The sequence below is a fragment of the Lepeophtheirus salmonis genome, chromosome 6, assembly GCF_016086655.4.
Source record: "Lepeophtheirus salmonis chromosome 6, UVic_Lsal_1.4, whole genome shotgun sequence".
Classification (NCBI taxonomy): domain Eukaryota; kingdom Metazoa; phylum Arthropoda; class Copepoda; order Siphonostomatoida; family Caligidae; genus Lepeophtheirus; species Lepeophtheirus salmonis.
Window position 1 is genome coordinate 33,861,836 of NC_052136.2, and position 144,179 is coordinate 34,006,014.

A 144,179-nucleotide genomic window follows, 5' to 3' on the forward strand; every position below is an offset into this window, starting at 1 on the left:
AATACATTGAGGATCGAATATAAAAATATTTAAAGCGCCCTCTATGCTGTTAACATACTACTACAATTTGAATGTTATGTTCAATTACTACGGTCAACCCCTTCTATACATATCATTATTTTATATTTATGTTTTCTATGATATAAAAATCAGTTGGCCTTCTTCTTCAACAGATCTGACCCCCCTCCCTGGATTTTTCATTGTAAAGAACAGTTGCTATGAACGCCAATGAAGTTTTTGATAACGAGCAAAAGCCATATCTTGGTACATTTAAAGTCATCTGGTGAAAAATCCACGAAGAAACCGCGCAAGCGATAATACAGCATTTGACCAAAACTATCACAACCAAGACTGGCCATTTTATATAACCTTTACATACTTTAATCATCAAAATTGATGAGTACATTTTTGTAAATCGATGTATTCAAATTTGTTTATTTTTAAGCTTACTCTGGGACAGTTTAAAAAACTACCTACCCTTGACTAGGTGTTTTTAAAGTATTTGAATGTTAATAAAATGAGGAGGTTTCGTAGGCATTTTATAAATGTCTGCATCGAAACTTTTGGCACGATAGTTTTATTTGTAGTTCTAGCCTGCACCAGTCAAACCAACATGATGAGCATGCTCTCAGTCATCAACCAAACGGTCTGGAGGCCTAGGCCACTACTTGAAGCTGGAGATACCATTGAAGACAAATCTCCAAGTTGTCGACCAATCAAACTAACTCCAGAAGGTGGATGACAGGTCTTTGAAGCCTATGCGAAAAAAAAAACAAAAAACGGTTGACAACTAAATACAGTTTTATTTTTTGTGGGTGTGAGGTAACACTGTAGCGTTCTACAATGTTTAAATATTGGTTTATAACTAAAAATCAATTTATTTTTCAATTTTCAGGATCACTTCAATTTTTATATAATAACACACGTTGTATTAAAATACTCTTTATATCATGTCTTTATAAATTAATTATATCCCTTTAAACCGTTTCTCTTAAAAGTGAAAGAAAATAAAAAAGTAGTATGCCAATTAGCTATGCTAAATAAACATTTTTTTTATTTGGTGCCTTTATATAAAGATAGCGGCTGGACGTTTTTCAACTATAATAAATAAATTCTTAACTCGGCATGACTTCCTTCATATCCTACCGCCAGTAATTCCTTGGGGTGTTTAGCCCCCCCAACACTAAAATGGATTTTGTAGCAATATAAAAATTTGATTTGGCCTTAGTAGTTGCAACATATGAATCATATGATAGCTGTAAAAATACGATATTGAAAGAGTGCGATAGTGTTTGTAGTTGCAAATTTATTTGTGTTTTTTTATTTACTTGCAAATCCTTATTCTTTCATTCTTATAGAGAGAACATCTAAGTACAAAGTAATTACTAGTGTATAAAAGACAAAGGGTAACAATGAAGACTTGATGTAGAGTTATAAGCTGTGTTGTGTCACTCCTTATTTTTTCTGTCCAGTCCATCCATAGGAGCGATCCTTCGGACTGTTTGTACTAGAACTGATTTTAAAAAACTGATTGAAAAACCCTAAATCATACCCCGTTGAATTCTTGTGAAATTGTCGTGCACAAAATTTCTTATGCTCTGAATGGTCAGTGATATGTAATTATACACCAAAATCAAAGAGCATTTTTTAATTTTCGATTCCTAAAATACACATTGTACAAACACATTTCTTTTTCTTGCATTTTTTTTTGGCAACCTTGCATATACGTAAATAAATTGTCATTTACATTTCCTTTAATTTTTATGTGTGAAATAGCTTTTTTCAAACATATACAGAGTAATGAATAGTCCCTTGATGTTTTAATAAATTACTTTAAGAGGATAGATGTACATAATTACAATTAGATATCAAGTTACCACAAAGAGACTAGCTAAAAGTGTTGGGTTTCGACCTGAAAATCCTAGACTGGTCTGAAATCGTTATGATTTTTATTTGAGCGAACATATTTGGTCCTTTAAAGAAGTTTGGTCTACTCCCCTCAAAGAAAAAATTGGACTAGATCGGTTCTAAAAAGAATTTGGTATATGAATTGTTGATGACGTTACATGTGTTTCGTCATTCTGAACATCGACCGAACAATGACGTCATATGAAGTTAAATGTTTTGCATAAATCATATATATGTAAATCAGTATAGGAAAAAAAATTGGTAAATAGATTGAGACAAAAAAAATTATGACCACTGTTTGAAAACAATTAAATTTCGGTCTACAGTCTAAAATTTAAGACTGTACTTAACTATTGCTCAAAATTGGTCTAGAAAAAGTAATCTAAGACCGAACCAGAAAAAAAAAATTGGACGTGGACTGAGCCTCAACACTAGTTGATTTGTCAATTATTTCTAGAAACATTTATTTGCAGAATGTTTCGAGGGTTAAGCGTTCTAGGGTTTTTCATTTCCGGGAAATTGTCTTTCAACGTGACCCCGCGAAGCACATTTTTAAACTTCCGCATCCTGCAAAATTTGTAGTTCCCTTTATTAAATATTAATTATTAATTTCTGTAAAAAATAATTCATTTTAAACTAGGCTTACCCTAATACAGTGTGCCGCAGTTGTTTAACAACAAACTTTAAACGCGCACCCAAGTAGGATGTTGTTTATTGTTTTGGTGGCTAGCCAGAAGTGTTTGGTATCAGTCAAAAAAATGGTATCGATCAACTTAGTATTTATTCGAGAATCGTGGAGAAGGCGAAGTCCCCTTATTGCGATCTGCACCGAACGAGACAATATTGAGATTGCAAACTTCTTAAACTTCGACAAGTTATTTGTCTATTAAGTAAGGAAGGTGACAAGAGTTTGGAGATGCCAGCAAGACTCTACTCCATCTCACACTGCATAGAAAACATAAGCCTGGATGTCCGCTTTTTTTTTTTTTTACTTTGTGGGAAACAGTGTTTGGCTCACTGGACCTCAACTCCATGCCCTTATTTCTGTAGATTGCAGTTGAGCAACACACCAACATATAATCAGAAATCAAAATCTGAGCTGATGTCTAGGATCCAAGAATAATTTCAGAATCCGCGAAAAGTGAGTGCCATAAATTCCTCCTCCCGTTTCCGAAATCAAATCGAGGCAGTGCTTGACGCAAAATGCCTTTAATTACATTGAATAATAATCATGTTTTTATTTATTCTGCTTTCATTTGACATTGGTTTTTATCAAAATCGGATGCTTAGTTAAGGAGACAATCCATTTATAATTAAAAGTCGTATTGGTTGTTAAATAGACACTGTTTATTCAGAATTCTCATATTTTTCCGTTTTTATTATTATCACTAATTGTGTTCAGGTTGTTTTTTTAGAGCCTCCTGATCCCCTTTTACTTTTATTTTTGTAATCCGATCCGAAAAGAAAAAATAAATTAAACAGAAAATTATGAACGATTTAATTTTTTATAGAGCTTGAGCTAGTATAATTGTGAAATACACAGCCTGAACCGGGGCTAAAAGTCAACTTAAGCATCTATGTAACTTTTTTAATAAACTTATACTATGAAATATTTTAAATCCCCCGGATTTTACTGCAGGTGTATAACCCCTCTAAATCCCGTTTGATAACACCTTGAGCATTCAAATTTTAAATTATATGTCATTATGGTTAAAAATTACATCACCTAAATCAATCTGTCAAGCTATTTTATAAATAAACAACTTTGATTAATTAATTAGTGCCTTCTTTGTGCTGATACTTAGATTCTCATTTATTTGTTATATTTTTCGATAAAATATCTTTTAAAGCAATTTTTTTCAACCAATGCAGAAATGACATAGCAAAAAAAAAATAACTTACAATAACCACGAAACGTAAATAAGTATATTTCTCCGACTCAATCAATCTATATAAATCACTTTACATCAAACATTCTTGATTAGGGGTGTATCAGTTCGTAAGAGGGAACTTCAAATCCGTACTAGGTTCCTGTTTTTGGTATTTGATTTTTGCTGCCTCAGTTCTTGACATATTCAGAGTATGTCACAAAAATGGAGAAAAAACTATGGCTCGGAGCTCTAACAAAACTTCAGAATCCAACTCGACTTACGTTACTTTTGTGTTCAAATACAATGAGTGTTTTGTTCATATCCCTCTAGGTGGCGTTAGTTGAAAAATTGATTTGGTACTCTACACGACTAGCTTTTTTTATCCACTCTCAATCTGGACTGTCAAAAGGAAAAGGAAAAATTTGAAGAAAAAAAACATATGGTGGCTAGTCTTCTGTATTATTTTTGTTGCCAACTCTTTAGTATTATTTAGAGAACATTTATTAATTATTACAGAGATAGAATTGATAACTTTATCAAAATAAGTATCTATGACATAATTCTAAACGATGGCCCTTGATCATAATACGTTGCTTGTTAATGCGTAACCCCTTGCTTTAAATCATACAAGAGTCGATTTATGAAAATTAATTAGAACAACTGAAAGGAAAATAGACAACATCTTTGTTAATTTTAACAAGTGAGCCATGGGACTGAATCCCGACTCGATACTCCCGCAAGAATGAACTATAAAGTATTTTCACGTGACATCATCAGTGTTGATGTCGGCCTAGTCTTATAACAATTCAAACCCTTTTTTCATCAATATTAAGGCACATAGTCAACTATTGGATGTTAAAATGGAAACAATAAATTAAAAGACTGAAACTTTTACTGTCTAGATCTCTATTATATATTTGAGCTTAAAATGTATTAAAAATATGAAATTACATTGTTATATAATCATATTTCCATGTTATAATAGTTGAAAATATATCCAAATATCTTACTAATCTATGTATCAAAAAACATAAGTTAATAATAATTGTATAAATTTAGACCTTTTCAGGGTTTTCAGTACATATAACTTTCATTTAATTCATATATCAGTGATTATCATTGGTATAAAGTAGTATTCAATACAAGTGTTAAGTCTTTTCGTCTATTCATAAGCCCATTTGATAGAGTTTCATCAATATTACTTTCAAATTTGTCTACTTTATTTATTAAAAATATTAACTTCAATTATGATGCGATTTAGGACATCAATAAAAATTTTCTATTGTGTTGAGTTCCAGGGATCTACTCTATTTCAAAACGCGTTCAACATGCTTAATTATCACAAATATAAATTAAAATACCTTTCATCCATGAATCGAAAACAGGTGTTTGCCATTATTCTTAATTATTAAGGCTTCATTCAAGTACTTATCATTCTTATGGGCTTAATATGAAAATAACTTTAACTTCAAGATAGCAGAAGTAATAGTTTTTAACCATGTGGTAAAGCAAATATTGAAATATTTGTCCGCTACAGGCGTTGAAGGTCCCATAAATATTACACCATGACCAACTACGTAACGTAAGTTAACTCTTTTAACTGAATGAATAAGGGGAATTCTTCGAAGAGAAGAAAACATTCCATAAGTCATGGATAACGTTATATCTGTGATATCATAAAAAGCGACATCTTGCGTAGACATAAACGTCGACAAGGAATCTACTCAAGCTAACAGGCGCGTTTCACTACTTTGTTTTATAGCTGTGACCAAAGTAGATTGATGATGACGTCACTAGCTAATATCTATTTTTAACCAAGATTGTACAATTTGAATGCATCCTTAAAATTTAGTAAGGACGACAGAGGCCTAGAATTTAAAACTTTAGGACCGACACATCCATATGATTAGTTTAAATTCTTCCTAATAATTCAAGATGGGAATTGTTTAAAGAAAAAAACTAAGCTTATCGATTAGAAAATAGAAACCGGTTCAAGCGTGTGCTCTTTCTTCTTTTAGTTCATTATTTAATCAGTCGTGTGTGTGTGTGGGGGGGTCATCTCCCTCTAAAAGAAGAATTATTGCCTATATTTGGTGTAAATTGATTCCATAATAAAATAAATACAAATTAATAAAAATATTTTACCCCCCCCGAAAAAAAATTCATATACAGGTAGCTAATGTTAACAATGGTCTGCCACCCGCCTTCTTCACACGCTCTTACGCAAATTCCATCTCTACTTAGTTATAATGTTAAGCATGCCCTTGCTGCAATATGCTGGAAACATATGATTAGAATCATCCAATTACGTGGAGGGACATCCTTTTTATAAGGCCTTTTTATTAGTATACTAGCCAATTCTTAAAGTTTAGAGCCCCTCGGTGCAGGTGATGTATTATTATGAATATAAGAAAAAAACATTGCATTATAGTCTTCAAATTAAATTCCAACGTTTATTCATGAAAAAAAAATTCTGTATGAGAAGTATATCTTTTATTTTTATTAAAAAATTTCCAAATTGAAATGCGCCAAAAAAGTGTAAAAAACTGTTTTTCAATAATTTCGTAAAACGAGTAGTTAATAACATTTATTTACAATGTAAAGAGAAACACAAAACTACACACATTTTTTTTCGTACATGGAAAAACAAAAAAGTTATGGAAAATGATGTTGTCTAAAAAACAAACCTGGATAACTAGTTTATTTTTACATCATTTGCAAAAATGATGTAATAATATGTTCTGAAGATGGAAAATACTATCGTATACTATTTAGCTATACATTTTATGTCCAAAATACATCGTTTTGTGGCATATCTTCTTAAAAATTGCTGTTTTATGAAGAAAAAAAAATGAAAGATTATTCAGGAAATGATAGATATTTCCGTTAAACATCAATTTTTATCTATCAAATTTGTATGCAAGCCCATTTCCAGAAAAAACTTCTATAAAATTTATTCATAATGCAAATTCAATATTTCATTTTTGTAGCACCAGAAAAAAAAAAGATAAATTTTCACCAATTTCTTATTTAGCCTACAACTTTTTTCCTTTTGCATAATTTTAGGAAATAACTTTTTTGACTTTTAACTCAATCCTGTATTTAGTCTTGTCGAGGTCCAAAAAACAAATTTTGTGTTTTGGGTATAGAATTTTCCCCCTCCCCTTATATGAACCCATACCCCGGAAAACTGGTACCTCCGTCTTTGACTTACTAGGTTTAAAAGAGACGCCCATGCAAAATTTCAGGCCTCTTCGTCCAACAATATGGGGACCCATAAAGGGCACACAAAGTCTATTTTACAGATTATGTCTATAATATTTGATCGAGGGACTCATAATCAAGTTAGCAGGGTTAGCTTTTTTTCTGTGTCATCTTGGGGGAAAGATTGTGTGGTTCGATAAGGGTAACGACGTGATACGTATCAATGGAGACGAGATAATGGACACCTGACAAAAAAATATATGGTGTATTTTTGTGTTAGCCAGGTAACGTCATATTATCCCCATTTCTTTATACATGAAAGGTTGCGTGATAAATAACTACATGAGGGAATACTTTTGTCACTATACAAATAATGTAATTATGCAACATCACTCAGTAATCAGTTGGCATAATATGCAGTAGTTACATTGCAGGGGATGCACATTTCTTTTGCTTTCTGTTTCATATTGCATCAAAAGCTATGTTATATGCAAGGCAATTATACATAATATATGCAGGTACAGTGTACATTTGTTTGTGATTGTTTTATCAAGGTTTGAAGGCAGATAGAGAGAGAAAGAAAAAAAAAAAGGAAGGAAAAGAAAATAACATGTAATATCTAAATAGCGTTGATTTCTGCAGCTCAAACATATATATTTATTGTCCAATCATCTCAACAATACCAAAAAGTGTCCTTGGAGTAGAAAGCAATCAAAATTATATACCTACATTACTATATATGTGGTGCGTCAAAATAAAAACACTCTTCCAAAAAAAAGAAATGTAGAAATTCACGAAATTATAGGGATTATCCTTTTCTGCTCGAAAAGTATATTCTAATCAATTTCATTATGCACCTGTTCATCTTATATTACATATGATTGATTATTCCTTTTCTGTATAGAGAGCGCTACGAGGTAGATATAAAGTCAATTTTTGCTGGAGCAACGGGTAAAATAAAACTATGCCTCATTGCCTGATAGATCCTTCCAATTGCGTTTGTCGTTGAGTCTTTAGGTTGGTTTTTGGTAGAGTATCGGACAAAGAGGCCAAGTAGAAAAATGAAATCATACCTACATCATCTACAATCCTATTTACAAACACAAAGCAAAAAACAAAGCCTTTTGAAGTAATAGTGATACTAACGTTTATCCTTTACACGCTCCTGATAAAATTTCACGTAGTCGAGGAAACTCCGTGGTAAGGATTACGAATGAACGATTTATCAGCTATATGGAATTATTCCAGGCATTAATCTGTCGATGGAGAGCTGTTCTACTCGGGGACCCCGTTGAATGTCGCAATATTTGTCTGACATTTGTATAACTTCAATTAGGCCTTGATAAATAGTTTTTAAAACTTTACCGGACACAAATTTAACGTACTACTGTTTATGGCACAACAAGAACTGTTTAAGACCACTTTTAAGCCTGGCAACTATTGACTTGGTGATGGAATACTTTTATTGAATTAGTCCTATGAACCGCTAAACTAAAATCCTGGGTTTTATACAAATGAAGTCATATATGCCGACCAGCAGCTAATTCTGTTAGCCAACTGCATATCCGTCAAAAGGTACTCCCCGACGTTTTTACAATTTAAAAAAATTAAATAAGGTTTTAAAAAAATTAATCATAACTTCTTTAGTCCTTCAACTCCAATTTATATTGCAGTGAAGTGAGTTTTTAATATCAATGGGCCCCTTATAAGGGATACTCCAGCTAGCTTAGAGTAGGGTTCGTATACCTTCTTAATGAAATGTTGTCGAGGGCTCGAGCAAACTCTTCGGGAACATCTTCAGAAACCAAAAGGGGAAACTTTTACGGTGCAGAATGGTGACCTCTATATTATTCCACAATAAATCTTAGGATGAGAAAGAGATGAAAAATTGTTCCCTCTGTTGCTTGGAGAAGGAAACCTCAAGTCGAGAAAATGACACTTGAACGTGATCTACAAATTTTGATTCGCTCACTCCGAGCAGCTGTGCGTCTCTAGGCCCATCGTCTATGCCATCAGTAATTCGGAAATGCTGGAAAGGAACAAAGGTTATGTTAAAAAGGCCCAACTGGACGCAAAGGAGTTTTTTAAAAAAACAGTCCCGACCAATTTCCTCAAGTCTATGAGGCCCCACGCCAAAGATCTTGGAATTTCACACCAGACTGCCCACAAAACTATCAAATAAGTGGGTGGCAAGAGCCTTCTGAGGGTGGAAACTGGAGAGGCCATTTTTTTTACAAAAGTATTGAAAAAATAAAAATAAAAAATCTCCTTAATTGCTAGACTCTTTTGAACTCTTTTTTGACACTTTTGGCCCTCCTACAACCCTGATACCAACCCTCTTGAATACACCTTTTGGGTGCATGTCAAGGGGAAGGCCTGCATTGTCCTTCATCCCAACGCAGACGCCCTCAAACCCCCTGTCGGTCAACACTGGTACGCCATGACAGAGGACTACATCTGCAGCAGGTACTTCCGTCGGCGCCTGGAAGCCATAATTGCCACTAAGGGCATCTACATTAATTATTAAGAGAGCTTAGATACACACCTATTTATGGTATTAATTATGTTGAAATTCTATGGTTAATTAAGACGTTATATCTTGCTTAAGTTGAAAATTCAAATTATTCAGATGTTATTGAACCACTCTGTATTTATTAAAAATATATTTTACATAGTTATATAATCTTATTTATGATATCCTGTACAAGTTTCCCCGCACGTCATACTTTCTTTTTCTATCTTGATATTAGATTCAGCGACAGAGAATAGTTGGAATTTCAATTTTTGCAACCTTTTAACAATACGGAAATAACTTCGGTAAGTAAAGTTTGGGGACACGAAGAGAAGGGAAGAATATATTGACTGAGGAAGAGGAGAAGGATTTTGACTTTTTCGAAGGATGCAAAGAGAAGTTAGGAATATATTGACCGATGAAGAGGAGAAGGATATCGATTCTTTCGAATTATTTGGATAATTAGCAGCTCAAAGTATGACGAAAGTAGTTGTAAGGTCTGATTGTGAGGAAGAAGTTGTAAATTTAGCTGTTATGTAGTATTCGGAAAAAGGGAAGGGGTTGAGTTCTCTCGGAGTCCATCCGTTAACTGAGGTATGAGCCCAGAGCAGATCATATATAATTATGTAAGGCAGGAGTTCCCAAAGTGGGGTTCACGACCCCCCGGCTCCCAGAGGGTTGCAAGAATCAGATGCAGGTTCGCCAAACGTATTCCAATAAACAAATAGAGTTATTTATTTATTTTATTAAACATTTTTTTTTGTATGAAATATACGTATTAGTTGCTTAGTTGCTGTACTGAATAAAAAAGGTGAATACTTAGGCGACGACCTAAAGAAGACACAGGAGACATAACAACATTTTAGTACAGCGCATCCTTTTAGTAAAATCCATCTTCCAAATAAGAGTCACTAAATAAAATCGCTTACACATTTCCCATCAGTTTTTCTTTCTTTTTTTTCCCTTTTTTTCCTCTACAAAAAAAAAACAAACCTTTCCTTATTTTTATCTTACGACACAAGTTAGCGACTGTTCAATTTACAAGAGCACCAATCACACTGTATCTGCCCAAAACTCTTTGGAAACAGCTGAAAATTATTGATAGTCGCAGTGAAACGTTGGTTAATAAAAACCAAATCGATGAGGCCATAGGAACAGGACAGGCTAGCGGAGCTTGAGTGATCGGTAAAAGGCCAAAAGCATACAAACAAGAATCCCAGGCAAAGCTCAAAGTGCATCATAAGAAGTTGTATATATAATTACGCAGGCTAAAAAGCCATACACAATTGGCGAAATCTAAATTAAACCTGCTGCTATAGCTATGAGTCGGGCGATGTATGATGATAAATTAACCCGTGAGCTGGAATCAGTTCCGCTGTCAAACGGGACTATGTCCTGGCGTATCACTGACATAGCCCAGGACAGAATAAAAGGAGGAATATATGCTTTAATATCTAATGAATTGACAGATACATCCAACTCTCCCCAGCTGCTTGTTTTTGTCAGATACAGCTTTAATGAAAAACTAAATGAGGAAGGCTGTTTTGATCTTCACTGGAGGGAACGTGCACAAGTGAGAACATTTTTGAAAATCTTGCCAGCAAAAGAAGAGGCACTATTTTGGGAAAATTGCATCGGTGTGTGTACGGAAGGGGCTGGAGAAAGAACTGAAAGAAAAAGTATTACAAGTGGTGCCACACATCAACTTCACACACTAAATGATTCACATGGAATCCTTTGCCAGAAAAACACTTAAACTAGACCTTAGACAAGTTCTTGATACGGTTAAAGTTGTAAACTATATACAAACACGTCCATTAAATATTAGACTGTTTTTCTCTCTGAGTAATGAACTGGGATCAGAGCATGAGGGACTGCTGTTCCATTCCGAAGTCCAACGGCTCTTGTAGGGAAATGTGCTCAGACGCCAGTATAAGCTGTGGGATCTGCGGGATGAGGAGCTGCTTTTTCTGATGGAGCATGGATCCCAGCTCAATGATCCTGCATGGGTAACAAGGTCGGTATATTTGACTTTCATATTTAAAAAATTATGTCACTGATCAGCTGCTTCACTTTAACGAGCTCTGATCTCCCAATGTGCGTTGATCGAGGGGGAGCTCATTGGTCTGTGTGTGCAATTACATTCTGGGAGAACAGAACGCGCAAACGTGGCTGTGCGCAACATTATAAACCTCCTCCAGTGTCGTTTGGGGTCGCCAGTCTCTTACACCGCTATTTGGGAGTCGCAGGCTGAAAAGATTGGGAACCCCTGAGGTAAGGCATTACGACTTTTTCTTATATATACATGGAGTCATGATAGTAGTAGTATTTCTAGGTATAGGGAACATTCAGGAGTCTAGTGTGCACACTCGTATTGGCGTTTTCCTTCTTGGACCTCGATGAACTCGGATAAGAGTGAATTCAAAGCCTAATTGAAGTATTTTTACCCTTAGTTTACAGTCTTTAATCATGTTCCTTATTCAAATTTAATTATTTGTAACCTAATAATAAGTCATAATATTATAATACGTTTTATTATCATTTGATTTTGTAATGATTTTATCGATCATAATTGTTGGAATAAGTTTACAGGTAGGATTATACAATCTTAGGATCTTTTACTGTATATTTCTATACCTAAGAACTTTACAATAATAGTAAATAAGCAAGAACTAAAAAGTAAATACATCTATGTATTTTAAATTAAGTTTCTTATTTAAAAGATATGAACAAATCGATTTTGATCATATTGACGCTCAAGTTTACATTCTATAATTATGTTCTCTGTTCAGACGTAATTATTTGTTTGTTTCCTATATGAAGTTGTGTTATAATTTTATCAATCACAAGTGTTCGATCTAACTATTGAGGAGCCTATCGCAACCTTGGGAATGAGTTGGATATGGTAGACTTTACTATTGTGGTGCATAGGTATAACTTTGTGGATCCATTAACTTGAGCTCATACTGAGACGATTGAGTCTTTGTGGAATCATTTCATGTGTATGCTGGGACGGTTAGGAGTAATGAATACCTCTAGAGAACTTTTTCAGACATATTTCAAGGAGTATATGTGGAGGAAGTGTCTCAAGGATATTGGTCCTTTTTTACAGAATTCTTGACGACATTATGAACCAATATCCAATATGAGGTTATTTCATATTTTTCATTTATGCTCCACTTTTTTTTCAGTTGCCTGACTTAGTGGATTTGATGTCATATATGTTCTTCACAATGATAACCAATACTTTCATCCATGAAGAAGAAGAAGTATATCTGAAATGTTATCCCCAAATTGGAGTTGTTTGATAGCTTTGGATCAAAACATTTCCTTTTGGAAGGATTCCGGATTAAACGTAATGGGAATTTGTATTGCTTTCATTTAATGTTTTTAATCTATTTCAGAATGCTTCTTTTCTTTATTTTAGTCTGTCCTTCCACACAATGAGACCTTCCATCTAATTTCGTAACTCTTCGAAGTGCAAATTACTAGAAAAATTTGAGATTTTTCACTTTTTCATCTGTCAATATATTCTTCTCTTCTCTTCACATCCCTACGCGTGACGTACCAAAGTTATTTCCTTATTATTAAAAGGTTTTTAAAATTGAAATTGCAACTATCCTCTGTTGCTATATCTAATTTCGAGGTATAAAGAGTTAGTATGACGTGCGGGCAAACTAATACAGGACCTATTAAGATATTTTTTTTTATAACTACCCTCCTTTTTTGTCCCTTAATCAATGAAAAAATGTTTTTTATTCTTATAGCCATTTAAAGAAGTGTCATGAAGATATATTGAAAATTTGTGCATTTTATGTAGTAAAAATATCAATTTTAAGCCCAAAATGGCGTCTCCTTCAAATATAGTATAATTTATGACGTCAATGAAAATAATTGATTTTGGGCCTTCCCCCCTTGTTTATTTTTGGGGAAAAGATTGATAAATACAATTAAAGTAAGCATTGTTTTTTATCTGATTACAGGAACTGATAAAATATTCAAGGACTCTAATTGGACTTGATCAAAATATTCGTGGACTTTTACTTGTGATCAACGACTTGAGACTTGACTTGGAACTTGCACTATAAGGAATTTTTCCCAAACTCCGTTTAAAATTTATTAAATGAAGACTTAACTGTCTGTCAAACTTTTTCATGGTTATCAATTAGACTGATTAAGTTCATAATATATTTAAGGAATGAATCACGTGAATCGAGAGCTTGAATCACTTACAGCATTGTCTTAAAACTACATACCTCCCAAAATTGGAAAATTCAACCCAAATCCGTGAAAAACATTCTACAAACTCCACAAGTTGTAAAAACATGTGTCTCATGCTATTCTTGCGAGACTAAAGGTATTTTCAATCATTCCCACACTTTTATGATAGCCATTATAATTATCATGCATCATCAATCAAAACAATTCTAAATATCAAATTTAGAACCAGAATATTTCAAGTGAAAGCCCCCTTCCTCTCATAAGGGCCTAAAAAAACCAAAAGGGGTGGTTAACTTTTAATCTGAATTAAATAAATCAGTGAATTATCAAAACTTATTAAAAACTTGGAAGCACCATTGAATGACGTCATACCACGGATAACGTCACAACAAGTTTCAACAAAAAGAACTTGTCACACAGCAAACGTTATAATCGATTTATTGCAAAGCAAATTCGGTAAGCGGGTTATTTTGAGAAATAGACCACTTGAGTGGCCACCTCGATTGTGCGATTTAACACCTTTATATTATTTTCTCTGGGGCCACGTGAAGTCATTGATATACACCAATAAGCTGGGAAAGTTAGAAGAGCTCAGAGAAAATATCAAACGCAAAATTGCTGCGATATCAGTTATTGGAAAAAGTAGTTGAAAATTGGGTTCACGGATTGAACTTCTGGTGGTCATGCTAAAGAAATCGATCTTTATTCATTAATGCGTATTTTTATAATTTTAGCAGGATAAAATAAATTGGCAAAATCTTTAACAGTTTGTGTTTTATTTATAAAAAATGTTGAAACTCAAAGTTTTTGGACTCAAAGTAGAATTGAGCATCGAAAACGGATCTTCCCTATGTCCTTGCTAGATACGGAACGGTACTTGTGTTTATTTCCTTTATCTCACAAGTGCTTGAATCTAATGTAATGAAACGTCATGGCAGCTTATATCCTGTCCTCTCAAATACTCTTCTCCTTGTCAGGGTTACCATATTAATTTTTAGCTTGTAAAAAAACGATTCTTTCGATTTAGAACCCTATGTATCAATATGTTTATGGAGATTTGAATTATCATACAATCAAAGCGTTATAAATTAATTACGAATTATTTATCACGTGATAAGGAAGAATGCTAATCATTTATATTGAGTGACATATATTGGATTAATTGTTATATCAATAAAGTACACGAGCGCATACCTATTTGAATCTTGCATGTTCATAATTTAATTGTGATTATTGTTAGATATTCAAAAAAAAAAATAATAATCAAGGTTCCTTGAGTCAATATGAATAAATGCATCTAATAAAAATAAATGGATCACCAAAAAAACCACAAAATAAAGTCGTAAACTATTTAGCAAAAAATTAAATTTCAAAGCCCCCACTTCATGCGGAACTCATTTTTTAATCATTTTCCCCATCAGCCTCTAAGGAATATAGATATTCCAATCTATATTAATAAAGCAAAGTATGCATTTTTGTCGGACTGTATGAATATATTAAAACGAATCTCCGGGTGCATTGTATTATACATCTCCCAGATGTATATCATGTGCATATTTTGATCAAATGAGGAACAATGTAGTCGTATTGATGAAATATAGCAGGCGTGTGCATAAAGCATCGAACGTGTATACAGCGTACACTGTACATAGTGCTCCCTGTTATAAATCATATACATATTTGTGACATAAGATATAATAATGTTGTCGTATTAATGAAATATTGCAGGCTTGTGCACTCTGCAATGTACATATAACAAGATGTTATGGACCTCTTATGTATATCATTCGTAATTCATGTACATTGTCAATATATGTTAAGATTTGAATGAAATATACACGCTGGTATGTTAAAATGAATTTTGATTGTTTGATTTTCATCAGTCATCCCAAGGGATTATAAAAAATCTCAAACTCTTATTAATTTTATTTCAATCTTAAGGACAGAACAAATATGAATTGATATAAGGATTGAGTAGTTACGTGTGTCTGCGTTAATGAAACTAATAATTCTGATAATTTTTTGGAGAGTTAACTTCTATATTATCGAAATAAGATTTGTTCTTTAGCCGACATTTAATTACTCCGGCCAGTGCAGGATACTAAATGATAAAAATTAATAAACAAAAGGATTTGCCAATTCTTTTTACCTTCAAAAAATATGTTTTTTAAGACATACTAGAATGTACAAGACGTCATGGATTAATAAATTTTAATTTATTATTATATTTATAAATAGTAAACCATTAAGGTCTTCATTCCTGTAACACTCCCTATCAATAGAAAAACAATTTTTCGTGAATAGCAGGGAGAGAGAATTCTTTATGTAGTAAGTCAAGGTAATAGGGATGTCTCGTCAGTGATGCAAAAAACATGTCCTGCCGCTATACAAAAATTCTTTGAAGGATGTTTAGAAGGAGAGCAGCTTAGCTGTCAAAAGGTTTATAAACACGATGTCAATCCTCGACTCTTGTCTGAGTCTTGCAAGGACTTTCACTTATAACTCCCGAGGAGCAAACCCTCATTGTTCCTCTCCATTTTTCATGTGCACATCCACTTGTTACTACTTTATACTAGGTTGTTCTCAAGAACAATTATAGCAACTCTAGAAAATAAGAATTCCTAATCAATTGTCAACTAGATCTTTTGTATCGGTCCCAAAATTTTGACGTATGATCCATCCTAAATTTTAAGGATGCATACGATTCGTATGCAAAAATCGTTCCAAACTATTCTTCAAGGACCGATAGCAAGAACTTTTTTAATTCATATTAAAAACCCTACCACGTAGAGCCTCAAGTCTTTGATCACATGACCAAGCCTTTGAACGTTTCCATCCAATCCACATTTGATTTCTTAGATTTCATGCGAGTTCATTTCAAGTACATAATTTGTATATACTGTTAAATAATCAGAGTTTTAAGTATTTTTAATTTAAAAAAACTTTAATGTTTCAAGCTAACATATTTACTAGTCTTAGGCTTCGGTTCGAAAATACTAGACTGGTCTGGTACCCTTATGATTTTTAGCGAATGGAATTCATTTGGTCTAGATCGAAATATCCGGAGGATAATAAGGGAGGATTGATCTTGTCTTGACCCTCCCCGATTTGTACCAATATTTCTGCCCATAGCACGATCTCAGACCGTACATAAAAATTTAATTGCTTTCAAATTGTAGACCAATTTTTTCAGTCTCAATATATAGATCTATATTTTTGGGTCTCCATCTATGAACCCATTTTTTTCACCACTCCTCATTATTCTGTTGTACATATATGATTTATGCAAGACATTTAATTACATATGACTACATTGTAGATCGATGTTCACAATTTTAAAACAAATATCAACAGTTCATCTATAGAACCGGTCTAAACATAAAGGAAGTTGAAGGGAGGTTATGTTCTTGTTCCTGTTTGTGTGTAGGTCACCAGGATTACGTCAAAAGTTATCGTTCGATTTTGATCAAACTTGGTTCGAAGTTGAAATATGGTCACAATAAGAGGCCATTAAATTTTGAGAGATCTAGGTAACACAAAATGTAAAAAATGCATAATCAACCATAACTTTGGAACAAATAGAATTTTTAATTTTAACCAAACTTCTTTAAAGGACATAATTAATTCAACCGCCTAAAAATCATAACTGTCTCAGACCAGTCTTGGATTATCCAATCGAAGCCAACGCTAGTACGTATTATACCTAAAAAAAGTCAATGTTTTTAAATTAATAACTGTATTTGGACACAATTTGTCATTAGATTTATCAAATGGATAAATGAAAATTGTTTTTAGATCAGCTTTTTTTATAATGACGTACTTATGACGAAAGTATACGAGATATAGGTAGGACATATGGAAACCAATATATTGAATACAAATGCGAAATTTAATTAATTGATCACATCAAGTGTTTGTAAAAATATTTAGTTATAATTAAACGTGTTAAAATTAATATCCTCTACATTAATTGAAAGATAAGTACAGATAAATTAATTTTGTTGAAATTCTATTTGGAATTTCAACAAAATTAATATTATAAATAGATGTGTGCCTGAGCTCTCTTAATCATTAATGTAGCCACTCCTAGCGACAATTATGGCTTCCAGGCGGCGCTGGCGGAAGTCCTGGCACCTGCTGCAGATATAGTCCCCCAGCATCGCGTGCCAGTGCTGGCTGACTGTGGTTTTAAGGGGCTATGTGTCTGATGTTATAGTTATTGAATTAGTAAGTGTTCAGATTTCAAATTGGAGGAAATGTACTAAGATTAAGGTGTGTACATTTCCTCCAGTTTGATCGCTCACTTCAACACCTAAAACACTCTTATATTGCTGAGAATTGTTCACAACTATACTAATTCGAGTTCTACCAATTAATGTTCAGAATTCAGTAGATGAACTTTCCCATCTCCTGTGCAATTCATTGGTTTTATCACGCCTTTTGACTAAGATTTATCTATTACAATTTAATACAATCATGGTTTCGGATAGGGTGATGTATTTTTCCTTAGAATAAACCAGAAACATAAACTATCAATTAAAACCATTGTTCATAGTACCTTAATCATAAGTATGCTCTAAGAAATTATACAAGTTATTTTAAAACAAAAATACATAAATCTAATCATTTACGAAGGGTATTTATATTCTATATTTTTTTTTATCGAGGTTACGTGAAACCTAAACATAATTCATATCTATAGTTTTTGTTTACTTTTTATTTCAACAATCTTGTCTCCTCTTTTCTTTTTAGCCTCTTTAATTTTCGCTATACTTTTTTCGTTTCTAAATTATGTTGGGGTGTAAAGCCTATAAAACGAGGTTTAGTTGTCGATACTAGGGATTATCAAATGGGGGTACGATGAAATACTCTAGGTAGTTGTTGAGATTTACAAAAATATACATTTTTTTACTACAAAAACATTTTGCACTAAGTAATCTTACGTGGCTGAAAACATATTTAGAAGCGGGATTGTCAATAAAAAAAGATTGAGAACCACTGATCTATATGTACTTTTGAAATTCTTTGAAGCATGATACCAATTAAAAATTTCATTATTTATTTAATATTAAGCATAATTTTTTCGAATCACCATGCAATGTATGCCAAAGGATGATGTCTAATAAAAGAATTGATATTTCAATCCAGTGTCGTGAGCTAAAAACGTTTCATCATCAATCTGAAATTTGGCATGTATGCTCAGTATATTGGATTTTCAAACCTTTTGGTTTTTGCCTGCTCTATTAGAAATGGCATTACCTTTATTGTATCTCGCAACCTTTTGTCAAAAAAAAAGTCAAAAAAAAGGCCCAAAATCATTTTGTAGTTGTCCAATTCTTCTATCTATGGAATTATTATTCAAATAAGGACTGTTAATATAATACTAGAAACTACTATTATATGAGGTTGATCTTTGCTAAAGAAGATTTGAGCAACAAGTTTGTTGATGCAGCATTGAAGAAGGGAGTCGTATCCCAATATCTCAAGACAGTTTGGGATTTAATCCTCAATTCAACGGAAATGTATTTAAAATATCGAACATCCTCAGGGGTCTTATTTAATGGGAGGCATTTTAATGACATGCAGTCACATTGTGGGGATTGAAATCAATTAAAGATAATCTATCATATATTCCGGGATTGTAGGACTCTCGAAAGCATCTTAAAGAATATTGATATTGGTGTGAGAGAGAAAATTTGAAGAAAACTGATGACTTGGAAGGAACCAGCGAAAAACTCAGTTTGGCATTTAAAGTTATTTTGTAACTTCGATAATGCTTAGCTAAAAAAAACAAATTTTACTTTAACAACGTAGAAGATAACTCCCCAAGAAACCCTTAGTGTTACTGTCCATTTTCAATACTAAAATGTAAAGCCGTTCATCCCAGACAATATTCGTTGTACACTCAAGCTGTCTGAAGAGCAGTTAAAAATATGACAGAAGCATTCTTAAAATATACAACGACGTGACAAGGGAGGGTTGTATATTTGAAAAACTTGCATCAAGTAGGTGAATATCTTGGTTTGAGTCTTGAACACAATATGTTTTTGAATAAATGATGTTTATCGTATTTCAAAACAATAATGCTCTAAATGTATATCTATTTCAACGACAAAGAATCGTTTATTAGAATATTCTTATATGTAAGTATTACATATGAATCGAATATATTTATAGGTTATTGGAATTAAATAATCTTCAAAATAAGATGTAATTTATAATAATGAACTATTGCTATTCTTCATATTGACAAAAAGGTACAAATCATAGGTTTACTTTTTTTTATTCTCATAAAAAAGTATGTCTTGAGGCCTTACTTTACCGTGAGTGAGACGTAAAATAAAAATAAAATGCAGGGTAAGTAGTAATTGTTGTTGAAAAAACACTCAAATGCTGCTTGTCAAAACAAATAAGGGTATTACTATATGAAGTGCAAAAAATATTCGTTTTTTGATGAATTCGGACTTAAAGCCTTTATCACACTTGATTTTTTTTTTTGTTACTCAAATAGATATAATATTTTATAGCAATATAATTATGAATATAATAAATAATAACTCATAAAATGATAACTAACATTTTTAACTTTAATATTTTGTATTATATGACTTATTATAATACAAAATATTTGAGAAAAATCAAAACATAGTAAAATTTAAGCGAGTATCAGCACTTAAAAATGAATTTTCAAAACGGAAATTTTGCAAAATAATTTTCAATAGATCGTATCAACTTTTTATCACTAGCCATTTATCAATTTCCAAAAAAAGTGGGTTTACACTCCCAAAACGGTCCGCCCTTGTGTCCAATGCATGAATTAAAGAAGAGAAGAATAGGAACAAGAGGTAATCTTTTTCCGCGTACTCTACATGAGCCATGATAACATTCCCTTCTTTTTTTCAATAACTTAATAAACAGCGAGATGGAATTTTGGTCAAAAAAATGAAATAACTCCGTCCCTATCTAGTAAATATTGAAAACATTGACATTTCTGAAATCAAGAGAAAAGGCTCCACACACCGTACCTCACTAACACAAAAATATCCTATGTTTTTTGTTGTCAGCTGTCGATTCCCTCGTTCCACTTGCTACGTCATGGCTAAAGTAGGGATCTATGAATAGAAAAAAAATAAGTTAAGCGATTAAAAAAAGGATAAAAACAGTTTTTGCGTGTACTCGTTCTTCTTTTTTATTCATTATTTAATAGCTCGTCGTGTTGTTAACTTCTCCCTCTGAAGTAAGCATTCTCGCCAATTTTTGGTATAAATTGCTTTAAAAATCCATAACAAAATAAATATGTATAATTTTAAATATAATTATAATATTTTCATCGTATTAATACTATTTTAAATGTAGAAGGTTCTCCCCCCCCCAAAAAAAAAAAAAAAAATCATATAACAGATGGCTAATACTTAGGCGTCTGTTAAATGAATTTTTACCCTAATGTAATTCTTTATTTTAGTAGTTCTATACATTGTTTGTGCAGGGAACAATGAAATGAATACGGTACGATATCTTCTTTTCGCGTGCACTTTTTTACTAGAGTACAAATGGATTTATCTTTTATCATATTAATAAAGTAAATGCAGTAAATTGAAACTTTAACAGCTCATAAGTCATAATTTACCCTTTTTAAACAACTAAAGATTGAACTTTTTATTGAAAACTTGACAAATAATTTTAATTGAACTTAATTTTATAATTAAACAAATATAAAATCTAGAATGTATAAATGACATTGAAGAAAAAAAGGAGCTAGCTAACTCACTCTTCAATCTGATTTCAGCTTTGAAATTTTTTTAGTATAAGAAGAATTTTGGCAATGCACTTTAAACTACTTTCAAATGTTAATATTCCTTTTCTAAAGTATAACCTTTTAGTAAAAGTAGAAAAAGTTGTTGTCCTTTCAGGAAAAATTTGTTTTTTCAAGTTTTTTGGAATATCCAGAAATACTGTTGGAACAGCATCAGATTTTAATTCATATCTTTTAAGTGGACTATATATTTTTTGCCGAGTTGAATTTGTATCCGTTCTTTCATGAATAAAAGCTGATATAGGAAAATTCTTACTAACAGATTAGAATATTGATTTGGCTCCTAGTTTTTTCTTCTGATGGAATTGATCCATACTTTAATAAGTTCAGGATCATTTGGAAACTAATGAAGTGAATACTTTTCTTCAACAATTTCTTCCTCACTATGATTTTGATGCGTTTTTTTCTTAGGATAATCTGTCCTACAATCTGGACAACAGCAAATCAATCTGTCTAAAATAATAAATGCAAAATATCAATTTATTAGATGAAATTGTTAATAAACTCATTAAATCATTCCTGTGAAAATGTAATACATATATGTGATAGATATATCATATATTTATTTGTAATTAAGGTCCCTAGAATGACACACTGTATGTTTATGATTGTAAAAATTTATGATTACCAAATAAAAGTAGACATATAACAATTAACAATTGTTGAAAAAAAAAATAATAATAAATTTGACCACGAAGTCTCCAAGTACACAAAAAACTAGAACAATCATTTGGAATGAATTTATAAAAAAAGAATTATTCATTTCTTCTTTGCAGTCTTGTAAAACAAAACAAAAAAGAACGCGTTCTATATTGATTTCAGAGTTATAACAACAATTATAATTATAACTATTTAATTATATTGTAATAGTAATAACATTGATTGATTTATTGTTTCGTCATCAGTAATCAGTAAAAATTTGACCTCAAATATGATCTTATTTTATTTAGGCCCAAACTTTGGGCAAAATTCATATAAAAATCGAGACAAGTATCCTTTTAATTTTGGTTTCAGATCTAGATCCGAAAGTTCGAGTACACAAAATTTACTGGAATATTTACGTCTAAAGATCCAAACCAACCTGGATCTAAGAAAATGTGGATCCTACCTATCTATTCTTACGGTTGCATAGATAGATAGATATATTCAGACAAACCCTTTCTTTATTTTATATTGAGTCTATGTATTTGAAATGATAATAATAGAATGGTTAAACTTTCTCTAAAAATAAAATAAATAAAATTTTGAAATGGGTAAGCTGTTGAAAGCTGGTAAACTTTCAATTTACCGAATTTACCTTATGAATATATAAATTATTTTGCACTTCAGTCAAAATTAGGGCACGCCATAAAAAGATATCGTTCCCAGGATATTTTTGGCCTATAAAAAGGAGGACTTCTACTAGTACTATTTAATTACCTTGTATCTTTGAACGACTTCATTTATGAGTATTATTCAATATATACAGGGTGGACAAGGTAAATTCGGAATAACTTTAATGGCTTATTACGAGACTTGTATAGGTTACGTGATAAAAAATTTAATACTTGCGACAAAATAAATGTGTTCTTACTTCTTATCCTATCTGGAGGAGCACAAGCTCCGATCACACATCCTATTGTGGTGATGAACATAAATTTTTAAGACAAATTCCTCTTGGTAAACTCATATGATCTTTGTTCAATTATAAAAGAGTAATAGTTTGTCGTTGTTTTAGTTTTTTTAACAACATCACGTGGTGCTTTCTTTAACTCTTCCATTTTGGGTTAGCCTCTTGAATCCCAAAAATTGTTTTTGAGGCGAAAATGATGGACTCACTTCACTTTACTTAAGTCTAATAATTAGCCGTTAGTTATTCCGGATTTACCTTATCCCCCCTGTATTGACTTTAAATTGTATTAATATTAAGTATATTTTTTATAATAAAAAAACTATCAGTTTAGCTCAGGAATAAATATTTATATTATGAATAAGTGGATATTATGTACTAAACATGAAATGCTCTTGTGCAAAACATAAAGTAACAATAAGTTCTTAATTTGTCATTTACCTTGAATATCTTATGACAAATAAAGAGCTCGATGTAATTATCTTGCTAACATAACCGAATATGATACCTTGAATAAGCCTCTTTTGCCTTTTGATTTTGACTATTCTAACTAGGGAGAGAGATATTCTAGTAATACTAGGAAAATCAATTTTTCTAAAGCATCCTACTTTCATATTGCTTGGACTAGTTTGTAATACCAACCAATAATAGTTCTTCAACGAATAAAAGGTAGGATTTTGAAAGTTCAACTTGCCTGAGAAGAATCTCAATAACGAAATAGTATTTTGCGCGTCCATAATACAAACGAATGAATCAATAAGATAAATTAATAAAATAACGTCGAATTTATAAGTAGGGAATTTAAATTTAGAAGACTTCATAATTATTTTTATTACATTAATATACAAATATTATTATTTTGATAATTTTAACTATTGTCTTCAATCAAACAACTTATAATTAGCTCGTGCGACATATATTTAGTATTTTTTATTATTTTTGTAAAAATCATAGATCTTCGGGAAATTTACCTGTTTAGAAAAGACTCCTGAGTCAATACATTTTGGAATTGCAACGAAATTCAGATATCCTAATAGAAATCTACAGAAATTAAGAACTCACTTATATTTCTTAAAACACATAATCACTAAACAGTTCCCAATAACTATTTATATGTAATAGAATAATGCATTGCATACTAAAATATGTAGAAAAGAGGAGCATATTATATTTAAGAGTTTAAAATAATCTTCCACTTGTTTTCCAAAGACAAAATAGGCTTACGAATACTAAGGAAATTGGAAGTGAGTGTGAGATGTATAATTGTCCATATTTTCAGTACAGCTCGGATTCAAACTTATAAACAGAATTGATATTTGTGATAGAGACTATTCACTTTTAATTCGTGCGTTATATGCGTTAAGGACACTAAAGGACTCTTATCAAGGAAAGAGTTTACATAAAGTATAAGTTGAAGCGGAGTTGACATTAGGAAGATTGAACACAAGAGTTTCAATGAAGGAGCTGTGGTTGGAGAATGAGAACTTTATTTGTTCCTCATTGTGTTTTCCATTATATTTTTCTTTACATAATTCTTCCGTTCAATAATATAAGTATAGGATGATTTGATACAATAACTATTTTTATGCAATAGCAGAATAGGATATGCCTTGTAGACAAAACTATAGAGAAAGAGACACATTATCTTTAAAAGACTATAATCATCTTCCACTTGTTTTCCAATCACAAAAGATACTACTAAGGAATATAAAAAAATCACTAATCAAGGGTGAGGCTCAAAGTGTCCAGATCATATAATTATCTATAGAGGTCATACATCACAAACTCCACATTATAAAATAAATTGATATCAATGGGATTGAGATGAGTTATTTCTGTGTCAAGAACACTTATCAATGAAATAGTTTTCTTAGAGTTGGATATGAACCAGAGTTAACTTAAAGAGAAAAGGAGTCAAGAACTTAAATGAAAGGGTAGCGGATGGAGGGTTAGAACTCTCTCTGTTCCTAGCTGGATCTTTTAGTCAATTATGATGTTGTTTTATGGAAGTCATTAGTTCTTAAGTTCCGTAGAAGATCTGGAGGAATTTATGTATTCTTGAGCATAGACTTCATAGGGACAATGATTCAAGAGGTCAGAACGGAATATCACAGACCTTGATGCGGAGGGGCATCAGCACAATCAAAGATTCATCCATGAAAAGAAATTGAGTGAAGCACAAATAGGCCAAATTGGAAATCCCTTCAACATGAAGTTGAAGTGTGGATCAGAAGAAATATTGGATATCCAATATTGGGCATTTCTATGCAAACCAAAATAAATAAATAAATTGTGACGTCACGTACTTAGTATATAAATTATCGTTCTATTTCTTTGACATTTATCTACTTTTCAAGCAAGATCATATTATGACAAAGGTGCAATAAGTTAAAAATTTATTTCAAAACTATTGCTTTCCATTTTGATTATGATATCATCAAGCAGCTTCTTGGTCATAGTGGTGTTATGTATTTAATATGTCCTTTCTGGTTTTTATCTTCTTGTATATTCGTCTATGTATTATAAGTACTGAGTTTTACGTATTATAAATAGTCTCGTCTTTTGTAAATATATCTGAGTATAATTAGAATACACATGATCTAGTGTAACATTATTCCTCCACGTGAATTATTCTCCTCCTGTCTCTTGGTCATCCTGGATCTCTCCACCTTACAAAGAAGTTTGTGTCTCTCCCTCGTCAAGACGCAACAAGTGGTATCAAAATGGAACCAGATCGGCTGTCTCCATTTCTCAACTAATCCTCTCATCATAACAACTTGAACTTAACAGTGAGGCCCATGAATCTTTTCCATTTTCATGTCAATATCATATTTTTTCTTAATTTGACATTCATCAAAGCAATGCACAAAACTTTTATTGAAATGGGTTGATCTTGATCATTTCTTGAAGGACTTTGATGCTATCATCTTGAAATCCTGGATTCATTTTAAAATGTTGAAGTCATCTCTCTTGAGTTCGAATGCTTGGCATTTGTATGATTTTCTTCTGTCTTAAATACTCCAAAGCACGTCTACTCATTGATCTTATTATCAAGGCTTATTATCCTCTTTTGAGTAATGAACCCATTTTTGATTAGGGGTCAAAACTCTCTTAGCCTGAGCTGGAGTACATTTATCATGAAGAGTCCTTACAATTTTGGAGTGTTTCTTTTCCTTCGCTTCAAGTCGCTCGAGTTTCTTTGTGAGAATGTTTACCTCGACTTTTTGTTTACATAAATCTGCTTTCGTTTTCTCTAATTCTGCTTTGAGATTATCAGTATTTTCCTGAAAAAGGTAATATTCTGTCTGTATCCCAATATCCTTATTCTTTTGCTCCTGTTCCTTTATCAATAAATTGGTTACCATTTGTTTGTTCTGCCTCCTCATTTCCCTCCTGGAACGAGGTGAAACAAAATCTACTTGGTCTTCACCTTGATTATCGATACTGTTGGAAGTTTAAGAGGGTGTTGATTCATGCAAATTTTTCGGCAACTTTTTATCACATTGATCCTCAGGCTTAGGAACAGTGGAAGTAGGAAGTAGCAAACTTGGCACTGCATCTGTTTTTAGCCTCTTTCTGTGAGTCAAATTAAGAAGGTCATGTTCCAGGTACCACTTGTAGCTTCCATCATTAAAGTGCATACTACACACTTGTGCATTTTCTGCTTTAAATATATCCTTCCTCTTGCAAAGATTCTTCCAAATCCTCTGTCGAACCATATTCTTTGGAAAATTGTGGTATATGACACCATCAGGACTTTTGCAACCGAAGATTGCACATATTTTATGACAATTTTTTTTTTATGGGGTTGGCCTCAGGAGGTTCTACCTAAATAATGAATTATTGATAGTAAAACTCTAACGAAATATCTTTCATATCCTTGGTTACCTTCTCTCCATGTAGATTCAAGTCCATTATTATTTAGATACAAAGGATGTTTTATAATTATATTGGAAAGTAATTTATCTAATTATCGGTCAAGTAAAGTATTAAGTATCACTGAATTTATTTTGATTTTTATCCCGTTCGTGACGTCATCTGCCTGGTTAGCAGTGTTAACTGAAATGCTACGACCTTATATATAGCCAATATCTCTATTGGACTAAAGCGCTTTATTTCGGTGCATTGTACGGCGAGTTACCACATCTATCGTGTGTGAACACGTTTTAGTATGTGTGTATATATATAAACAATAATATCTTTTAAGTATTCATTGATATAATTATAAATGATATCAGGAAAACAGTTGCTCTCACAACAAATTAATTTATATACCTATATATACACATAGAGCCAGAGGTGTACACGCACGATAGATGTGGTAAACCACCTTTACTCATACTAAGTAAACTGTTATACAATTGTATGACTGACTATGAGTATGCTCAGTATGAGTAATGAGATAAAAACAATAACATACTTAGTTAAATAGGAATCGGAATTTCCAATTATTACATTTAAATTGACTTCGATATGGCTTATTTTAAGAAGGTAATAGTACAATAGTTTTACTTCAATATATGTCATGTCCTTCGTTTGGCTCGATCCTGGACAAGATAAACACAAATATTTTTTTTAAATTTTATACAGTCAAAATTACTAAATAATAACAAACATAACCCAACTTGTTCGGCTTTTAAAAGTTCATTTAACTTTGTGGCCCATGTATACACTGTTTTTATTAATGTAGAGATTATGTGATGACTGATGAGTTAACACAAGAACACTCTAGGATGAAAATCAAGGAGAAATGTAAAATATATTTCTCCTCACACCATATAAATCAGAGACATTATATTTAGGTCAATCATAGGCTTTGTACTCAAATTTATGGGATGAGTCGTTGAAATACCCAAGAATATTAACTAAACTATAGTTTAGAATATTCATTTAACTTATGAGAAGGTTAACTTGGTTTTTATATGGTCTCTTTCAAACATATTAGTTTTTAATTATTTAAAATCGTACATTTTTGCTACTTTAAGTGAAATTTGCAACGTCTCCAATAAATTTATCAGGATAATCCTTGTAGATAGAAATTGACTATAATTATTTGTTAAAGAATACAAATCTAATCTAGACTAAATTTTGGGTGAAATTATTTTAGCTTGCTTATGTGTTAAGGGATCACATATTATAGACTCATATTATATCTGATTAACATGAATCATGATTTAGGTGTCAAACAAATGTTTAGATAAATATCTATATTTTTTCATATAACTTTTTTTTTTAAATATAATTTTCTATGTTTTGTTTTTTCCAAATCGAAACCACCCTTGGCGAATACATAATCAATTATAAGATTCTTATTTTTTAAATAACTTTATCTGTTGTTTGGGCACTTATTCCGCGTGTGTCCCTCTCTATGACAAAGGCCACATCTCCGTTTCTTTTTATCACTTCCACCTTCGCGCGTTGTACTGCCAGATCTTTTTAGACCTCCTCCACCTCCTCTAGATGGGACTGTAGAATCTGAAATGACAAAAGAGATCCCATTAATAATTCCATTCACGTAAATAATATTTATAATTGTAAAACAATTATTACCACGAGAAGGTCTCCTAAAATTGGAGTCGTTTCCATTAAAATTTCCAGGATTACTATGTGAATTTGTGACTTCGTCCGTCCATTTAAAAAATTGACATTTTTCATTAGAACCAAAGGGCTTAGAACAAACCCAAAATTCTCTACCCTTATTGGGGCCCTCTTTGGAAACTGTTTTTTTGATAGCCAGATTGCCACAATTACATGTGAGTGAATTTTCATCATTTATTGCTGGTTGAGAGTTGGAATTAAATGAGCTTGTACTCGGAGTATTATTGTTAAAAGAAGAAACCTCATCAGCCCATTTAAAGAAATTGCATCGACTACCCTCTGCCATATTCACTGGACAGGAGTAAAAAAATCTTCCTTTATTTGAACCTTCTTTTTGAACAGTTCTATAGGCAGCAACTTTTCCACAATTGCAAGTAATGGAAGAGTCATTCGATAATGATGAGTTGGATGGAATGGTAGCTGATGAGGATGAGGGCAGTGGTGGTTCATCAACCCATTGGAAAAAATCGCATCGATTTGCGCCTGACATCGGAGCATTACAGCAATAAAACTTTCGCCCCTTGTTAGGACCCTCCTTTACAACAGTTTTTTCAGCTGCAAATAGGTCACATTTGCATTTGATCGTTTGACTCAATGTAGGTGTAAATCTACTTTCATTGCTCATTGAGAAAAAACCTTCATCGTTAGAGTCACGAGGAGATTCATTCAGGTATTTTATACAGGCTTCGTCAATTTTTTGGACATGTTGCACGGCTATTTCGAATACATTTTTATAGTTATTAATTTGTTCTTGGAGGACCACTTCTGGAATCTTAGTGCCTTCACAAATTGCCTTCAAATCCGCCTCTAGAGATGATCGAAGGTGTGGCTAAAAAAAGTAAAATTTCGATAAGTATAACTATAAAAAGTATCTTCCAACTTTTGCACCTTGGACATTTCAAATCCCATTGCATCATAGCCATCACACAAAGCAATTCCAAGTTGACCAGGAACAAATCTATTATCTTGGAGTCCAACATAATTGCGATTTTTAATTGTTTCAATGTGTTCAGCATGCGTTGCATCCGTTCCAATTCCATGTTTATCCATTAATGAAATTAGATCGGCCTCTGTCAATAGATTTGGAGGAGAGGTGCTCCCTGCCACTAAATCAATACTCGTAGGCTCAAATTCCTCAATCACCTCATAGTTTAATATTTCTTTATCAGACCACCTTTCGTAGGGGTAGACTTTGAGATAATTTCGCTCTAAGATGGTCAAGCCGTGCCCAATGAACTAATATAGAGGAGGAGGGTAATTATGAATGTGATAATTATAAGTTATATTGATGTGGATCTCACTTTTTCTCCATTAATATCGATATTAACAGTCGTTTCCTTTCCAATAGCATCTTTTGATACGGATGCTAGAAAATGACGAACGATAAATTCATAGAGTTTGCCTTCATTCCCTGCGAGTGAAATAATATAATCATTAATATTTGTGAGTTTTTTTTTTTAGCTTTTCTATGGCACAGCAGACTCTCACATGTGCCACGGGAAAAAGGGATAACCATGTTTATATTATTTTCTAGGTATTAGACCAAAAAAAATCAACAATAGATTGTTATAACTTATGCATCTAGCATATATCTAAATATCTTTATGTCTATTCTCCTTCATTCGTCTTTCAATTGATCTATTTATAAAGATACCTACTGTACCATCAACAAATAAAAATTGATATAAGTATGGTACTACTGAGCTAGAAAAAATATTATGAAAGTAATTTTATTGATTTTCCAACCCCCTTCAACGCAATGTGACTGATAATAGCTTTCTAACAGAAACTGTAGAAGAAACATAGAAAATTATATATCTATTCTATTGAATTAGTACCGTTCAAATTATTGGTAAATTTAGTTGGGTGGATCGGTGGATGCGCCTGATCAGATTTCTTTCCTTTTCTTGGATTAGGACCCTCTTCAAGGATCACTGAAGCAAAATCTGTGAAAAAGATAATAAGTATTAGAATCTAAAATATAAAAAATCCATATGTCTGGGAATTATATGAATGGCAAAAAAAGATTATATTTTTTAACTCTCTATTTTCTCTACTTAATATATATATTTAATTATACATTTTAGTAAATTAATTAATTATATGGTTTAGCATTGGAAAGACATGTCGGGAGAAAAAGACAAAAAGGAGGGTAGAGATTTCTACACCCTCTTGGGACTCGAACGTACCGCAACACAATCAGAAATCAAACAAGCTTATCGAAGATTAGCTGTTAAATACCACCCAGATAAAAATCCAGGGAATGAAGAAGCATCCGACAAATTCAAGGAAATATCCACTGCCTATGCCATCCTCTCTGATCCAAGTAAAAAGCACATGTACGACTTAAAGGGAGAGGATGAGGCACTTAAACATTTTCCAACTGTAAATATAGAAGAAATGGGAACACTTGGAAGAGTTATTGGGGGTCTCGTGACACAGGCAGGTGTTCCATTACCAACTGAAATAACGCCCAAAGTTCTAAGGTAAAGACAATATAGTATAATTAATAAGGTATATTATTATATGTTTGAATTGTTTCTTTGGTTTTCAGTTTGGCGAAATATCTCACGAATGGAGAAACAAACATTCAAGGCATTGATATCCCACAAGTAATAACTGTGGAGTATGGAAAAGAAGTTGCTGCTAAATTACCACGCCAATCAGCCAAGTTTTTTTGGATAACAGTGTCTCAGAGTGATTTAAATAAGGGGGTTCTGGTTTTGTGTCGTAGTAACGGGAATGACAAATTTAAGGTCATATTCTTTGACAAAGATGGGCAGGTTTCAATGATTCAAGAGTCAAGAAAGTTAAAAAAACATAGCGAGGCTAATATTTTACTACTTCCATTTCCTCATTATCAACTTAATGAGCAGGATATATTTAGCCGTATGTCAGAAGATATCCCATCTGTCTTTATGGCCTTAGATCTATTTAATAAGGATACTAAAAGCCTCATACCCGGAAAACATCTTTTTTGTGTTTACCAAGATAATTGGCTATTTCAAGGGAATTTTACTATGAAATGTTTGGAGGGTTTGTCTCAAGGAACGGAGTTTGAGCAAGAGATAAGGCGTGTTGAAGATCAGATGGTAACGAAGAAAAAAGAGATGGAAGAGTTCCAGCCTGAGTATGTCAAGGTAATGAAAAAAGCAGGAGAAGTGACGGAAAAAGTTAAGAATTTCACGACCGAAACTAATGAACTCATGGCAAAAAGAGAAAAAATATATAATGAATATATTACAAAGTGTGAAGACCAATATGGAAATAATCAAATTGAAAAAAATACATCTCTCTTTGATAATATACCCAAATTTTGGGGGTAAATCAGCAAAAAGGATATCATTCGATTGTTGAAGCTGCATTTCTAAAAAAATATTGTTTCTATTATTGAAAAATAAATTTATTAAGCTATTTCTTTTTTGATTTTTCAAATCTTGTAAAAAAAATCATATATAAATAGGACATGTTTTTATTTCAATAATAATATTTGCATTTCATGCTCTTGAATTAGGCAAAATGTTAATTGTTATACACAAAATGATGCATTTATTCTTAATAAAGAAATACATTTAAATAGTTTTACTGCAACAGTTCTGGTGCCAAAACAAGTATCGGTATTTTGGTACTTTTTGGACTAAAAATATAGTTAAATACAATTATTCATATGTATTTAATTATAGGAGAAACATCACGATTTTTGTTTGGAGAGGAAAATCATTCAGAAATTCGAGTACTTATTTTCTTTATAATGCAATTTTTTTAATAGCGTAGTGACACTGAAAATACAGATCCCAATATTAATTCAGTTTGTACCGTTTTAAATACATCATGCTTCTCCAAACAACACTATTTCCAAGGATAAACTAATTTTCGACAAGGTGTGATTTTAAAGTAACTAAATTTCGAATCCTTATTTAGGAATGAAGACTGCAGTCCTTGATGACGTCAATCAACTTTATTTCTTCTTATTTTTTTTTATCAACTCTAATATTGACAGTCCAAAGGATCCACAGTCTTAAGGACCGGTTCCCAGGACTGATAGGAATGGTCTTAAGACTGGACTGTACCAAATAAATAAGGAATGCCACAACACTCAATGATATTACTTATTATTCGATATCCCTTTTAGTAAATGAACAATATAACAATCAATTATGTATTAGCATTTTTGTATAATCATTGATTATTTTTTTCCTCGATTCTCTGAATAAAACTAGAAAATATAGTTTGTTACACATTAACAATAGCGAATTATGTAAATATACAGCAGTTGTTTCTAACTTTGCATCGTTGAATTTACTTATTCTTCACTAATACTTCCAAAATTATTTATTCTCTGCTTCATAGACTCTTTTTAATTTAATATTTGTGTAAATCATATTTTATTTATTACAGCTGTTAAGGTCCTGTTGGACAAACTTGGACACAAACCCTGAGCTGTTAGCTCAAGATTTGTATGGAAACTGCAGGGACTAATACAGAAGTTTTCAAGAGTCATAGCACAAGAGCTGCTGCTATGGTTGCCTTTAAGAGATATTAAGGCACCACGATAAACGAAATTATAAAGCAAGGCTCTTTGACAGAAGAGTAAGATAGTTTTATGCTTATTTTATCTTAAATTAAGTCGAGAAGTATAATATATATCCAGAAGAAATTAATATTCATTTTTAATAAGTTTTTAAATGTTTATCCTTAATTTAAAAAATTGAAATGTTCTAATAAAGAAAATAGAATTATAAATATTATATCACACAGTCTCATAGAACACTTTGTGTCCGATAAAAGAGTGATCATAAATATATAGCTCTGCAAAATGTATAGCAATGTTTTTGTATTGCTAAATTACGTGATACTCTTAAAAAATGCAAGAAAAAAATAGCTTACCACCCCATTGTGGACTTTGAGTCTGCATTTCGACTAAATTGCTTAGATTTAATTCTTTTGGGTAAATATTTGTCTCTGTTCTAGGATAAGAAATAAATCCAGATGTATATAATTTTTCAGCAGTCTGCATGGTTACTTTAGCACTTATATGAAGTTTCCGGGAAGCCAATTTCTCCAGTTCAACTGTGTCCAAGGGAAGGGGTCTCCACTTGGATTTGGGTTTACTTTTACAGTCCTCTACTTTAGCAACAGGGTTTTCTGTACAAATATCATGATATACTTGAGTGGCTACTTGATCAAAAAGTCGAACCCGTTTCCAACTAAATTCCACTTTAGTGTTTTCGTACTCATGAGTGACTATTTAAAAGTATAGGACTATTATTATTAAGAAATTCGAGTTCAAAATAGAAAGAAGATTAACCACCTTTAATCTTCCAAAAAGCTTCTGGTACAAAGGCTTCAATAGCTTTGTAACGTTCCACAACAAAACCCATGGTGGGAAACTGACAACTTCCATAACTAATAAGTTGCTCAGCTAAAGAAGGAAACTTTTTGGCGAGTCTCAGAGTTTGAAAACGGGTAAAAGCAGCACCAATTCGTAAATCCAATTGTTGGCGCACATCAACAGCTTTTGATTGTTTTTCGTCAGGCTCAGTCAGAGCCCTTAGGGCATTCTCGATTGAAGGACGAGTGATTTCAGAGAATTTAGCACGTAGGACTTTAAGTCTAGGAGCTACTCGTAGACAGACTTCTCGGATTTCAAAGCCTATATTTTCTCCTTCTCTGTCACCATCAGTCCATATAATAAGCCATTCGCAGTTGGAGGCTTCTCTTTCAAGTGTTTTCTGTAAAATTAGAAGAAATTAATCAAACATACTCGGCAAATAAGATTATAAGTTGAAAGAGCGTTTTGACATGACCTCAGCATTGTTGATGTGGACCATTTGGGGCCTAAACAACCAAGTTTAAATACAATAAAAGCCCTCTTTCATTAACATTAAGGAAAATAGTGAAGTGTTAGATGTCAAAATGAGATCAACAAATAAAAGGACTTAAACCTGAATGTCTATCGAAAATCTATCCCTCACCTAGTATTTAGTATATATTTGTACTATATATCTTACTTTAATATGTATAAAAATATGTAATAGCATCGTTAAACAATCTTATTTCCATATTATAGAAAATAAATTTACTATTATAATGGAAGAGTATGATATTTCCATTAATTATCCTACTTTTCTCGTCCCTTATCAATAAAATAATAATTGTACAAATTTAGCCATTTTCAGGGATTTCTAGTACATATTACTTTGATTTAATTTAAATATCACTGTTTATCATTGTAATCCAGAAGTATTCAATATTAAGTATTAAGACATTTTTTTAAATTTTAAAGCAATTTGATTAATTCTAAATTTGTCCATTTTATTTCGTAACAATACCAACTATGAGCTCCTAAAATGACGTCTCCTTCAATATTGATGTTTTTATGGCGTATGTAAAAACGCTCTAGTCTGTATCATCTATATGTACCTTAATTTTGCTCATTTCTTCTTTACATGATTTGTTGAGTGGAAGAGTAAAGAGTTGTAGAGGAGGACAAGAGTACCATTTCCGATATTGAGATGGGAATTCGTACTCCAGTAAATGTCCAGACACAGAAGTAAACCGCATTTGGCATTTCCGCCCTTGAACCATTGAATCAAAGCAGTATAGTTTATTAAATTTGGAGAATCCTTCACTCTGACAAACAAATACGATTACAAAAGAATTCAAACTCCTCATCAAGGTTAAACAATGAAACATATCCGTGACTTACTCTATTGGCGGATCCTCTGGACAACACATCGGCGATATTCTTGGCTGCGTCATTCTTTTCCGCCACATTGAGTACCTTCACGACAGAAGAGGACATACTCCTTCTAATGGATACACTTCCTACCACGAAACACCGCCGGATCCACTCCAATGAATTCATAGAGATCTGTTCATGTTGTTTTTTAAATATTTATTATTTACATTAAGTGATTTCTTTTGTTTACCTTTGAAAATAAACAAGCAGGGTTACCAGTTATTAATTTATTATAGCATTTCATTAGTGTTGGCATTAGACTTTCAGAAATATTCGGAACTGAGGTTCAGTCATTTTTGACCATTAAAAAAACACCAAATTAAAAGTATAGTTAATATAACTTATATAAAAGTGTTTTTATTGATTCTGTATCTCATTAGGAACTTGAGACTGTTTAAGTAGTGTTGTGTTTGTTTTGTGATGACTGCAGTCCCTTTAGTTCCGGCCTGCATATCAGTGCTTAAAGGTTATAAAGTTCAGTGTTTGATGACGTAACTCTACCGTACTTCTTCTTTATTTAATCAGTTCTAGTATTGACAGTCCTAAGGACCGATCCTAAGACTGGACTGAACTGTACCCAATAATAAGAATCGATACAACAAAAGTCAGAAGAATTATATATAGATATTTACGTTTTAGTTCATTATGACACTACTGGCCCAAAATCATTAAGTAGAAGTTAGCCAATACTTCCCAACTACGGAATTATTTTATACTTATTATTGGGAATTAGACATGAACAAACTAAAAAAATATAAATTATACACAAGGTGTTGTGACAGTCTGTAGCTTGTTGCTTAAAAAATGGCGCATGCTCAGAATAATTTTGACTGCTCTATGTGAGAAATCATAAGTACATGCTATTTTTTATTAAATGATATTATCATTCAGGGAGTTGTATTATTTTTCTACGAGACGGCTCTACTCTCTGTCGCTTTATTCACAAATGAATATAAGTAAACAACACTCGGTCCCATTGTTCACCACGTCGTAAACTTGATTGTATCACGCAACCTTTCGTTAGAAAAGAAACCGAAAAGGGCCCCAAATCAGTTGGAAATTAGTCCATGCTTGCTAACAATTTAATTATTATTCAAAACTGTTGACAATTGTTCACAGCTTTAAAAAACTAATTCTTATTTAACCAATCAACTTTTAGAACATTGATTACATGAAAAGAAGCAGAAAAATTGACTGCTGACTACAAAATACAATGCATATTTTTGTGATAGAGGGGTTACTCCGTGTCGTAGTGTTAACACATATATAATATTTGATAACAATACTTTAAAAAAAAAAGACGATTAGATACTGTTTTTTGTAAGAGCGCCAGGAGCAGGACATATGGACAAAGAAGGGATCTTTGTGAAGAAAAAAATTCATAATAAAATAAATACTCATTTTCGCCCCAAAAATTATATCTCAGGCAGATGATCATAACAAGGAATATCATATGTCTTACTCCCACCTTTCCTTGGACTCTTAGCCAAAGATCGACGAGAATTCTTCTTTTAGATAGACATGTTGACACCCCCCCCGACCGATTAAATAATGAACAAGAAAGAAGAAAGAGCAGACGCAACAACCGTTTTTCCTTTTTTAGTCGCTAAACTTAGTTTTTTCTTTAAATAAATCCCTTCTTCAACAATGTTATATAAAATATGAAGGCTTAAAAACCATCATTAGTAAGATATAGTATCCCCCAACATCCATCATAACAACCTTCAGTGGCTATAATATCTTTCAATATAAATGACGTAAGAGTGATATAAATTTTCTACATGCATCATTGGTCATCATTACAATTACTGGATTTAAAGTAGTCTTACTAGGTAGTAGATGATGTACCTAACTTTGATCTTTTTGAAGCATGAAATGAGGATTATGCCAATACATGAAACCAAAATTATTGGAGCTATTTAATAAATTGTATTTTGAGGCTAAAAACAACTGTGATTTCAAGGACCTTAGCAGCAAAGTAAATCAATTAAAATATTTTTACAAGGATACTATATTTATCTTTCTTCTTTTATGATATATTGAATCAATTCATCATCATTAATCGAATCTTTCCAAAATTTTATTATATTTTAATACACTGTATTGCAGAGGTACCACAGAGAATAGACAGATAGCAAAATATCGGTCTTTGTTACTATTTATAAGTAAAGAAGATCAAAAATGATATATTCAATGACCCATGCCTTTATTTATCTAATTAATACACACTAGAATAAAACAAAATTTTGGAGAAGCACTACCTTATTGATACATATTACACTTAATTTTCTGATAATTAAATAACAATTACCTCTTGTAAAGTGATTTAAAATGTTTATTATTGTAAGATTCAAGGTTAGGAGAAATACAGGGTTAGACCATTATGTAATCGGGCTTGCTATAATTTTCAATCTGATGTATTGTACCAACTCCTGGGCAAGATTGGCAGCTTTGACGAAACACGCAACCATTCATAGTCCATGACGTCACTACTGCTAGAATTTTCAATTTGATATATAGTACCAACTCCTGGGGTAGAAAAACAGATTTTTAACACGCAACCACTCATCTACTATGACGTCAATATTAAAAGCGTAGTGGAAGTTAAACATCCGTCCTACACGCGTTATGGTATAACTTTGTATTTCTATTAAGATTTGTAAGACTGAAAATGCCATGATAGCTTACATTTTAAATCTAAAAAATACTAACTTGCCATTTTATCTCCTCACAGTACCTCTTCATTTTGAAAGGGAGAATTGTTGAGCTTTTAAAATTATAATATGCAAAATTCTTTGAATTGAATGTAGAGTATACACGCATGATAAATGTCAGATGTCGTAACTGGTTTGAGTCACCTTAATTGAGTTAAAAGCAATGAGTGTTGTAACTAGAGTTGTAGAAAATATTACCTTCCTCTCTGCTAAAAAGGAAATGGAAAATTAACATAGTTATCGAGACAATTTAAAGAACTTTTTTGTGGAGAGCAGCTTAGCTATTGTGGCGGTTTTTTTTTGTTTTTTTAATTAGCTGCGAGCAGCAATGAGGTTAAGGAAGTATATACATATCTCACTCTGATGTTTGCAAGGACATAGGCAGAGTGTGCTCCAATGTCGATCTTCAAATCTACTCCGAGTCCAAACAGGACTTCCACTTATAACTCCTCAACAAATCCTGTATTTTGTTAAACACTGTCTTTCATGAGCATGACTAATAGCTTTCCAAAAAATACAAATTTCAGCCCAGGGTTATCTCACTAAGATAAAATATACTTTATATTTTGGTGTCAGCTATCGATGTTTTTGGTTCTTTTCCCCTAAGCTAACCAGTGTTCTGAAAGTTTATTTGTTGGATTCCAACTAGCTCTTGTTCAATAGTTTGCACTGAGATACAAGGGCGAGATCATTCATTATAAGAACTTATGTATTTTCACAAGTTGTCATTTCTGTAGAAGTTATAACTTGTATAAGCAAATTATACTCAAAAATGAGTTGAATTGTATTAAATAAAGAACTCAAGTACTTGTAATTAAATGATGATGCAATTATTGAATGTTAATTAGATGATCAATAAGTTAATGCAGTAATTATTGACAATTTTGATGACCCTTACTAATTGATAAGTTAGTATTTTATGTCACGTTATAAAGTTCAAATGCTCACAGTTATATTACTTGTAAACACATAATGATCAAGTAATTTTAATAGATCGAAATATAATGATAACATCATTTAGTAGTTGCTAATTAAAATGACTGATATTGTAATTAAAGCAAAACATTGACCAATATTTAAAAAATTATTAGAATATATATTAATAATTTTTAGAGGTATAATATTGTCCACAAATTGACCTATAAGATATAATTCATTGTATGTGATTGTCTTTGTACTGAACTAATTGACGGATACGCCTCGTCACTGACTAGAGAATCCTTGCTTACTCTGGAAACTACATTGATCTCCCCCTTGATCATAATTTCTACATTCCACTGTTCAGATTTGGTGAAAAGACATATAAATTGTAACATTACTATCTGTTTTTGTACAAGTTACAACTTTTACTTATTTGCAACTTGTATACCACATATGGATACTATATAATTAATCAATTATTATAAATGATATGGAATACGTCAACTCTTGTTAGTTTTCTTAATTAATCTGATGTGGGCCTCATTTTCAATTATATGTCCAAAAACTAAATCGTTGTTGTCTACTTTTGTTCAATCAATTTTTATACTAAGCCAAGGTGAAGGCGACAACCCCCCTTATCTTATTTTAGCGTCCCATAGGGTACTCCATACAGATCTTAGATTAAATACAAAATGTATATAACATACACCATTTACTAGTAATATTAGGTATCAATATCATGTACTGTACATAACTGCCTTAAAATAACGGTTTTCATCCTCTTACTCAGCTCTTAGGGTGCATGACACAAGACTTTTCATATTAAGTGCGAGGGAGAGACGCGCGGTGTGCAGTGGTTGTGATAAAAAAATGGCTTAGGACTATTGTTGTTATTATGAATTAAAAGGAAATTGATAAGGGAAATTCGATAAGGTTATCATCTCACACACTAACTCAGCATACAGCATTAACTTCTCCACCTCAGAGGTTTGTTCCTCATCTCACTTAATCGTACTCCTTTTTTTTTCTCTTTAAAGAGTACATTTACCTTCATTCATTCTTCAATAAAAAACTACCTATACTTTACTTCACCCCCCCCCCAATCTAATCATTCAAACTTAATTTTATATATCTGGCTCATGAACGGAAAAGCAAGGTAGAATGATTTTTCTCAAAATGGTCTCTAAATTATGTACATATTGTGTCAACGCATAAAATCGAGTCGAGTAATTAATTTATATTCTTCAATGAATTATCGTTTATTTATCTATATCAATAAAATGACAACAAATTATCAACAAAGATGTTCATTTGTCCTGCAGTTCACATTTCGACTCGCAGCTAGCTACAATCTTCATCGACCCCCGAGCCAAGTGGTCCACTGCATAGCGTTGTGTTTCATATGATTTGTTTTTCTTCGCTATTAACCCTTTGAGTGTCGTGCAAATCGCACTTAAAGACGCCAAAATTGATCGTCAGATTAAAATAATGTTAAATTGACAGATTTTATGTTTAAAAAGGCCATATCGCGGCCAATATAGTGCTTATAAATCGAATTTGAATTTAAACTATCTTTGGTATCTGAACTCAGCCTAGAAATTGGAATAGTAAGCCTTTAATGGACTCAAATATGTCTATGGCATATTAGGCTGTACGTATATTTGAAGAAAAAAAAATTGGAAAAAAAATTAAGGTTCTTTCTTTTGATTTTTGTTCAAGACTATTTTTATGTTGGACCCTATGGAGTCGCCACAAATTGCTCTTAAAGTAGCCAAAATTGATCTTCACAAAAAAAAAATTTAAAAAAAAATTGATAGATTTGATTTGAATAGGATGATATTTGGAGGCAATGCTCGACTCAAGTATGTCTATGAAATATTGGGTTGTGTGTATATATGAATTAAAAATATAAATTGGGATTTTCACATTTTCTTGATTTTTGTTCAAGATTATTTTATGTTGACGCACCACATATATGTTTGGTATGTCAATGATAAAGCAAGACAGAATGATTTTTCCACCAAATGGAGTCAGGAATATTAACATATTTACAAAATTTACTCCGACACTTTTTGAACCAACAATAACTTCTTTATTCCTTCATTTATTAACAATTAAACATTTGAAGATGCTTTGTTGTCTCCAGAGCTTTAATTTTTATTCCATGTTAATAAACGTCAAAGTTATTTTAAAATGTTTGAGCTACATAAGAAAGTGTAGGAACAGATTATTTATTGTTAATTTTATATAAAAACATGTTTACTGTCGAATGTGTGGGCAATTCAAGAAGCCAGGAACACAGAGGATAAGACCCATGTATTAGATATATGGTCAAAGTATCCTCAATCTGCCATGGCGTTGAAAGTAATTGCAATTATATTTAATGGAAAACAGTATAATGTCAATGAGGAAATGGATAGAATCCAAAAAGAGTGTTTGGCCTAACAAAGTTTTTCTGTTCTCAACAGCTCCTATGAAGCTGGTAACTAGACATGTACTTGAGTTACATTCCATGCGACACATCAAAGACCACTTAATCCTATTTAAAAAGAAAATTAGGGTTATTACAGTAATTTTGGTCAAAGAAACTGTGGTCTCTATCATCCCCAAACCTGAATTATCTTCGACTACTATGTGCAGAGCGCCAATGAGAAAAAGGACTGTACTGCCTACCACCAAAATATTACTTTCCTAAAAATATATGTGGAGAAGCACTGGACCAACATTTCAGCGTAAAGTTATTGCGCCAAAGGTTTGAGAAAAGGGTAGAGAGGTCTACAGAGTGGGATCCTAAAATTGCCACTTGCATAACTAAATTACAAAAAAAAAAAAATTGTGATATATTTAAATACTATATTTAGTTATATGTTTCATGCAATATGTATCCTTCACATGCAATCACTGCCTTGACCGCTGGCGAATAGATTGGCATCTCTGGAGGGCTGGAGGCAGGTCAGAAGTCAGCCATATTGTTTTTGCCGAGGTTGATGTTCTTCTAGGCTGTATGGCTTCATTCCTATCCTCAATGTAATTCCTGATGTTGTAGTCACCGAATGGATATGCCAACGATCTCTGCAGCCTTTTCGGCAGTGGTAGCGCCACGAGGGAGATTGCACAGGCGGCCCCTTTTTAGTTGTTGCTCCCACATATTTTCTACACTTCATGGGGGGAAAAGTTTATTTTTGTTTCAGCTGCTTAATGAAACCCCGTAATTAAAAATACCTGGGATAATACCGTAATTACTTATATAATTACTGATGTGTTCGTCATCCAAACACCGAGTCCCTCAAAGCCACTGTCAGGCAGCACTGTAACGCCATGACAGTGGAATACATCTATATTGAGTACCAGGGCTTCCTCCGCCGCCTGGAATCCATCATTGCTGCTAAGGATGGCTACATTAATGATTAAGAGACCCCAGGCACACATGTTTTCATAATATTTATTTTCTTGAAATTCTATGGTTAATTAATAATTATCTTGTTGAAGTTTAAAATTCAAAGTGTTCAGATTTTAATGGACAACTCGGTACATACAACCCAATATTCCATAGACATATTTTGGTCAATTATAAGATTTCTATTCAAATTTCTGGCATACTTTGATATACCCAAGTATGTTAACTATAGTTAAGAGCCTTCATTTTATTTATGAGACTTTATTTGATCCCGATATTGACCTTTTTAGATAAAATCTATTAGTTGCCTACACCAACGAAGTTGAATTGAAGTTAGGTGTATGTTATAGGGTGGAGGAAGGAAAAAGTGATCGAAAAATAAAATAATAACCATCACATGACATTGGTGTCGCTCCCCTATTTGGGGTTGAGGCCCAGAGGCTAGAAACTGAAGAATTATATAACTTTATCTGGGAGCCTTACAGGTTATTTGTTTTAGAATAAACGTGAAGAGAGTTTAGTTCTATTTTTTTTTAAAGAGACTCCTTGTGGAGGCTTTGTTATAATTATATATTTTATTATTACTAACTGTATTGATTATTTAATTAATGGTGAGTAATCTTTAATTGTAAATCTCTTTTATCATATAATCATCTTGAAGGATTTTCATTTAGAAACAACAATTCTAAAGGATTAATACAGTGGGAACCTCAGCTTTCACAAAGGAGGTTAAAGGTCAATTTCGCTACTTCTTAATACGTTCCTTTCTTTTTATTACTGTTTTTATTGAAAAAATCTTGATCTTGTTTTAGTAAAAAATTTCCTCTTTAGTCTTCATTGTAGTATATCTTGAGGAAACTATAAATTATCCCCACTGCCCTCTCAGACCGTCACTGGATTCATCGACATAATTTATTGATAGAAATTGATGATAATTATGCATCAAAGAATAGAAAACTTTTGATCCCAACTAAATTTTGAGTAAATCCTTATAGCATGCTTTTGTGTTGACGTGCCACATATCAATTGTTAAGTGTCTGTAGAAGTTGTAACTTGTACTAGAATATTATACAACTTGCACAATTTTTTCATTTGACAATGTTTAATTTATAACCGTAATCAAGTTAATTAACAACTATATGTAAATTTGATTTTCATCTATTAAAATTACTTATTTATTATGTATGTAATTACGAGTAATTAATATAACTGTGGACATTGGAACTATATAATTTGCAACATAATTCCTATCAATTAGTAGGTAATTGTCTTTCGAAAAATTAAGAATTAGACCATAAATATATCCAATATCTAATGGAATTTCAATTATTGGTGCTGTAACGATACCAATATATTTGCTATATTTGAACCAAGGTTATTCCATGACGCTTTTCCGACTGATGTTTGACTTTCACCATGCTTTTTAATAGTGAAATCAATGAGCAAATACTGTTACTACTAATCATATAATTTCCAGTATTACATGCTCATGATAATTTTTTGCCTCCGATAACAAAAGTTATGTTTTTGCCTTTGTTTGTTTGCCTGTCTGTTGGTCACCAGGATTATGGCAAAAGTAAAATATAGATTTTGATCAAACTTGGTACGAAGATTATGTATAATCACAGTAAGGACACATCCAATTTTGAGAGTTTAAAGTCAAGGTAACACAAAACGTAACAAATACATAATAGACCATAACTTTGGAAGATATTAAGGTTACAAAGCTCAAATTGGTATCCTTATATAAGTAATATTAATACTTATATAAGATCAAGGATAATAGAAATACACAGTTAGACCCTCATGTAAACGGGCTTGCTAGAATCTGCATTTTATTTTATTTTATCGACTGTTGGACAAGACAGGCAGATTTTGACAAAACACACAACTACATATACCCTATGACGTCACTATTACTAGAATGTTCAATTTAATTATTCCTACAGACTGCTAGGCTAGGTAAACAGATTTTGACAAAACATGCAACCACTGATTTACAATATTAACAATATTTACAATATCAATATTAAAAGTGTGATGGAATTCAAACATCAGTCGTATACGTGTTATGGTATAACCTTGTATTTCTATTAACCTTATATAAGATCTATGATAGAAAAGATTGCGAGGTACAAATAAGATAAGAACGTCTTCTCTTCCACTTTTATAGGGACTGAACAAAACGGGGGGGGGGTAGTAAGCATATAAATTTTGAAATTAGTCAAATTTAAAATTGAATTTTGATTTTTGTTTATCATTTAAGATTTTAAAAAAGACGGACTTGACTCAACCAACATAATAAAACATGGATGTTTATAGGATCAGTAGCATTAGCATTGATTGATCCACCATTTTTCTCGAAGTCAAAGCAATTTTATCATATCAGCATCGGATCTTTTAGGCCGGACTTGTTTTGTACATTTTTTGCAAACATTTATCGATTTATCTCATGACGTACTTGACTCAACCAACACAATAAAACATAGATGATTGTTCAATAAAGTAATATTGCTCGTGGTCTAAATATATCATTTGCAAATTTTACGTAACAATGTAAAATTGTGGGGAACTTTAAAGGGTTATAAAATCTAAAAAATAACAATTATTATTTATTCATGTCTATGCACATTTATATTACGTACCTAGCAATTACAACGTTTTTTAACTAATATCCTAATTATTATGTAATTAAGAGCAATATTAACATTTATATGTTTATGTAAATAATAAATATTGTATTTCTTGAAAATAACAACGATGTTTCGGTTGATTTAATATAAGAAAGATGAAGAATACGAAGCTTTTAAATATTTACCATAGCACCTTTATTCTATCTCTCAACCTTTTATCAAAAAAAAAAAAAAAATCTTGCTTTTCACATTTTAACAAGAGATAATTCGAATTTAACCAATCAATGTTTAAAACTATTTTATTGCAGCGAAGTAAAAACAGCGTGATAGACAAAATCTTTTGCTTTGACTGATCAAAAGCATTTGTTAACGTACGTATTTCCCATATTAAACAAAAACAGCAGTTGATTTTGTGAAAAGAGTGGGGTTTAATAATATGTATTTGATTAAAAAATGTTTGGAGTATCTTGATTTGAGAAGTTTTACCAGCCTATGAAATGAGACTTTTAAAAAAATTGAACGTTTATTGTCAAAAAAGCGTTCCGAATTTAATTTTCAAAGTATGTGCCTTTGTTAGCCACACATTTCCCCTATCTTTTAGCCAATTTATGGATGCCTTTCCAAAAAAAAAAGTTCGTCTTAGGCAGAAAACCAGTCATCGATCCATTTTTTGGTTTCAGCGTGAGAATCGAAGCGTAAATCATTGAGTGCGTCGCCCATCGATGCAAAAAAAGTGATAATCGGAAGACGCCAGGTCTGGTGAGTAAGCTGCATGAGTAAGAGGTTCCCAGTTGTACGATTCAACAAGCTGGCGAGTGGCTATAAAGCGATGCGGTGGTACGTTATCATCGAAGAAAAATTACCTTGTGTTGCCTGGCTTCATATTTTGGGCATTTTTTTTGCGTGTAGCATGGTTCAAATCGGCCAATTGTTGTTGGTAGCGATCACCATTAACACAACACTGGTCCCAGAACACACACATCATTGCGAAAAAAGTACGTTGTTGAATGAAACTATACAAACAATGACTTAAATATTGTTGACACATGTCGAAATAAGCATTTAGATTTTTGGACTGGCTCATAATGTCTAACTGGCGACACTTAGAGAATAAAAGCCGAAAGTCTCATTTCATAGACGCATACCTACTATACCTAATTCATTTTGTATCTTTATCAATTCAATTGTTTTCTAGCTACTAATGTAAAACTTTTGTTCTTGTGATAATCGTACTAATAAACACCTCCAGCAATAGAGGACTTTAGAGTGTAATTTTCACACAATAGTATTTTTTTAAATATTTTATCATTATGTAGTTGAATCATTTTTAAAGCTTTTGTATGCTATTTAGCAAAGGTGAATTCAAGCCCACTTTTTTTAAGTCCATATACAGGGGTGTCAGCAGAGTGTGGCTGTAGCACCCTCCCCTACTGTTGTTCACTCTCGGTCCGGTCCAGTTCAGTCCAGCATATCAGTCCTAAAAATTATAAAGTTCGGTCCCTGATGATGTCGATCCACTTTATTTTATCTTTTTTTTAATCAGTTCTAGTGCTGATAGTCCGAAGGACGACAGTCTTAAGGACCCTTCCCATGGACTGATAAGACAGGTCTTAAGAATGGACTGTACTTGACGTACAATCAAAAAAGTGTTTTAACTAAAGATAAAAAAAAAAGTTTTAAAGCCTTTATTGCCGAGACGAGTGACTTCCATTTGAATTTTAACAATCTGGGGCGTGCGATTGTTTGAAAATGCGTTAGTCAGCGTGAGGCTTGAGAGCGTTGTTATTTGGATACCTTGTCATGTCCAATTCTATATGGTTCCTAGTCTGAGTCAAGACTGGGTACATAAAAAAGACTCTAGCCCAGACTTGGGACTAGTCCCGCCCCCGCTCGAGTAATTTTTCTATTGCATCCTTGCCATTAATTCTTTCATTTTTGCATAAGTACAAAAACCATAACTTGTATGTTTTCATTACGCATATTTGTGTTGCAAATCCTCTCTAGTTATTTAGAAGGGTTATAATAATGGTAGTGTGGGTGTTTAAAATCATTGAGTTATAAATAATATAAGCTATATTATGACGTGTGCTATTTATAAAACTAGTCGGACAATGCATTCTAAACTGTTTCTTTTATACTAATAATTATCGTACCAACTCAATATTAGTCATATTTGTAGCTAGACTCTTATAAGTCATAGCAGTTACTTTGATTGTATCTCGCAACCTTTCTCTTCAACAGAAACAGAGAGAAGGTACCAAAATCAGTTGGTAGCAGTTAGCCAAATATTCCCAACTAATGATGCGTGGGTTTGTTTTTGAGACTGCAGATTATGCATCTTTTGAATTCTGTAACCGGGCCGGCTCGTAACACTTTTTCAGAATAGACTACTCCAAAAATTTGACAAAACACATCATCTTTCCTTGTATAATTATATCAGGAACATATTGGGCATGTTAAAAAAAAAGAAATCTACAAATACATATTAACCCTGACAATTTGAAGAGTATTTCGAAGGAGAGCAGCTTAGCTGACCTATTGTTTAATTAGATCAACTACAAGCAGCTGTGAGGAGGAAATAAACAACGACATAGCAAGAACTACTCTGACGTCGATCCTCGATTCTACTCTGCGTTTAACAAGGGTATACTATTATAATTCCGCAACAAATCCTCAAGGATACTTTCCATCTTGTATGAGCTCACACAAATGTTCGTTCCGGTTTCGTATATATCAATGATAAATTGTATTTAGTAGAAAAAGAAGTTTACTCCCCGGGTATCAAATAGTATATATATCAGCTAATGGAAAAGAAAATTTACTCTTTAGTTTACCATCTCCAAAAAATTACCAAAAAATCGGCTGAGCTAAAAAATGGAACCGTTTCAATGTACCCTTTTCTATATTTTATAAAAAGGTATACAAAATTTAATGTGTGGTACTGTGTGGCTTTGCTTGAGTTTCTAACATATTACATGAGACTTAAGAGCTCCTAGAATGGGGACAATTGTTTGTTAAGAAATGACATTTATTGGATGCTATTAACAAGTGATGAACAAACTGATTTTTCTAGGAACTGCAGGTTAAGGATTCACATCTCGACCCAACCCGTGGGTAACCTTCGCATTTCTATTCCCAACTATTGAATTATTATAATTGTTGGCAATGGATCATAAGCGTTATAAATTTATATTAGTTTGTAAACAAAGCGACACAGAGGGACGCCGGCATGCGGCAAAATAATGTAACTACCTGAATTACATTATTATTTGGTATGAAATATAGATGTATGATACTCAGAAAGAGGGCTCTGCAAAGAAATTTCTCAACATGCTCCATTTAAAAAACAAAAAACAAAGATCTGACTGTCACACTCACTTGCAGATAATATACTTTTTTTCAATTGCTATTGACCTATTGTTCACAGCTTAATAAGAGCCAATTTGAATTCTACTTAATCAACGTTCAGAATACTATCAAGGGAATAAGAATCTAAAAAGTCAACTTTTAACAATAAAAATCATTGTAAAAGTGTATGTTAATAGGGTAACGCCGTGATCTCTCTTTAACCGCAGCATGTTGTTAATATAACATTAAAATACATTACAGTCAGTAGGACCTTTTTTTTTTGTGGGGGGAAGGCTTGGTTTTTTGAATTTTTAGAAAAAAATTCCAATAATACAATTTTTTCGAAAAGAAAATTTAAAAAAAAAAATCAAATATTAAACTTTTGGAAAAAAAATAAAAAATTATCAGCTATTCACAAAAAATTAAAAGATGAAAAAATTTCTTAATTTGGGGATGGCTACATTCCTTCCAACCCCCCTGGAGCCGCCCCTGCATTAGAGTTTATCTTTGATCAATATTTTATACATAATAATAATAACCGCCAACGTAGTTGAACAGAGATTATGAAATCGCTTCTGTTTGTCATTTAGTATGTAAGATTACGGAAAAAGAATTTAATAAAACTTGTTACGAAGATTATATATGTTAACAGTAAGAGACCATTAAATTTTGATTGGTGAATATAAAAGTTCAAGGTCGCACAAAATGTTAAAAACGCCTAATCCACCATAACTTTGAATCAAATTAAGATACATAACTTATTTTGGTCCTAATATGTCTTTTACAAATAAAATCCGTCAATTTCCCATTATTTTATTGTGCCAATCAATTTTGGGGTCTTTAAGTGGCATTGTGGTTAGACAAATGATTCTAGTTATTAATGTTTTTACAGGCTATAAACAGGGGTGTCCGCAGGATTATATATTTTTTTTTTTCTGGGAGGGGATTTAAAAAAAAATAAAATCCATCAATTAAATTAAAAAAAATTGCAAAAAAAGGTCAAAAATTAAATTTCAAAAGTTCATATCTATTCAAAGAAAATTTAACTTTTTGGTAAAAAAAATTTGGAAAATTAAATTAAATTTCAAATTTTTTGAAAAAAAAAAAATCAAATATTAAATTTTCTAGTAAAAAGCAAAACTCCTTAATTGGGGGGTCAACCCCTCCAGCGTACCCCCTGCAGACCACCCTAATACGGAACAATTAAGAAATTGGGTCATAAAGGAACTGTGCAATTCTATTCATAATATGAAGCTTAATTATGAATTATTGGTCTCACATGGTTTAAGGGCATTTAAAATGATTAAATATAAGGAAGAGAACTACATTCCACGTGTGAATCCAAAGGAATGTTTAAGAGTATTTTATTTCATTTTATGTTCGAATTATATTTCATAATAATATGAGCATTTTAAAGTTATAATGTTAAAAAAGTATGTGGACATACCTACTTATCAGGGGGTGGGGGATGAAAAAATGAACAACATCATGATAGCATCACTTTTAAGTCATGTGGTCCGTCAACGCAAAAACAAAGCAAGAATGATTTTTCGCAAAATGGAGTATTAACTATGGATGTATTCTTATACGAATCAACAAATTATTAATATTAACCCCTTTTTTTTAAATTTAATATTTATAATTTTTCCCAAAAAGTTTAATATTTCAAGTATCTCTCCAAATAATTTAATTTTTTGTGAATAGCTGTGGATTTTGGAAATTTTTTTAATTAGAAAATTTAATTTTTCATAATTTTTGAAAAATTTTGTGGTTGCAACTTGTTCAATTTCTTTATACAAGCTGCAACTTCTACCTAACACATATTTGAAGTAAAAAAAATGGGAATTTTTTCATTTTTTGGGTTTACTTCAAGATTGTTTATATGCTGATGAATCACGAGATACAATATGTCCATTTTTACTTCTCTCTCTGCATCATATATATATATATATATTATATATCAATGAATACTTAAACAACAAGATATTATTGTATATATATATATTTTGAAAAATTAATTAAGAGTTTCCACATTTTGAGCAATAACTTGAATACATACTTAGTTAGTTGATGATGCTCCCATTCTTTTATGGAATGCCACACGCAGTGTGCCTTATACTACGTACGACTAGCTAGTAGTATATCAGTCCTCCTTTGTTTTTGAAGATGAAAGTTCACAACTCATTGTCAAGAAGAAGCTATGGATGGATGTGAAATTATAAATATTTTTCTTCATTCTGAAAGACTAACAAATGAGCTACTGTCTATGTATTATGGCCCATAATTTATGGGTATAATATATACAAGGTTGTTCATATACTTTAAAACTGTCAGGAATCGAGCTAAATTGTTCAGTAGATATTCAACCAATCTGGTTTACACTCAATCCCAGTTCAATCCTACCAAAAGTTATAAGTAGAGTGGACAAAAAAACATCATTTGTTTAGCTATCATGTACCCTGTAAGAAAGACCGTTTGAAGCTCTTTGCAATGGTGGAAAGACGTCATTGCAAATTCAAGGGAACTTTGTATTGGTTGCTGTACCAAAATTGTATCAGGTCAATTCACATGCACTTACAGAGACGTTCAAAGGTTTTTTTGTTTGTGGGTGGGGCCTCAGAAATTGCTGGGCCAATATTTTCATGAACAAATGGTTCTGCAAGTTCCAGCTCCAGTGGTGCCAGAACCATAGGGACCAATGCTTCTCAATTTTTGCATAATTTTTATAGTTATCAGAATAAAAAAATCCCTCCTGTGTAAAAAATTTTATAATTTTGGAAAAAAAAAATAGTCTTTCTTAGTTAGTTTCTCCTATAAAATTTTTATCCGTTAAAAAATTTTGTCAAATTTAGTATTTATGAAAACCCATGGTCTCCCCCCCCCCACACACAAAAAAACGTGCGAGATCCCTTGATGATTATGATTGATTTGGCATTATATAATTTGCAAATATATTCCGGCGCTGGTGACCGGTTCCAATACCCAATTTATTTATAATACTGTTTTTAAATATGACGTGCCCCGGTAACCCTATAGTACCGGTATACGGAACAATACTGGGACCTAAATATCTCGATAAGCCTTAATAATATTAAATATACCTTTAGGAAGCTTACAAAAGTGTCCAAAAAGCGGGATGAAATGTAAGAGATTTCGATGCATCTATTTATTGCATGGTCTGAATTTATTTAAAAATGGGACCCTACGATCGCTACGGAAGTTACATTATAGTCATAAGCCATAACCTCCAAGAGGACGCACAAGCCAAAAAAATGGAAAAAATCCTATCATTTGTTGGACATTTATTTTGGAAGTTGGGTGTTCACAACTCATTGTTAAGAAATTGATGGATGTGAAATTATAATTATTATTTTTCATCCTCCAGAAAAGCAAAGACTACTAACAAATGAGCTACTCTCTATGTATCATGGGTATATATATATATATATATTTATGTATCAGTCCCAAGGGTTTTGTTTGAGAATGAACAGCTGTAAATTCAAACGAACGCTATAAAAGTTTCTAATGATTTTATTGTTAATAGTACTCCGAGCTACTTTATAATAATGAAACACTATTCTCTTTCTATCTCAGAAACGATTTTTTAAGTACTTTGTACATACTTATATGTATACTCGTAATAATTTAAACAAAAGCACTTCCGTCGAGGGAATCTTCATGTTTAATTAAATATTTTTACATAATCTACTTTACTCCATATATTATGTAGATAATATAATATTAAATGAACACATAATTTGCAGGAATTTGCATAAGAAAGTGAAGTTTTATAAGCTGTTGTTATTGTTGTTCGTAACCTTGTTATTTGCATTATACTATTAGATTAAGGGATTCCACAAAATATAAACTATACAATTTGCTCCCGCCTCAAGTCAATATGCAACCAACTACTTATGATGAGTGATGACTCAATCCCATACCTTCTAACAATGCAACTTTGTTAGAAAGGAGAGGAAAGGACGCAGTTCAAAGGCCCGGCTTCGAAGCAATACATATATTTTTCACATCATTGAGTTTCGAGTTTAAACTCATTTCGTTCAAGGGAAATATTATTACATTAATAATAATATGTATGTTCATACAATAGAAGGACGGAAGGAAACAGTTATTTCAATATGCAACGAAAATATCTAAAAAAATAAAAAAAATTGTTTGTCAATCTACGAAATTGCAGCTGCCACTTAGTTAGTCCCAGGGATAAAAGGTGGCCTCAAAATATGTACGGATAATAGAGAAAAACAACATATTAATTAGTATGGGGGTCCGAAGAAATGTCTTATGTAGATGATAGTAACATAGCCAAATTCGAGATGACATTGAATCAGGGGATATAATAATATGATCTTCAAAAGATTGTTCCCTGGCCAAGAAGAGGGGTTGAGTGAAGTTAAAAATGGAGGGAGGGGGGAGGTTTACCTGATGGATTTTTTCATGGATTTTTATTGGTCTGCGCTCCCTTTTTTATTATTATTTTTGAGAAAAGGAGAATAATAGAATAGGGCGTCCGTAGTAGGAGTAGTAGTACGTGAGTGAGTGTAATGTTATTATAATAACAGGGTTTGTTAGCAACGATTTTAAGTGCTAACTGAAAATTTACTAGCATCACAGATGAGATCCTTGGGATTCCACATACGGGAATATAACGAGAGAGAATTATTAAAAAGTCTAAATAAGGAATCAAAAGAAAATGACAAAATTGTAACTACTCTTTTGTTATTCTTTATTTATTAACTTTACCCAAGTAAATGCGCCCAATGACGTCACTTTAAAGATTTAGATAGAGTGACTTTATAAATCTGCTTTGTTTGCCCTACGATTTTCTTGTTGTCCAATATGGAATGAGTGTGTATATATTTTGTGGATATTACTCATTGCGGTCCCTCGTAAGGAGCATTGCGTGACTGCGCGCGTCTCTCCAACTTTTTCTTCTTCTATTTTCTTCTTCTTTTTTCGCTTTTAGTAGTGTTAGTCAGTGAAATACAATAAATAAATAATAGACTGATACACATATTCGTCCAAGAGCTGCATCGTCCACATCGGCAATCCCTATTATATTCATTTGACAACTAACGAGAGTATATTTATCATTACGAATCTTATTCGCTTCAAAGTGGATCCATCTTCTAGAAAAATGCTCAAGTTTATTTGGGGCAAAGGGACCCAACCCGTGAATCCTGAACGGGCAAAACTTCAAAAGGAACTCTTTGCATTTCAAAAAAGTGAGTTTTTTATCCATCTAGCTCATGTAACTCAATATAATTATTCCTTTTGTTTGAATTGCAGACGATACATCATGGATTTCCTCATAAACCCACGTCATTGGCTTGGGATCCAGAGCTAAAACTACTGGCCATCGGAACCAAAAAAGGAGATATTCGAGTGTAAGTTAAAGTAACTCTCATTTTGGATCTAAACAAGCCTTCTCCATCCAGCAATATCTCTCAAAATTGACTCCTCATTACATTTGTACTCTTCCACGAGTAATTATCCTCAATTTCTATCAATACTCTATTTTAATAGTCCATTGAGTGTGTCGCAAATTCCACTTACAGACGCGAAAATGAACAGATTAAATTGTAAAGGAGCCATATCGGGCCCAATATAAATCTCTTAAATCAAATCATGCTTCTAAACTATAGATAAAATGATGGGTATCTGTACTCATTCCTGAAATTTGAATAATGTACATCAAATATGTGTAGCAAATTTTGGACTGTGTTTATATAGCGAGATTTGAAGACCAAATTGTCGTAACGTCAAAATTATTCCCTATATGTCATTCTAGAAGTCTAATATTTAATTTTGATACTTCAAAACAAAGAAGTTCAAACTGTTGGAAGTGCATTCCTTAAATCCATTTTATTGTAAAAAGATGGAAAACACCATTATTCATAATGAAAGAATGGAGTTTCCAAGCTTAGTTATATAAAATTAATGTTTGAGTTACGACAATTTGGCTCTCACTCCCACGATGTCTATTTTAGTAATATTTTAATTATCGTTCACTTCCACCAACAAGGATTATTCTTTGAGTATACCCATTGAGTGTGTCGGGAATCTCACTTAAAACCCCCAAAATTGAACGATTCAATAAAATAATAATACATTGACTGTTTTTACTTGAAAAGGCATTATCGGGGCCAATTTAAGTCTCTGAAATCAAATAATGGTTCTAAGCTACAACAAAAATGATTGGGTAACTTAAACCATCCTAGAAATTTGAATAAATAGAGTAAAAATGGACTCAAATATGTATATGAAACATTGGGGTGTAAATTTATATGAAGAACATAAATAAATTGGGATTTTCTCCTTTTCTTCATTTTGTTCAATATGGTTATTATGTTGACACACCATATATTATCGTACAATTCTTCCATTCCAGGACCAAAGTCTAGTGCCAAATAGTCTTGTTATTGTAATAGTACAAGTACAGCTCTTGATACACCCTTGGAAACTATGATTCATGCCTATAAATGTTACACTACCTGGTTAGATCTGCATGGCATTTAACTCTCCTTTTTGTCCAAATTGGAGTTATTAAAATGAGTGAGTGTATTATCAATGATAATAGTGGTCTTTTGATTTTGCTTCTTTTTGAAGAGCATTCCCCAACACTGCGTTTATGAATATTAGTCATTGATAGGCCTTCAGTTTCCTATTAAAAAATGTAATTTCATTATTGTTCAATAATTATGTTTAAGTTAATTTTTAAGTGTTGTTTTTTTTTTTTTTTTTTTTTAATGAGATTCTTCTCCCTTTTTGTCCATACTCCATGGATCAAATTAATTGTGAACGGATTTAATTAACAAACTCGTATGTTCATATTTCCTTCAAATTTGATTTTTTTTTTTTTTTTTTTTTCCATTTTATGATTTTGCCTGAGAAATATTGAAAAAAGTACACACATCTGTGTGAATAATAACCTATTATTTTTGTTCTTGTTTTAGGCCGGAAACAGAGGTCCAACAAAAAAAAGTTGGGGGGTGACTTTATTGTCTTTTTTTTTTTTTTTTTCTCTCTGTGAATGATAAATTATTTTTCTTTTTGTACGCTATTTTAAAATGTTTAAATTTAGCTAATGCTAAGTTCTGGATACAACTCTCTTCCTTATATATTGCTTTACTGCCTTACACCATCATACTTCTTTTTTTCGTTTTCCAAAAAAGTCTTCCTTTTATAACTTTTGCGTAGGAAGAATCGTACAGTTTTCATCTCAATATTTAATGTACATATACTTCTTCTTTTGCTTCTTGGGGGGGGTGATATATCTTATCAACATCCTTTATCCATGACTACCACTTCGTATACTCCCTCGCTGATTCATTACTATGTATGTATTGGTCTCTTTGTGTTCAGTCTTATTTTTGATTACGAGAAAGTTAACATTACAAAGAAGGGAAAAGAAAAGAAGACGACATGGCTTATAATAATGCATAAGTTTGTTTTTCTTTACACGACTGGATTCTTTTTTTCCTCAATAGATACCTAGCTATACTTATTTATATATTTATTCTTTGTTGATTAATTTAACAATTTTGAATAATAATTATTGTACGATTGTATAAAAAGACATGTTCGTGATTACATATTTGTTTCTCAAACTCTTCGTTTCATGATTAGAAATCCACCAATGTACCATATATTATTTTTTCAAATTGAGCATACATACTCATTTAACTATTATTTCAAAACCTGTTATCTGCGTATGGTTGAAGAAGGGGGATGGGGAAGCAAAAAGCTGCCATCAGTAGTAACAATATGATTATATACAAAAGTCATGTTTGTTATGCATTCCTTATTATGGGTATACCTCCTATAAGGAAGAAGAATTTATAGGGTTGTTGTCAATTTATATATCTAAAAATCAAAAGTGTGTATTTAAATAGAATTTTATTACGATACGGATTGAGCAAAGTATATAAATATGTGGTGATTTAACACAAAAACAATCTTGGACATGAAGCAAAGAGAAAAATAGATCTGTCCAATTTGTTTTCCTATATTAATATTCAATATAGAAACAACCCAATATTTCGTTGAATTATATGCAGGGCTCGACAGACATGTTAGACTGTTGCTAGTAAAAAACCAGTGTAGTTAGTGTAGGGTTGTCTGTATCTAACCCTTTTGGCTACCTAATGTCGTACATTAAATACTGCATATACACAGGCAATTTTGTGTTTAAATCATCAGTATTACCTTGTGTCAACGTCTCATATGTCGAATAGACATTGAAAGCAAATATTATGTGTGATTTTTAAGTAAAATATATTTTTTAAAGACAAATTTTCCAATATTTCACTTCCTGTATAATTCGAAAATGTTTTTTTAAAAACAAAGTTGACATTTCTAAGCACGGAACATTCTGTAAATTTCAATTCCAAGACCAACCAATATATTTAACATATTCCGTAAACTGGTTTGTGTTCTTGTTTCTGATTGGACAAAGGGTACTGTATTGGGGCTTCCCTTCGAATCTAAGCCAATCAAATATCTCATATACCAAGTACATAGGTAGTTTGTATATTTATGGTATTCTGGGCCTGTAAATTTTTCTGAGGTCTAGGGGAAAAAAAAGAGTAGCGCTGTTGGCTAGTGGCTACTTTTAAATGTCTAATCTATTACATTTTAAATATTCAAGACGTTTCAATACATACCATATAATCAGGTATTCAAATTTCTTGAATGAGTAGTTGAGATGCCCAAAAATAATCTTATCTAAAGTTTAGAACCTTCATTTAATTTAAGGGAAGGTTAATTTCGCCCCGTCATGACCTCTTTCAAATATAATCTATCAATTTTCAATTATTTTATTGTGACAAGGATTGTTTACTATTTTAATTTAATTATAGCCTTTATATTCAGATTTCTGGAATGAGATGAAAGACCCAAAATCTTAACCATAGTTTAATGCCTTATTTTATTTATGAGAGGGTTAATTTGACCCTGATAAGGCTCTTATCAGGTTAAATCTATCATTTCCTAATTCTTTCATTGTGATGATGAATTTCTGCTACTTTTAGAGTGCAATTTGTGCGCACGCAAAGGATTAAAATAAAAATAATTTATTGATAAAAATTGACTAATTTCTGTTAGTTATGGGCCTCATACCCAAATTTATGGGATGGACTGTGATACATAGGGAGTATTTTATATAATTTGGAGCCTTGATTCGATAAATTATACTTAGTTTAGTTCCGATGTAATCTTTCCAATAGAAACTATTTAATTCAGACTATTTTCGGAAAAATCCTTTGTAACTTGGTTTTTGTGTTGACGGTCCATATATATCTTAAAATTTAAAAAAGTATATGGTTACGGTCTTATGTGCACACTTCTTGAACATAATTAATCTCTTAATTAAATGTATCCGAGTGTTAATTGAATATGTATAATTTATTTATTTCACTGAAGAAGTAGGAGAAGGAAATTGGACTATCATCATGCTGTGTACAATTTATTTTCCTGAATGACTATCTTTATTTTGATGTGTTTTTTTTATTTATTATTATTTAATTCTTCCTCCTCCATTTTGATTTTTTTATCATGGTCCCATTTATAGTAATGATTATATCGAAAATTGACAATAATTACAAATCTTACATGAAGTCCCTTTATTGTACATTTATCCACTTAACTCCTTCTGATGATATAATCATTACCATATATTTTTCTCACTCTGTAAAATATTAGAAACCTTACGTTTTTATGTCATTTCCATTTTTATTCTAATTTCAAGAGGATTACATTTATATATATAATAATAAAAATAACCTTAATTTTCTTTAATGCATGTAGATATGGTCGTCCAGGTGTTGAATTTTATGGCAATCATGCAACGGATTCTCCAGTCACCAAGCTAATTTTTTTACCAGGGCAAGCTAGAATAGTTTCTCTTACTGATGACAACGTTTTGCATTATTGGGAAATAAACGGAACGACTCTATCGGTAAGTGTATATTAATTGAGGGAACAGCAGACAAAAACTACTTTGTGATGTCGGCATGATCATGTTTGAAACAAACTTACTGCTAATGATTACTTCTGAAAAGTACGACAATAAATAATTGTACATAAAATACAAAGATCATAATTCTGAAGTACGCTTCTTCTTCTTCTTTTTTTTTTTTTTTTTTTTTTTGTAAATTATTAACAAAGATAATTGTCTTGGTTAATAACTCTCAATTTGACCAAAGTGTCGTGCATTAAAATATTATATGTCTTATATAATTTGATACGCTTGAACAAGAAGCCAATTCCATAATATTTCCTGAGCCTATAAAGTATTTACGTTATATTATTTTTTATGACTTTTAGGAAAAGAAAAAGGCTGGATTGGAAGGGCGTCTTAAAAGGATATCATGCCTAGAGTTAGATTCGAAAAAGAGAATACTGGTTGGAACAGAAGGAGGAAATATTTACATGGTTAATCTTCGGAGATTTAACTTTGACGAGCAAATTATCTATCAAGACATTGTTATTGCGAATTGTAACAATGATGATTTTAAAATAAATCCAGGTCCAACAGAATCAATAATTGTGGATCCTACTAACCCTGAAAAAATCCTTATTGGCTATGCTAGAGGACTAATCGTTTTATGGGATCGTACTACTGCTACAGCTGACCAATCCTTTGTTGCTAATCAGCAATTAGAATGTCTTGCCTGGAGAAACGACGGCTCCGAATTTATTTCCGCCCACAATGATGGTACCTATATTGTTTGGTCCCGAAATAAGGGAAATGAGGCTCCTAACATGCCTTATGGACCTTATCCCTGCAAGGCAATCACTCGATTTCATTGGTTTCATCAAAATGGGTATGAATAAATAATTAACTTTTTTTATGCGTCATGTCAATAATGTGTTTTTAAATACTCAAAGGAATTTACCATTACTCTTTTTCAATCGTTATGTCAATGAAACAATGTGTTACTATTATTAAACAACAATATTTGTTTCTTCTTTCAGAACTCCATTAATGATTTTTTCGGGTGGAATGCCACGTGCTAGCTACGGAGACAAATATACAATTTCAATCATGAAGGGAGAAAGTGATAAACACGTCGTCTTTGATTTAACTTCTAAAATTGTGGATTTTGTCGTCATATACTCTGATACGGACAATTCTCCGCTTAGCTTATTCATCCTTGCAGAAGAAGAATTGGTTGCTATTGACTTACAAAACCCAGACTTTCCAGTTTTCAAACCCCCTTATCTCAATTCTATACATTCAAGTGCTGTTACTTGCATAAATCAATTGTCTGATGTATCAGAAGACGTGTATTCCCGGTTAGAGTCTTGTAACGAAGTAGACAAAGTATCCAAGAATGATTGGCCAATATCGGGAGGTAGCTGCAACTCGATTCAACATCATAAGGGACGCGATATTTTACTTACTGGGCATGAAGATGGTTCTGTGAAACTATGGAGTGCTGGTGGGATAGCATTAACGTTGTTGGGACAATTGAATACTGCCAAGTATTTTTCCACTGATGATGAAGGGAATGATGATGGAGAGTTATCCGAGCGGGGAGAAGAAGACGAAGAAGGTTGGCCACCTTTTAGGAAAGTGGGGTCATTTGACCCATATAGTGATGATCCGAGAATGGCTATAAAAAAAGTCGCCATGTGTAAAAACTCTGGAAGAGTATTTATTGGTGGAACTGCGGGACAAGTAAATATATTTTTGCATCTAATTTACTCCCCATTTATTAATTATTATTATTATTTACTTGTTCCTTATAAAGGTTGTTATATGTGATTTAGTGGATGAAGATTCCGAATTAAATCTCAAAGTTTTAAAAGCTGATTTAGTCACAGAAAAAGAGGGATTTACTTGGAAGGGACATTCCTCTCTAACTTTGAAAAACAACGAAATAAAATTGTCCAAAGGGTATCAGCCTACATCCATCATGCAGATTAATCCTCCAGCCAGTATTAATTCCTTGGGATTTCAAAGTAGTTGGGGTATTATGGCAGTAGGCACGGCTCATGGTCTTGTCTTTATGGATTGTGTCACTCAAACAATCATCACTTCAAAATGCACGCTTAATGCACAAGGTAAGGTACACAATGGCTTAACTAAAAATAGAAATAATCAATATTCCCTTCAATTTCATATGTTAAGACATAGCTAATGCAGATGACAATCCCATGTCAAGACGAAAGTCCCTCAAAAAGTCCCTTAGAGAATCATTTCGAAGATTAAGGAAAGGGAGATCTCAAAGAAATATTGATAAAAAGAAAATTGGAACCGTCGAAACAGTAAGAAGAGATCTGTAAGTTAAATTTTGCAATTGTAATTAATATCTCTTGGGGTTTTTTAGATGAATCCAATTGATCAATTTGGTATTTTTCTCTCTCTTTTCTTTTTTGATTTTTTTTTACACATGCAAAGAATCCGGAAAAGTGTTAGTAATAGCTGCAAAAGTAGTTTGAGTAAATTTTATATTAGTTCAGGATATGATTCCTTTGAAGGTTGTAGTACAAGCAATAAGTTTAGCGTTCATGACGTTTGTACTCAGACCGATTCAATATCCGTTGGATCCTCCTCCTCAATTACGAAATGTATTCTTCTCAAATTAAGTAGAAGTCTTTCCGTGCCTCAACCACTCTCAAATATAGATAATAAAAATAGGATTTTACCCCTTTCTTCACAGTCTGGGCGTAGAACATCTCTCGTTATCGATACCGAGTATGAGAAACATAGATTTATATTAGACTCTGTCCCTTCTATTATGGATCAAATAGCTTCAAGATCTAGACCAAACATTAAGAACCAAGTCTTCCGTCAAATTCAACGAACATTGTCTTTACGAAATTTTAATCAGAATGATTCCAATTTCAAATCAAAATTTGGTGCCCTGAGATGTAAATCCAGTACATTATCCATTTTTGAACTTGGGAAGTTGTTTGATCGTCATAAAGACTTTCCCTCCAGAAGATCGTCCCTCCCTATGAGACGTTCCTCTACTGTTGAAAGTTTATCTAAAAATATTAAGCAAGCAGTTTTAAAGGCGAGATAATTGAGACGTAATTCTAGAATTCACTCTTCTTTTTTTTTTCCTTCTTTTTTTAAATGATCCTGAAATGTATCTTTGCTATTCTTATTTTGTAAATTCAAAGTTATTATAATCTGTTCAGTAAATTCTATAATTACGTTTAGGGGAATGATAAATTACTAATTATTATTCAGTTGTCTCCTTCGAGTGTCATGCAATGCACTGTGAATCAAAATGAGATCAAGCATAAGGAGTTGCGAAGGATGTGGCATAAAGCCTACGAAGGAATGTGTCACAGAGCAGTTGAATTAAATAAAGTAATTGACAAAGTAGATGACGGATTGGTGAAGCCAAGGATTTTTAAGGAGTCCTCATTACCTGCAGATGAATCAATGGACATCAAATCAATCTTTTCAATTGAGGAAGGAGATGTATCATCATCCTTGGAGGAGAAGGAGGGAGATTATAAGCATAATGCAATTCAACTTCTTCGTTCTCCTATTGATCATAAGCAAAAAAGGGTTTTACAAACGGATATGGTCATTCTGAGTAATTCTACTATATCGTCTTTTAGATTTAATACTAGATCACATAGTATTGATGTTGTTTCATCCTTTGACACTCTTTCTACTTTCTGTCCATCATTAGAACCCCTTGAAGATGAATTTGACATTGATGAAAATACTTTTTATAGTAGTTTATATGTAGATAAAAGTATTCAAGTAAATTATTTAAATTTTAGTCGTTCGGATAGTCCGGAATCACGACCTATCGAAAGGCAAGTTGAGGCAAGATCCGGTTTTGATGATGGTCTTGGTTCGATGGTTCGGTGTTTACATTTCGCTAATACATATATAGCCAACGGTATGTTTTTAATCATTCAATTACTTAACTTCTATGAAAAATAATTATACTACATCATAATTACTTATATATACTACTTTTAGGGACAACCCTCAGTCCAACTCTCTGGGCCGGAACCAATAGTGGTCAAATCCTAATATTTATGCTGACTTTGCCCAAGAATCGTAAAGATGCTAAGGAAAAAGCTTCTACTCTGTTAGCCAAAGAAATTCAGCTTAAGCATCGTGCACCTGTTATAGATATACAAGTATTGGATTCATCAGGACTTCCCATAACTGATGAATCTGATGAATCCATTCCTCATCGAGTTTTAATTGCTTCAGAAGAACAGTTTAAAATATTTTTGCTACCAACTCTCAAACCCTGTGGTAAATACAAATTAACTGCTCATGAGGGATCTCGAATTCGAAGAGTTGGATTTACTTCCTTTATTTCTAAGTCTGATGATTCTGTAAAAGAAAATTGTTTCGTATGTCTTACTAATCTGGGAGATATTGCAGTGCATTCACTTCCTGAACTCAAACGTCAAATCCAAACTTCGTGCATCAAAAAGGAAGATGTCATTGCCATATCAACTCTTGTCTTTACTTCAAATGGTAAGTTTTTACCACCTTTATTCCTATTGTATCTCTATTGTGTGGATGGATCATTGCAGAGCTATGAGTGACGTATTTTTGATTTGTTTCCCCCTCTTTATTATTATTAGGTGAAGCGTTTTATTTGTCTTCATCTTCAGAAATTCAGCGTGTTTCAGTTGCAGCTGCGAAAGTCATGTTACCCAATGGGACAATATCTTTATCCTCCAATGCACGCATGGAAGCTCCTGCCTCTCCTCCCTTACCAGCATCAACTGTGAATAAAGCTACCGATAATAACAATGGAGATGTTCATAATGAAACCACAGTTTCCGAAGTTAGTGCAGACATAACATTAGACTCTGTCAAGGACCATACCGTGATGTAAGTAAGATTATACTTTTATTTAAATGTATTTTCGTTCATTTTTAAACATTGAAAATTTTTGTACAGTGGACAAAGGATTTACAATCATGCGAATTTTATATCTATTGAATGTAATCTCTTGTTCGTAATTCCATCTTTATATACTACTTGCTACGTTGTTTCAAAAAAAATCATTGATATCCTCACTTTTCAATGTGTAATTGGACAAGTCTTCTTTAGCAATAATTGTATTTTTATTGATATGACTGGAAGAAATCAACCAATAGGTTTCTAACTCACCCTTTCCCTTGAAATATAAGGATTATTTCATGATATTTCTTCTGTCTTACTCCACTTACCTTCACTTCAATCGTTCCACGTAGCTCAAGTTTATATCCACCAATGGTAGTTAGAATAATTTGAGTTTCATTACTGATGTGAATTTTACCTGGTTGTCCCCTACTCTCCATTCTGGATGCAGTATTAACTGTATCTCCAAACAAGCAATATCTTGGCATTTTTGTCCCAACTATGCCTGCTACACACGGTCCTAATATCAAAGTCATCATTTATTATTTTGTGTCTTTTAATTGCATATTGTAGTTGTCAGAATATAATTAATTGATTACATGTTGACTTAATATTTGTATTTTTCCATCTTTAAAAGCGTTATATTCTGACTCGGTAATAAGGAAGTGATGATTCACTTTGTTAGAGATCTTACCAGTATGGATTCCGCATTGCATTTGAAGACCAAGCTTCTTGATTGAGACCATATTATGTATGGTCTTATTTAGAGTTAGAGCCATTTTGGCTATTTCACCTGCATGATCATCTCCTTTTTTGGTAGGGAAAAGAGAGACAATCAACATATGAAGTATAAAGATTATATCGAGAGCCAAGAACAAAACTCTAACAAGTACAATATTTGTATTGTTTTAAAAATCATTTTTTCAAAAACTGACTTGCTACACATTTTGCTCTGAACTCCCCCTTAATTGATTTACCATTTCTCCGAGGTACTCCTGAGGATACCATATATTGGTCTCGTATTGTCTCTACTTTGTATACATCATATTGACTTATTGACTCATCGGACACTTTATGTACTCTATTTAGCAAATTTACAATCTCCATGGCTGTGTTCGTCTTTCCAAGACCAGCAAATCCAATCAATTCACTAAAATAAATTGTTACTGAGTCGAAGCTTTCGGCAGTGGTATCATTCTTCTGGAGTTGAAAAACGACGGACTCTGGAAGCATCTATTTTGAGAAGAAAACAAGTGTGTGAATATATTAGATTCTCCTGTTTCGGGTCAATATTTTTTCCCCATGCACATTTATTTTCTCTTGTGAGCAATAAAAAAAACTTTTATAAATCCTTACCTTATAAAGTAACTTTTGAGATTTTGTCTTTTCCTCTTGGAGTTCCTTTGCCTTTTCTTTAATAGATGTAGTAAAAATCTTCGGATTTCAATAGTTAATTGTGACTCTCGTTATATATTTTTTTATGTTACCTTCAGATTCTTGTTATTATTTCGTATTAATGCGACGAGTAATGGAGAAATGCAGAGAATCATCACTAAAACGATTATGGCAATCACTTGTTTTTGTATTGTGTTCTTCACTTCATCATTCGTTATTTCTCTAAAAGTGAATTATTCTTATCATTACATCAATCTCATGTTAGATTCTGATTCTACCTACTTGACATCATTTTTTATACGCAATTGGATTTGTCGAAGTTCTATCATGTAGGTTACTACGGATTCAAAATACAGCTTAGCCCTAGACTCATTTTGAAACCCTGCTCCACTAGCAATATCGTTTGTACTATAATGAAACAAAAGTAAATCTTTTTTGAATGTATATATAGAGTCGATTAGATCAATCTGGACTATTTAAAACAACAGCATGTACAGAAAATAGTACAAAAATCATAAGTAATTCAATATATATATATATATAAGTAAACATTTAATATAAGAGTATATGTATATCACCTTTAGAAGCAATCGTTCGTTTAATACGAAGTTAAAAGACTTACAGGCATTTACTGCAACCGTGGGAGAAATGTCACATCGCTGTCATTGCTCCCAATGAGACCCAGAGTCCGGGAACATTGTTTTGAAAATGTGTGAGTCTTCAACTCCTACTTCAGCTCCCTAGTGATCATTTTGAGTATCTTTTCACGATCCAGTTCATTTGTTGAACAATATTTTGCAATTTGTGACCATCTTGACTTCAATATGAGTGTGTGTGAAGTTGCGGCGTTTGTAAGAATTCATCTTTAAGTCCAAATTAATTACTTTGGATACAGCTGAAAGGCTCTAATTGCGCTTTTTGTGTAGGATTTAACATCATGGATCGTTTAATCTATGTAACAAACGTTGTGGGAATCCTTTTTTTTTTTTTGGCTTGTGGGCTTTTTTAACATCCTTATCATCGATTGTAGACATCATAAACTGTGCTCTTGGAGTAACCAACCAAGTTATTGATTACACTAGGAAAGTAACCCAACTGTGCTAAATCAACCACTGTATATTTTTTTCATCTTTAAATGTATTGCTTATTTGATATAAAACACCTCAAACCCCTAATCTCACGCTTCTAAATAATTAAGTCTTGCTACTTACATTTGATTAAGTTTTTGATGAGGTTTAAAATAGTCTGGATTTACCTAATCGAATCATGTACAATCAATTTATTTACCCTTGAAGGATATTTTGCCAGTAAGGTTTTCTTTCGATAGTTTTGAACATATTTGAAATATAATTGATAAAAAACGCTGTCTGATTGAAATATTCTTTTCCAATCACATGATGTTGCAAGTATGACACAATATATTTATTCTTTACAAACCCTTCAGAATAGTAGAGTTGTGTATAGATGGTACTGATCCCAATATTTTCTATTCCTTCAACCAAATTTTTGAAGGAAATAAGATATCTCCATGACTTGGTGTTACTTTTGATTTGTATGCTATTACTCAAGGAAAGCAGAAACTTTTTATTTACAAAATTGTAAAAATGCATGAATTTATCAAAAGGAAGTGTCTCATTTGTGCCTAACAATTCCCGAAAGTCATCGAGGCGTATTTGAAAGCGAATTTTTGAAGAAAACATTTTAGATTCTGGAAATCTTCTCCACGGACTAAGTTTGATGAGAGCCTGGTCAGTTTTTAGGTATATATCGTTGAGCTTTTCCCTGGCAAGTAAGAAATATAGAACTTAAAGTATAGATAATTATTTTTCAAATGCTGAAAGGTTTTTTTATCAATTGTTGTTACATTTTATTTTCATCTATGTAGTTAACTACATACACGTGATTTAAAAAAAAGCACTAAAGGCCAAGCCTATATCAGTTAAAGGTTTTACTGGTCATTTTTGTGTTCTCCGCCTTTAATAACAAATATAAATGTGGATTTCAGGCGGCGCACAAAAATGCTGTTAATTAATCACTAGTCAACAAAGTTTTCCCCTTCGATTGAGATGGTGTGTTCCTGATAGACGTGTGCTGATATATTGGATTGAAATCGGAAAACCTCCGATACACATGGGAAAATTTCAATTTCAAATGTCATTTTTGAATATTTTTTTCAAAAAAATTAATATTGAATATTAAACTTTTAGAAAAAAAAATATTTTTTTTTTTAAATCGCTGTGGATTTATAAAAAAAGCTCTAAAAAAATTAATTTCATTTTGATAGCTATGGATTTTTGAAGTTTTTTTCCCTAAAAAATTCTAAATTTTGTTAACAGCTGTGGACTTTTGAAAAAATATAATTTTTTGTGAACAGCTAGGGATTTTTTAAAAAAATTCAAAAATTTGTATCTTTTTGATTTTTGTTCGAAAAAAAATCCCAAAACTATTGTGATTATCAATGAGGAATTTCAAAGAAAATGTACTTCTTTTTTTTGTACTTACAAGGGACATTTTCTCCTATTCAGAAAAAGATACAGAAATAATTAAAATATTTTTTTGTCAAGAAACATCAACAAACCATTCTTTATGTTATTTATTTTTCCTTTCTTTCAATGGGAAAAATATCTCACTCTGTAGCAATAGGAGAAGACTTTCGAATTGCACAGGTCATAAAAATGTTTTTAGATTTACAATCAATGACGAACACACCATGTCTATCCAAGTTCAAAAAAGTTATTGTTGACTTGTGGAGTGTGATTCGTTACTCAATGTTTGAATTATTTTCCTTGCGACTAAGGAGGTAGTATGCGCTCGCAAAGCGTTCGTGCTGAAATGTTGAGATGAAATCCACTAAATACGTTGTTTCAAGCATCTGAAGTACATACAAAAGAAGATCAGTAAGTTGATATTAGTTTTTCCTATTGACCCACCTTCCGATCCACTTCCATTATTTGTTGTCGTTGAATGGTTGTATGATGTATGAGTTGGCAACTTTGAGTAATGAGTATAACAATCGGAATAAATGGTAGAACAAAAATTACAACACTCATGATTTTAAGGTGTTCCTCTGATGTTATTCTAAAGTACTTCACATTTAATACCATTTCTGTAATAGAGTTGTTTGTCTCCTTCTTTGATGTTAGTGTTGTTGTAGTAGAATTAATCATCTTGATTACTCTTTCTTTGTTTCTCAACTAAATCATTCTAGTGTTCATTTTGTTGATGTTTTGTACATACTAAAAATAAATATTGTTATTATAATCCTTTAATCCTTAAGTTATAATCCATTGATACATGAATGGATCTGTCAATATTAATATTGACAAATCCATGTAATACTAATGAATTAAGGAATAATAAGTACTGGTGTTGTCCGGTATACCGGCACTATTATAGTGGTACCGGAGTACTGACTAGGGATGAGTTTGTGTATGGAAATCCTTTCACTAAAATGAGACCATTTGAATTTTAACTCATTCGGTCCAACTTTGTTTTGCAAAAAATCGTTCTTAACATCATCTTATATGTGTATATATATTTATATAAAAGGAAATGATATCAATCGGACTAAATTTTGATTTAGATCACCATAGAAATAGTCATTTAAGCCCAAACCGAAAAAAAGTGTGCCTCAAACCGAGTCTCAACACTATTGATTGATCATTTAAAACGGTGCTGTACTAAATTGATATTGGAACCCGACTCTAGCCTTGTATATTATCCTTATCCCCAACCTAATTAAGATTTTAGCCCGTGCAATCCGTTTTGCATTGAGTCCTGCTTCGTATACAACCTTCTTTTCTTTTTTCTATCAATTTGATGTGAATATAATCAAATCTGCACAAGCAATTTTTTTCAAATGTTTGACCTTGTGATTTATTTATTGTCATTAATTTTGATAACTTAATTGGACACTGTTAAGTTATAAGTGAAAGTGGAAACTCATCGCTACCAGAAGTAGGGGTGATTCTTGTAATAAATAAACTTATTATATAAGATGTTCCTTATTCATCCATAATGAAGATACATACTAAGACTAATTCGCTAATCCTCTTCTTCCTTTCTTTGTTTTTGCTTTTTTAAATTTGTATTTAATATACGTTCTCCCTTTTTCCGCTATTATAATCATTCGTTTTTTTGGATTTTTAATTTTTTTGTTGCATTTTCGAATCGACATTCCATACCTAAAAACTTTGATATACGGGGAATCGACCCTGTTTTGCGAAAAAAACAAATTTCCCCTCCAGAGCCCATGAACCAGGTTTAATCAGAATGAAACATAGCCCTACGTACGTAAATCAGAATTATAAACCTCTTTTATTTTATGTTCTTTATCTATCTCCGTTTTTAAAATAAATACGGTTTTAACATTGTTTTTCTAAGCGGGACCGTCATTACACACACACATGAATTATTTTAATAATTAGTAGTATAATCCTACGGAAGGCCTGGCTAGTTATTAGTTATATGTATTAAATAATTATGGCAGGTATAAAGAAAATATTTGGAGTATAAGATATTTAACAAGAGGAAAACAAAAAATGAAGCGCATCAAAATCTATCTATTGCTAATACATTCATAAGTTTCCGAAAGAAAATTATGTACTCCTAACTGAGGAACGACAATAATCACTACTTTTCACTTCAATCTTGCACTTTACTCTGATTACATTGACTATTCAGAATGACCATGTTCTACCTAATATAATAATTTAAACTTTAGAGACGTTCGCTAATTGCGATTGTAAAAAGCACATTTGAAATTTGTGTAACTAAAGTAGGTTTTCCCGGCGTTGCCCGCAACATTAAGAAATTAAAATGGATTCTGAACTCTTTTGCTTCATATAAAGTAAAAAATAAATACCTTAAAATTCTAAGAATTAAGCATGTTTTTAATCATCTTTGCACACTTTTTTTAAAGGAGATTATAAGGTTTATAGGGGGAAAAATATTCAAGTTGAAGTGTCGTTCTCGCTCAACTTTCATATTATTGTCAAAAATCTTTTTCTTATTCTCTTTTCTCTAAACCTTATAATCTACTTTGAAAATAGTGTGCAAAAATACATACCAACATGCACCGAGAGCAATTCTTACAATTTGACGGGCCTTATTTTTTTAAATATATGAAGTAGTTGTTTGTTAGTGTTTTTTTATTTAGAGAAAAATGCTATTTTAGGACTGCCATAGCCTTGAAGCCCATAAAAATTGTTACCAGAACCGTCTCTAGAGCCCTTCAGAAGCTAAATGAAAAATTTAAATAGAATCCATTTATTGGTTTGGCCGTGATTTCAGGACACAACCACTCACATACATATACATTCGCATTACATAAATTATAAATAATTTTTGTAGCGGGAGTCTATACAGATTTTCCTACTCCGATTCTACCAAAAAATCCACCGACTCACATTCATCAGCCCTGTTTTGTCCTAAACTTTTGTAGACACTTTGTACATGACCCCTTATAAAATAATGCAAGAATGAAAATGGTACTTTTATAGCGTCATCACATTTCTGAGCTAACGTCCTCCCGAACAAAAATCCTGCAGATACCTCTGTTTAGTGGATGCATGACCGGTTTTACGGAGATCAGGGCCTAGAGCAAAAATAAAAGTACATGGTCTTTTTCTTCTAAAAACCGATCCTGAATGTACATATGTGAATTATATTAATAATACTAGAAACTAGTTATGTGGGTGAATTACTCTCATCCATATTTTTGTTTTATTTTTAATCAAAAAACTATCGAAATACTTATACTATTTTATGTATCGTGACCACTCTGGTATGTAGTGTTTTCCCCTCGATATTATCGTCTGACTAATTAATTCTCAATTTACCTCTCTCTCGTTCTCTGTAGATCTCAGTCGATGGAGACAAGTATTAACGAAAATAGCCGATTAGAGCAGCAGCAACAACAACAGAGTAAGCTCTCGCCACCACTTCCTCTTCTTCCTCCTCCTACCCTCATCATATCATCCACTCAAAGCAATAAAGGAGAACTCAAAGGACTCGAATCACAGGGTATGTATGCTTAATTATATATGTGGCGAGTTCTCACAAAAACAATCTGGAACCAGAAATCAAGGCAGGAACAAAGGCCTAATTTATCCTTTTTACATCATAACATATCCTAGAGACAACTAATGTTGCCTGGCTCACTATTTAAGACTACAGTACCGTCTAGTTCAGTGCCACATATGGTCCTAAAACTTATAAAGTTCGGTCCTGATGTCACTCAACTTTTTTTTTTTTAATCAGTTCCAGTACTGACAGTCCTTAAGATTGGTCCTAAGAATGGACTGGACTAGACCGAATAAATAAGGACTGAAATAAATATATAAATATTATCATAGTCAATTAGAAGCTTTTAATTCTAATTATTGGCCCAAGAATGTTAAATATAGTTTAGAACCTTCATTTTATTAATGAGAAAGTTAATTTGCCCCTTCAAATAACTCCCACAACTTTTCATCCCCCGAAAAAAATAGAAGCTCAAAATCAAACACTCTTCCAAGCTATGGAATTATTACTGAATAATTATTGGGGATTGTTCAAAGCTCCTATTTACATAACAGTATGGCCTTGCTCCCCCCTCTCCCATCATGAAAGCTAGCAATGCCCTGTTCAGAAAACTGATAAGGGGAAAAGAAGCTGAAATACCGACAGTTGACAGCCAATACACTCGTATATTTTCGTGATAGCGAGATAACACTGTGAACACTCTTCATTTAGCATTCTTTCATTGTGACGTTCATACGTTTTTGCTACTTTAAAGGTAATTTGTGAGGACGTCTCCAAAGGATTAATTATAAGAATTTATTAATTGAAAGACAAGATAATTTGTAGAAGAATACAAATCGAAACTGGACACAATTTTGTGTTGATGTAACACATATTACATTAATTATTATAATCATTCAATAATCCCTATATTTTTCCATTTCTTATATAGTGAATGGAGTTCTCTCTGATAACCTCGATAATTCTGTAGTGATTGAAGATCACTTAAATCAGGTATTACTATTATTAATTATAATTACTATATTTAGCTTTGACACACTGTAAGATCTCTGTAGTCTATTTAATGGACAAACGCTTGAAAAAACTTATCAACTTTCTATTAAGCAAATATTCTTCTTTGTTTCCAATTTTGAGGGCTTATTTTTATTAAGTACTCCTGTTAGTAGCATTATGGCACAATAAACCCCACAAGGATTTGTTGATACATCAAGAAGTTTCCGAAGTACTTCTTTTTTAAATACTCATTTGTGTTGTAAACTTAAAGAAATTTTTTATGTTAATTTAAATATTATATGTATATTAAATCATATATGTCCCTCCAGTAAATGGACTTTGGATCTTGAAGTGTTTCCTCTATGTACATAGACGCCTTTTTTTCATTCCTAATAATATATTTTATTTCATAGATGGAAGTCCAAGGGAAAATGGAAGCAACGGTGACGGCTGGTGCAGACTAATTATAGATAGTTATATACCTATATATTTAATATGCGTGTGTGTGTGTCAACATATACTTGCTACAAAGTCACACATATACTTTGCTGGACTAGTCGTTACTATTTTTTTATTTTTTTTTACAAAATGTTAAAGTATAATGGTGGTGGTATGGTAAAGAGATGTGTTGTGTGAGAAGTTGGAAGTTAATGTTGACGAAAGAACAATAAATATTATTAGGACTCATTGAAGATGAGAATACAACAAACATAATCTAATTAATCTGTGTGTGTGTTTCTAATAATTAATTAGATCATTAATTACTACTACTATTATTAAAACCAATTATATTATAATGCTGTTAAAACAGAAGATTTTCTCTTGATAATAATCATAATACTGGCTTGGGTTGGGTGGGGTTGCCTGGGGACCTGATGTGTGTAAGGAAGAAAAGAAAGATATAATAATATATGTAAACAATTATATAATTTTTTTTCCCCTCTTTAAAAATTCTAAACAGTTACTACTATTACTAATATATTATACACAACTCTTTGATTTTTATATATTATATTATATATAAATATTAAGACTTATATATTTTTTATAAAGAAGTTCATTGTAATTCATTCCTTATAAATTATTCTTTTATTATTATTGCCCTGTTCTTGTGCGCGTGGATTATTATGTCATTGTTTTATAATCATTTCCACCCCTGTTAATTATCACTATTACTATTATTATTAAAAGGTTGCTCATTCATAAATACATCTATTATACAAAATTTTATTTAAAATAATTCCACGTCTTTTCTTAATTGCTTTTGCTGTCTTTTGGGGATTGAGCAGGATGCGGGAATCAAAGATTTAAAATAATAGTGATGGAATTTTGTAAGATTGCAAGGTGAAGGTTATACGATTTGTTTAATTATTATTTGGGGGGGGGGGAAGAAACTGAATTACTTTTCAAAAGAAAGGAACCTTTAAAATAACCAAAGTGCAGAGAAATTATTATACAATATATCACAGTTTACAGCTAATATTTTTCTATTTAAACAGATTTTTTTTATAGATAATGGTAAAATAGACATTTTGACACCAAACTCATGCCTCTAACTTTAATATTAAAGAAGTTATGACCAATTTGTCATCGAAATTTCACGCCTTTTTTTTTATACTGTTTATGTTATAACCTATACCAAAATCTGGGATCTATTAAAATATGATATTTCAATAAAACTACACAACTTTCTTAAAGATCAAGAGAATTGAATGAAATTTTCAGGAATTACAGAGAACAGTACTGTACAAAAGATGATACTTTTAAATACCTCCTATTGAATTGTATAATATCAAATTCGAGTATATGAATATCTTCAGACTATTAATGATAGTAATGGAATAAAAAAGGAGAGGTTCAAAATTAAGACTTTGTACTTTCATATTGCGCAGTAATAAAAATTGAAGGTGTTAATATCGGATTGAAATTGGTGTAGATCACATGAATAGATTTTTTGGAAACTTTACAAGATACTAGATAAATAAATGTTTTAAAGTCCATTATAACTTTTATTCGATCCATTATATCCTAGCCGTGATTTTAAAGGCTATATTGAAATGTCTTATTTTCTAGAGAATGGTGCGATTAATTGAAGCAACGGATTGAGAAAAAAAAATGGACTGGGTGAAAGATTAAAAATTCATCTACATAAAATATAATTGATGTCAAATTGATTTCCCCAATTTATGTAATAAACATTCAGCATTTCTTTTGGGATCCTCAAAACACTTCTAGACTTTCGTGCACGCCCCATGCAAGACTTCTTAAATTGACCTTTTGTAACATACCTATATAAAGAAAATGACTTTCTAAATTTAAAATAGCATTAGTGCAGCATAATTATAGTTATGTTTAAATTCATATATATTATTTACCTTATTTAGCATTTTAAAACAGTTTACAGCAAAGATAGGCGATAATTCTTCTTTTAGAGGGAAATGTAACACCCTCTAAAACCCCCTTCCCCCCCACACACACGACTAGTTAAATAATGAACAAAAATATAAGAAAAAGCACACGTACAACCGATTTTCCTTTTCTGATCGCAAAACTAAGTTTTTTCTTTACAAACATTCCCACACTATTAAATAATGAAGAAGAAAAAGAAGAACACAAAACAACCATTTTTCCTCTTCTTATTTTTAAAGGTAGTTTTTTCATTACAAACATTTCAACTATACTTATGGACAATTGGGTGGGGGAAGAGACGGAGTCGGTCCGTAGACTGATTCATAGAAGACTAGAGTTATTTGGAACTTTAGTGAAGGCGTGTTTTTACTTTCATTTCCTGTAGATTATAGTATTCGTTGATGAAAATAATGCTATCTACCGGTTAGCTAAATAAGAAACCAACAATTAACGTGGTAACCCTGACAATTTAAAGACTTTTTTGAAGAAGTGCATCTTAGCTGCCATTACGTTTTATAAGAATAGCTGTGGGCAGCCCTGATGGATTTGGATAAACAGTTGGGACAGTTGTGCATTGTCATTCAAGGTAGTTGAGCGATTAAGAACTTGAGCCAATAACTTTAACTCACGTTGCTTCTGTTGAAAATACTCGATAGGCTTACCCACGAGTTCCCCGTGTTTCGTCTCTAAATGTATTTTCACTTTTCACGCTGCACCCAACACACTGGGGCTTAGCATCCTGATTTGCGTTAGCCCAATATAAAAAACCAAATTTAAAAAAGGAATCATTATACTGTCGCGTTCATAATTTATTTTTATTCTTACTTGGTGGTTCAGACATCAATTTGGCAGTAATACTAGTACTACTTGTAGAATTAGAACTTCCTGTTTCGGATGGCGTACTTACACTTGTATTTGACGTAGATGGATTTGATTCCGAACTTCTTTTTCTGATAACAAAACGATCCATTCTCAGTCAATTACCTAGCAACAACAAACTGATAGCGTTTTGATTCAGAATACCAAGACTAGTATTTTTATTTTGAGACCAAGACTAAGAACGAGCCCATTAGACTCAATACCAAGACCAGGACTTTGATGTGGCGAGACCGAGACAAGAACAAAACTATAAAAATACAGCCTCCTGAGCAGCTTCAAGACAAAGACCAGCCTCGAGAATCACAGCACTATTACATGATATGTAATTTTGTACAAATTGATCCGATCATATATTTTTTTTGCTATTTCTGTTACGATATAGCGATATAAAGATCAGGACCGATTGCGATACTGCGGATCAACGATATAATATCGCAATTGATCCCCGATCCGAAAAAACTCCGATCAACAACCCTGGAAATAATACGATTAAATGCTATGCTAAATTTTAATTATTTTAGTTAGACGTATGCATAAAATGTAGGCTTTGGAAATCGTCTAAAACAATATTACATTTCAAATTGAATATTACTAAAATAATACTCGCGTAACAAGGGTATACTTATTTTCAAATAACATGTATGTATCTAGTTATTATCTTATATCGGATAACTATATATATTCAGATTGAATTTAAACTCCAAATAGTAAAGTGCCATATTTCTCAGATCCTACATCATTATAATTGAACATGGAGAATTAAGTGATTAGCACTTCTTCTATTCGAATTGCTGTTGTGTTTGTTTATTTATTATTTATCTTAGTATATATTATATTGGTGATTATAAGTATTATACATCAGCTTATAATAATTTTGTCATTTTTTCCACTTTCTCACTTTAATTTTTTTTTTCAAATTGCCATTATTTACTAAAATCATTTTTAAAATATAATATGGACAAATTTCCAATAAACCTTTGATCAAATAAATAGCTTTATGAATAAAAAAAAACTTAACATCTACATTGAATACTATTTAACGCATGTTATAAGCACTAATATTTAATTAAATCAAAGTAGTAGGTTCTAAAAAGTATTAGATGTGTACAATCTTATTATTTTTTCGATCGATTAGGGATGATATATTTACAATCTTTTGAGAAAAACATATTATTCTCTCCATTGTAATAGTTAATGGATATTATTATATGCATCTTAATGCATATTAGTGTCTGATATATAGTACAACTAGACAATAGAAGGTAAGGATAGATAGATAGTAAGGATTAAGTACTTATGTTTATTAGTCCCATTTTGACATCCAATAGTTTAGTAGTTTCTTTAATATTAATAGAGTAGGGGATTTCATTTTTATACAAATGATTGTTTAGGGCCTCAAAATAACTTATACATCAATAACACTGATGTCCCATGAAAACGCTCAACTGAAAATATATCCTTATAGATTTAAAAACCAACCTCAGCTTTAGAATTCAACAATATAATGGATTCTACACACCAAAAAAATACTATTATTAGAACAAATGGTTTGTTTTTGTTGACAATAAATTCACCTATGGGCAACAAACAAGTGTACAAAAATAGTTCCCAACTTGTCAATTCCTTTACTTAAAAAAAGGATATTTCACAAAAAAATAATAATATTATATTTCTCAGCATTTTGTATTGAGTAGTGACAAAGATGGAGATTCGAAAAACCCTTCTTCTTGTTATATTACTACACATCCTCTCATTCGTCAACGAGTCGGTTGGAGATAAAGGAGGAAAGTCCATGGAGTTTGATTCACTCATGAACACGGTCACATCAGAAGTTCAAAGTGTTACATCAGAGCTAACAATTTCACCTATTACATATCTTTTTGGACTCGTCATTGGGGATATTTTAAACAAAATCCTCGGGGCTATCATCAAAACGGCACTTGCAACCACCATCGCCACATTTTTGTAAAATCTTCATCTTAAATTAAGGTTCATTAATACTTAAAATTATTCTTCATTTCGTAGTTTTTAGTCGGAATAGGAGTGGCTAGACGTGAATTCTCTTTCCAAAATCTCTTCAATTTATAGTTTCAGTACTTAAAATTTTATATGAATTTGATTTATTGTGTTTAAAAATTTGTTTTATACAATATAATATGCTATTGTAGCTTAAAAATATCTTAATTTCTTTTAAAAATAAATGTATGATATATTTATCAATCAATATTCACTTTTTATTTATAAATACGCATCCAATTAGTCATTAATGTTTGTACCCTCTCCTACATGAGTGCACATTTCGTACAAAATAAACTTACAAAAAACATTCATTCTAAAAAACAACAATCTTATAAAGTTGGGTTTACAATCATGGTGCTTGAACCAAACAGGTCATTGTGTCCCGCTTTTCGAGAATAAGTTTAATAGTTATAAAATAAAATCATAAAGTTCCGTGACGGTGACGTCACTATTATATATCTTGCCCCCTTTGCAAATACATTTTGGTGCACTATGTGAAATAAAAAATGTTTCCCTAACAATAGTCACGATCCATTTGGTACTGGGTCGTGAAGAACGTTTGAAATCTATTTTTGTAGGTATTATTAGGAATATTAATCCATTATCTTATTCAGTTTTTATCAAGGTTGAATGACGTACCAAATGTTCAAATTTGAGGAAAAGGATCCAATCCTGAATAATTTGTGTCTTAAGAGGGAAATGCTCTCAAAAAAGACATGAGAAGAGTTGACGATATGGATCCTTCATATTACAATATTAAATTGCCATGTCTTCTAAATATTAAAATTATATAAGCTTTTTAATTACAAAATTTTTATTCACAAGAATTGGATTCAATATTTTAAACAATTCCATCGTCATCATCAAGACCCAAAAAAAGACAATCCAAATTGCTTAAATGTATAATTGTGATAGATAATACCGGAGTTTGATTAAAAATTAAATAAAATCATGTACATGGTGCAATAAAATAACGACTTATATTAATTTTATAGCTTGTAGTCTTCCTTAATGTAAGATAAAATTAATAAAATATTTTTCATTTGTATAAAATATATATTCTAAGACTCATTGTACCTACAATTCCAATATTACTTACTTCTCTTAAGAAGAATTTTAACATGTTTTAAATAAATATTATGCATGTAAAAAAACAATTGTTTCATTTTTAACGTTAAATTTTATCATATAATTGTAATATATAAATTTTAATTCCTTTTTTCACCGATAATGAATGAGAAAAAGTCTAGATTTTTGTCATGTGGCTTTGGAATCAGAGTTTTCAGAAAATTCGAATTTCAACAGCATAAGAAAAGCTGTATTCACTAAAATAGTTTGAAGCTTTATTCAAAGAATATAATCGAATCAAATTCAGATGTTTCTAATGTTATGTAGGATTTGTACAATATGCATTTCTTCTGCAATGTCGTACTCCATATTGATGGTCATCCAAATCTTGTAAAATTCAAAGAAATTTATACTGATAAAGTCATTCCTTCTAGTTACGTCATCATAAAATCAATGGAGTCCCAAAGTAATGTAGTGTTGTCCAACATTAAGAAATAATTTGTAGGAAATGATAATCTTCTTCTTTTAGACGAAACTACGATGTATGATATATATGCTGTTATATTGGCCCTAATGAATAAATTTGGAGGATGTTAAGAAGGCTGACCACAGAACAATTATAAGTATTGAATTCAAAAGTCTCAACAACATTTTCGGCTCCGATTTCTTTGGGAAGGGACTGGAGGTTTTCATTATCGATGGAGTAGCTTATTCAGTAAAAACGGTCAAAAAATTTAAGCAACATTTTCCAATGATGTTGAATGTCCTTTGTCTTGTTTATGACCTCAACAGAATAACAAAGTTTTATCCTAATTACTTATAAAGTACCAACTCTCTTATCAAGGAATAATAATTTTGCTTATTCATTCTTGTGATCGAAAACGATTGATTACTACGCTAAGAACTTCAATTCAGTCTTAATAGTATAGATGAAAACAGTGATGCAATCAATAAATCAACAGCAATAATATCATCCTTTCATGACGCATAAGGACCTTCTCTATTGGGAAAATTGTACACACAACTCAAATGTGTACTGATAATTGATGAATGAGGCCATAACACATTTTTGTCGAGGTTAACATCAATAAAACCTATATAGTACAATCAATATAAGAAACCAAATATTAGGTTTGGGAAAAAGGAATTTCGTATTTCCCGCCCCTTTTTTAAACTACGTATATCTTGTTCATTATTGATCACATCGGATCATACGGTCGATAAGGCGTTGTAAAGGTCTGAGTATATATTACAAACACTTTTTGAACAATACTGCACTTGTCTGGTTCAGTCGTGAATTATCGTGCGTCGAGTATTTGTGTTTCAAAGGAAGATATTTGCCATATTTTACATTTTTACTACCTCAAAGGGAAAACCGCGTCGAAGCGACAAAGAAAATTTGCGATGTATACGGGCAATACTTTTTCGGTTCGTGTTGCACACAGGGGGTCGATCAATTTTTTCCCCGCTCAATTCTGCCCTCTACTGTGAATAACTCGACTTTTCGAAGCTGGTGATCTATAAAAGTAGGCAGCATTGGTGAATAGGAGACAACAAGACAACATCAAGACAACGCCAAGCCGCAAACATCTTTGATGACACGTACGAAGATCTTGGAGCTCGGATAGGAAGTTATTATGCATCCACTCTACAGTCCTGTCAATGAACAACACCCCATACTCCATAGAGTTACTCATTCTAAATAGTAAATATTGAGTCCACCTTTTCAGTGTTCAGGTAAAGTCCGAGTCCACATGCTGCAGGGCTTTCTGGTTCTGAGTCCAAGTCCTCATGCTTCGGGTACATAAGAAAATAAGTAACGTCCGAATCTACCTGTAGTCTCGTCTAAAGCCGAGCTATTACACTATCCTGCGTGTAAACGTATAAATAATGATGTAAATCTGGTGGTGTTTTATTTTTTTAGTTGGCCCGTTAATTTGTAATTGGTAATAGAAAGAAGAAATTTTGTTTTTCTTAGCAGTCGTTATTATTATTTAATTTTTGAGTACTGAACATCCTTTCCTAATTATAATCAAACCTGAATTGATCATTCGTGTGTGCTCATAAAAAGACACTGAGGATTTGTTGTAGAGTTATAATTGTAAGTCCTTGTTGGGCTCAGAGTAGAATTGGGGATCGACATCGGAGTAATTATAGCAAATGTCCTTGTTTATATCAGTTTCTCCTTCCTTCGTAGTCACAGCTGATCTAATCAAACGTCATGATTATTATCATTGTTCTCCTCCTAAACATTGTTCGAATTCTCAGGCGTACCACGTTGATTTTTGGTTTCTTTTTTTAACATGCCCATGAACACTGGATTTTCAACATTGATTACGTAGTTATATTTTTATTTTTGAAAATAACTTATGCAGTGAAGTGCAATTATAATAATAAAAAGGGAGATATTATGCGTGCTTATTGAGTGCATAAGTAAATTGTTGCTCTTTGGGCACTAATATTAACGGAATTTTTGTGTTGAAATTTTTTGAATTTTAATTCTCCAATGAGGCCTCCCTGACACTATCGAAGTGGAAGTCGTGATTTACTGTCGTACAATGTATATAGTGCTACTTTATTATTGGAATACAGAACGGAAATAATTGTTCAACGTTGAACTAAAGCATTAAACTAAGTAGTGCAGCGAAGACTAACATTATTTTTAGCGAAAAAAATATCTTGGTTTGAATTTACTTTTTCTGTCCGCTAGAGGTATTATTATTTCAAGCATTTTGTTGAAACATTTCCTGTTCCCTCGCGAATGAGTCAAGTACTGTACTGCAATTTTACTTAATTCATTGTTCATATCCTTCTTGGGAAAGAAAGTCAGGATGCCGGTCGCAGCTAATACTGAATTAAGAAGGCTGGAGGGAAATTTTGTTTATGAGACTATGACCAAAATTCAGAGAGCCAACAGTCTAAGTCTTCGGCCCATCATGGAGGCATATAAAGAAGTAAACAAATTGAATCCTTTGTTCAAGACCGATCTTTCCACGGAGAAATGGAGCTTTGGGACTTCCTTCAGTGCCAGCGAAGGGTTGAAACCAGCTTTAGGATCTATAAGATCCAGGCTCTTCTCCATCCCATGAAAGACTCCTTGAAAAAGTGTATAATGTTTGATATATCTGAAATTCCTGCTATCCAAGGATTCTGTGAAGGCCATTTTAGAGGTGGCTAAGGTGGAAAGGCCCCATAATAACGCCATTAAAGGGATTAAGTTCCAAAAAATAAAATTTTCGGAAGATGAACCACAGCCCAAAAGAACGAATCATCCGGAAGAAGAAAGACCCAAAGGACCGGGATCCAACTTCCAAGGAACTGGTCGGCCTCCTTATTGGAAAAAAAAGAGAGGGGGTATGATTGATAGATACATTGGCATCAAAAAACTTGCTGCACCTCTGATCTAAAGAATTAAACCTTTACTCTGATCCATTAATATTTAAAAAATGTGCCTATTGGAAGAGGAATTTGATTTAGCAGAGGAGGTGGCGGTTAATTCAACTTTTTATAATTTCCCTTTACACTCTATTTAATAGGATTTTAATGGTCAAAATACAAAAAGTAATCAAAAAATGTAAAGAAAATAATTTTAATATATAAATACATTTAGAGAAACATTATTATACAATAGAGAATTTTATATATGTAAATATAGTTATTGTTATTTTATTTTTGGGGTGTTTCTATTAAACAACGTTGGAGATTACAATAATATATCTAAAAATTGAAGTGAAATGTAAGAAATTATATAAGTTTACCTGTATTAACTTCTTATTTCACAAGAAAAGAAGTGTATATACAATTGTATATCCTTGTTTAACACTCCTGTCTTCAGGTTTTGGAGGAGTTCCATTTTTAGCAGAAGGAAGTGAATGGAGTTTAGACAGTCTACATAGTTGAGTATAAATATTTATTTTAGTTATTCCTTTTATTTAAGTGCCCTTGCCTATCAGAGGAACGTATTTGTTACGTTTAAAAAAATTATCTATAAATTAGAAGGGTAATTTTTGACCCAAAACGTCGAAGACAATTCTGAGGTAATTTTAAGTTATTAAATGAAGCTGTATATTGAATCTTTTTCTTGAATTTTTGCAATGCCAATATAGTTTAAACCCTCTGTAACATTATTAGAGTAAATTTTTTGTAATGTCTCTAAGAAAAAGTCATCAAATTTATTATTTAAAGATGTACATATTTATGGCGTTTATGGGTCACGAAACTTCTTTTCGATCAGCTGTTCAAGCATTTTAATACGGGGGGAGAAAAAAGATTCGAGTACTCCCTCTTTTGCAACATACCTAGATTGTGTTACTTCGTCACTTCAGTTATTAAAGAACAAGTAATTGTTAAAAAGTGGAACATAATTACATATAGTGATCATGAATAATTAATTAGAAAAATTCCTTCAGTTTCATTCCACACTAAACATATATTATATGAGTGTTTTATGTGATAAGGGGAAATAAATAATTTCCCAGACTTTGAGGATAGTATTTTGCTGAAACTGCCATATAATAATAGACTGATTTTTCTCTCCAGATTTTAAAATAATATCTACTCGTTGACCAAATACAATACCTGAATTATACTTGGCAAGGTCAGAATATTTATTCAATGTCTGAATAACTAAGCCATGTGTCCAAAGTAAAAATCCTTCACACCTCTATATTTTTCTATCTCTATGGTCTTGGTAATTTTATAAAATGAGATTTGCATTTCAGGGCAGTGCAAATGATGTTTGATAGTTTGAACTTAAAAAAATATCTTATCTAAATAGGTAGGTCGGGCTTATGGCTCTTGGGTGTCAATTGCCCTCATTTTTTAGTATGAAACCGGTCTGTGGGACAAAAAACGTTAGAGAATCCTGCTATAGAACATTTTTACTGATGTCATAAATTCCATCATAATGGAGGGTGACACCATTTTTGGGAGTTAATCGTAAGAGATGTATAAAATATGTCCTAGAAAGCGGGAGTGGATTTTTCTAGTTGGCAATCTAAACAGGCGTTTTTACTTTCCAAAGATACTATCATTATTATTTCATTCTTGTGAAGAGAACATCTCAGTGTAAAGTAATGACTTATGCTTTTACTCATGAAAGAAAGATAGTATTTAGTAACAATGATGTGTAAGACTTTGCTGTACTCGGAGTAGAATTGAGGATGGACTTCGGAGTAATTACAGCCTATATGTACTGGCTATATAAGAAGTAGGTTTGTTTTTATTTCCTCTCTATTACTTGGAGCTAATCCCATTAAACGTATTGACAGCTAAGCTGCTGCTCACCTTCTAAGTATCAGGCATACCATGTTCATTTCGTTTTCTTTTATTTTTACATATATACAGCAATTGTTTTATACATCACTATTCATTAGTTCAGCATAATCTCTTTCAAAAAGACGATATACCCAAAGTTTTTTGTTCACTGTAAAATGATTATGGTAAAAAGATTAGTGATAAAAACGTTGGGGTAATATCGTTGAGTACATTGTCATTATGAGACAAAAAAGTTGTGAGTAATATCATCATGAAGCAATATGATTGTGAGTAATTTCATTGCAAGACTATAATATCGTATGCAATTTCTTTGAAATTTATATTATATTCGGAAAATAAAACTTTTGAATGATGAAGAAACATGCCTGGATAGAAGTGGAACCTTTTTACCACAATCATTTTACCGCACACCGAAGTTTTTAGTATGAGGTTGTGCCTAGAAAGTATTATTCTAGCTATACTTCATTATTTTCTTCCTTTTTATATTCGTCAACCCTAGCTTAGGAATGAAGAAAGTATAAAGTTAGATATATTTTTACTACGTAAAATTATCAAATTTGCAATAGATGATTAAACTTTATCAAATGTCTTTAAGAATAAAAAAGACTTACAGCTGCATTGAACACTACTTGATGACAATGATGATAAGCGATAATTGAATTAAATCAAACTGATACGTACTGAAAATTCCTATGAAATGGCTAGATTTATACAACTATTATTATTCTTTTTTTGATCGATTAGGGACGGAAAAAATAGGAGAATAGTAGAAAAATATCTTATTTTTTCCATTGTAATAGTTAATTTATTATCTACAATATGGAAATAAGACTGTACACATAAATACTTCACTATTTTCCATAATACAAATGAAGAAAGGGTTTGATATTGTTATAGAGCTTAGTTGCTCCACAACAACAATGCTGACGTTACATGAAAGCACTATAGCTTCCATGTCTTTATATCTCTAAAATATGTTTCCAATTCCTTAAGAGTAAGTGACACATCCTTATTATCAAACGGGCCTCCTAAGCCACCGTATTCAGAGGGTAAAATTCTGGGATCCACATATTCGTGTAGGGATTTCAAATTCTGTCCGTGGAAATGAATGACATTTCTTGCGTTCTCATTCAAAAAAGGATATACTATATTATACGCCATATTGAACACACGGGGTTGACGAACTATGTGAATACCTCGAAACCATAGTGGAAAGCAATCCTATAAAATAATAACACATGATAGAAAAAAAAAATTTATTCGATTGTACATATTACCATGAATGAAGCAATATTTTTCGCATCTTGTAATCCAAGATTTTTTAAATGACTAAAACCAAAGCCGTCTCCATCCATTATTACTAGAGCTCCTGCAATTTGTGTGCGTGGTTCTGTTGCAATAAGATCACACATCATTGCTGAAACACAATACAAGTCACTTAGACTCAATTTGTCTGTAAGAAAATAAAACCAAGTTTTTTTTCAACCCTAACAATTAGTAGCTCTCATTTTACTTGTTTCCCAGAGTCCTGGTCTAATCAAGAAAACTCTTCGTCCATCAGGATCTCTATGGGATAACATCATATGTATTTTTTCATCCAATATGATTTTTAAATGTGAAGGACTGTCCTTCACAAAGTAGTGCTTACAATTGACTTTGTTTTGTAAGTAGGTTTTTAATAGATCCATTGCGGTTTGTAGATCCATCGAACCAGCACGGAGAAACATTGCACAAACATTCTATGAAAAAACCAAAACCAAAAAAAAACACAACAATAAGATCATAAATGGATATGTAATTACATGAAGGATTATTATGGTTCTTGAAAAATTTGCCAAATATCATTTTTAAATGAAATTAGATCTCCATGATTTCTGGCTTTAGCTATATTATTTCTGTTTTAATCCATGTGTTCTAAACGATGTTGAAAAGTAAGCACTGCGCACGAACACAAAAATGTATACTGTATTGGATTGTTAGCTGTTAATATTTCTTCGTCTTTTCCTTTAATCTGGGTTCTTAACATTTATTGGTTGGATATGAATTAGTACCTACTCTGTTGTGAACAATTATCAACTATTATTGAATAATAATTTTATAGTTGGAAGAATTGGCCAAGTACCAACTATTTTTGAGCCTTTGTTCAATTTCTTTTAGGAAGATAGGCTGCAAAATACAATAAAACTAACGATGTAGTTAGTTAGTATACTGTAATAACATTACTTTTCTTTTAAATAACAATATTACTTTGCTAAAGAAGTAATAAGTAATGAAATAAATTACTTTTTAATAGAGTAATAATTATGTAATAACATATTTTATATAACTTTGTTGATTCCATCATAACTTTAGTTATTAATTGAGTATATAAATCCTATCAAGGGACAAACAATACAAATCACAAAGTAACTCATACTCTGATTGCAGGTTTTGTAAGCGTCATAGATAACATATTTTTTCTGAAAGGAAACAATTTAAAGTCTTTTTCAAGCATAATTTTCAAAATAAAGTTGAAACATTAAAGATACTTTTTATTTTTATATCAATAATTCCTGAGTATTTATGAAATATTATAAAAATAGATTAAGTTTTATGTTTCATTTCATACTGTGGGTATAAAATTGTAGCCTCCCAAGATGGTACAAACTCCTTTCGAGTTCAAAAGCTCTTTTGACTCAAGTCAAAAATACTAAAAAATAAATAATTTATAAATCCATTTTCTTTATTATCACATTTCAATTTTTTAAATTAAGGATAAACATTTAAAAACTTATTAAAAAGGAATATTCATTTCTTCTGTATATATTTTACTCGACTTATATTAAGATAAAATAAGTATAAAACTATCCGACTCTTCTGTAATTTCGTTTATCGGGGTGCCTTAATTTATTTTAAAGGCAACCATAATGGATTACGTGGTATTCATTTCGTTTAAAAAAAAATGAACGAACAAAGAGAAAAAGGTTGAATGGGTCCAAGCCAGTAAAAATTCAAATCAAATATAGTCTAAACTCATAAAATCGAGATAATAATAGCTAAAGCCAGAAATTTTCTTGAAATTTCTTATAAAAAAAAAATTAGATCGCTTAGATCCTCAAAATTCAAAGTATAGTTTACTAAGACTCTACTTTTGTATGTTGAACAGTGTAGCCATGCGATTTGAGTTCTTTCCGAAAAGCTTCAATTAATTCTTCATTCAAATTTTGCCCAAATATTTCAAGTTCCTTGTTGATCCATTCTTCGTCTGGTGCAAATACTTTATCTGAAAATGGATGCCCAGCATCAAATTTGTCTATAACACACTCTCTCTTCTTAGAATTATTCATTTTAAACTCATAATCTTCTATATTTAAATGTATGCGTGCATGAATATACGTCGTACAGATATTTTTGAATGTATCTTTGGACTACGTAGAAACTGGATCTAAGAAATAAAACAAGACAATTGAGTGTGCGTGTCATATAAAAAAGAAAAGAAAATCTATAAATGTATAGAGTTTTATAAAAACGGCTTGAAAAAATGAATGAAACCTTGCAGGCGTTTAGGTCAACCCATATTCAAGGATGTCATTTTTGTAAAGAAAAAATGTTTAAAAATAAATTAACTTGTTTACTCTGACAATTTGAATAATGTTTGGGAGTAGAACAGATTAGCTGTCATGACGTTTTATAAGATCAGCTCCCATCAGTCGTGAGAAATGGGAAATAAACAAAAATCCCACTCCTTATAAATCATCGATCTTCTGTTCTAGTCGAAGTCCAGGAAGGACTCACACTTACGACTCTACAAAACATTCTTAGAGTTAATCTTCGTCTTTCACGCACTATTGATTATTCTAAAATTATTTTTCTCTCTTGAAAAATAAAGGATTAATGATGACAATTAAGATAAAAAAAAAAATATTTTTATGTAACAAATAAAAGAGCACGATCTTCAACCGATGAAAATGAATTACTTTTGTAAATAGGAGAACCTTTTAAGTTTAAAATAGTATTAGTGGGGGGGAAATATTGTAGTTATATTAAAATTCATATATATTTATTTTATTGTGCGTTTTTAAATCAATTTACACCTAAGATCGCCGAGAATGCTTACATCAAAGGGAGAAATTAATAGTACGATGGCATGTTAAATAACGAATTAAAAAAAAGGAAAAAAAGAAGAGTCCACGCATTACAAAAATGACATCCTTTCTCATAATTAACAACGAGCGTGTGTACCCAAAGCTAAGCCAGATAGTGTTGGAGAAACTAAAGTACTCCCTAGCTTATCAGATCAGGTGTTTTTTATTTTCTCAACTGGTATTATTATTATTTTACTCTTGCCGAGATAATATCGAGGTATTGAGTAACTACGTATGAGTGTGCCCGTTGAAAAACGGAGAGTTAGGCATAGTATTTCTTGGGGGGTTATTTTCTAGATTATTAAAGCAACGACTAATAACTCCGTGTCGGATACCATCGCTAGTTACCTATAAATATTCTTTGTGATGGCTTAAGTTCATACAATGCTTATATTTTTGACCTGTCAAGACAAAAACAAGCAAGAATGATTCTTCTCAAAATTAAGTCTGGATTATGAAAATTTGTATTCTTGCAAAAATATTTATAGTTAATTTAGATGAACAAGTGATTTTGATTATTCATTTGGAGGTGCCGTAAATATCACTTAAATTATCCTCCAAACTACAAATTTATAAGTGATGTGAAAAAAGGCCATGTCGGGTCTAAATTACTTTTCATATCAAATGAAAAATCTCAAAACAAAAGTTTACATTCTTCTAGAGCAGGGGTAGGCAACCCTCTTAGACATGGAGTGTCAACTTCAACAATTATGATCAACAAGTGTACCACTACCAACAATAATGGTAAAACAAACAACACAAACTATGGGAATATGTTCTAATTTGCACGTGTCAGTGAATAAATCTCCGCGTGCCAGAATTGGCACACTTGCCATAGGTTGCCGACCCTGTTCTAGGGCATATAAACTCTTTACGGCAAAATGCATACTAAGCATACAATTAATCGATTATGACTATAAAATACTGGGCTATCTGATTAATTAATGGAAGATTTATTCCTGGGTATTGATAATAACATTAACTCTTTTTTCCTTCAATCTAAAAGGATGTTTCGTTAAGGGAACTGAGTGAAATATCTGTTCTTCAGTAAATAACCGTGCTACTTGTCGTGAAAAAGTCTTTAAAAAGTAAAATTGTATGGCAATGCTAGTAAAAAATCAGCGCATTCGGTGTGTAAAAATTAACTCCTTTCCATTACTTCTACATGTTGTAACTTGTAAAAGCAAATTGTACTATCGACACTTAAAAATGCACTTATTTCAACTTCTCAATGTATGATAGAAAAATGATAAATTGGACATTTATTCTTTATTTTATTTTTATTCAAGACTGTTTTTGTGTTAACCCGCCACAATAGATATAATAGAAAATCATTTATATTCACTACTTTATAATATTGGAATTAATGATTTATGATAAGTATGTTTTGAAGGAATATTGGAACTTTTTTTTATCTTATCAAAAGCTTAATAATTACGTGTATTTTCATGTTTACAAATCCCTTATTATTTTGACTGTTGTCAAAGGAGCTACATAAAGACATATTGACATTTTTTTTTTAAATAAATGATTATACTTATCAAAATTAACTCAGAATCAATTATATTGATAAAATTTAGGATTGGAATATTGGAATTCAAATCGGTCCCAAATTTTAATGGGGAATGGGATTTTTTTAAATTTCTTTCATTCTTAGAAACTCATAGCTTATTGAATAACAGCAGCTTCTAAGCTGCTCTCCTCTCAAACATTCTTCAACGGTCTTTCACGAACTAGTGATGGTGTTATACTTAGATTGAATGTAAATGTGGGACTTAAAATCGGTCCTGTGCCACTTCCCGTCTCGTCCTACTCATTGATCCTAAAAAAAGGTGAACATTTTAAAATACCCATTAAAAGGCATAATTACCTCCACCAACGAAGTTTAATGCAATTTGTTCCCCCATTCTTTGTGATTAGTTACCAGAATTACGTCAAAAGTTGCCGATTGATTTAGATCAAACTTGATACGCAAATTATAAATGGTCAGAGTAAAAAAATATTAAATATTGAGAGGTCAAGGTAACAGAAATCCTAACTAATTGAGATACATAACTCAATTCAGTTTAAGGTAGAGGTTTTGCACTCATTCTAGTTTTCCCCTCTTTTATAGTAAAGTATCCCGTTGTACGATTATAATTAGTTTATTAAAACATTAAGTATCTTTAAAACATAGTAACATTTTGCTATGATTCTTCATTTTAGACTAATTAAAGTATATATTAGGCTTATTAAAATTACAGAGGATTGATTTATTATGACGACATTCATCATAAATTCTTTTATGGGACGCTTTTGCGTCCAATTTGGACGTCTCGTTAAAACTTTTTACCTGACTGGACAGGACATCAAATTTTGGGACTGATACATTCCTAATAAATTTACAATAGTAGAATTATATGTAGGCAATGAAAAGAATAAAGATTAAGAATAGAAATAAAAAAATGGAGTTATGATGTCAAAAAGTAAATGATGCCGTCGTAGTTGACCAAAACATTCAAATTGTACATGGTTTGGAAGCAAAACGTGGACTGCTAATTAATGCTAATTATGTTATTAAACTAGATAGGTTTTGTGATTTTTTCCTACATATTTCGAATCTCCTGTCCTTTTTGCATAAGTAAACATTAATAAATCTTTCTCAAATCTTTCATCATGAGTGAGCAAGAAGTAAAAAGGCAGATGATCTCAGACCTTCTGGATGTCAAAATTGAGGTGGCAGATATTATGGACATTGTAAAGTGCTCAAGCAGCCTCATTTTCAAGGTGGTCAAGATAAAAAAAGGATAGAAAATACCTCTTAAGGAAAGAAGAAAGTAGGGTCCACAACTTGAAAAGGGATTCTGAGTTTCTAGGGGACCTGAAGAAGAAGATCAAGAACAACCCCACAAAATCCATGAATCGCCTCTCTAGCGAGTTTGACGTCGACGAGGGGACAATCAGGAGGGCTGTGAAGGAGGACTTGGGATTGTCCTCTTACACTAGGAACCCACGCCACCTGTTGACGGACAATCTGAAGGAAAGGAGACTGCAGAGGTGCAAGAAAGTTGAAGGCAAATGTATCCACAGTAAAAAATTTCTCTGACGAGAAGATTTTCACTAGGTCTACAAACGTCAGAATGACCGTTGGCTTGGGGGATCACCAGAGAAGGTCAAGTGGGTGATTGCTACTAAGGGCGGCCATATTGAGTGAACATGTTCACAAAGGTCGCGTCTCAAAGTTTTGTTTAAAAAAATTTCAAAATTATTTATCAAAAAATAAAATGATTGACATTTTTCTAAAATCAGTCATTCAGTCCACGTTTTGATTCCGAACCCTGTAGTAAAATAAATTTTTGTATTAATAACAAAGAGGGCGCTTCAAATATTCTTATGTTCAATCTTCACTTTATTTTAAATTTCATTATCTCCTCAGTTTTGATAGAAATATAGGATCGGATTCCAATCAAGATCTTCAATAATTGATGTATAAATAATTATATTTTCCATTATTTTGGTCAAATAACTTTCGGCTTCAAAAAGTTTATATTGCTTTTGCTCAAAGAGCTCTATGTATTTTATCTCTATGAGATTAAGACATATTGCGCATTTAATTGCTTGTATTGCCTAATAGAGATGTGTAAAAAAACATAATTAAAATTAAACATAATTATAATTAAAGAAAAATTATTGCGGAATTGGTTTTCTGTACATAAAAATGAAGAGAATTATTATTTCAATAGTCGGCCTTGCCAGGTACAAATACAATTTGGTTTCTAAAAAGGAAACTTTTTTGGACATAGAGATTTTTTCATCTTGAATCAATTAATAATTATATATAAAATACATACACGTACATCAACCACATGAAAAGTTATGAATACATTATAATTGTATGGAATTGAGTCCCAGCTAACAAGACAGATCTAAGTAGCTTCATGTTTAGAGTTGTAAATCGTAAGTATTTTCGGTATTAAAGAAACCCAGAAAATTAACATGATAACCCTGACAAATTTGAGACATGTTTGGGAGAATAACAACTATCTATCATTACTATAATTGTAAAAATATGACGTCAGACGAGTGTGATACTTTTTTTATTTTGAACCTGTACTAGTGTTTTGTTGGGCCTTCATTATTTGGTTTAGTACAGTCTTAGGAATGATCTCGTCAGTCTTTGGGACCTGTTCTTAAGACTGTCGGTTCCTAGGACCGTCAGTATTAGAACTAACTCAACAAAAAAGAAATTAAGTTGAGGGACGTTATTAAGGACCGAACTTTATAAAGTTTTAAGAACTGATGTGTAGGAGTTAACTGGACCGGACTGAGCTGCAAGGGACTGCAGTCTTCAGTCCTAAATAAAGATAACCACAAGACTAGCCTCAACAGTGTTTTTTATTCTCCAAAGCTTTTATCATCAACAACAACAACAAAAAAACGTTCTTGGTACGCCCAAAGGATAAACCTATATTTATTTTTCTTATTGAACTCGTTGAAAACGAAAATGAACATTAAAACCTTTAAGCCCAATTGGTTTGGTCTTTAAACATTTTTGTTGAAATCGCGTTTTAGAGTATAATTACGATTCAGGACATATTTCGACGTAAAATGAATTATATAGATGAAAATTAAAGGTAATAACCATTGATAAAGACATTCCAGTACTAAAAAAATAAAATATTTATTAATTTTTCTTAAATACAGTGTTTCTTCATACCAAAATAAATTAGAATTTGGCCGCTTATATATTTTTTTTCCAATTGTTTTATATTATATCTATATCTTATATTACAAATTAAAAAGAAATTGTTGTCAATAAAAAGGTCGTTTCAGATTTTTTAAAATTTCACTTTTAATTTTCTTATGAAATATTTACTAAATAAGCAGTAAAAATAGTTGCATGAAAAAGTTTCAAAATTAAATATAAATTAGTCGTTTTGATTAAATCAAACTCTAATAAATATTAATCAACTACATTGGATATGAGGTATATCTAAATTGGATTTAATCTCCTTGCCTCTTAAATAGTAATTAATTATTAAAATTAGTCAAATAATCGACGTAATTATACTAAATTTCTGAAAAAATTGTCACCCACCCTGACATTGCTTATTTATTGAATATTCTATAAAAAAGATAAAAAGTTAACCTATAAATATCAATCAAAATTGACTTGTCGTTAGATAAAAAAATCTTTTTAAGTTGTAATATGATTTATTCTTTATTTTTAGCTATAATATGAAGCAATTGAAAAAAATGTGAAAACAACATTAACTTTTAAATAAAATCCTTCATATTACTTGATTTTTGTATGATAAGATACATTTTGTAGGAATTGGATTCAAGATAACTTAATAAATAATTTTCTACAGTCCTATAAGTCCGATTCTAATAAAATTTGTCAGTTCTAGGACCGATCCTCATCGGTCTTTTATGGAAGCTACAGCTGTTGAACATAACTTCTTTCAAGAGACAAGATAGTTGAAGTTTATGTAGGAGCGTTGTGCCTAGAACTTATCAAGGTTAATAGAAATACAAGGTTGGACCATCATGCAATCGGACTTGCTGGAATTTTCAATCTGATGTATTGTACCGGCTCCTGGAAAAGAAAGACAAATTTTGATAAAACACGCCACCACTCATAGTCTATGACGTCAATATTAAAAGCGTGGTGGAAGTCAAACATCTGCCTTACCCACGTTATGGTATAGCCTTGTATTTTTATTACCCTTGGAACTTATGATTATAAGTTCAAGGTATCATTTATTATTCTCTTCGTTTTTATATTATTCAATCCTAGCTATGAATGAAGAATAACTATAAAAATAGTTAGGATTGAAGGAATGCAGTTACTTTGATAACACACAAATGCCCTATGTACTTTGTTGCCAGCTGGCGATCCCTCCTCTCCTCTGACTTGATACTTGATGGGTATTTCATAATGTATTATTTATGATAAATAAACGAAGTAATAAGCTCCGTTACCAAAAGAACACGAATACAATTTCTTGTTGATCGCATATATATTATATATTGACCATCTTATTATTTTCATAACGAAATTTTGGCTATCATATAGAAATAAAAATGTATAGCTAAGCTTTAAATAAAATATTAAAAACCAATATGGTAGTACATTATCGAATAAAATACAACGTAGGATTTTAATATTATGAAACATACATATAGGCATATGGTATGATTGACTTATTTGAGTAACTACCAGATGATATCTGACCTTTTTTTTGTTTCTTTTTGGAGGAAAGGTTGCTTGATAGAATATAGGGGGCTGGAAAATGGGGAGGAAGGACTGATTAGGCTATCAGTCCTACGAACGATTCCACACTACTTTGATGCTATTTCCTTTCGAATGAAAAAATAAGTATAACATCTTTGTATAATATAAACACTGTTCAGATTGCCTACAAAAAAAAAAAAATTCCCAAAAAGCTAAGGATTTACAACTCTATATCATATGATATCTTGTTTTTGCTTCTTTGCATAAAAAATGGTATTTTTCTATCAATGTACTTACCCAATGTTTTATATCCAAGTTACTTATGACGTTACTAGATAAATTGTATTAATAAATTGTTCTTTACTCAAGGATCTATTGTTAAAAACTGAGCGTTGTCAGTGGTAGGAATCCCCACACTCGCATTTATTGCGGAGTGAAGATGTTTAATTGTAATTACTGTGTTTGTTTTTTAAATATCAGTGCTTATTTTATTATGTACATTGTACTTATGTATACATTGAAGTACTTTATACTATTCCATTTTACTTAGATAACATATTTTGAATATTGAAGACTATGTAGTATGATTAAGGTATTTGAGAGTGAAATGTCCTAGTTGTTACTCTATATTTATAGGCTAATTCAATGTTCAAAGACTAACATCAAATATGTATAAATACGAAGCTGCAATCAAGCTTACGAACATTGGTAGTAATGACAATTTGAAGAATGTTATAGAGGAGATTAGCTATAATCAGCTGTGACAAGGAAGGAGGGGGAGAAGGATATAAACATGGACATTGGCAAAAATTACTCCGATGTCGATCCCCAATTCAACTCTGAGTCCAACAAGAACTTACAATTATAACTCCACAACAAATCTGCAAGTTTACTCTCAGTCTTTTATGAGTATATCTGATTTTTCAATGAGGTTTTATATACACTTATAACCGGTGATCGTTAGAGCAGGTAACTATAATATTTTCCCTACCCTTATGTTAATACTTATGTTGAAGGTTCTCCTCTTTATAGTTGTAATTCAAAATCTTATAACAGGCAGTTGATATTAACAAGGGACTTAATTCATTGCAAACTATGTAACTATATATATGGCATATTATAGGGACGTAATTGATATGGACCAAGTAGTTTTATATTAAGTGAAATTTGTAAAAATATTATTTAGTGGAGACCCATATATGACAGCTGCCATAACCAATTGACTACCCTGTTTATAGGGTAACGACTCTTAACCTTTTAATTTACCTCAATTTTCTAATTTCAGATTATGTCACGTAGTAAGATTAAAAATCCCACGCCGACCATATTTAAAAGACCGGAACTGCTTGAACCGCTAGACCGATAAGGAAATAACCTCGCATATTTCTAATATATAACAAAATTAGGCATTAGATGGATAGATTTTTGAGATAGTAAGGTTTAGGTCCTTTTATTTGTTGGTCCCATTTTGACTTCCAATTGTTCACCATTTTCCTTTATATATTAATGAAAAAATGTGTTTCATTGTTATAAAACTTAGTTGTTTAGGCTCTAAAAATGGCCACCATCAACAATACTGACGTTACGCTCTACACTTTGTTCTTTAAGGAGCATCAAGAAGGTCCGAAGTCCAGGTCTTATTTTGACATCAAAATACAAAGCATTATTTCACCATTTCATTAAAATGATTGGAAAAATAAGATTTTTTATAGATATAAAACATATGTCTTTAAATCTCTAAAATATGTTCTATATCCAAATTTGGGTTACTCATTAGAAAATTAATGTACAGTACACTATATCATTATTAACTAACATCGACATAATATATAATTAATAGGTACCTATAACTCGCTTTATAAACGGATGGGTTTTATGAGTTTATATCAATGTAATTCAAAAAGAACTAAATAAATTTGGAAAATAATGTTAAATTCCAATTATTCTTAATTAAGACAAGCTTCATTTCAGTGTATAAATGTATTCTGTGATTAGATATAAATTAATAAATTATGATTTTTAAAAAACAATATTTCATTATAAAATGAAAAAATGAAAAAAAATTTAAAAACTATGAACCACAAATTTTGAATAGTATTTTTTTGATTTGTTTTTTAAAATATGATATGATATGTGTTATGGGATAGTATACAATATATCGATACTATTATAGTGAATGATTTAAAAACTTTCAAAGAGATTATGCTATCCTCATTATCAATATATTGGCTCCTCGATAATGGATATATTTGGTCCGGGTGGGGGTGGAGGAGGCATTAAAGTTGAAAGAAGGGATTCATATGACGTATTGGGGCTACAATGGGGAGTAGAAGTATATCTCCTTTTCCTTCCTAAAGCTTGTCTATACAATTTAGTTGAAATGTATGTTATCTGCTGAGTTTCATCTTTAATTGACGAAGATGCTCTCGAACCAGATGCACTCCGACTCCTTTCCTCACTCCCAACATAACCAGAGCTCTTATCATCATTGGAATCTGTTTCTTCCTCATCAGGATTATTAATTATGAGAACGTCCTCCTCTTCTATTTCCTGAGTTTTTTCGATTAGTGTGGAGTTATCTCTTGTTCCAGGAGCCAGGAATGCTTCATCAAATAGAGGGGGTTGCTCAAATATTGAGGATGGTATTTCAAAGTTTTCATGGGCTTGTCTAGTTCTAAAAATTTTGACTGAATCCTCGTAGTTTTTTATACATCCTTCATCTTCCAACTCTCGTTTTCGTCGTACGTCTTCATCCTCATTTTGATACCAGGAATATGTTTTATTCCAAAAACTTTCTGAGGATTGTGCAGATATATCACAAGTAATATTATCCAAATTTGGATACAAATACTCCATTGGACAGCTTGCACTATATTGATCCGGGAAGGAGCGCATGGGATCTCGCATCAATTCAGACTCTTCCACCATACTTAAAGTAGATCCAGCTTTAAAACGATCGATAAATGACTTAAAAGCTGGACTCACCTCGTCGAGTGTAGATCCTATGTAGAAAGACAATCACGGAGAGTATAGTTTATACCACTTTTTGACTAGTTTAAAAAATACGTACCTAAGGCTCCCAATCCCCTATGAATTGGAATGTCTCTTCTTCCTTCCCTCCTATTATTTTCAGCTGCATCCATTAATTTACCGTCAAATGGCGAACATTTAGAGTCATCACCGCCTTCAGAGCACTTTTTATCTTCCCAAAGTGAGGACGATTGTTGAGAAGGGGCTTGAGATTTCGTTGCAAATGTCGCTGTCATTGCAAATTCCTTTTTACTGCAAACAACCAAGAATTAGGTAACCTGAAAGAAAGGAGATAAGCATCAACCTACCTAAGATCGAATAGAGGTTTGGAATTATCATTTTCCTTCATTTTTGTTTTTAAAATGAGTTCATCACAAATTTCATTGGCAAGAGTGGACTCTCCAGATCGAGCATCCCACAACCACTCTTCAACAGATTTAAGAGATCTTTCCTTCCTATTATTAGAAGGATCTGTTGTTGTCTGTCGAGAAGAAGTATCACTCGGGTTACACCAACGCGCCTTATTGGAGGATCGTCCTCCTACTTCCTTCTCTCCAGGCTTATTCTATGAACAGTAATTCATAATTTCTATTATCAAAAACACAATATCCTAGGCCTTAATATGTATTTATTTACCGATGATTGGAGAGATGCTTGAGCTGATTCATGAGATGAAACGGTGATAACATCATCTGACATAAAAGCTGGGCCCAAACTACGTGTTTTTAAAGCTTTCAAAATCGGATTCGAATACATTATTTCAAATATTTAAAACTTTATTTTAAAAAACTACAAAAACTATGATAAAAACACCTCATGAAAAATCTCCAACGACTGCTCAGCTCATCCTCGTCTGATTCTTTTATTTTTTTGTTCTTGAAGACGTCTTTTCAAGAGGATCTGAGAGTTTCAAAAGTACTTACTCTCATGAGGGTCCAAACAAAATCCTCATCTAAGTCGAACTCTAGTGGAATCATGACTACCCACTATACGTCAGATTACAATTAAAGTCCTCATATTTCAACGTAAAAGTCGAATTAAGAGGAAAAATGAACTTGGGTAGCATACAGATATTATGAGATATGGCTTGAAGCGAGGAGTGAGGTTCTTGCTAAGGAACTGAATCATGTTTATGAAAGGGATCAGGTTAATCAAGTAGAATGTAGATGTGTATGAGAGGACTTCAAAGGATTTAGTTTTCATTGAGGAAGTCAAGGGCTCTGGTCGATTTTTACTCTTGACTCGCCAAATTTTAATTTGTGTTACGCATTTTTATTACTAAATTTTTGGTATGATTAAATCAAGCATAAGCAGACTTCCCTCTGTGTCATCGACGACCTCTTCACAGCATTGGACAGGAACGGATCTCTTGCAACCTTCGAGCGCAGAAGGAGGCAGAAATTCGAGGTAAAATGAAATAAAAATATGTGAATTAATTTCGCATGGATGTACTCATTTTGTAGTAGTCGATATAAGACTGAGATGTGTCGAAACTTCAAAGAGCGGTCTCGATGTATTTACGGTGAGCAGTGTCAGTTTGCTCATGGTAGGACGGATCTTCGAGATGTGGTGAGGAACACCAAGTACAAGACTAAGCTTTGTCAGAAGTATTGGATCTCTGGGTATTGTGCATACGGACCACGCTGCAATTTCCTTCATGACGAAGGAATTGCTAAGCAACTTGCGCTATCAGAGGCTTTATTGCCTATTGGAAATCCAAAAAAAAGTACAGGAGGATCTCTTAGTCCCGTTTCCTCTCCAGCATCCACACCTACAGAAGAAGCAACCTCATGTGAGAATCGCCAGCCCATATCCTCATTATGGCCTATTACAAGCTGTGATTAATTTATTATTTATTTATTCATGTCCTATTTTATCATATTTTATATTTATATATAATATTTATATATACAACTTTAAGGGATCTTCAGGGAAAGAAAAAAGATTTAACACAATCATGACGACAGTTTAGTTCATATTCTGGTATTTCAAAGAAAGTTTGTGCTGTTCCCTGTTTATTGTTATTGATTTATTACTATGTCAAATTTATCCCTAGTTTATAGGTAGCTAATGAACTTTATTTTTTAATTGAAATAGTCTTTCATATTTTAATATTCTATATTTATACATAATTTATTCATGCTAGTTCAGATTTCTCCATTTTATATTAGCCAAATATAATATAGGTGATTAACTAACCTAGCCAAACTTCTTTTTATTTAGTCTACTTTAATTAGGTCTCATTCTCTCTTCCTTTCTCCCTCCCTCTTTCTAGCTGTACGTACGTTTGTTACGTCGTTACCTTTATTGTATCATGTGGGTTTTCTTAAAAACAAAACAGGTAAGGACATAAATAAGTTGGTAGTAGTCCAACTCTGCCAAACTATGGAACAATTGTTCAGGAATGTTGTAATTCGGGAAAAAGAAGCAGACACATCGACAGCTGACAACAAAATACTCTATATATTTCTAATGATGTAAATCCGGTCTGTTTTTTAGCCAGCCCGTTAATTTGTAATATAAAGAAGTAATTTTCTTTTCCTTAGCAGTTGTCATTATTATTTAATTCCTAAGTAGGGAGCATCTAAATAGATTCAATTATATTCAAAACCTGACTCGTGTGTGCTCATAAAAGACGGAGCGTAACCCTGAGGATTCGTTGGAGAGTTATAATTGTAAGTCCTAGTTGGGATCAGAGTAGAATTGGGGATAGACATTGGCAAATGTGAAAATCCTGTGTGGAACTGGCATGTTAAAAAAAAAAAAACAGAAAATCAACATGGTAACTCAACAATTTGAAGATTTTTTGGGGGGAGAGAAAGAATAATGCTCATGGCGTTTCATAAGATCAGCTATAATCAACTGTGAAAAGGGACGAATGGATATAAACAATCACGTTTGCTAGTATTACTCTGGTGTCGATCCCCAATTCTACTCTTGAGTCCAACAAGGAGTTACAATTATATCTCCGCAACAAATCCTCAGGGTTACGCTCCGTATTTTATAAGCACTCACGAACGTTCAAACAGGTTTTGAATATAATTGAATCTATTTAGGAAAGGATGTTTACTACTCAGCAATTAAATAATAATGACAAATGCAAAGGAAAATAAAATTCATCCTTTATATTACCAATTAAAAATTAACGAACCAGCTGAAAAACAGACCGGATTTACATGTATGGACATAGGAGTAATTCCAGCAAATGTCCTTGTTTTTATCATTTTCTCCTTCCTCTCTTGTCACAATTGATTGTGGCTGATCTAATGCTGATACCAGTCTAATTAAACGTCATGAGGATTATTCTTTTTCTCCTCCTCAACATTGTTCAAATTGTCAGGGTTACCATGTTGATTTTCGGTTTTTTTTTTAACATGCCCATTCTACATTGCATTTTAATCATGGTATATTTTGTGCTAGTATGGTAACGTCGTGGATGTCCAAGTATAACTAAAGAACTAAAAGAGTAATACAGGCAGTTCACATGAATTGGCAGTATTCATTTTTATGGCGTTAAACAGTTGAAATCTTGTTCAACAACTGAATATAAAATATCTACCTTTAATTATGTCTGGAATATAATAAATAATTATTATTATATCTCAGATTAGGTATATAATTTTTCCCTCTTTTCCATAGGTCCTTCATTCAGCAGACACATTGCACTTCTCGATGCATTCTATTTTGTTTACAGCTGTCGAAGTGTTACTGCTTCTTTTATCCTAATCAGTATTTAAACGTTGATTGGTTACATTACAATTAGTTCTTGTTAATAATAGAAACACTTCCTTACAATTATTTAATAGTTCTATAGTTGGGAAGAATAAGGCAAGAGTGTTGTTTACTTACTTATATTACATTATAAATAAGGCGACAGAGAGGGTGGCGCCGTATCGTGACAAAATAATACATCTCCCTGAATGATAATACACATAGTCCTGGGACTAACATTTTTTATTAGAACCGGACTGATAAGGCTGCAGTATTTTTAGTTTTATTAGACCGATTCAACACTGTATCCAGATCATTTATCCCTTTAATCCTCTTTTTCTTTCTTAATTATCTCTATTAAGATTTACGTTATATATATTGTACATCCTTTACCAAAAAAATGACTCCTAACTTTAACGGATAAAATGTTCGATCTAAACTTTACTTTTGGTAATTTTTTTTGTAATTGACTTGTAGAAATTTTTTAAAAGTAATATCTTAATCCCTCTCAGATTGAAACACTCACTCTACGCAAGTTTTTTACTCAAAATTTTTTTTTAGTTTAGTTCAAAAATGTTGTCTTGGTAGAAGATATATTAATTGTAGCACATGATTTCAAATAGACTTTCTGATCCTGTTGAAATAAAAATTGAGTAATATTGTACGAAGTCAATTAGGTATTCCCATTTGATTTTTAACCATTAAAAATACACCTCCCCTTATATAGATATATCTCTATGATCCTCCTAAATGAAGTTAAGTGATTGGCCCTTGGTTCACTCCAGATATTAGTAGAACTCATTGGACTACAAGACCTTGGATTTATTCAATTATCTCTCACTAAAGTATTAAACCAAGTAGCTCATCGAAGGCTAACGTCATTATTAGCGAAAAAAAATATCTTGGTCAAAATTTACTTTTTTTGTCAGCTAGAGGTATTATTTCAAACCCTTTGGAGAATAATTTCCTGTTCTCTTGTGAAAGAGTCAATCACTGTATTGTTTCTACTTTTATTTACTTCATTATTCATATACTTTTTGCTTGAACAATTATGGAAGGGGAATTATGATTCAAAAGGATTTTCACATACAGAATAGTCGGCAGGTTTCCAATTAGGAAGATATTTAAGATTTGATATTCATTTTTTATCTTCTTGTGATTCTTTTGAATTTATGGGAATGGGAAATTTAAGAAAATGAACATTTCCTTGAAGATTGAGTTCTATTTTTGCATCCTCGGACCCTATAAAGACCCATTATTTTGGAGTAATTTGTTTCAAATTTTCTTTATAATAATATGTAAATATAAAATATTTAAGACAAGAAAAAATTATATACTATATCTCTCCCTAGCTAGGTCTCTCTGTACGTACGTACGTCAGTCATTTGCCCAGTTCAGAGCCCTATAAGAAGAGTTACGACACACCAAGCAAACTGCCTCACATCAGCTCACAATCAGCTGAAATAAATTTGTGGCCTTATTCAAATCTCATTAACTATGAAGACAAAATAATTTTCCAATAAATCGACCTGAAATCCCAAAATTAGGATAGCGATGCCTTCGTGAAGCGCTGTTAAATGCTCGAGTAAATCTGGAGACAAAGATTGCACTCTTTTTTCCTTTCCAAAGGATAAGAGTTTATCAAAGAAAAGAGATACTACACGAATGAAGAGGGCCAATTGGAAGCCTTCCACTCATTCTCGGTTGTGCTCAAAGCACTTCGAAAGAAATCAATTCCAAAAATTAGACCACCATGGATAAAAAAGCTTTGTTTTGGGACTATTCCTATCCTATTCAACCATGTGAAGCCTAATGTGCAAAGAGAAATACGGAATTCTAGAAAATCAGATGAGGAAGGAGAAGGTAAATTAACATCAGAAAAATTGTATTTGTATTACTTTTTTGGGTTATTAAAGCTAGACAACATGAAATTAGGTTCCCATGATGATTCATATGGTCCTGATCCTCATTTGGAAGACTCTGCCGGAGATAATAACAAAGGTTATATTCTTTTTCTAGAAAATGGATCAATTATTGAGGAGGAACATTTTGATATTGAACAACATCAAAGTAGGATTTCTTATTACTTAAAAAAATGTAAATATGATCGTTTTTCTGTACTTACGGCCAAATAATATGGAATCATATTGCCAAGATCATCTATTTAGGGCTGCTTAGAAAGCTCTCCATTGGAGAACATAATGGAATGTTATTTTGGGTACAAAATCTGATGAAAGTTTTCCAGCACATCCTGAGGAATATATTAAACGATATCATTATAGCCCTTCCAAGATTTAATACTATTCCAAAGAGATCGGGAGCTCAAACCCCAGCCTCGTCTTTCTCCCAAGAGTATTAATCCTAGAAATTTTGAAAAGATGAAAGTTTGATTTGCTTGAGATCTTTCTTATTCATGCAACTGGAAGTGCAATAATATTATTATTTTTTTTGATCAATTTCATTATCCGGAATCTTATTTAAGGGCTGCTTGTTTTTGTGAGCAAGTTGGTTACTGGTTTGATTTAATGACATCAAGAAACTTAGGAACAGCGCTAAGTAAAACCAACTTAAATAAGTTTGATTTGACAGTTATTTTCTTGCAAGATTTTAGTAAATTAATTAGTTCTATAGGAATAGGGGGAAAAAATGACTGTACTTGGAAGCCAGTAAAAAAGGAATGATACTTTCTACCAAATCCTACATTGAGGGGCCCAACTTTTTGTTATCTCAAGCAGTTTTTTCTTTTGTATTTGGATCTAGATTTACTCAAGACTTTGTTGCGAATGTATTTGCCCAAGTAAGATATAAAAATCCAACACCTATTCCTACTGAACTGAAGAACGCCTTGAAAATGGTTACTCTAACACAATTTCTATATAAAAAATACGAGATAAGTTATGAGAAGGATAATTTTCCGTTTTTTGTATCGCTAGAGGAATCGAAAATGATGGTAGAATTTCACAATGAAGAAAAGATTGAGGATCTTGAATTCATTTTTGTTAACTCTCTCGACTTAGCTGAAATGGATTCCTTCGCTTATTTTGTTGGCTATTGTTTACGTAAAATATTTTAGAGTAATTCTCATTGTAATGAATACAAGCTATTCTATATTGATGAAGAAAAGTCCCTAAGTGATAGGACCAGCCTGATATCCTTAAGAAATTATACGTCTTCAAATGGATTAGTTTACGGTTCTAAAAAATTTTTGGAGCAATTTTCGTACGTGGACATCATTTTTAGATCAATGATCAAAGATTTAAAAAAAGATGACAAAAATGGGAAAAAATCTATTACCGAAATGGCTATTGGAATGATAAAATCGTCTACAGAAATTCTTAAATGGCATGTTCATTTTCTTATTAGTTGCTATATTCTTATTCGGCAGCACAAACATTTCTGAGAACAAAGTTTTTATAAAAGAGATTAAAAAAATTACATATAGTTTTAGTAGTCGTAGTATGTTCATGAGAGAAACATCAAAGTAAATATTTTTCTAAAAAACAGTGATAATATTTTAGTATAATCTTTTTCCTTATAAAATCAATTTTTCTGACATTATAAGTTTATAAAATCAAGTTTTTTTGGGATTCTTAAAGCTCATTCATCATTATTCAGTTCATATTAAATAGAAAATATTGGTATGTGTTGTCATTTTTTTAACAACAAGCAATTGCTTCATTTCCGGTTACTTCCTCTGAAAATTTCAGACTAGAATATAATTTAAATTCCAGTTGCTTCTCTCAAAGAAAAAACTAATAATTAGAATTAAATTTACAACAAAAAGTTTATAAAGCAACAGAGATTTAAAAATATCGTATAAAATAATTGTCGAATCTAATTGAAAGTCCATAAGAATAAATATTTAATGACAAAGGTAATTCCTTAATGCCATAACACCTTTATTTAATTTATATTTTTGGTCATTTATAATTGCAAGCAAATATTGTCTGTAAATGTTAGTTTTCATATTTATTGAGTATATTTATAATAGAAAAAGTCGTCTAATCTTATGTCGTACTCGTAATGGGATATAATTTGAATTAGTTGTTTAAACTAAAATGAACGTATTATGTTTTAAAAAAATAACGTTATCCTTTAATAATGATTTTATTAGGTTTTATCTACTTTCAATGTAATGAATTGAAGTTGTTTAAGGCCTCAATTGTAGTTACATAAGGTTGACGCTCAAGTCTATTGTCGCAACTCTTATTATAGGGCTCTGGCCCAATTATGGGAGTTGTGACGTCATACTTTACCTCATGACTTAAATTGAGTCTGCTTTAATTCTCTCTCCCTCTTTTTTCGTGCCTCCTTCTCTCTGTATGTATGTCAGTTAGCTTGTTGTTTTGATGTCATAGATAACCAGAGGACTCGAGTAGAGTGAGCTAACAACTACTAGAGTCACTAGTCTAAGAATGCTTATGAATGGTGAAGCTCAATTTCCAGAGGCTCTCACTGCCAAACCCTCTGCCCTCATTGGTTTTTTGGGCCTGAGTTTGGAGCAACACATAATATGGAACACTTTTTCGGAGGTGAGTTCACGTCTCCGATTCGTGAATATGGAGAATTTGGAGTTTCCGGCCCTGAAACCCAAACGGACAACCTACGACTGGTACATTCCCAAAGGGATTCTTAAAAGAAATTGGATGAGCAAGCATTTGAATGGGATCCCGTCTGTTGTTGTACTATTTGTGCAGTTGGATTGGAAACATCCGAATTGGAGCGAAAAGATCCTTGAGGTGGCCTCCAAAGTCAAGTCCGTGAGGTTTGTCTCCCTTTTCCGCTCGTTCTTGTAGCAGAAAACTCTAATGCATTTCTTGTTTTCCTTCCAGAGGGACACTCTCTGGGCGAGGCACGAAACTAGCGGTGGTCTTAATACAAAAAGAAGCTCCCCTCCCCTCTGCAGCCTCCGATGAAGACTCCGAAAGGGCGTCATCCCTATGTTCAGCCTGTGAACTATCTTCTAGATCTCTTTTTGCTCTTCCAATCTCGACAGATTCTCTGCGAGGTTATGCTGTCAAGCTAGAAAACGCCTTTTATGAGCTATCTCAAAATTACTATCATTCGGAAATACGGGGTGTCAAATCCCATCGTGACTATCTCAATAAAACCACTCATCTCTACTTATTTGTTCGCCATCAAGTAAAATCCCCAGACTGTCTCATTCCTTAATAATTTTATATTAATTCCATTCTTTTCAGTTTAAAATCGGTTTTTTGTATGAATTAAAACAAGAACCCATGTCCGCCCATAAACACTATGGTCACGCCTATTCACTTCTTATGGAAGTTAGAGCTACTGATACAAATATTATGGAAGTCAAAACTGTCGCAGGATTTATTAACTATAAAGTCTGTCGTTTAGCATTTGCTCTTAATTTAAATAGGGATGCAATTGCGCAGTTTCGTAAACATGCCGATGTATTTAGACATAAGGTTGGGTGTGATCGTTTAGCATTTGAGCACTCGGCTTGGCAATCTCAGCAATGTCATGTTTTTGCACAACTTTTTGAAAAAACAATCTCATCTTCAAGTGGTAATAACGCAGCTTCTCAAGCTCAACACCCTGGTAAATAGAATGATTAAAAGTTGATTTTTGAGATATATAATTTTCACATTTTCAGGAGTGTATTATCAACAAGCTGCTTCCCATGCAATTTCTCGTAGACAACAGAGTGAAGAAGCTATTCAAGAGGAGCCCAACAATTTTGAAAATGTGGATATGAATCTCTTGGAGAATGCTGATCATTTAGAATATTATGGACAAAGACCTTGGCGTCCTGGAAAGGCTACTCTTGAACCTCCTGACGTGGAAAGAGAAAATGCTGGCATTAGAGCACTCATCTATTGGGAAAAAATGAATGTCAATGATTCCCAAATTATTATTACTCTCTTAAAGAAGTCCATATCCATCTTTGAGATGTTCAAATCCCCAAGGATGACTGCTCACTTAACTGTAGAAGTGGCTGAGGAGCTCAGAAAGGAGCACCAGTATCGGGAAAGTCTTGAGCTTTTAAAGCCTGTCATTAAAACTTATAGACAAGAAAAATGGTCTTTCCTACTCAATTCCGTTTTAAGCCTGAGTCTGAAATGTTCTTTTTTAATCTGTGCTATTCCGGAGTATGCTTCATTGTGCTTGGAGCTAGGGTCTTTGGAAATACAACATGTTTCTCAAGAGGAAAAAAATAGGATTACTGGTAATTTGATCAAGTTGTTGGAGCGTCAATGCCCTTCAGCAGAGCCTGGATTGACGTCTAAGTCTGAAAGAGCTGCTGTAACTGAAGCTTTCCCTCTTTGGACTTCAAATCTGGAGTACAACCAAAATACAGAAACTCCTCTTATCGATCTGCAGTCAATAAGTTCTAGTTCCTTTAATATTAAAGTAACATTTGAAAATCAGGAACCAGTGACAGTGAATTCACCGGGAAAGTGCCGCTTACGCCTAGTTAATACTGGAACGAATTTTCCAGTACCAGTGCAAGGGGTTGAAATAAGTATCAATGATTGGTCCATTGATAGAAAATTCAATGAACTTGTTTTTGTTGGTCCCTGCTCCTATCTGGATGAAATGTTCGAACTAAAACTTCAACAAAGTGATATTGATTTAGGGAAATTTTCGATTGTTAGTGTAGTTGTGACAATTGGAAGTAAATTTTTTATCAAGTTAAAAAAATCATTTGTGGATGAAGTTGTGACAGATCATTTTCTAATTCCACCCTCTTCCTCTTCTAATGCAGATGCTATACTTAATATCATGAATGAACCAGACGTAACAAAGGTTGTGGTTCGTCAAAGAACTCCTTTGCTTCAAATGAAAGTGCTAGAAAAAAACCCTATCCTTGTTGGAGAGTGGTTTAAAATAAAACTTGATTTCTTTAATGAAGAAGATAGCAAAATTGAGGATTTTGAATGTAAAACTATACTTCTTGACTCTCAAGATCCCTTGATTGGGGATACGACTAGTGTAAGCTACGATCCTAGTTCTCAATTGGAGATAAAATCTCCTACGGATGAAAATGTGGAAGCCTATGCAGTAACAAAACATATCGGAGAATTAGAGTCCTCTAAATCTCTTTCTTTCAATGTTTTTCTTAAGGCATCGACTACAGGGATCCGGAATGTTAGGATTAGAATCAAATACAAAATAGGGGACGAATTCTATTACACTCTAAAGCAGAATTTGAGCTTAAACGCAATAGAGCCTTTTGTAATTTCCACAGAGTTTCTTAGTGTGAGACAGCGAAACATTTCCAGAATTTATACTGACGAACCCTTTCTATGTATTCCTGAGGTTCGAAGTCTCTGCTCTGGTTCAATTCGTATTCTGGATTGCCGCATTGAGCCTCGATTCCCAGTTGAAAAATATTCTGAAGGAGAAGACGACTCTAGTTTGAAAAATTCCATATTGTTTCAAAAAGGTCTAGCTCGAGATTGTTTTTGTCTTCTTGTGAAAAGAGATAATTTAAGTAATCATTTGGACATTCAAGATATTACAATAGGCAAATACATTATGGAATGGCGAAGGGATGACGAAAATGATATCAATGCAAACGTGACTTCTGTTTTCGAATTATCACCAGCAAAACTCTCTTTAGGATCTCTTTTCATTCAAGCCTTTCATTCTCCCTATGGAGTCAAAAAATCCCCTTTTAATTTAACTTACAAATTGTCAAATCTAACAGACAAGGTTCAAGAGTATTCATTAAATATCGAGTCTTCGGAATATTTCTTAATCTCTGGAAACAAACAAGTTCATTTTAAAATAATTCCTCATCAGTCACGAACCGTCAACTATGTCTTACATCCTGTCAAAGCTGGTCCTAAAGTTCCATTGCCAAAATTAAATTTGAAATCCCTAAGATTGGCTCAAGGACTCGACGTTAATGAGACATTGGAAAGACTTCTGCCTGAGTACATGATTGTTTTAGAGAATACGCATAAGGATGGATTTGTTAAAGGCCAAATTCGTGATGAATGTTTCAAAAAATCATCTTCAATTTTTATTGAAAGCAAAATAAGTGATAAAAGTTCCAAGTCAAGATCATTCAAAAGTTAATTAATTAATTATGACTATCGATTGTTGTATATTTAAATAGATATTTATTTTAAAGTTTATTGTACGATTTGAGTACATTGCATTATACTTTTCCAACACTTATTAAACCCCGTTTTATTTTATAAATCGATATTATAGTATTTATTCAATCTAGCCTCATTATAGATGATGTTTTGAGAATACTCTGAACCAATTGACAGTTATTATAAGTATGCCTGCCGTAAAGGTTAAACAATATATGTATATATATATATTCTTCATAGATCCCGTTAAATGTATTAGAGAGGACTTGAATGAGAGAAGTTAACTCCCTTCATTTCAAGCACACATATCTCTTCTTTTTTTTTTTTTTTTTACATACGCGATTTGAATGTTTTAGTTGTAAGCAGTAGAAGTTATTCATGACGTATTGCTTCAAGTGGGAAAAGTTGCTTGTCTTAGCTTAACAGCAAACTTGGTTTTTAAGACAAAATATTTTAAAGTTATTATACTTTTTATAAATAAACATGGGATGCTTCAAGTAAATACATCATTATTTTGAGAATTATAAATTCAATTCTGACAAGTAACTAACAATATATTATTCTTCCTTCCTTTGGTAGAATGGATGAAGATAATGAAACGTCGAACCTTCTTAGTCCAGATCGAGAAAAAGGACTGGAAATAGAGGAAACCGAAAAGCCTCGATATCCTTATAGTGTATTTTGCATTCTATCAACAGAAGCCTGTGAACGGTTCTCTTATTATGGAATGAGAAGCACGTTTGTTGAAAGTTAATTAATAATTGAGCCTTAATTTTACAAATTCTTTTTTCCACTATGACATTCTATAGCTATATTGGTGTTATATTTGCAAAGCCTTTTATCTAAACACTCTATGGTAGGATACTCAAGTGAATCCGTGGACTCTGTTGCAAAAACGCTGTATCATACATTTGTATTTTTATCTTATTTCACTGCATTGATTGGTGCATTTCTGGCAGATTCCTTTTGGGGGAAATTTAAAACAATATTTTATATATCCATCGTGTATGCTATAGGACAAGCTATTCTAACGTTTGGATCTATCCCTGATGAATCAAATTGGACAAATCTTCCTAGAGAGTGTGTTGGTTGTTTATATGATATCTTTAAAATCATTTTTAATTAATTAACACTGTGTTATTTTATTTACATAGATGGCTGTCTTATATTGGTCTCTTACTTATTGCATTTGGGACTGGAGGTATCAAACCCTGTGTTGTATCTTTTGGAGCAGATCAGTTTAAATTACCAGAGCAGCAAAAAGAGCTCGATACCTTTTTTGATGTTTTTTATGCTTCCATTAACATAGGATCACTTCTATCCACATTTTTTACTCCCATGTTGAGAAATGTGCATTGCTATGGTTCCGATCATTGCTTTCCATTAGCATTTGGAGTTCCTTCAATTCTCATGGTTCTTGCTGTCAGTGAGTTTGAGCTTGATTTTTCTTGAATCTTTTTTTAAATAAAGTTACTTTATTTTAGTGTTTTTTCTCGTGGGTAAGTCTTTTTATAAGCGAAGAATACCAGAGAGTAACATTGTATACAACTTCTTCAATTGCCTCTGGGTAAGTATTGACTCATTCTCTCATTATTAATATATTATTTGCTTTTAACAATGATTGCATTTATTTGCACAGTACATCTGTACATATCAAAGTAATACAAATAGTAAAATTATGTTACTTATGTCCCATTTATATGGCTATTATTCTTTCAAACAAGACTCATAAATGTTTTAATTAGTAATTAATTTATCTGCATTTATAGGTTGGTTTTAAAAATCGGAAAAATCCATACAAGTCAGAACATTTAGATGCTTCAGATTCGAATTATTCTTGGCTATATAAAGCTGAACTCAATCCAAAGTATGATGTAAACTTCATTGAGGATGTAATGGCCGTGCTTAAAGTGAGTGTGTTAATGATTCCATTTCCAATCTTCTGGTCGCTCTATGATCAACAAGTAAGTTAGTCCATTAAATTACTATCTTGATCTAATATACTGTTTATTCAAAAATCAGGGATCACAATGGTTAATACAAGCAACCAAAATGAATGGAGCAATCACTGAGTCCTTTACTCTCTTACCGGATCAAACGTCAATTTTTAATGCATTTTTTGTTTTATTCCTTATACCCGTTTTTAATAAGCTCATCTATCCGGTTTTTGGTAAAATGACATTAATTTGATGTGTATCGATTATTTGTTAATGAGGTAGTCTTTCTTTTCATTATGTAGATAGGTGCGGAATTTTGACAAAACCCCTCTCCAAAATTGCATGTGGGGGAATGTTTCTTGCATTAGCTTTTGTTATAGCTGGCATTTTGGAAATTGTTCTTGATAGATTTCCCAACAAGTCTATTCATATGGCTTGGCTGATTCCGCAATATTTTTGTCTTACTTGTGGAGAAATTATGTTTAGTATCACTTCGCTTCAATTTGTTTTTACTGAGGTGCTTATTTTGTTCAATTATTATAATATGTACTAATGCATATATTTTCTGTTAAGGCTCCAGAGAAAATGAAAACTGTTGTTCAAGCATTATATCTATTGACTACTGCCTTCGGCAATTTTATTGATATCATGATTATGGGGATTTTTGATTCTCTATTCTCTAGGGTGAGTAGTATTCGGAGTAAAAACTGTCTTTTCTCAAGTCTCTTTAAATAATAAGAATAGTAACCATTACTAGCAGAGTAATTGTACTTTCTATACTATAGGCAATGGAGTCATTTGTATTTAGTGCCATCATGTTTATGGATATGCTCATCTTATTGTATTTAGCAAGAAACTACAAGCACTATCGACCGAGAAAGAATTGAAAATGTGATAATAAGTTCGGTTATTTCGCAGTATTATTTGAATGGACATTGTATCTGGTTATTGTATTTAAAATATATAAATATGTTTTATTTAATTTTTATTTATTGATGAAACTTGAATTCATTTTTTTAAGTCATATTATATTTTTTATAAAGTAAGTATATAATTTAATAGTATAATGCCTATGTAATAAATTATGTAGAATAAAGAAAGTATTCTGAAGAATCTTCATAATTCATGACTGAATGTTTATATTATTTGAATTCGTGATTCCAAATTGTTATTACTTATTTCACTGTTACCATATAATGACAGAATTTTTATAAGAATAGGTTCGAATTACTCTTCACTTATTATCGGAAGAATACCAAGAAACACAAAAAAGTAGAGGTTTGATCTAACCAAGGTGGTGGTAGGGGAAGGTGAGTTGCATAGATTCTGCATTCTGACTTTTTTGAACTGAGTTACGTCACAAATATACTAGTCACTCAGAAAGAAAGCAATAATATAACACCGTATGTTGAAAAAATTTAGGGACTCCTTTCACTCAGCAAAATCTAAACCCAAATTTGGCCTTTAACATGTAAAAGTCATCAGAGTATTCATCAACAGTGTCTTCTGAATCCACTTTTGTTACCTCCTTTACTCTCTGCTGCTTCTTCAGTCTTGTCTGCATCGAGGTTCTCATCCGTACCGCCATCTGGTCCTACAACTTCCTTCTTGTGTGAAACTCAATTTTCGGCGAGCAAACAATGTACTTATTCCGTAGGTTAATTAATACCTAAAAAATGGGGTTTCAAATATTATTGATTGGACAAATGGGCAGACAGGTGTTTAGATTAATTCATATGACTTGATATATTTCCTTCCACTGTAAATTATTTGTATTATTTTTTCTTGGATATCGAATTTCAACAACCACCGGAATCACTACTGTCAAAGGTTTGAAATCATAGTAGTGCAACGTGTAATGCCAGTGTTTTACATGTATTTGTTACGTCATTAAAAGCTTGCTTACTTCTTTCAAATTATAAAAGTCGTGAGCGACTCACCTTTATCATCCACCACCTTGGTTTTAACTTTGCTCCTGGCTTCATCATGACAATACCTGATTCCAAGTAATATTAAACTCATTAAAAAGTACCTACCTTTTGTAGGTGAAGATTGCACAATGCTACAAATTATTTCACCATGTTTTGGTATCAATATAGTACATATTGAAATTTTATTTCTTTCAGGATGAAGAACTTCATATGGTTGCATCTTTCCGATCATTAATTTCTTAGCATTCAGTACTAGCTTACGAGTCTAAGTCGAGTCGCAAGTTCCCACCTATGGTAGTTATTCTACTAGAAGCCCGAAATTTGGATTGTTTGGAGCAGGAAAGAAGTAGATAAGGGATTAATGGAAAAATATACAATAATTAATTATCTGCAAAAAAAATGAACAATATGAACACTATGAAAATTAATTATATCTGCCATTATTAAATGGAACGAAATAATTAAGATGAAAAAATAGTAACGTATTTGATTATAAAACGCCATACCTATCATATTTGATAGAGGAGTTTTTGTAGTCCTTGATTGGAGTATTTTGACATTTTTTTTTTGCATAAAAAAATAATGGATACAATTGAAAATATATAATCAATGGACTATTACACAGAAAAAAAAATTATTACTTATGAGTAGAGTTGGTATCATTGAAAAGAAAAGAGAGAGAGAGAGAGGAGAAAGCGGGAACGATATATATGGTATTACTGAATTAATACCTTTGTTAATATCAGCTGTCTGTTATATGATTTTGGGGGTAGAAAATGAATTACTGCTATTACGAGGAGAACCTTCAACGGTTAAAATAGCATTAGTGCAGAGAAAATATTATAATTATATTTAAAAACATATATATTTCTTTTGTTATGCATTTTTAAATCAATTTAATCCAAAGATAGGCGATAATTCTTACTTCAGAGATAAAATATTCAATAATGAACAAAAAAAAGAAGAAAGAAAATACGCCACAACCGTTTTTCCTTTTCTAATTTTTGAAGGGTCTTTTATCTTTAGAAATGGACAAGGATTGTAGTTTTTTTTTTGAAAAATATTAAATGATGACCATCCATGATAGAGATGAAATATATTATAGTTGAAATACAGAATCTGAATTTATTATTGTGATACTAGTCAAGTCAGATTGTCATATTATAAAAACTTATCAAAATCTCAGAACGATTGTTCTACATATTGATGTAGTCAAACCTGTCTTACTTCAGGCCAAGACAATCTCAAGGATTTGAGGTATCGAGACCCAGATAAAAAAAAATGATTTTGGGTATTTATAAATTAAAAAAATATAATGTACTTTAATCATTAATAAATAGTGATGATTTTTTGTAAGAGCGCGAGGAGAAGGCGGGAGCGAGATATATAGTACTTCCAAATTAAGATCCTTGTTATTATCACATTCCTATTATATAATTTCGGGGGAGAGAATGAACTGCGGCGAACATTTTACATTTAAAATATAATTTGTGCAGGAAATATATTATAGCTATATTTAAATTGATTTATGTTTATTTTTGTTGTGTCTTGACGAGGGTGAGGAGACACAATTATTTATAAGGAGGAGAGATCCAGGACGACTGAGAGAAGTGAGGAGAGGAAATGGCGTGGAGGAATAACACAAATGTTTGTTTATAGGAACATCTATATTATTAGTTAAACAAAAACCTACTCTGATAAATACATAAAATATACGACTATTTATACTTAAAACGAGGTAAAAGACTGTACTTTACACACATATATATATACAAGAAAATAAGAGAAGAGAACAAGGGGGAAGGAATCACGAATACATTACACCACCCCTAAGCAACAAATCCATGCCGGTGCTTAAACCGGTTCCGCTCCATGAATAGAAGCTTATTGATCCGCTCCATCCATAACCAGGCGCGGACAAACCATTTGTTCTTGTATAAATAAAATTTATCTCCATAGATGTGCCGTGCTCTCAGCATGCGCACTGGGGAAAGGAGAACACTACTCCTCATAGAGGTTTTAGGAACGAGATCACACTGCCCGTTCCAGGGAGACATATCGTTCACCCTTATAGAGGTTTTAGGGACACAAACACCCTGCTCGTCCCCGGGAGACATATCGTTCACTCTTATAGAGGCTTTAGGGACACAAGCACCCTGTTCGTCCACGGGAGACATATCGCTCTCACTCGATGTACCCTCATCCAACTCTGGATGATCCAGAGGAGAAACCATTGCACATTCATAACCCAATGAGGTGAACGGGAGAGTAGGAACAATGGAGAAACAGAACTTCATAGGATGAAATCCACTTTGAATGATGTGGTCTCTGACACGGACACACACTTCACTTCTTGTAAGTGACCATGGTTCTCTTCCTTCCTCAACGAGGCCCAAACTGAGGCACAACCTGTATTGCTCCGCCTTCCGTAGATGAACGAGCGTTCTCCCTGTGGACGAAAAAGGGCTACCCAACTCCAGCAGGGCTAGCTTCGCCGACGATCCCACAGCAGGGAGGTCACGTCATCCTGATCCCATCCTCGTCGCCAATGTTGCGTCTTGACGGAAGTAAGGAGAAGGAAACTATTTATAAGGAGGAGAGATCCAGGACGACCGAGAGAAGTGAGGAGAGGAAATGGCGTGGAGGAATAACAAAAATGTTTGTTTATAGGAACATCTATATTATCTACAAAAACCTACTATGATAAATAAATAAAATACACGACTATTTATACTTAAAGCGAGGTACAAGACTGTACTTTATACACACATATATATATACAAGAAAATAAGAGAAGAGAACAAGGGGGAAGGAATCACGAATACATTACAATTTTATTATGGATGTTTAAAATAATTTACATCACACAAAAGCAAGAATTCTTACTTTAAAGGGAGAAGTTAACACCCCAATGACCTATTAAATAATGAACAAAAAAGAAGAAAGAGCACACACCTCAACCTTTCTTCCTTCTCTAACCAGTAAACTTCGTTTTTTCTTTACATACATCCCTTCTTTAATAATAAAAAGTTTTTGCTCTGAGTATAAAATATGTTCGGCTGGTATGTAAAAATAAAAAAAACCGAAAATGAACGTGTTAATTCTGACAATTTAAAGAGGGTTTGGTAGAAGAGCAACTTAGCTGCCATGACGTTGTATTAAATCAGCTTCAAGCAGCCTTGAGAGGAAGGAAATAAACCCACCCCTATATAGCAATGACATTTAGGCGTGGAATTATTCCGATGCCGATCCTCAATTCTACTCCACGGTCAACAACCACTTACGCTTATAAATCCCGATGAGCAAACCCTCATTGTTACTCTCAGTCTTTAGTGAACAAAGGCAGTAGTTATTACTTCATACTTTTATTTTAAACGTCCTGAAATTGACCTTCATAACACTGAATATAGTATTCTTTCAAAAATTCCTTAATTTTCCTGATAAAAGACGGTATCTAATGGTGATTTATTATTTAATTTATTTTTTATAGTAGCCAAAAAAGTTGTGGAAACATGGTTATACTCTATGGTTGGAGTAATTTTATCATTTTAAAAGTAGGATAGATCGGGACCAATTGCAACACTTTTAGTTTTTGGTTCTATTGCTCCAGCTGCTGTAACTTAGACTCACCAAATTTTAACTCCTCATACCTATATATTGTTTAAATCTACTAAATTAAAAGGTTATACCAGTTAAATTTTTCCTACTAAATGTATTTGAATGCAACTTGTGAAATTGGAGGGTTGTAACAGTAAAAAATATCGAACTTCAGTTTGAAAAAAAAGAAAAAGAAAAATAGTTTGAATAAATTATTTTGATAAAAAAGTAACTATACTTTTTAGCTGTTGAATTATAAACATTTACTGTATTATAGCAGATTCAGATATGAATTAAAATTTATTTAATAAATCATTGATCAGTATTATGGATTGGATAAATGCACTCCCATCAACCACTTTCGGACCCCTCTCTGTCGAGAAAACATAGAGTATTTAATATTTATATTAATAAAGTGTGTATGGATATGTGAGTGTCTGCATGTATGAAAACAAGTCACCGGGTGCTCTGTATATAGTGCTGTGGGAGATATATTGTAAACTTATTTTGATCTAGCAAATAACAATGAAGTAGTACTTCATAATGAAAGTACTATGTCTTAATTTTTAACCTCTCTACTTTTTTTCAATAATTATCATCTATTGGTTTGAGTTGTTTGATTTTTGGAATTTTTATGGAAAAAAAAATCAAAAAGTTAACATTTTTTGGAAAAAAATTTAAGAAAAAGTAAATTTTTTGTACAAAAAATTTCAATGATGAAGTTTCAAGTATTAACAGAAAATTAAATTTTTTGGAAAAAAATTCAAATATTACATTTTTTGTGGAATTTTTTCCAAAATCAACAGCTATTCACAAAAAAATGAATTTTTTTGGGGAAAAAAAAATCCAAAAATTAACAATTTATTGAAAAATTTGCAAAATTAAATTTTTCTCCAAAATATTATGAAAAAGTAAATTTTTTGTAAAAAAATTTCAATAATGAAGTTTCAAGTATTATCAGAAAATTAATTTTTTTGGAAAAAAACTTCAAATATTACATTTATTGGGAAATTTTTTCCAAAATCAACAGCTATTCACAAAAAATGTATTTTTTTGGGCAAAAAAAAATCAAAAATTAACAATTTTTGGAAAAATTGGAAAAATTAAATTTTTGTCCGAAATATTATGAAAAAGCAAATTTTTTGAAGAAAAAATTCAATAATGAAGTTTCAAGTATTAACAGAAAATTAATTTTTTTGGAAAAAAATTTCTAATATTACATTTTTTGGGAAATTTTTTCCAAAATCAACAGCTATTCATAAAAAATTAAATTTATAATATGGAAATGAGATTGTATTACAATGTTATGACATATTTTTATAGATATTACGGTTATATTCAGGGTTCTCCAAAAGTCATAAACATTTAAGATTTGGCGTCTAATATAGGCAATGTATCCTATCTACGATTTTGATTCAATCCTTCTCTTCTGCTATGAAACGAATGCTTATCCGTTCTGTAAAATAAAACATCCAAAAGATTCGAGAGGCTAGAAATATTGATAGCAAGCCAAGAATTGGACACCCAAGTTCAGCTAGCAGTCTGGTGGTGGAAACGTCCGGAAAGTTAAAGCCATAATTAACTGAAACCCCTACAGATCAATGGCTACAATGGAAAATTAGATCTATGTGTCATAAACTTAGATGAGTTTAATCATCCAAAAGAATCTAGGGATTGTTTTCTTCAAGTTTTGTTGCGGTCAGAATGTTGTAAATGAAGTCAAAAATTATAAAAAATTAGAAGGCGCAGAGGGTCTATTGTCCTTTCATATGGGAAGAAATGGGACATGGATATAAATTTCTACTAAGAAAACGACTGCATCTTGGCCTCTTCGTCAAAAAGTATAGACTTAGACATCCGAACTGTTCCAAAGTGGGTTGATAGGCAATCCCTTTGGGCAGGGGTTTCAATTAAAGGAGAAAAATAACTTTGGTTTTTATCCCAAGGGGTCTCAGTATGAAGACAGGAAACATTCAATAAGTTTTGGATCCTGTGGTCCTTCCATAGTATGAGGCCAACTCATTTAATACTTAAAAGGTGATCTTTCAGCAAGACGTAGTTCTAATGCATAGCAGTATTCTGTGGTAAGAGTTGTTTAAAAGTTCCTTATTAGGATAAGTCTATTTGACTCACGTTGAGCTCATATCTTGACTACTTTATGTAGGGTTGTCTTGAGTCGAAGGTTAAAACCATTAAATATTCAAATTTGCAACTGAGACAGAATTGAACAAACTTCCCTCTATATGGTGTGTGTAGCATGTGAGATATTTAAATCTCGTATCCCCCTTGACTTTGGTATTTTTGGGCACCTCAAGGGAAAGCTTCCGGGACTTCGATACACAACAAAGGACCAACTGAAGACCACCATCATCACGGCTTGAGCATACCAGTTGAGAGACTATGCCAATATATGGAATAATTTATTAAATAATACTAAAGATCAATAAATTTTCTGAAATATTTACTTATAGTGTTTAACTTTACGATCAATCTATCCATGAATTAATAAAAATAAAAAAGTTTAAAACTTATGGTCAACCCTGTATACAATAGGAAAATAGATTTTTCATACGCAGTAAGGTTTAAATACTTTTATATGTTGTTCCGATTTTGACAGCCAAAATGCCTCTTCCAAAATGGCCGACATCAACAACAATGCTGACGTCACGTGAAAGCACTCTATATATGGATAGTAATATAATAGAAATGTAATGTTGCAAGACTATGCCGTTATTAAGAACATATCCCTGAATTTATTTTTAAAGAAGCTCATAAATTGTTTCTTTAAATGCTATATATGGAGGTTCTAAATGAACACCCAAGTATATGTTAATAAAATATGCTTAAATAAATAAATATTATATATATATATAACAAAGCTTGTTTAAATTATATATGTGATACTGTTACATATTTCTTTTAACACCACGATAGAATTATTGCCCCATTACTAGTAACTTGGGCATGAAAAATAATAGATGAAGGAGGGGCAGGGGGGCGGAGGTGAGTAAGGAAGAAGAAGGTAAATACACCACAAATAAACAAAATCTCAGAGTTCGTGGTGTTTATTTTTAAAGTTTGCTTCTTCTTTGTTTGCCTTCTGTTTTTTCTTCTTCATTTCACTCTTATTAAAAAAATAAGTTTTAAATTACAAATAGTTTTCTCATGGCCCAAAAAGAAAAAGAAATGAGTGATTATGTAGCTGTTGTACAGGGTGAAGCAACATAATTTCCTTTTCTACCAAAGTTCAATAAAACAAGCTTTATAAAGTGGAACAGTTTTGTTTACACCGTTTTAAAAAACATATAATATATGTAACATTGTCCAAACCCCGAACTTCGATATTTAAATACTCGGTGATTTTTTCATTTTTTTGCTTTCTTTAAATAATTTTTGATTGATAGATGTTAAAGGGATAATTAGAGTGTACAAAAAATTAATTTAATTTACAATACATCTTATTTTAAAGTTATGGATGATTCGCTGCTTAAGTAATTAGTTATTGACAATTCTACAGAGGTTTTAAAATGTTGATTTTTCTATAATAAATCCGGTATCCATCAATTGATTTGGACAAACTGCACTAATTTAGCTTTTTTGAAAGACAAAAATCTGATAAAATTAATTTTAGCTCTCTAGTATTATCCTTGAAGTTATTTGCGTTCAAATGTTTTTGCAAATTTCATATTAAGAAAGTGAATTGAAGATTTTTTTTTGTATATTATAAATGGAAGTAATTAACTGATTTTCATAAATTTGACCAAAAAAAAAATCAAGAGCTAAATTGGAATAATTTTAATTCAAAAAAATATTCTGTCAAATTATTTCTTGGCTATAGGTTTATTTTCAACAGCAAACACATTATTCCTACCACTGCAACGTATGAGAGCAACTGTCTGTATTTTCAAAAATAATTTCGAATTTCCTCTCTACAATGAAACCGAGACTACCTTGCATTATAAAAAATGAAGCAATATTGCCGCACCCTGTATCTGTAAAATTGATATCCTAACTTACATATAGAGGTGTTTAAATTATGTCCTAGAAAGCGGGAACGGCTTTTTCTAGTGAGTAATCGGAACATATTTTTTATTTTCCATATTTTCGAAAGCTTTTGTCATTATTATTTAATTATTAAAGACATAACCTCTTATTATAAAGTAATGTTAACTTATTTGGTGTGCTCATGAAAGACAGAGATTAACAATTAGGGTTTGGCCGGGGGTTATAAGTGTCCTTTTTGTACTCGGAGTAGAATTGAAGATCGAAATAAAAGTAATTCCAGCCTATCTGTCCTTCCTATATACGGAGTGGTGGGGTTTGCGTTTCTTTTCTTCCTCTCATGACTGCTTGCAACTGTCATGCACCTAAGCTGCTCTCCTCCCAAACATTCTCAGATCAGGGTTACCACATTCCTTTTTGGTTTATTTTATTTTTACATACCGGTAGGATATGTTTTGTACATCACTGCTTATATACATACGTGGGCTGTCGACTTAAAAGACAAGCGGAAAAGTTTTTTTTTACTAAAATTGAGTCTGGATAATATTTGTATTCTATTTCTATAATTAGAAAGTAATAGATACTATTTGAAAGGGGACATATCAGTACCAAATCAAGTTTCATATATCAAATGATTTTTTTAAATCTAGTAAATATTATTGTCTATTGTAATCCATCCCAGAAATTTGAATAAATCCCTTAACTGACCGAAATATGTTTATGAAATATTAGACTACATGCATTTGTGAAGTAAAGGAATGCATTGGACCTTCTCTTTATCTTTATTTTAGCTTTGATGTTGGCAAACCTCATAAAAGTAAATTCATATAATGTTCATTTTCAATTGGTTACACTGTTGTAACGAGGGCTGCAGAGTCGGTGGAATATAAGATATTTGACAAGATGAACAACAAATGAAACGGATCAAAAGCTTATATCTATTGCCAACACATTCATAAGTTTCTGAACATAATTTATGGACTCTTAACCGAGGAAGGACAATACACACAGCCTCTCACTACAACGCTACACTTTTCACTGATGAAATTGACTATTCAGGGGACCAAGTAATGAACTAGGATGGTAAGTGTCTATGTTCGACGCAACATAACAATTTAAACTTTTGGGAATTGTGTAAACGATAAACTACATTTGAAATTCGTGAAGTAAAATGATAAATTAGTTAACTTTCAAGTTTCCTTGATTAATAATACTTAATTCTTATAATTTATATCCATTTAGAAAAAACTTTACGCAGACTCAATTTAAGACTTAGACTATAAATAAGTTTTATTTATATAAATTATAATAATTTTTGGAGGGGGAGTTGAAGTTGCTACAAAAAACTCCTGACTTTAACTCCATCAAAAAGGCAATGCCTTCGACTCCCAACTCTGACTCTACAGAGTTTGCAGCCCTGGTTGTAACTAATACAAATATCTAGTTAAGCTAGATCAATACTGTTATATCTTTTCATTAGACCCCAATTGAAAGGCTATATAAAATTTTTATTATTTGTATAATATGTACATTAAATTAGTATCCACCTTGAGTTAAATATTGAGTTTTGACAAAAACAAAAAAAAAGGCCAACACTTAAAAACAGTGACTACACCTTTATTCAAGAAGGGCACTTTAAATTCTAGGAAAAGTTAGGGCCATGACTTAGATTTTTCTTTGTGGGTTGACTAGCTTGGGATGATATTTTTACTTTATGAAATTTTGAATTTAATTTTGACGAAATATTTGCAGCTAGTATTAAAAAAACATTTTCTTGAGTATTTTTTATAGAAAAGACAATCCCTGATGCCTGTTTCGACAAAAGTCTAACTGAAGTTTTTTATGTCCTTTAAAAAAAATTATTTTTAAGTTACCATTTTTTAATAAAAAAAGTTATGGCTTATTTAATTTTTAAATTGATTTCAAAAAAAAGAAAAACCCAAGTTTTCTTAAGGCATTTTTTATAAATTGTATCTGTTTATATTTTTAAAATGGCCTATTTTTTTCTCCGACCGCGTCAAGGCAGAATATAACATGAATATTGATGGTTTCCACAAAATTATAATTCTTTTTTGACAATTTCGGATGATTTTTTTGTTTGTTTTATAAATTTCAAACACATTGTTTTAAAGAAAAAAAAATTATATAAGACAAATGAAATAAATTTTTCTTCTTAAGAACTTATAAATTTAATTTTTGTTAAATAAAATTAATTTATCCATTATTACAATGAAAATAAAAAAATGACAAAAGTAAGGGAGGCAATAATAAGTTATTAACCTCAATGGTTCCATTGCCACTAATATAAGAATTCACAGGTCTTGAGAGCAGATTTAAAAGTAAACCATTGTTAAGCCCAAGAATTGATAATATGTTTATATATAATTAATATCACAAAATTATTCTTATTAACCCTTTAGAGGACCGTAAATGACATTTTAAGTCGCCGAAATTGATCACCACAATAATATTATGAGAAATTGGTAGGTTTTATTTGAATGGGTCTATTAATTCATCCCACAAATTGGAATAAATACCCTACAATTGACTCAATTATGTCTATGAAATATTGGGCAGTATGTTCGTTATATATGAAATATTGTCCTGATTCCGAGACTGAAATTGATAGGACTGCAGTCTTCCCTCCAAAACAAGAACTGACACAACACTACAAATAAAATCAAATAAATAAAGTCACAATGGAAGAGAGATAAGTTGGACATAGGACGCTTCTTAAAAAGAAAAATGACAAAACCTTATTTGGAAGAAAAGAAAAAGATTTTTCTTTAAGGAAAATGGTTGTAAAAAGATAAAATAAAATAGAAGTTCATTCCTACTTTAAGTCTTGTTATTTTACCCTCCCTCATACTAAACATTAGTTTACACAGTGTGTTCTACTAACAACATATTAATATATTATATTAGTATTACTTAGCATGGCTCCCTCGTCGTTCCATTTACAATATCTATGTACTATGTAAGTTCTCTTGATAAAAGCAATGAAGGGATTGGAAACTAGGTTACAAAATAATGTGTTCCGTGAGGATATTAAAACCACAATGTCGTACTATTCATCAGAGGAATGATTTACATTTCAACCTTTTTTGATATTGTAGGACCTATGTAGAAGGAAGGGACGCACACTACACAGACCATAGTTAAACACTGCGTTACCTCTCTAACACAAAATAGAGAGCCTATTTCTTGTTAGTTGTCAATGTTTCTCATCCTTTCTCTTAATTAGATCTCTCAAAGTTGACTGGTTAAATTATAATTAAAATGTTATGAAAAATTCCAAACTAATTATGATTCAATGTTCTATTTAAAAAATATAAACTAAGCAATCTGATTGGTTAAAAATCTATATCATCACTGCATGATTTGATCTGATATGCAAGAGGAGGATAAACAGATGCCTGCGTGCAGTATGGGGTCTATAAATTAGAAAAGGAAGTAAAAAAAAGGATGAACCATTATCTTAAATAATAAAGTGTTTTTGAACAGATTATTAATAAGAAGTATATTAAATTTTTTCCAATTTTAAAATCCTTCATAATATTAAAATAATTTATTTGTGAGTGTCTGATGTTCGTTTATCCCGATTGGAAAAAAATTTGATGAAAACTTTAAAAACGGAGACAAATTCAGACTTTAGAGATAAAATAAAAATTGTTTAGAATTCTGAGTTACGTACATAGGGCTATGTTTCATTCTGATCAAACCTGGTTCCTCGGATCTGGAAGGGAAATTTGTTTTTTTCACTAATAAATTGATCTTTTTCATAAAAACAAGATCGATTCCCCGTATCGCAAAGTTTTTTTAAAGTATGGATTGTCCATTCGAAAATGCAGCAAAAAAATTAAAAATCCAAAAAACGAATTATTGTACTAATATGAAAAGGTTGAACCGTTTTTTTATATACGAATAAAAAAAGGGATTTAGGCGAAAGAAAGAAAAAAAAAAAGGATTAGCAATTTAGTCTTAGTATGTATCATTAGTATGTTTGAAGAAGGAACATGGTAATTTATTTATGATAATGCCAATAAATAAATGAAAAGGTCAAACATTTGAAGAAAAAAACAACACATTATACTTATCAAAATCAGTATTTTCACATGGTTAATAATTATATGTTGCATTTTCAAGAGTGTCAAAAGGGGGTGTAGGTTTGGTTATATTTACATCAAATGGACAGAAAACATTAAAAAATGTTGTATACAAGAAGGTTTTACAATAGATATTTACCTACCTATTATATATTATAGTAGATCGTTTTAGCTTATAATTTGAACATAAACAAGCTAAATATATCAATAAAATATTTTTAATTGGCTATCTTTAAGATAGCGTGTTTGTACTACTTTAAATATAATTTTATTTATCCTTGCAAAACATTAATGATGGGTTTTGGCAAATTATTTTTACTATTATTCATTTAAAGAATCGACAATTATATATTCTTGCATTGAATAAGATGTGTGAGTATGCTCTGAGTATTTTAGTCCTCTGCGTAACATTTTGAAATAAATTTAGTTAGTGTTAATATAGGGACAAATCAAGGACATACTCGTTAGTAAATTGAAAGGCCTAATTATTTTTCATAAAACCAATATTTTTTACAACGGCCATACTAATACTATAAAATGGTTTGAGCTTAATTATAGTAAGAAATACTATGTTATCGATTGTTTTGGTCAACTATCTTTTTTCATTGTCTGCTGTTGGAATGTCATATAATTTTCTTTGTTATTACTTAGGATCATTACTCTATATATTTTATCTCTATGGTTTATTAGCTTCACCTTACCCATTTTGTGAATATTTCAACTTAAAATTACTTGAGAGTAATCTAAAGGATTTTCTTTACACACTTTTTGATATTAAAATAATTCTTTGAAGTATTATTTAACTTCTCTGCAGACATCATTTTCTCAAGGTAAAAAGAGCTGTTTCCAAGGCAATTAAGGGCTTTCTTCTTCCTCATACCTTTCTGACTCTTTTTCTTAATACTTAATCATATGTAAGATACATTTCTCTCAATGTTTTAAAGGATTTACCCATAGAGAAATTTTATACATAAAGACGACAAAGGGATTTCGATGGGTAGTTTGGAATCCCAAAAGGTTGTAGTAAATTTAAATCAGGTATTGCAAAGGGGTTAAAAAAAGATACATAATTACCTTGAGATACGAGTGCCACGACATACGAATTAAGATATGATCTGGTCGATAGGTGGCGCTTGCACACTTCAAGTATTATTTTGTTTAGTTATTTATTTTGGAATAAATTGGTTTGACTTATGAACTCCTGTCCAGAAACGAATTTAACTCGTTTATCAAGCTATTATTGTATAGTATTGAAGTGTACAGATATATTAGAATTTCAACGTCAGATAATGTAAAGAAGTTGATGGGTTAACTTTATATTAAAACATTAGAGTCAATCAGAGTTGACTACTATTTATCTAGTTATATTACCGATTATGAATGTAAGAAAAACGTACAAGTGTGGCGTCATATTATAACCTTTTAGTCAGTTGATGTCTTTGATAAATCATTTGGCATCTTGAGACCTCTATTTATTTATTGTTCTATAGGTTGTATCCATTGATGTAAAATGGAATGCTTATGCTGAGCAAAAGCAAGGTTTCTTTTTTGAAGCCGGTAGTTAATTGATCAAAACAATATGAAATATAGTTATTTATATACCAATACCTCCATATCTTGTATGGAATCATCCTATACTTCTATAAAAACTATAGAGGCTCACAAAGAAAGAAATATAATTAAATGTAAAATACAATAAGGAATATAAAAATATTTGAAGCGCCCTCTATGTTGTGAATATACACCTATTTATTTCTACTAGATTTATAATTTTTATAGCCAACTATAAGAGCGTCAATTTTTTTTTTCACAGAACTCTCTCACTCTATGTTTTAACGTGATCCGTAATATTGCAGTGCACATTTTCGCCTTTTTTAATTTTGCTGAATACATTTTCCCATATGGTAATTTCACCTATTGGAAATTTTGCAGCATGCCATTTTTATATCGTATATTATAGGCTCGAACTTTATCTTTAGTCAATCAGTTGTATCAGCTCAGTTATATATCTGAAGAAGAAGAAAAATAGAAAATACTGAGGATATAAAGATGGAATAGGGTCTATAAAGACGAAGAAGTCTCAGATCCAGAATTCTGAGTCAATATAACCTTATAATAATATGGAAATAACTTTGCAAAACGAAGAATGTTTATTGCTTATTCAAGTGGGAGTCGAGTAATCTCGACTTTTTTGAGACAATTAGGACTAATTGACTAATGGCACCTTATTCATAGTTATGATCTTAGTTGAGGCTTGAAGAACTGTAAGAAAATCTTTTGATAGAAAGAAAGAAATGTTTTAACAGTAAAGACTAAAGGTAATGTACGAGCCTACAATATAAAAGCATAAAAAGACGGGGAATTATATATTTACCGGCAAAATTACAGGCAGCGAAAATGTTCTCGGCAAAATCACCTAGAAATATGTTTTTATCTCGTTGACAACAAAATTATCTAAGGAGTCAAACATAATGGAGATTGTTTAGAAGATATTCTCATTGCAAAAAAACTTTGTTTACTCTGCATAACCTTTATTTATTTTCCTTGAGTAGTTTTTTAGAAACACAAATAGAAAAGAGTTTTGATTTTTGTTTTTCAAAATGTGTTATAAAATATTCTCTTGACGACTGATTTTATATTAGCTCTATGTACAAGGGTTGCTTATACACATTTATAATGTAAAGAAAATGGGTCAAATAGCCCTTGCAAAAAATAGTGCAAAAATAAATCCTACACAATATGTAAATTCTGTATATCGCATAAACATGTACTTGTATGAGTACTGTGCAGTTTCTAACCACAAAGTCCGAAACTTCCCAAAAATATTAATGGATATAGTGGATTAATTTTTGTTGTCAATTGTGGGAAATATTTTTGATTTAATCATATATAGAGCCTTATGAGTAACTGTGAAGAAAGGCAAATTAGCCTTTAGATAATACTTTTTATTTGGGTAAATCTATTTGATAGGAAGTTTGTGGAGTGTAAGGAGAACAAAAGTATAATTTTCCCTTAACAAAACCTCATCTTTAGAAATGAAATGATACAAAAAGATGAATTTTGCACTAGGAATTTTTTTAAGCAAACCCGAATTCAAAACGATATTTTTTATCTTAAAGTGGCTACACGTTCAGTCGTCAACTCTCGACCGAATCATTGCTGCGGACGGAAGATGCCGAACGACTAATCAAACTCTCTAGGTTGTCTCTATGTATGATACTTTTTCTAGATATTGAGGAGAATAAAACTGTATTATTTCTGTACAAAAACCACATCCCCTACAACGACATGAAACAAAAGATGAAGTTAGTGTAGTACAATTTTTGAAACCTATTAGAACTCGAGGTGATATATGTATATTTTTAGTCAATTGATTTCCTCAGACACTCTTTTTTGTTTCTTATCGTATGAAAGGTTGCGTGATATAATAAAGGTAACGAAGTGCTAGTCGTAGTGTTAAAATGCTTAATAAAATACTCATATTTTTGGAAGGCTATGGGTTGAACATATGATAATACCAGCGGTAGTACTCTGTATTGCCTGAAATTATTAGGGGGTCGAAGAACAGACAAAATTTGCTTTAATGATTATAATAGAAGATAACTCCTGAAGATATCTTCAGTGTTACTCTTCGTTTTTCATGAGTAGACTCTCATGTAGCTACTCAATACTTAGATGTTCCTCCTCAAGAATAAAAAGATAATTAAAACAGCATGATATTTAAAAAATATAATTTTATGAGCCAGAGAGTATTTTAGCTCGTTGCTAAATCTCATATAAAGTCACATTCTTTTTGTAGATTTTATATAAAATATTTCCCTTTTTTTTCATTTTTTTAATATGATACTTAAGAGAGCAATATTTTACAGGTACTCCCTTTTCTCTTTATGCTCATATATATCAGGGAGCATGATATAAAATGTATTTTGTATACATACACGCTTGATGTTACATACAAAACGCCTTCGGAACTTCATTAATATGACAAGGATGATACAATTGACGTTCTAGTCTTAAAATTTGTTATTTCTTCTTAAAATAAATCGAAGAAAATACTTCAATTTGATAGTATTTATTATCGAGTAACGGAATCTCCAATTTTCCCAAGATTTTGTGGTTTAAAAATGTATTGTTTGGATAATAAGAAGCCCTAATACCTAGCTATTTATGTATCTCATTATTTGTAGGCAAGTAACACTCTGTTTTTTGCTTTTCTAGTTACACCTGTTACAAGGCAATTAACATTAATAGATTGTATACGAGTACATATAGTATCATTTGTAATTTAATATAATAGAAGTACAAACATTGAATGTATATTAGGGTGTATCAAACGCACTCATGTTCTGGGATTTTTTTACCTATTCTCACAGATGTGACACTTGATGATATAAACATCTATGCAAAAAGATTTTTTTTTCTTATTTTTTCCAAGAACATAATGCAAATATAAGCATATTATGCAATAGTATCAAATATGATAAAGTTCCAGGAAACAATATGAAAATTAAGAGTTTTTATCTTAATGCCCGAGTACTTATTCAGGGTAAGACAACATAACCTCTTTTTTCTTCAGTATGATAGTACACATTTAAAGTTTTGTGTTACACCGTTTAGAAAAATCATTTAAGAGAAGTGACGTACCCCATTGTCCATACACTAAATAAAACAGACTTTGGTATTTTAATACCTGAGGATTTCTTCATTTTTTTTTTCTTTTCTTTATATAACTTTTCATGAAAAGGTTTTAAAAAGATAGTTATTTCTTAGAAAAATAGTCATTATTCAATTAACAACATTTATTGTTTTTTAAGTGTGATTATAAGTGGATTAAATAATTATTTATTGCCAGTGTTGCAAAGATCTTCCAAATGTTGCGCAATAAATACAATTTTAATGACTCAATTTAAACAAATTGACCTAATTTAGAATTCTTGCATGACAACAGATCTGGCAACATCTTTTTTTACTCTCTAGCCTAATTCTTTGAAGAGTGATTTGCCTTCAAAGAATTTTGCAAATTTCAAATCATTATAATAAATTTAAAAAAATCGTTTTTTGTAGATTTGAAATTCAAGGAATTAACTGATTTTCATAAATCTAATCAATAAAAACTCTGGAGTTAAATTGCAGGTAGTTAAGTTTGATACGCCAATATATTAACACTTTTTTGAGAATATTTGTTTTTGACGGCAAACGTATGTTCCTCAGTACTACAAACGTATGTTAGAGACTGACTGCATTTATAGAGAAAGTCTTTAGAATATCGCCTCTAAAATGAAACCCCAACAACCCTGCTGCTACTTCTATACCCTGATTGCCACGCATTATAAAAAGGGATCTTATGTTGCCGCGCCTTGTATAAAAAGCGGTCAGTGGCCACACAAGACTACCTCCGATTTCGTTGATTTTTAAATATATGTTTCTATCTCTAAGATTCACATTTGAGAGATCATGTAAGAAATTACATCAAAATTTAAAAAAACATGTGGTTAGAATCACCCTAATGTACACAATATATATTATATTATTCTAACTCACCTACTTTCATCTCCCTTCCTTCCTCACTCACTCCCTCACTAAAAACTTCAGGTTTCCTGAATAGTGAGTATTCAATCTATTTTTTGAGGCCATTTGGTACATAGAAGGGAACTCATTCAGACAAAGAAAGGGTGTGGAAAGTAAAGATCGTTCTACATAATATTGAATGAAGTTGTTTTTATTTATGAGTACATAGTTGTAGATTCACATCAGCTCTCTGGAATGGATGAATGTACAGTGTACTCTAGAATTAGAGCCCCATTAACTTTAAGGTCATCAAATTAAGAGTATTTGCTGTAAAAATTTAGAAGCCCAAATAAGACATATTGCCACATCAAACAGGATGAAACCCACAATGCAAATGAAGTACATTAATAGTAAAAATACAATTTTGGGTTCCTCCTCCATTGACTTTATAATGCAGGATATGGTCGAAATGGAGGCCAATCTAGTTTTTTGGTTCAATAACAACTCCCTAAATGTAGTTGCAGAAGTCGTGTGGTCAAAATATTCATGAAGACGTTGTACGTACAAGCTGCAAGTCAGTGACAAGTTCGCCAAGTGGATCAGAAAAAAGGGCTAACACATTGATTTTATATTAGTCAATGGTAGAACAATATTCAACTTGTAAAGAAGTATTAATACAAATTCTAATTAGTATTGGATCGATTCTTGGTATTCATTCCTAATTTTCTTTTTTTTCTTCCCATTTTAGTCTTTTTTTTCTAATTGGTCCGGCCTTTTCCCCAATTAATTAGTCCTAATGATCAATTAGTCGGTATTTCAGTCCTACGGTCTTAGCTATCTTATTATAGTCTTTACTCTTAGCTAGGATTGAAGAAAAGAAAAGAATGAACGATACCTAGAACGTATAATACTACTGGAGTACTATACGTTCTAGCTACACACCTTCTACCTTATAACTTCAGCTAGGTATCCCGTCTCTTTAATGGAGGTTATAATGGAGCTTTAACAGTTCAAATGACCTAGTTATTAAGTACATCATTTCAACTGTTGTAGATGCCATAATAGATCGATAAGGACCGGTCCTAGGACTGAAAAAGGGAATGAGACCGATCCAAAACTAATTCTTAGAATAAATCTGGACACCCTGTATCTATTGTCCAGGATTGTCTTTGGATCGAATAAATATGAACCGATGTAATACTAACTACGAGTATACATTTTTGTTCACTAGGGGTTTGAGAGGATCATGAATTAGTCAATAACTAACATCACCGCCTTTTGAATTCACAAGCTGAAAATATTTCAAAATCACATGGAAAAATGATTAAGTGTCGTCTTCTTTGGAAGTTAACATGTCTCGAGGAAGAAAGTTATTTTTGTAACCACAAAAAATAGAACAAGAGGATATATCTGAGGAAAAGATGACGGGTTGTCAGTACAGTACAATAAATCATCATTTTTCTTAATTAAAAAGGTGCAAATAATGGTGTTTGTTCCTATAAAATTCAATTTTTACTGCCTCCTTCAAGATGGCCGACATTCTGAATGATGATGTGACTATATACATATAATATAATACTACTGTTCCTTTATTTAGTACCATGAATATCTGCTACTCAATGCAACTTTTCAAATTAATCAGCTTGGAAACCGGAAGGCGTGCGACCTTTGAATAATAGAAGTTGAATCACTTCCTTTTCACCATATAATACATATTTACTCAATGATAAATTACATATACATAAGCCATTACATAGATACATACATTTTATATGTATGCCTTTTAGACTTAAGTCAATTATCAAACATGTGACGAAGTACGCAGATTGTCGACATTCTTAGTTCTACGTATGTATTTAAGACAATTACCCAAGGTCAAGAATTCTCGCAGATCATATATTTTATATTTGCAATGTATTGAGAATATGTGGATCTATTTTAATCTGCTATGATCTTACTTATTAGTATATTTTTTTTTTTACATTTCACGTCAGGTTACGTCGTTACCTTTATTGTATCGCACAATCTTTCCTCGAAAAAGAAATAATAAATTGGTTTTTAGACAAATGAGTCAATCATACCAACTGCAAATATATTTGACTAGAGCTCGTCGAAGATTATGTATATCAGATTCATCTTCTGCGTATTCATTCTGACTAAACCGGTTGATCTCTTTAAGTCATGAAAACATTAATTCACCTAGATGAACCTGGCGGAGGACCAGTGAAAATTTATCGTTCAGTAAATTCAAGACGGAAAATCCCCTGGTGTCATTTTAAAACTCATTAAAGGTAGCAAAGTCCCTATCTGGAGGAGCTTGAAGAAGTTTCCAGGGACACGATTATTCAAAACAGCCTTTGGGAAGGATCAGCTAAGATGAGAAAAGATACCAAATTTCATCAAAGCTGTGATGGAGAAGATCCAAAGGAAAGCTAAGAGGTCTATCCTAGACGTGACAATGTACCAAAGCAGGTTGTAAGTCAAAACGTCGACCGAAAAAACGTCAAATGGACAAAGTGTCGAATGGGAAAAACGTCGAATAGACAAAACGACAGAACGTCGACTGGAAAATATTACATTTCAAAATATGAAAAACTGTTTCTACGACATTTCACTACAGATATTTCAAGCGCGAGATCTTTACCCCACCACCCCTACATAAACTAACAGTAAGGTACCCTCACAAACCTCCATTTAACTTCAAAATTTGGGGTACCACCGGGCCTCAAAATGAGATTAAACCCAAAACAGTCTCTAATTTCGGGCTCCCTTTCGGGGTGTAAATTGAGGTGAGGTAAATTTAAATAGTGGTGGTGGGTTTAACCCCATTTTGGGACACGGCGGTGACTGAAAACACCCCCAAATAAGGGGGATTGGGAGGGACCCTTCCTGATAGTTTATATAGAAATGCTACTGCTGGGTTATGTTTCAGGCTGGAAATGTCTGAATGGGATTTATTGCAACACCATTTGGAGTAGCCCTTCATTTTATATTCTACGGTCGACCTTCTGCCTGTCGACTTTTTGTCTGGTCGATATTTAGTCTATTCGACGTTTTTGTCCATTCGACGCTTTGTCGGTTGACATTTTGGCGGTCGACGTTATGTCCACGCACAAACAAAGCATGGGGAAACCCACAATGCTGGATCATTTGAGGAAGGCCCTGATGGGTTCCCCTTAATAAAAAAAAACCAGCGCCACCCAATGCTTTTTGAGGCCACAATGAAAAAAGGTTGGTCGAACACCCGAGTTGCTCAAAAAAGATAAAGAAAGCACGCTACCAAACGTTGTTTTGACATATGTAAATTATTTAACTGTGTAAATGAAATTCAACTTCCTGAATGACCATGTGGGGAGGAATGATGGGAACAATGATGCTAGTAGTATGTGGAGATCACAAAAACCAGTGTCTGTCATGGTCCAGACAAGTGTCTAGGAGGGGGAAATAACCCATTGGTCTTTACTCCATCTGGTGTAAAAGTAAATTCCGAATAACGACCTGGAGAACGTTCTCGAGGCTCATTTCAACCTCTGGGCCAAGCAAGGGGGTTGGAACGAGTCTTGGACCTTCTAGCAAGATAGATCCCCCTCACGTACCGCCAGGATCCCTTTTTGTCAAAGGAAGAATGACCTCCAAGTTCACTGGATTTAAATCCTATAAACCTCTCTTTGTGATCCAATCTTGAGGCAAAGGCATGTTCAATGCCTCATAAGAACTTTGAGAGCCGAACACTTGGCTGGTTAAGGCATGGGATCAAATTGATCATGAAGTTGTCGGAGACGCCGCGAAGGACTTTTGTTGCCCTGTAAAAGCAACTGTGAAGGTTGGAGGTGGATTTTATACATAATTTTTTTTTATGTTACAAAAAATTAAATTAAAATTTTATTAAATCATCTATGTCGCTAAAATTTTTAGTAGGTATGAATTATTTAGGCCTACTTCTCCAATTTTGACTTTTCTCTACCACTTAAACCTTGTGTTGCCTCTTTAAGGAAAAAATGGGGCTACTACTGAACAGAGGTGGATATTTTTGAATAACTTATTCGTGCGGGCAATACATTAATAAATACAAATATACGGAAATAGAGTCTAATATACGTTATTAGTAAAAAAGGAAGTCATTTTGAACAAAATACCTATAATGATAAAATACCTACCTAAGTAAGTAAATATTTCAACAGTTTTATATTGTTTTTATGTATCAATACAGGTATGTAGCTCCAAAAATATATTATAGTTTAAAAACAAACAAATAGGATAAGGAAATGATGGAGTCATAGTGTTGTGTCGACTTGAGTCGAGGCGTAAAAATCCTACCTCCCCAACAAAAAAAGCAACAACCAATCTGAAAACGAATTAGGGTGATAAATGTTCCTCAAGGGGAGCACTCGGTGAACATTAATCCAGGGAATCACATTACTGCCTCGGACTACGTCTTGCGAAGAAACAAAGTGTAATCAGTCCCAATGGTTCATGATATCACATTTAGTTTTTTTATTTTAACCAAGAAACTCTTAAAGGCCCTGTCTTGCAGAATTATGAAAAGGGTCACTGATGGAGAAAGAAAAATCATTCAAAGTCCATAAATAAGTCCAGGCTCAAGTCCGGACTCGAGTACTTCATCTCTATTTCAAAATCAGCTTTTGAATAAACAAAGATCAAATGAATTCTTTTTTTAACTATTTTATGTGTTGACTCTTATATGATATAAATCAGTTAGATCTACATAACAGGAACTCAAAAAGGGTTTGTATATAGATGTTTGATTTTCATATTAATTTATGTAAATCTTAGTCCTTCGCTAAGAATTCATGTCCTTTTATACACCGTCATGGATTATTATATTGTTAAAATTATAAATTCAATGTATATAATAATTATTAATTAATATCTAAATAACAATTAAAAGGTATCAACAACAAAAAGCTAACTATCATTCGTAGTGTTGTGTCGGTCCTAATTTCTTCGGTCTAGTACAGTCTAAGGCCCGTTCCAAGGACCAGGTCTTACACACAATTGAAAAAAAAAAAAAAAAAAAAGAATTCATAAGGAAGAAACATCCCAATGACGTCCCAGGGATCGAGTTTTTCTTCTTCTAAGTGGGACTGGACTAGATCCGACTGAACTGAACTAGACTGGAACGCAGTTTTTTTATTCTAAATATGGACCGAAACAACACTAAACATACATTTTTCAAACTATTCCTTCCCCTTTTGGCAGTTGAGGTTGCAATTGGATAAATAAGCTCGAAAAGTTAAGATAAAAATAAAAAGAGATTAGTTTCAGGTATATTTTTGTGAGCCGGGTAGGTACGTATTTTAATAGCTCCGAGTTATTTGTACCCTTATAGCCTTAAGAACCTTCAGATGTACAGAATAATGCATAAACAGGCCCGTAACTAAGAGAGAGGGGAACACCAGCCCTGACTCAAATATTGTTGTCAAACTGTCCATATGACAAATACAAGTATTTTTTTTTATGTCGAATTGAGTTGAATTGTAAATGGTCGATTCGAATTATGAGCCGATAAATTAAAAGTGAAAGGAAAAAAAGATAAAGATTGAGGGGGGACAAATGCCCACCGCCAATTTAAAAACAATAGAACGTTTTCAAATGACGTCACAAAGAACAAACAGCACCAAAAACGGATTTTGTTTCTCACTAACTTTATCATGGTCAAAACTATGAGCCAAGTTGCAAAACGTGCTTTTAGCTTGAGTGAATTCTTTGTCTTATTAAGATACTTTTCTATGCACGAAGTTGATTTTTATTATAGAAAAGATGAGGTTATTTTATCATTTGCAGTCATTTTCCCTCATGGTGTATATCATGAAAATGTAGTGTAACACTGATGATTTCTTTGCGAGTTATCTTCAACATTATTAAGATAAAGTTTGTCTGTAACATTCAAATATACCCGTGAAAAAAAAAAATTCATCTAACCAACTATATTTATACAAATTATGATAATTTGTTCTTTATTTGGCTGCTTGGTTTATAGCTTTGGATTAGGCCAATCTGACATTAAAGTTTTCCAGTTTGGTCAGTTTAAGTGATTATTTTTATATTGATTTGTACTGATATTTCAAATTATATCACAAAATCAGAGCGTGGGCGAAATTTAATCATTTTCTAATCGTGGACCATTTTTTGGGGTTTTTCCATTATGTAGATTTTCGTCCCCATCCCAGTTATACGAGTTTTTATACAATTATACTAATGTTCACAATTTTGAAACACAGATGACACTCTTATATAATCTGCCTAGACCGAATTCGATTGGTACAGTAAAAATTATATCGGCCACACATCTCAGACTTGATTTGTATTATAAATAAAAGTATCTTTTATTGTATAGAAACTATGGTCAATAAAACTTGCTTGGACTCTCTTGGGATATGGAGCTAAGGATTGACTCTTCGTACTCATTTATTCCATTAAATATTTTATAAATCATAGAGCTTTTTCTCATAATAATAAGTAAATTTTAATATACTTTGTTGAGGTTAAGTGATTAAAATTGAGCTAATTCCATAAAATATTGAGACAAATAGGTTTTTTTTTATTTAGAAAATTGACTCCCTACACCAGTGTCACAATATTTAAGCCAGATTATATTTTAATGACACAATCAAGAGCGGCTGCAGATCGTGTTTTTTTTCGGGGCGAGGGGTAGGACCGTAGAATACTTTTACAATTTTACCAAAATTGTAGCAATATCATCAAAACGTGTAGAACGCTTACTATACGTATTCACATTGAAAAATATTTAGCGTCATCTCGTATTTTCTGTGACTCTAACAAGATTGTTAGATTAGTATTTTTAAAGCAGTTTGGCTTTCAAAAATTAGATTTTTTCTATATTTATATTTGGCCTAAAATTAAAATACATTTTTATTTATAGTTTTGTTTTATATAGCCATTTTTCATGAAATTTAAACTAATAGGTTCTGCGGCCCATTCAAATATTCCAAGTGGCAATGCAGACCATTATATTAATAGGTTGGACATTCCTGGACTATAGGCATCCAAATCAAACCCAAAAACCATCTAATTGAATAGTCATTTTTAAATAGTATCATAAAAAGGGAAAGAGAGAGCAGAACATATGGTACCACTGAAATAAGACCCTTTTTAATATCACCTGCCTCTAATATGATTTTGGGGAGAGAAAATATATTACTATTATGAAAGGAAGGACTTCAGATAAAATACTATTATGATATATATATTTCTTTTATTATACATTTTTAAAACAATTTAGACCAAAGATAGGTGAGAATGCATGCTTCAGCCGGAGAAGTTGACAGAATGATAAGATATTAAATAAAAAAATGAAAGAACTCTTGCAACATCCGTTTCTAGTTTTCAAATATTTTTAAACATAATTTTTCCTTTACAAACATGTCAACTCCAACTATGAACGTTACCTCATCATCAATCTATCTCGGCTATAGTGTAAATATTAGGATACAAAGCTTATAAGAATGTTTTTTTTCTTAATTTTTCTTTTTATTTCTTCTTCTTCCTTATTTTAAAATGTTTTGAGTAAAATGTTTTGAGAGGAAACTAAATTTTTTTTAGAGTGGACAATTTTTTTTATTGTGATATGTAAGTAAATTCCACAAAAGTGGAGGTGGTGCAATGACTCTCTGGCCCCTTAGTTCATGTGTCACCAAATCATACCATGAGTTGAATTAAACCGAGGCGATACAACACTAACTTGAGGGTTGATGAAGAAAAAATCCAATTTAAACTATATAATATCGTTCCTACTTTATTTGGTGATAAAAATACTTCAACTCAACCATACCCATTTGTATCTAATATGTGTATTTAATCAGAAGATGAGCGTAGTCTGAGAATGACATGGGTAATATATACTCAACATATACATAACAACCCCCTATATACACCCATATATGAGCACATAAAAATATATTTAAATGTCAGGCAGTATTTACTTAATAGAAGATGATTGCGAAAGAAGTTAAATTAAAACTGAAACAAATAAAAACTATTTTTGGGAATTGAGATTATCATATTTTATTTTCCATTCTAAAATAGAATGGAAGCCGAAGTTTAAAATACATGTGTAAATATATATATAAATACACAACAACATTCATCGTATCACACAACCTCTTATGTCAAAAGCAAACTAGAATGGGAACTCGGTAAAGCGCAAGCCTCTATCTATGATCATTTATTCTCTATGTTACAGTGAAAAATGTACGATGTTAAATATGTTTATATTTTTTCTTTTAATGTCCCTTTTATTGATCAGATGGAATTACACTGATTAAGTATCATGTATAACATTTTAGTATTAAATTACTCCATCTGACATAGGAATTGTCTTTGAAGTCCATATACATTAAGTATATTTTCTTCCCTTAGGAACGACTAAGACTCGAACTTACGTACATTGAGTTTATTAGAATAATCTCAAGCCCGTTGTCCATTGAGCTACGATGACTTTATAAATAGATAATTTAAAATTTTATAGTGATTTTGAACATAAAGCATTAACTGGGAGCTATCATATTAATGTAGTTGTTCTTCCTTGAATGTTGCGAAGATTTGATGAAAATCAGCAGAGTCTTTTCAAGGATGTCAATCGGCTAAAGAAATATTTTTTTTCCCTGAATATTTAATGACGAGCATTGTTTGTTAATATTAAACATGATAATATTATATTAAAAATAGTAATGTTTTGTTTTTCTGAGTCTGTTCCAAAAATAATCGGTTGACAGCTGACGACAAAATACCGTGTAATTTTTAATGATAAAGCGGGTATCGTGGGTGTACACGTTTAAGGTGTATATATATATTTATATATATGTAAATGATTAATAGAAGTTTTATAAACAGGGTGAATGAACACGTTAACTGTGACGCGAAAATGACTTTTTTTCAAACAAATTTTTTCTCCAAACAGGTCTCGCATATTGAAAAAATAAAACCAGATTCTGAAAGCTTGATGAATTTTAATTTATTTTATTCAATAAAATTATCTCCAGCCTCAATTACAGTCTCTATACGAGGCCGAAAGCACAAGCAGAACTTTGCTACTTTGTTTCTTGGAAAATCCTTGGGTTCTTTCTTGATTCAACTGATAATTTGGTCTTTTTCGTTGTGTTCCTTTAATTGGTCTGTTGGAGTTGAACGGATTAAGTATGAGTAAAAATTATAGTGTTACATTAGCTCCATCTGACCTAGGAATCTTCTTTGAACTCCATGTACACGAGGCATATTTCCTTCTCTAGGAACGACCAGGGTGCGAACGTACACACATTGAGTTTAAGAGAATAATTTCTTCCAACTGCGTTGAAGATTAAGCTACGTCGTTCCATCAAATTTTTAACTGTGTATAAAATTGTATCGTATTTAGTCTTAGAGGAGGTCCAGTTGGGTTGCTGTTCGATCGCGTCCCATATACACAAAAAAACTCCATGGTATTCAGATACGGCGAGTTTGGTGGCCAACAGTACGTCGAGATGAAGTCGTCAAAATGGTCTTGGAGCCATTTGAGATTTTTTTCAAGGTGTGAAAGGGAGCGGAGTCCTCTAACCTAATTAGAGGACACCAATTATCTCCTAACCTTGCGAACTAACGCCCCACTGAGTCTTGGAGTTCAAGCAATTGTAATGTTGTTGATCCAGACGCATGTTCCTTGTCTTTTCCAAATATTTGGGACAACGAATTCAGCAATAGATTCCTTTTTTTCCAACTAGTGCAAGTTTAAACAAGCTATTTAACCAAAAAAATAATCAAACAATCATCTACAGATGTCCCCTTGTTTGCATTTTGGATCGTATTTGATTTTTGAATTTATGAATGTGTTAGCTCATTTTTCTCCATATCACAACCAGTTTGGGGGATAATGAACGATGGTTAACAAAAAAAAAATCCAATCCAATCACTGTCACATAATATATTAAGCCATAATAATAATATATGAAATATGATGTAATCCAATCAATGATTGATGTCAAATCGTATGTGAGAAACGATGTTTTAATGCACACATGAAAAAAGATTATATACAAAAATACTCCTCTTTTTCTTTTGGAAAAAGGATCACATGGGTTTCTTTTTTAGGGGGGTTTTATTAGCCAGGTGGCATATACATACATACGTACAAGGTGCCCCAGATTAAGAGTACTATTTAACTTAGCGTAATTAAATTAAGAGTTTATAGATTTCGTTACCCCAGTCATAATTTGAAAAGTTTGAAATTTATACTAGAGGGAATCAAAAGAATGAAATTTTTTCTTGGGGATGGAGGTAAATTTGTACTTATTTTCATACTATGTACTTAATATATACTTGTTCATATAATAAATCTAGAGAGTCAGGGTGCCCTCAGCCCTCATAAAAATTCCACATATGTTGGGATTCGCAGTTCACACTTTAAATGAAGTGCAAGAATGGTTCAAAAACAATTTTCAATACTTTTGATCTCCCTCTTCAACTTATCTTAACCCCCTTGACTTTGAATTTGTTTGAGGGGCATGCAATGCAGTTTACAGGATCTGAATGGTCTCTTTGATGGGAGTTCTAGAAGCTGTATGGGAAATATATTGCGGAATAATCTGGTGGTATTCTGGTTCTGTAACTTGGACTTTCATATGAAAAGTTTGTCTATAATCAATGTGACAGAAGGTTTTTTTAGTAAATCCATATTTGACAAATAAAATTTAAGAAAATGTATAATTTGACAAAAAATATTTTTTTTTATATTAAAAGAAACACATTTGACCATAGTCTTTTTAACAAAATTTGACAAATAAATAACCTTTTTAACAGTGACAAGATTTGAAAGTATTCTTATTTAAAAGACAAAAATCAACAATAACCTTTATTTGAAAGTTTGACAACAAATTATGAAAATAACCATTTTTTTCCAAATTTGCTCACGACCTTTTTTAAAGTTGGAAAAATTACTCTTTTTAGAATAGAAGAAATAGTGCGAAAACTTTTTTTTCCAACAATTGACAACAAAATACGACAATATTTTATCTATTTTTTGTGCAAAATTTGACAAATGACTTTTTTATTAAACACAAAATTTGACAATAACCTTTTTATAAAACAAAAAATTTGACAATCACCTTTTTTTTATATTTGACAACAAAATAAGACAAAACTCTTTTTTTCAAAAATATCAAATAATGACAGAACCCCTTTTTTTTTGCAAAATTTGACAAAAAAATATTTCTTTAAAAAAATAATTTGAATATAAAATTGATAAAAAAAACTACAAGTTTGTTCAGAGTAAGGGCAAGCACATACGAGTACATAGAATGAAATATTTGTAAATTGGTGGAATATTAAATCTGTAAATAAGTATCAATAAATATTCTAACACAAATTATAATCTGTGATTAATAATTTAATATTATTGATAGGACTCTAATTCTGAACCACACTGTTCAAACACATGTTGTTATACATATTTTAAGACCTACCCACCTCAATTCATATTTTGACTTAGATTATATATATATATAGCCTGGTTTATAATATTATGTTTTTAAGCGGCTACAAAGATTAAAATAATGAGATAGATAGAAAAAAAACATAGACACATTTCATATTTTTATTTTATATGCGGGTAAATTTGCTTGAGTTTCCAAATATAGATCATAGACACATTTATACTGTACATAACATATATTCATATACAATCTTCATGCTAAGATTAGTGATGGAGGAACGGTCTTTGTAAAAAAAAAGTATATGTAACTTGTATCAATATTTTTCATAGACAAATGAGTAAGGTTTGTAAATAATAATATTGTCCATTGTTTCTCTTTCTATCAGGGGGAATATTGTGAACAGTTTGTAGGCTTCAATATGGAAATTTGAAACACATGGATCCCTACAGTTATAAATTATAATTTAGAAAAATTAACGTAGTCATCCTAACAGTTTGGAGAATGATTTGGAAGAGAGGAGCTTAGCTGTCATGAAGTATTATTGGATTAGCTACAAGTAAGCTGCCACAAGATAAACGAAATAAACCCAAATCCTGCTCTGTATCTAGCGATAACATAGCCAGGATTTACCCCAATGCCGATCCGTAATTCTGCTCTGAAGGTGGGTTGCCACATCTTTCGTGCGTGGACACGTGTCTAAGTGTATACAGGGTGTCCACGATAAATTGGAACTATCTTAAAATTCAGCCTGCCTGATAAAAATGGAATATGGAGTGTATTTGTTAATATGAAAAAGTTAGACATGATATAAAAGAATAAATTTATTCAACATGTCCTCCCTCAGCAGCCACCATCTTCTCCATCCTGCCCCTAAAGGATTTACATGCCCTGATGACTTCCGCGGAATCGACAGCATTCCACTCCCTCGTAATGGAGCCCTTCAGGCCCGCGATGCTCTTGTGGCTGACCTTGCACACCTCCCTCTCCAACTTCCCCTACCATTTGTAATCACACGGATTGAGGTCGGGTGAGTTGGAGGGCCAGGTGTTGCGATCCCAGAAAGTGATGTCGTGGGAGTTGAAGAGGTTAGTGGTCCTCATGGCGATGTGTGCGGGCGCTGAGTTTTGTTAGAATATGAACTCCCTCCCAGTGGCCGTATCCTTCATCCAGAGGATGACAAACTCCTCCATGACTTCACAGTACCTTATCGTGTTAACCCTTTCCTTGGGATTGAGAAGAAAGGAGGCATCACCCCACCGGTGCTGCAGATGACACCACCCAGGGTCATCACGGAGGCCGGGAACTTTGTGGTGAAGACCGCAGGCACCTCTTCTCTCTCCTTGGCAAGCCACCTGTCATTCTGGACGTTGTAGCTTCTGTCGGCAGTCCAGTTCTTCTCGTCGGAAAAGAAGATGATTCTTCTTCCATGGCTCTTCAGGTCATTGAGGAGACGCTTACCGTTGGTGAGCCTGGTGGCCTTCATGGATGTCGTGAGCATGTGTTGTTTGGTCATTCGGTATGACCTGTACCCGAGTTCCTCATTCACAGCCTTGGAGACCAGCTGCTTGCTCACTCCACGGTTCTTGGCCAACCTGGACAAGGAAGTCCCCGGCGAAGCCTTGATGGACTTCCGGAGGCCTTCAAGGAAGCGGGGAGTGCGGATTCGGTCACTTCTCATGTTGTGGGCCTTGCGGCAGACCTTCCCCTCAACCTCCCAGGCATTGAAGACCCGGTACACCGTGGTCTTGGGGTAGTTAAGAAGCTTGTAGATAGCAGAGGGCTTGTGTCCCGCGAGAGCCAATTCGAGGATGGTGTCTCTCCTTGCTTGTTCCATGATGACTATTGTTTGTTGTCAAAACAATTGTGGGGGGAAGTTATGGTGTATTGTTCACGCAACCTTTTATATTAGTATGATTTAACACCGAATATCCACATTATGGATCTGGATGAAGTTTAAAGTAGTTCCAATTTATCGTGGACACCCTGTATATAAGGAATATGTATATATATACAATATAAATGATATGGGAAGGTGAAAATCCAGTGTGGAATGGGCATGTTAAAAAAAAAAGAAACCAAAAATGAACATGGTAACCCTGACAATTTGAAGAATGTTTAGGAAGAGAGAAAGAATGCTCATGAAGTTTCATTAGATCAGCTACAATCAGCTGGGGATAAGGAGGAAGGATACATCATATAATCAGGGACATTTGCTATAATTACTCCGATGTCGAACCCCAATTCTACTCTGAGTCCAACAAGGACTTCCAATTAAAACTCAAATTATCAGCGTCTTTTATGAGCACACACGAATCTTCAATCAGGTTTTGAATATAATTGAATCTATTTGAGAAAAGGATGTTCACTACTCAGGAATTAAATATTAATGACAACTGCGCTAAGGAAAATAACATTCATGCTTTATTCTACCAATTACAAATTAACGGGCCAGCTAAAAACACACACCAGAATAAACATGTACATATATCTATAAGTGGATGATTTTAGACTTTAATTTTATCTCCTAAATAATTAATGATAAGAGTAAGCTTGTATCGGTTCTTCATATGATACTTAAAATTGGTCCTGTCCCACGTAAAATCTAGTCTAGTCTAAGTTATCCGTCCTCCTAAAATATCCCAACTTTTTAAAGTACCTTCAACGAAGTATCGTTTTCACTAATGTCAAAGTAAAATATCTCAGTTTACTATTTGAATTAGTTTAGTAAAATTTTAAGTATCATTAGAACACGTGAATAGTTTGTCATTATCTAGAACTTAAAGAAAGCCTAATTAAAGCTTATTAAAATTATAAAGTATGGTAGATATCCACGAAAAAGGCATTTATCACATTAATTCTACAGGACTTCCTTTGCGTCCGATTCGGACGTGTCATTAAGGTTAAGGACTGAACAGGACGTCAGATCTTTGGGAAAGATACGCCACTAGACAACAGCTTTGAAAAAAAAACGAACTCTGTCCAGATCTCCAACTATTCAAAATGCTTCTAATTTACAACTAAAATGATCGCGACATTCTGAATAAAAAAAAATTAGGGTAGGAAGGGGGTTTAAGATCAA

General features: G+C 32.1%; 9 protein-coding genes and 2 long non-coding RNA genes across 19 annotated transcripts; 6 read left to right on the forward strand and 5 right to left on the reverse strand.

Moving 5' to 3' along the window:
- Positions 1–25,444: 25,444 nt before the first annotated feature.
- On the reverse strand, positions 25,445–27,166 carry LOC139905664 (uncharacterized). The gene is made up of 2 exons (XR_011780624.1): positions 27,027–27,166; positions 25,445–26,966 (listed from the first exon to the last, which is right to left on the reverse strand). It is a non-coding gene; the product is annotated as an uncharacterized lncRNA (long non-coding RNA).
- On the forward strand, positions 25,493–32,313 carry LOC121119188 (uncharacterized). 4 transcript variants are annotated; one of them, XM_071889229.1, is made up of 3 exons: positions 25,493–25,516; positions 30,849–31,222; positions 31,291–32,313. In XM_071889229.1, exons 1-3 carry the CDS (start codon positions 25,508–25,510, stop codon positions 32,060–32,062), a joined length of 1,155 nt encoding a protein of 384 aa, XP_071745330.1. In that variant the 5' UTR covers positions 25,493–25,507; the 3' UTR covers positions 32,063–32,313. The 4 variants fall into 4 exon arrangements, with proteins under 4 accessions (XP_071745330.1, XP_040569739.1, XP_040569736.1 ...); XM_040713805.2 differs by lacking the exon at positions 25,493–25,516 and adding an exon at positions 25,715–25,927; XM_040713802.2 differs by lacking the exon at positions 25,493–25,516 and adding an exon at positions 27,248–27,629.
- Positions 28,331–35,657, reverse strand: Top3alpha (topoisomerase 3-alpha). Of its 2 annotated transcripts, XM_040713800.2 has the most exons (9): positions 35,446–35,657; positions 35,160–35,369; positions 34,048–34,468; positions 33,624–33,980; positions 30,575–30,682; positions 30,038–30,147; positions 29,625–29,972; positions 28,689–29,565; positions 28,331–28,613 (listed from the first exon to the last, which is right to left on the reverse strand). In XM_040713800.2, exons 1-9 carry the CDS (start codon positions 35,602–35,604, stop codon positions 28,465–28,467), a joined length of 2,739 nt encoding a protein of 912 aa, XP_040569734.1. In that variant the 5' UTR covers positions 35,605–35,657; the 3' UTR covers positions 28,331–28,464. The 2 variants fall into 2 exon arrangements, with proteins under 2 accessions (XP_040569734.1, XP_040569735.1); XM_040713801.2 differs by lacking the exon at positions 35,160–35,369 and having other exon boundaries at positions 35,446–35,648.
- Positions 35,658–53,035: 17,378 nt separating this feature from the next.
- l(2)gl (LLGL domain-containing protein l(2)gl) lies at positions 53,036–77,275 on the forward strand. Of its 2 annotated transcripts, XM_071889230.1 has the most exons (15): positions 53,036–53,395; positions 53,473–53,731; positions 53,796–53,893; positions 58,314–58,464; positions 58,833–59,332; positions 59,484–60,189; positions 60,263–60,575; positions 60,643–60,793; positions 62,259–62,380; positions 62,464–62,976; positions 63,087–63,339; positions 70,607–70,770; positions 71,702–71,763; positions 72,177–77,016; positions 77,077–77,275. In XM_071889230.1, the coding sequence occupies exons 5-14, from the start codon at positions 58,938–58,940 to the stop codon at positions 72,225–72,227; spliced, it is 2,730 nt and encodes a 909-aa protein (XP_071745331.1). In that variant the 5' UTR covers positions 53,036–53,395; positions 53,473–53,731; positions 53,796–53,893; positions 58,314–58,464; positions 58,833–58,937; the 3' UTR covers positions 72,228–77,016; positions 77,077–77,275. The 2 variants fall into 2 exon arrangements, with proteins under 2 accessions (XP_071745331.1, XP_040569745.1); XM_040713811.2 differs by lacking the exon at positions 53,036–53,395 and having other exon boundaries at positions 53,464–53,730.
- Positions 63,341–67,999, reverse strand: LOC121119195 (uncharacterized). The gene is made up of 10 exons (XM_040713812.2): positions 67,677–67,999; positions 67,512–67,618; positions 66,034–66,528; positions 65,029–65,154; positions 64,839–64,968; positions 64,708–64,785; positions 64,329–64,584; positions 64,046–64,159; positions 63,681–63,871; positions 63,341–63,628 (listed from the first exon to the last, which is right to left on the reverse strand). The coding sequence occupies exons 1-10, from the start codon at positions 67,911–67,913 to the stop codon at positions 63,503–63,505; spliced, it is 1,860 nt and encodes a 619-aa protein (XP_040569746.1). The 5' UTR covers positions 67,914–67,999; the 3' UTR covers positions 63,341–63,502.
- Positions 77,276–84,197: 6,922 nt separating the features above from the next.
- LOC121119638 (alpha-tocopherol transfer protein) lies at positions 84,198–94,204 on the reverse strand. Its single transcript, XM_040714360.2, has 5 exons — positions 94,054–94,204; positions 86,544–86,839; positions 84,929–85,154; positions 84,693–84,868; positions 84,198–84,636 (listed from the first exon to the last, which is right to left on the reverse strand). The coding sequence occupies exons 2-5, from the start codon at positions 86,739–86,741 to the stop codon at positions 84,358–84,360; spliced, it is 879 nt and encodes a 292-aa protein (XP_040570294.1). The 5' UTR covers positions 86,742–86,839; positions 94,054–94,204; the 3' UTR covers positions 84,198–84,357.
- Positions 89,085–96,015, forward strand: LOC121119640 (uncharacterized). The gene is made up of 3 exons (XR_005864801.2): positions 89,085–89,371; positions 94,393–94,725; positions 95,042–96,015. It is a non-coding gene; the product is annotated as an uncharacterized lncRNA (long non-coding RNA).
- On the reverse strand, positions 95,722–97,882 carry LOC121119637 (uncharacterized). Its single transcript, XM_040714359.2, has 4 exons — positions 97,423–97,882; positions 97,095–97,351; positions 96,827–97,038; positions 95,722–96,758 (listed from the first exon to the last, which is right to left on the reverse strand). Exons 1-4 carry the CDS (start codon positions 97,540–97,542, stop codon positions 95,974–95,976), a joined length of 1,374 nt encoding a protein of 457 aa, XP_040570293.1. The 5' UTR covers positions 97,543–97,882; the 3' UTR covers positions 95,722–95,973.
- Positions 97,883–97,968: 86 nt separating this feature from the next.
- Positions 97,969–98,988, forward strand: LOC121119639 (uncharacterized). The gene is made up of 2 exons (XM_040714361.2): positions 97,969–98,193; positions 98,250–98,988. The coding sequence occupies exons 1-2, from the start codon at positions 98,078–98,080 to the stop codon at positions 98,629–98,631; spliced, it is 498 nt and encodes a 165-aa protein (XP_040570295.1). The 5' UTR covers positions 97,969–98,077; the 3' UTR covers positions 98,632–98,988.
- A 4,947-nt stretch (positions 98,989–103,935) lies between these two features.
- gry (trafficking protein particle complex subunit 11 gry) lies at positions 103,936–108,678 on the forward strand. 3 transcript variants are annotated; one of them, XM_071889232.1, is made up of 5 exons: positions 103,936–103,978; positions 104,831–105,262; positions 105,330–105,639; positions 105,699–106,065; positions 106,121–108,678. In XM_071889232.1, the coding sequence occupies exons 2-5, from the start codon at positions 104,913–104,915 to the stop codon at positions 108,550–108,552; spliced, it is 3,459 nt and encodes a 1,152-aa protein (XP_071745333.1). In that variant the 5' UTR covers positions 103,936–103,978; positions 104,831–104,912; the 3' UTR covers positions 108,553–108,678. The 3 variants fall into 3 exon arrangements, with proteins under 3 accessions (XP_071745333.1, XP_071745332.1, XP_040569787.1); XM_071889231.1 differs by having other exon boundaries at positions 103,944–104,135; XM_040713853.2 differs by having other exon boundaries at positions 103,948–104,371.
- A 234-nt stretch (positions 108,679–108,912) lies between these two features.
- On the forward strand, positions 108,913–111,641 carry LOC121119234 (peptide transporter family 1). Of its 2 annotated transcripts, XM_040713854.2 has the most exons (10): positions 108,913–109,072; positions 109,155–109,309; positions 109,385–109,655; positions 109,730–110,001; positions 110,060–110,142; positions 110,345–110,539; positions 110,598–110,745; positions 110,815–111,029; positions 111,086–111,196; positions 111,298–111,641. In XM_040713854.2, exons 1-10 carry the CDS (start codon positions 109,059–109,061, stop codon positions 111,397–111,399), a joined length of 1,566 nt encoding a protein of 521 aa, XP_040569788.1. In that variant the 5' UTR covers positions 108,913–109,058; the 3' UTR covers positions 111,400–111,641. The 2 variants fall into 2 exon arrangements, with proteins under 2 accessions (XP_040569788.1, XP_040569789.1); XM_040713855.2 differs by lacking the exon at positions 108,913–109,072 and having other exon boundaries at positions 109,174–109,313.
- Positions 111,642–144,179: the final 32,538 nt, after the last annotated feature.

Bases quoted from the DNA above. Each gene is read 5' to 3' on its own strand.
- LOC121119188 (XM_040713802.2), top strand. The intron at 31,223-31,290 runs GTAAAGACAATA...TTTGGTTTTCAG, and splicing joins ATAACGCCCAAAGTTCTAAG to TTTGGCGAAATATCTCACGA.
- Top3alpha (XM_040713800.2), bottom strand. From the start codon at position 35,604: ATGAATTCATTGGAGTGGATCCGGCGGTGTTTCGTGGTAGGAAGTGTA. The intron at 35,370-35,445 runs GTAAGTCACGGA...TTTGTTTGTCAG, and splicing joins CCAGAGGATCCGCCAATAGA to AGTGAAGGATTCTCCAAATT. The intron at 34,469-35,159 runs GTACATATAGAT...CTAATTTTACAG, and splicing joins AAGAAATGAGCAAAATTAAG to AAAACACTTGAAAGAGAAGC.
- LOC121119195 (XM_040713812.2), bottom strand. From the start codon at position 67,913: ATGATTAATTCTACTACAACAACACTAACATCAAAGAAGGAGACAAAC. The intron at 64,969-65,028 runs GTAGGTAGAATC...ATTCACTTTTAG, and splicing joins CGTATAAAAAATGATGTCAA to AGAAATAACGAATGATGAAG. The intron at 63,629-63,680 runs GTAAGTGGAGTA...TTATATTTCAAG, and splicing joins GTGGAACGATTGAAGTGAAG to GGAAAGGGTGAGTTAGAAAC.
- LOC121119638 (XM_040714360.2), bottom strand. From the start codon at position 86,741: ATGAATAATTCTAAGAAGAGAGAGTGTGTTATAGACAAATTTGATGCT. The intron at 85,155-86,543 runs GTAGAGTCTTAG...GTTTTTTCATAG, and splicing joins ACACTGTTCAACATACAAAA to AATGTTTGTGCAATGTTTCT. The intron at 84,869-84,928 runs GTAAAATGAGAG...ATTTTCTTACAG, and splicing joins ACCAGGACTCTGGGAAACAA to ACAAATTGAGTCTAAGTGAC.
- LOC121119637 (XM_040714359.2), bottom strand. From the start codon at position 97,542: ATGTATTCGAATCCGATTTTGAAAGCTTTAAAAACACGTAGTTTGGGC. The intron at 97,039-97,094 runs GTAGGTTGATGC...GGTTGTTTGCAG, and splicing joins AAACCTCTATTCGATCTTAG to TAAAAAGGAATTTGCAATGA. The intron at 96,759-96,826 runs GTACGTATTTTT...CTTTCTACATAG, and splicing joins TAGGGGATTGGGAGCCTTAG to GATCTACACTCGACGAGGTG.
- LOC121119639 (XM_040714361.2), top strand. From the start codon at position 98,078: ATGATTAAATCAAGCATAAGCAGACTTCCCTCTGTGTCATCGACGACC. The intron at 98,194-98,249 runs GTAAAATGAAAT...CTCATTTTGTAG, and splicing joins GAAGGAGGCAGAAATTCGAG to TAGTCGATATAAGACTGAGA.
- gry (XM_071889232.1), top strand. From the start codon at position 104,913: ATGCTTATGAATGGTGAAGCTCAATTTCCAGAGGCTCTCACTGCCAAA. The intron at 105,263-105,329 runs GTTTGTCTCCCT...TTTTCCTTCCAG, and splicing joins TCCAAAGTCAAGTCCGTGAG to AGGGACACTCTCTGGGCGAG. The intron at 106,066-106,120 runs GTAAATAGAATG...TCACATTTTCAG, and splicing joins TTCTCAAGCTCAACACCCTG to GAGTGTATTATCAACAAGCT.
- LOC121119234 (XM_040713854.2), top strand. The intron at 110,002-110,059 runs GTGAGTTTGAGC...ACTTTATTTTAG, and splicing joins TCTCATGGTTCTTGCTGTCA to TGTTTTTTCTCGTGGGTAAG. The intron at 110,143-110,344 runs GTAAGTATTGAC...CTGCATTTATAG, and splicing joins ACTTCTTCAATTGCCTCTGG to GTTGGTTTTAAAAATCGGAA.